This window comes from Biomphalaria glabrata, chromosome 4 (genome assembly GCF_947242115.1).
Source record: "Biomphalaria glabrata chromosome 4, xgBioGlab47.1, whole genome shotgun sequence".
Classification (NCBI taxonomy): Eukaryota; Metazoa; Mollusca; class Gastropoda; family Planorbidae; genus Biomphalaria; species Biomphalaria glabrata.
The window spans coordinates 11,688,228-11,805,847 of NC_074714.1; the positions used below are offsets into that span (position 1 = coordinate 11,688,228).

Consider the following 117,620-nt stretch of genomic DNA (forward strand, 5'->3'; position numbering starts at 1 on the left):
ATGTCTTACAATGACCGAACCAGCTCAGCTTTCGTTTCTTCACAGTAAATATATTAAGCCAAAAGGGAAATTAAGATTTAGGTCATTGTAAAAATAAAAGAATAAAAACTTTTTTTTTATTGCTGTATAAAAAAAATGATGGAGGCGCGGAGGCAGAGTAATAAGCGCTTGGCTTCTGAAACTGAGTGTCTCAGATTCGAATCCTGGGGAACACCGGGATTTTTTTTTTATTTCGGGATCTTTAGGGCACCTCTGAGTCCACCCAGCTCTAAAGGGTACCTGGCATTATTTGGGTAAAGGTAAAGGCGGTTGGTCGTTGTGCTGGCCACGTGACAACCTCGTTAACTGTGGGCCACAAAAAAAAAAAACAACAGACGATTATTACTTCATAGATCGCAAGGTGTGAAAGGGAAACTTTCCTTTCCTTTATATTAAAAACCAAGGGTATGTAGTCTTGCGTCTAAGATTTACCTGAACATAGGATGAGTTAATTATCACAAGATGTTAATTCTACATTCAAGATTCACTGTAACTGCATTGTAACTTATTTTGTAGAATATTAACATATATGATCTACTGCCGGGAGACTCAGTTAAATAGTTCCACATCTGAGATTTAATGCAGCATTTTGGATGTTTGAATACAAAGTGCTATTTAGAGAATTTAGGGACATTCACTGAAACTTTCAGAGGCTCAAATAATTACTCATGTATCTGAGATTCATTTGAAGGTTACAATAACTAGTGGTTCTTTGATGAATCACAGCAGTTTTATGAGGCTCAGTAGATTCTACGTTCGAGAGTCACTGCAGTTTTAGGAGCTCAGTAGATTCTACGTTCGAGATGCATTGCAGTTTTAGGAGGCTCAGTAGATTCTACGTCCGAGATGCACTTGCAATTTTAGGAGGCTCAGTAGATTCTACACCCCAGATGCACTTGCAGTTTTAGGAGGCTCGGTAGATTCTACGTCCGAGATGCACTGCAGTTTTAGGAGGCTCAGTAGATTCTACGTCCGAGATGCACTGCAGTTTTAGGAGGCTCAGTAGATTCTACGTCCGAGATGCACTTGCAGTTTTAGGAAGCTCAGTAGATTCTACGTCCGAGATGCACTTGCAGTTTTAGGAGGCTCAGTAGGTTCTACGTTCGAGATGCACTTGCAGTTTTAGGAGGCTCAGTAGGTTCTACGTCCGAGATGCACTGCAGTTATAGGAGGCTCAGATACTTAAATAAAAAAAGTTAATTCTTTACAGACAGCCTAACAAAAAGAAAGTCCTACATCAAAGATTTACCGCAACATAGGCAGCGGTAAACAACTAGTCCTATCTACGACACGAACGGCGCATTATTTCCATATCAGGCTGTTCTCTGAAGAGGCTATTCTCTGGATAGATATGTTAATATTATATTCTCTGGATAGATATGTTAATACTATATTCTCTGGGTAGATAGGTTAATACTATATTCTCTTGGTAGATATGTTAATACTATATTCTCTGGATAGATATGTTAATACTATATTATCTGGGTAGATAGGTTAATACTATATTCTCTGGGTAGATATGTTAATAATATATTCTCTGGATAGATATGTTAATAATATATTCTCTGGATAGATATGTTAATACTATATTCTCTGAGTTGATAGGTTAATACTATATTCTCTGGGTAGATATGTTTATACTATATTCTCTAGATAGATATGTTAATACTCTATTCTCTGGATAGATATGTTAATACTATATACATGGCGAAATAGATTTGAATATTTAAAGAAAGGAACTTTTATCGAGAGTCTGACTGGAACGTTTGGATTACAACCATGATATCACAAAGGCCGAATTAAAATGTTAGGCTTTTAATTACTATTTAATTGAAGTGAGTTATATTCTGACTTGGTCGAGGCTGTCGAGGTTTTCATGAAGTCTATAAAACTTTGTGAAAATATGTAAATCTACATCGATGTTTTGTATTGCAAACTAAATGTTATACAGACACACAGATGAAGGTGATGAGGCAGACGACACGGTTTGAATGAAATATCACACACAAATGAAGCAGACGACACAGTTTGAATGAAATATCACACACAAATGAAGCAGACGATACGGTTTGAATGAAATATCACACACAAATGAAGCAGACGACACGGTTTGAATGAAATATCACACACAAATGAAGCAGACGACACAGTTTGAATGAAATATCACACACAAATGAAGCAGACGATACGGTTTGAATGAAATATCACACACAAATGAAGCAGACGACACAGTTTGAATGAAATATCACACACAAATGAAGCAGACGATACGGTTTGAATGAAATATCACACACAAATGAAGCAGACGACACAGTTTGAATGAAATATCACACACAAATGAAGCAGACGACACGGTTTGAATGAAATATCACACACAAATGAAGCAGACGACACAGTTTGAATGAAATATCACACACAAATGAAGCAGACGATACGGTTTGAATGAAATATCACACACAAATGAAGCAGACGACACGGTTTGAATGAAATATCACACACAAATGAAGCAGACGACACAGTTTGAATGAAATATCACACACAAATGAAGCAGACGATACGGTTTTAATGAAATATCACACACAAATGAAGCAGACGACACGGTTTGAATGAAATACACACAAATGAAGCAGACGATACGGTTTGAATGAAATATCACACACAAATGAAGCAGACGATAAGGTTTAAATGAAATATCAGAATTACCAAATTTATTTACTTTCAGACAGCAGGATAAAAATAATTGAGAAAAAATATTATATTATATATAACGAAACATGAATACTATATATTATATGTATGTATGGTCTTGTACAGTCAACATTTGTAGAGATATGAAAACAGTATAGAGATCACAAAAAAAACAGCTTCGTTTGAAAACTTCCCAATAAAACGAAACAATTCTAACGAGTTCTTTCAATAAGCTATAGAAATAAATAGAAACACTTGGACAGTAATATCTTACAATAGGAGTAGGAACCTAGGAAGATTGAAAAATGGAATGTTATTGTTTTTATTTTATTCAAATTATGTCTTCAGTTGTTCTTTATTTTGCTCCCATTTAGTAAATTAGCACAAATTTGGTGTTAGAAAAAATTCATGATGGTTGGCAAAATAATGTTGGAGAATCATCGTAGTATGGGGAAGATTTACACCTAGAACTATACATTTAAAAATATGTTTAAACATTATATTTGTTCAAAAAACAGGAAAAGATAAAGTACACGATTGATTGCAAATTTTACGAAACAAAATTCATAAATATTAAGGCATAAGTAAAAAAAAAAAAATAAAAAAAAAAAAGAACTATCTATTGAGACAAAATATTTTGTCCATTTTATTGGCATGCTTCAGATAGTAGCTGAAGATGAAAACAGTAGTTATAAAAGAAAATGGGAAATAACCGAGGAAATTGCGTTTTTTTTTTGTTGCTACTGTTATTTTCTACAATGATGGTCATATAATGATACGAACTGGAAACTATGTGCGATTCATTTGATTTTTCAACAAAGAAGCGCTGACCAACAGGGTATGCACTTTTTCTTCTAGAAGACGTGATAATACTAATGATAATGAAAATCACTCCACATGATATGGTATTAAATGAATGTCGAAAAAAACAACAGAACCACTCAGCGATGTAGAAATGTTGCTATATTGAGGAACATGTGCATAAGTGAGAACTGTGGGGGGGTTCTCGTCCAAAGGGCCGTCGGCCACCTTTCAGAGATTGAAAATGTTGTCGTCCACGGACCAGCCAATGGAAAGAGAGACTCAATCACGTGATAGTTTAAGTCAGATGAATTCTAAATCATTTAGAAATATGTTTTGGCTTAAGGTTTTGGCTCATGGATTTGGCGCGACTTGGCTCATACAACGATTAAGAAGAGCTAACACTTGAAAGGACTACAAAATGAAATAGATGAGACTAAATGGAAAGTCAACTTTGTGCAATAGAATCTACTGTACAGTGGTAGGCATGTCAATCGTGGAAGAACGAGATAAAACTAGTGAAGCACAAAGTCTTCGAAAGTACTTGCACGAAAAACAAATGTCACTTTTTAATTTACAGCATGAATAAATTATCAAAACATACAAGGCTTTATGAATTTTTTTACCAAAAAAAAAATTAACTTATCAATACCAAAACTGTAGAAACTTTTACTATTTGAAAATATGGCTTCTTAAAATTATATTTTCAATTTGATGATAAAAATAAGAATAGATTTAATTTAATCCAGATATATTATTGTTTAATTTGATATGCAGAAAAGATTTATTTTTGAAAACATATGGCTTGATATTGTGGTTCCCAACCCAGAAGGTCCGTGAACCCAAATGCTGTTTTTCTTTGGTCTCGTACAGGGCGCTTGCTGGTTTTTATTGGTCAATAAAAATTATATGAAGTGGGATCGTGGCTTAAATAGGGTTGGGAACCATATGCTTGAAATCTTTCACCTTTTTGATGATACAGAATTTTGACATTTAGTTTACGTTTTGTATAGTCTCATCACATATAATGGCTACACTATAAAACAAAACGGAGTCTTGTATGCATAATTTGTTTTAAGATCAGGATGGGACTATACAATGGTGTTTTTTTTCTAAATATACATGCATAAAAGTGATCCTAAAACATACTCAACATTAATTAATTATATTTTTCTTTTTTCAAGTTTTTGATTTATTTTTAAGTATTTTGTGCGCGCTGGTGTTTGAGGAGTGGGTTCTTTTAAAGCTGGAAGCCGCCTCTGGATCGTGGTTTCTCTGAATGCCGTGAATATTCACTGTATCGGTCTGTGTCCACTACTGGCACTGTGTTTGGTACTGCGACCACCTGGGGCTGGATAGGTATGGATTTTTTAGACAGAGAGTCGTAACCATTCAGCTCAGCTGTGGATAGAGAATTTAAAAATAACAATAAAGGAAAAAGTTAATAATAATAATAATAATAATAATAAGGCGGTACTGCTGCAGACCTGCCACATCAGTAGAAAATTCCTCAGTAAAAACTGATAAAGGAACTATAATGAATTTTGTTTCTCTTTAACGAAACTCAACCCTGGCACTGCCAGAGAATGAATACTCGTTCGCTTCTAACATAATAATAATAATAATCTTTATTATCCATAAGGAAATATGTCTTAATATTTGTGTATTACACCGAACAAAACATTATAACTATAGAAAATCAAAATATACATTGACACTAGACACACACAGAATGTAGGCCTACATATGAAATGTTTATATCAGATAGTTGCATTGTATTGACTGAAATGTAAGTACATGAAACCGGCTTTTGCAAAATGCAGGCATTCTATAGAATACACTATTAAATTGCAAGACGAGTTACGCTATTGTGTACGTCAGTATAGACCATACAGGTACACGTTTTTTTTTCTTTTGTCTATGTCTGAATCTGTGTAAATATTTTAGACAAAAAATTGATATGCGCAGAAGCCTTGTTTAATATTTAAATTAAATAATAATTAAATTGTTTAGTTTTCCACGGTTATACCAACAAAACGTTCGATCAGCTTATAGATCAAGATCTAGTCATATGGTTCCTCCTTAGAAGTCTTATTTGCTTTGATCACAGAGTTTTCTTTCACCTTTCATACAGCACAATATAAAAAAATCGTTTAGTATCAAGAATTTACTTCTAGATTAATAATAAAGTTGTACAAAGCATACACACTTAGTCGTAATTAAACAAACTTCAAACTTTAGAGAATAAGACACAATTATTTAGATTACTTCCGTTTCGAAATATTATTCCAAAAACTTAGATTATAAATAAAACAATTTAAATCACCATTTCATACTTTGCCTGTAGCAGTTCTATTTAATGGCATCGTATGCAATGCCTAGGCAAAGTAGTAAATGGAGAAATCATTGCCTACTTTGCATGAAATTTTCAGGCATTCTACAGAATAGATAAAAATTATTTAGGTTTAATCTGATCAACACAGAACACAAAATCCAAACATAAATCTCTCTCTCCGTCTTGTTTCACACACACACATACGCAAGGGCACACACACACAGTCCCTATGAATTCAAAAGGGTTTTAAATGCTTATCCTTAGATTCTGATCTTAAGATGTGTTACATAGCAAGTACATGTCATTCACAGAATACGTTGCAAGGAGCAGAGTAAAGTATTGTACTTCAGCTATTGTGAATCGGACATGGGGGGGGGGGTGTTGGGGAAATGTCATTGGTGCTTACAGTTGCGTAAGGGGAGGGGGATACAAATTGAAAATCCCTCCAGGGCCCCCATTTGAAGGCGTCCCGAAAGTGAGTGTCTAAAATTAGTTTTTACATTAAATATTATGCCCTTATCTCATATCATGATATCGAATATCAAAAAGAGGTCCCCCCCCCCCCCGCGGGTCCACAAATTCCTAGCCACGCCACTGGGTGCTTATGGTTTGACTCATAAGAAATAGAGTAGCATTCTACTTCAGCTATTGTGAATTGGACTCGGGGGTGGGGAAATGTGTTTGTTGCTTATGGTAGACTATCTCCTTACATTTAGTCACTGTGCCAGTAGTCGAGTAGACGTCTATTTTGGCTCTCTTGGAGGCGAGGAAAAACGCCAACAGGGCAAGAACGAAGGCGTCAAATATGCCGAGAATGGCGAGAATGTATGCCCAGCGGACACCACACTCCCCTATCCTATACTCCCCAGCATTGTTACCACACAGGTCGTAAACCTCTTTCTGACCCCAGCCTGCTGGGTAGATGACGCAGGCCAGAAACATGAAGATAGCTGGAGATTAAAAACAAAACGTAATGAGTGTGCTTAAGTAGACCTTTGGGAGAAGTTATAAAATTTAAAATGTACAAAATTCAGTTTTTTTTATTTATAAAATATAAAGCTTCAATACATGATGAGATTGAATAATTGCTAAATTAAAACACAACATACGCTGCTACTTGAAGAGTTAGTTATACAACTTCTGCATTGGTAAATGAATTTATGTTTACATAATAACAACAAAGGCTTCTTTAAAATCCTAGTATTTCCACAGCAAGTCCTACACGGCACCTCCTCGTGGTGTCAGAAGAAAAATAAGACTGTGAAGCCCCAGGCTCATCTGTAAAAGTCCCGAAGGAGGCTCAGTCCCAAGATGTGAGACAGTCATGGCCTGGTCGGCGTGTGGACACAAACCAAACCCCTAAATATAGGTTACTAGCTGAACCACCTTGTGTATTTCCCTATAAAATCCAAGGCTTAGGGAGTAAACCCTAACAGAAAATTCAGTTTTGGGGCCCCACAGTGGGGGAGGGGGAGTAACATTGGTCAAACCACTTCTCACTAGCAAACTCCTAAAGCCACCGATGTGCAGTGGGATTACCAGAGAGTCGAGAGTTGTCGTTTGGGCAGCCCAACAATTGCAAACATACCGCTAAGGCTTTCCCCTAACAATTGAGTTTTTACGTCTTCTCTTGAGATGTTAAATTCAACAGACGCCAGCTGTGACAAAGATAATATTGCCACAACTATTGCAGACAAAACCATTGTTTGCTAAGAGTCGATTAAAGGTATGTTTTTCGTTCTATGTCTTAAGGTCTATTCTGTCAGGGGTTCCTCACAAGTAGAAATAAGCTAACGCCTAAAAACTTGACATTAAGGCATTTCCGGGGAGAACCTCAGTTACAAAGTCCTCTTCTAGGATCTCCAAAAAGGATTGCCATTGGCTTACGGTTATTCTCCAAGCGGGAATGAATTGGTGCTGTCAAACATTAAACATTTCTCCCATACTGTTGTGAAAGACATCCAGTTTGTATATAGCATTTAAAAGTAGAAACTGTTTTGCAAAGGTGGATTTAATTCTTGAGACTTTTTCTTTCATGAAAAATTTACAATCGTATTAAATACAGTTAAAAGTAGCGACTTAGATACAAAAGTATCCTATGTTTGTTTTTACTTTATTGAATGAATTTAACTTACAATGTCAAATCATGAGAGTATAAACACTATTAATAGATCCGGAAGCAGACAGGAAGAAGAAGTAAAAATTAGAGCGAGATTAGAGGGCAGTCACGATGTAGCTTCAAGTCACCAGCTAGTTAAGACAGAGAGAGAGAGAGAGAGAGAGACAGACAGAGTCACAGAGAGAAGAAAATAGAGAATAAAGTCAATCATCCTGTGGCTAAAAGAGAAGTCAGTCATTAAGTAGATAAGAGAGGTCAGTCATCATGTATCTAAGAGAGGTCAGTCTCATGTATCTAAGAGAGGTCAGTCATCATGTATCTAAGATAAGTCAGTCATCATGTATCTAAGATAAGTCAGTCATCATGTATCTAAGATAAGTCAGTCATCATTTATCTAAGAGAAATCAGTCATCATGTATCTAAGAGAAGTCAGTCATCATGTATAAAAGAGAAGTCAGTCATTATTTATCTAAGATAAGTCAGTCATCATGTATCTAAGATAAGTCAGTCATCATGTATCTAACATAAGTCAATCATCATGTATCTAAGATAAGTCAGTCATCATTTCTAAGAGAAGTCAGTCATCATGTATCTAAGAGAAGTCAGTCATCATGTATCTAAGATAAGTCAGTCATCATGTATCTAAGATAAGTCAGTCATCATGTATCTATAATAAGTCAATCATCATGTATCTAAGATAAGTCAGTCATCATTTATCTAAGAGAAGTCAGTCATCATGTATATAAGAGAAGTCAGTCATCATGTATCTAAGAGAAGTCAGTCATCATGTATCTAAGAGAAGTCAGTCATCATGTATCTAAAATAAGTCAGTCATCATTTTTCTAAGATAAGTCAGTCATCATGTATCTAAGAGAAGTCAGTCACCATGTATCTAAGAGAAGTCAGTCATCATGTATCTAAGAGAAGTCAGTCATCATGTATCTAAGAGAAGTCAGTCATCATGTATCTAAGAGAAGTCAGTCATCATGTATCTAAGAGAAGTCAGTCATCATGTATCTAAGATAAGTCAGTCATCATTTATCTAAGAGAAGTCAGTCATCATGTATCTAAGAGAAGTCAGTCATCATGTATATAAGAGAAGTCAGTCATTATGTATCTAAGATAAGTCAGAATTATGTATCTAAGAGAAGTCAGTCATCATGTATCTAAGATAAGTCAGTCATCATGTATCTAAGATAAGTCAGTCATCATTTATCTAAGAGAAGTCAGTCATCATGTATCTAAGAGAAGTCAGTCATCATGTATCTAAGATAAGTCAGTCATCATGTATCTAAGAGAAGTCAGTCATCATGTATCTAAGAGAAGTCAGTCATCATGTAACTAAGAGAAGTCAGTCATCATGTATCTAAGAGAAGTCAGTCATCATGTAACTAAGAGAAGTCAGTCATTATGTATCTAAGATAAGTCAGTCATCATGTATCTAAGAGAAGTCAGTCATCATGTATCTAAGATAAGTCAGTCATCATGTATCTAAGAGAAGTCAGTCATCATGTATCTAAGAGAAGTCAGTCATCATGTAACTAAGAGAAGTCAGTCATCATGTATCTAAGAGAAGTCAGTCATCATGTAACTAAGAGAAGTCAGTCATCATGTATCTAAGAGAAGTCAGCCATCATGTATCTCAGATAAGTCAGTCATAATGTTGCTAAAAGATAAGTCAATCATCATGTAGCTAAGAGAGGTCAGTCATCATGTATCTAAGAGAGAAGTTAGTCATCATGTATCTAAGAGAGGTCAGTCATCATGTATCTAAGAGAGGTCAGTCATCATGTATCTAAGAGAGGTCAGTCATCATTTAGCTAAGAGAGAAGTCATTCATCATGTATCTAAGATAAGTCAGTCATAATGTTGCTAAAAGATAAGTCAATCATCATATAGCTTAGAGAAGTCAGTCATCATGTATCTAAGAGATAAGTCAGTCATAATGTTGGTAAAAGATAAGTCAATCATCATATAGCTAAGAGATGTCAGTCATCATGTATCTAAGATAAGTCAGTCATAATGTTGCTAAAAGATAAGTCAATCATCATATAGCTTAGAGAAGTCAGTCATCATGTATCTAATAGATAAGTCAGTCATCATGTATCTAAAAGATAAGTCAGTCATCATGTAGCTAAGAGAGAAGTCAGTCATATATGTTTTGGGGATAAGCTATAGAAATGATTAAAAAAATCGAGAATTAAAGATTTAAAAAAAAAAGATCTTTTTAAAAATTATACAGCTTCAACAATTCCATGAACAGACTATGAGAACAGTAGTTCTTTGTAAAATTAATTAACTACCTCTCCAAAATAAAATACACAAAACGAGGATTATTGCATCCTTTACTACAGTTCTCTCCCCTTAAAAAAAAACAAGGCAAAAGGTTTTAAAACAGGTCTAATGTCTATGGATTCGACTTACAGCAGACGAGTTCCAATATCCCACAAAAGATAAACACTGCCGTCTTTTTAAAACAGAAAAACAACATGAGCGCCGCCACTGTGATGAGCATGAGAAGAGCAGCCACACCGCAGAAGAACGTGGTGGCTTTAAAAGGTCCGTTTAGGATTGTGTCAAAGTCTGTGAAAGAGCCGCTGCAGATGTATCGAGTGTTGGCGGAGTCCGGGTAGCAGTAGGCGTACACACCCATGTGACCATAGCCTACAGATTCCTCTGTGTCGCCGATCCACTGGGGCTGCACAAAGCAGACGATGTTCAGGATGCACCAGACGATGGTCAGAACTGCCCAGAGTACAGAGACGGCACGGTACTCTCGCATGTACCGGAAGTGGTAAACTTTGACTATTTCTTGTGAATATTTCTGGTCCATCTGAGGAGAATTGATATAAAAATAAATAAACTTAAATGTAAAGAAAATAATTTTGTAATTTTGTTTAAAATTTTAACCATTAAAAAAAAACTACCAAAGTTATCTCATTCATTCCCTATTTATGAGGAAAAGTAAAGAATCGTGCAGAAAGGTAAAATAATATCTTGATTCCATGGGCGTAGTTGTCTTTTTTTTTCGGGAGGGGGGGAGGTAACAAAAATCTCTCTGTGTATATATGTGTTATGGCAAAACCCCGAAGTGTTGGCCATTTCGAAAAATGGCAAATATCCGATCTACTTGAAATTAAAAAATGTTTATTCTATTTTGGCAACCTTTTCGCGACAGTCCTGGCCAATTACCCGATCTGCTGAAGCAAGACTGTCCAGAAAGCATTGCAGCTATAGATTCCTGCGTAAAATGGTGGGCTTCGCTGTGACGATAATTTTCATTTTTCCTGCTTCCTGCTTTTTTTTTTTTTTAAAGAGAATGTGCTGCCTCTGTCAAAATTTTGACTTCTTTTAATTATCCTGACAGCGGTTTCATTGTCATTAGTTATTCCTCAACTTGTGCGTTTTTGGCACCGGACATTTTGGCGCTAAATGTTCTAGAGACATGGCATACATGATAATTTATTTTAAAAAATTGATACATATCTTATGTTTAGTATGTGCGTTTGTGTGCTAATGTATTTGTGTGCGAAGCTCTGGCGCAAAGCGTTATTACAATCTCTTCTGTTAGCATACACTCGTGGTCTTAAAACGTTGAGAGTTGGAAGGATGGAAATCTGGAAAAATTGGCTGTGAAGTTGGCAGCTTGTCGCGCTAATAACAAGTCAGAAAACAGATATTTTTACCAAATTACTGTTACACGTTTGACACGCGTTGCCAATCTCAGCGAATCTAGGATCTACTGCCTACGTCTAAAGTTTCGGTAAGATCTCCAATGACCTTTGGGGAAAATTGTTCTCCCACATTTAATCAACGCTGGATACATTTTGGCTTGAAGAGCTTTGAAGGTAAAAAAAAAAAGTGCTGCCAATATGTCAGTTTTGATTGTGAAACGAGTCCGAGAGAATGGAGTTGCTAAGAAAATGTTTTTTTTCTGGATAGGGCGTGTGAAGAATAACATTATACATACGCCTCATTGATTATTTATCTTAATGATTGTTTTTTATTCTAGGCTTTCATGGGTTAAAGAGCTCTTTTAAATCTTTCTAAAGCCTTTAATTGGGAATGTAAAAAAAATGAAGTAATCAGGAGACACTGCAGCGTTATGAATTCACACGACTAGCTGTATAAAATAATTTGCTTTCTAAAAGTATTAGAGCTATCTCGTAAACAACTTAAATAAGTCGATATTTAAAGTTATTTCTGTTAAGAATATAATAATAATAATAATTACGAGAAGCATATCCTAAAACTCAATGTTGTTGACAAATGCCGAAAATGAATGTGGAAATATGGGTGAGTCGATTGAACACATAATGTCCAGCCTTATCAGAATCTGCCTACCTAGGTCGCCATAACCAAGATGCAAAATTAATACACCAACACTTGACCTTGACACATAATTTGATTATAAGGATACTACTCCTTATTACAAATACTCGCCACAAAAGGTTCTCGAGTCTACTGATCACTTATTGTACTGGGATAAGCCTATTTTGACTGACAAAACGGTAGACTTTAATTGCCCTTGCCTGCTGTTTAATTGATATGAAAAAAAAACCGCTACCATTATTGACATCGCCGTACCACTGTCTCATAATAGAAGAAAAAAATTTAATGGAAAAACGAAGAAAACGTGGGAATCTTGGTGTGGAGATTACGCGTTTGTGGGAGATTAAGCGTTTGTGGAAGATTAAGCGTTCATACAATATAGCTCATTGTTTTGTATCAACCGAGAGGATAATGACAACCGACACCACAGACACTTCAAGGCCCTTAACATTCCTAAGAAGACTCTCGTTGCCTGTCACAGGGCGGTACTGCTGCAGACCTGCCACATCCCCAGGGAATTTCTCAGTGGACACTCATAAAGGGACTACAATCAATTTTGCTTCTCTTTAACGAAACTGGAGGCGCGGTGGCTGAGTGGTAAAGCGCTTGGCTTCCGAAACGGGGACCGGGATTCGAATCCTGGTGAAGACTCTAATGGGTACCAGACATTAGTTGGGGAAAAGTAAAGGCGGTTGGTCGTTGTGCTGGCCACATGACACCCTCGTTAACCGTAGGCCATGGAAATAGAAGACATTTACATCATCTGCCCTATAGACCACAGAGTCTGAAAGGGTAACTTTACTTTTATTTTAACGAAACTTGACCCTGGCAGCGCCAGAGAATGAATACTCCTTCGTTTCTAACAGAATTTCGTTGTGTGGGTGATGTGACTCGTAACCAAATCCCTGCATTTCTGTCAGAAGCTGTGGACTAGAATGAATTTTGTTTTCCTATAACTGAACTCGACCCTCTCAGTGCCAGGAAATAAATATTAGATCATTGCTATAAAGATAGTGATGATGATAATAATCTTTATGATCCTTGAAATGTGTCTTACAATAATGAATTACGCCTAACTTATTATAAAATAGCAAAATAATTATATGAATAGACGTTCATTTAACAATTTCACCAGAACATTACAATAGGAATTTACGTCAGAAAGTTGGGTGGACACAAGGGCGACCTAATGGCAGGTACCCATTAGGACTGAAGGGACTCGAGGCACCCCTAAAGGTGCCAAAAAATAAAAATCCTAGTCTTCACCAGGATTCGAACCCAGGACCCTAACCAAGCGCTTAACCACTCAGCCACCGCGCCCCCTTTTTAAAAAAGATTTATGTTCATTTTCTTTTTCACTTTCTAGCAATGCAGAATCAAATTTTCTAAGGCCTCAAAATTTTAAGGAGTGGAGAAATATTTGGTTAAGAAAATTTATTTGTTTTCTAAAAATCTAAAAATAATTCTGAACTACATGTCACCATAGTATATAACAACGGTGTTCGATCACACATGTGTTAATATGAGATTGTAACACACAGTGTACTAGTAACGGGACCCGGGTCTTGTTTTCATGTACTGTAAATACAGCTCGAAAAATTCAACCAGAAATAAAGAAACCATCGAGAAACACGTTCATTTGTCCCAAGTAGCAAATAGTTTGCCTTCGGGGTACCATCCCGTAAATGAAATCACTGCTTCAAAGAGACATGGCGGCAGGGAGGAGTCTCAACAATCTGTTCAGGGCGTAAAGTGTGTCAGAGAGAGAGAGAGAGAAGAAATGGAGGTGTGGGAGAGATATTAATGGTATTTGTTTGCACTGTAGCATATAACTGTAGCATATAGCATATATCATATCCAAGATTTACAAGTAGGAAAGAGGTGCATTAATATATTAAATTTATGGAAATAAAGGAAAAAAGAAATGTAGTTTGACCAACACGTTAACTCCCTAGCCTATAAAGAACGTGTAAGAATATGATTTCTAAACAACTCGATAATAAAAGAAACTAGATGTTAAAAAACAATAGATCTACTATCTTTGAAATAAAGTTTTGCTCCAGATCTACTATCTTTGAAATAAAGTTTTGCTCCAGATCTACTATCTTTGAAATAAAGTTTTGCTCCAGATCTATTATCTTTGAAATAAAGTTTTGCTCCAGATCTACTATCTTTGAAATAAAGTTTTTCACCAAACAGAGGTGTTCATTGATTCTAGAGTTACTGTTCTTGAATTGGGCGTGAAAGGTGGAATTTTATCATTGCTCGAATATGGAGGTGGTCATCAAATAATCTAGAACAACAACACACACACACATAAACTACATTATTGCAGCTCGTCCTCTTGTCATATTACATAATACGTTATTGTTGTTTATAGATTTGGGGGGGGGGGAGTTCTTAACATTGATTTTTTAAAATCACAATTAAACTCTTTTCTTTTTAAGACAATCACAGCTATAATAAGTCTTCACATAGGGCCTAATTTTTTACTGATCTCTTAGATTATAAATCATGTTAAAACAAAAGTAGCCGACTTATGTAATGTGCACATTTACTACATTAATTGTTGTTATTAATGTTATAGTAAATGTCTCCATCTAAAATGTTTGAATATTATAACTATGAAAAGCTCATCACAATTAATGTATCAGAACTTACGTTTTTTGAAGTAAAGATTATTCCTCCTCTAAGGTGCTACTGATAGATCCCTTCAAGAAATATGACAGGGGGGTGAAGATATGAGCAGTCCCCTGTTCTTTAGATCACTCACACTAATCACAGAAAAAAAAAAAGATGTGTGTTTTAAATTCTATGTTTCTACTTTAAACAAAACGTTTGAAAAAAAAATGGGTGAGGTCCATGCTAACATAGAATCATGCGCACAGCACATTTCCTACCAAACATATTTAGACTGTTCACAAATACAAAGCCTACACACACACACACAAGCGCACACGTTAGACCGGCTGAATTAAGATCGTGTTGTGAATGAGAAACCTGTCCGTCCAGTTTTAGGCGCGACGCCGCTACACTACCTGACTATATTTATCTACCACCTTATACCATAGAGAGGTCCGAGAAAAGAATGTGGCTATTGATCCGGACTAAACAAAATTGCTAAAAAAGAAAATAAAAAATTAAGATAACTTTTATTTTTAATATCATGAATGTAAAGATACAGAGATCTAGATCTATGCAAGCTTAATGATATCTGGTGATTTTACTGCAACTAAGCAAAATGTTACGAAAAAAATTAGTAGGCTACCTTTTTTTTTTAGGCGGATAGAGACACTTCAACTCTAACCCCCGACCTACACACACACACTAATATAAAGGACGGCTCTATTGGAGAGTTTCATACATAGCGAAAAAAACTATAAATAGCTGGTTTTTTTTTTTAATTGGTGTATCCGGTGTAGCCTACAATGTAAAATGTTGACAAGCTTTTCAAGTTATATAATAGGTCTAAATTTGAAAGAACTGCAGAATCAAATTCTCTAAGCGCTTCTGTTTGTAGCACAAAATTATTTCAACATCAAGGAAGCATTAGACTTTCACTCTGTGACTTAAGACTTATTTAAAAAACAAAAAACAAAATGGGCAACTAAATAGCGGTAGCCTAATCTATCAACCTTCTATAGGCCTCTATATATATATAATTCTCTTTATGGCTCAACAGTTTGGACACCAAAAAGTAATGGAAAGATCACTCTTTATTTCTGCAAGTCCCACGTAACTTTAGCGGCGAAAAAAAGAGGGGGGGGGAGGAGAACAAGTAGTATTCACCCGTCACTAAATAGCAGGATTTAACCATTGTGACCAAGAAGTCATGGAAAGATCACTCTTTTATTTCTGCAAGTAGGACTAGAGTTACCCTACGTAACTTAAGCGGCGAAAACAAAAGAGGGGGGAGAACAATTAATCTACTCTGTATTCACCCGTCACTAAATAGCAGGGCAGACTTAACCATTGTGGGGTTCTATGCGAAACGGATTTCGCGGGGCCAAGTTTGGGTAAGGATACGGATAATAAGTGAAAATTAAGAGTTTGTATTAGAAAATAAATTCGTTTTTGCTTTTTGTTCATTCTTTACTACGTACAGAATTACTTTACGAGCCTTGCGTGTATCGGATTCATACAGTATATCATAAAAATTATGTTTCCTACATAGATCACGCTCAATAGCAAGAATTACAGAATTATTCAATCCATCTTCGAGAATTGTTGATATCAATTAATTCTTCGTTAGTCTGAAGCTTCTTTCACCAGATTCCACAATTAAGGGTATTGCATAATGCCGTTTTTTTTTTTAAATCGCGCGTAGGATTGGCGTTTTCCACATTGAATGACACCCCAAAATGACAATTTTTGTCTGTATATTTCAGGAGATTTTTATGAGTTTTCAAAAGATTTTTAATAATTTCCGGAGATTTCCAGGACTTTTTCATATTTTTGCAATTTTAGGAGATTTCCAGGAGCTCTTGGTAAATCAGGAGGCCGCGGGAAATCTGTTATAAGTTATAAAATGGTTTAATTAAATAATTTAGCGCGGGGCCTATGAAAGTGCGGGGCCCACTGCGGTCGCATAGGTTGCAGTGGCCTAAGGCCGACCCTGGAAAATAGCGGTGTATGCTACGCCGTGGGTCGACTAGTATAGAAAATTTGACACAAAGATCAACTGCCAAGCTACTATCAAGTTGAAGATGGAAAAGCCACACCCTAAGCAAAGCCTGCATCCAACATTTCGAGGCAAGCCCTCACCTGGAACTCCCAAAGAAAGAGGAAGAGGGGACGGCCCAGGATTACATGGCACCGCGATTTGGCAGCAGATGTCAAGCAAGACGTGGGGACAGTTGGAGAGACTCGACCAGAACCAAGACTAAGACACCTTGAGCTTATTAAGACTGTTGGTGGCATATGCCCAAAACTGGACAACAGGTAGAGAAGAAGAATCAATTTTCCGATCAACAAAACTGTTAGACGTGAAGCTGAAACACGATGGAGTGTCAGAGCACAAGCGGTTAGCGTAACTGTCTAATAAAATTAGCTCATAGCTATAATACCACAAGCCTTAATTGTAAGCATACAAAAACAAAACAGTAAGCCTTATATATTAACAAAGTTAGGTAGATACTGCGTGTAATAAAGGCCTATATTATAGATTAATATCGATTATATTATAGATATTTTGAGTTAGGTAATACATCTACATTCATCAGTTATGATAGGTGTAGTAAAACAACTATAAATTATAAAGGATAACATTTATAAGAGGAGTTGTTTGTTTGTTTTTTCAGTGGTTCAGCATTCATAGGCTTATAACAGAGTTGGAACGATATAGCCTACTTGAGATTTTATTTCCATCATTAGTCCATGTACTTATCCGCGACTATACGTTGATCATCAAAAACACTTCTTCAAAAAGAGGCACTCGGATAAGATTTCATTTAAACATGCTTAATGAAATATACAAACACTCTTGTTTTTTAAGAAGCATGCATATTTAAATAAATAAAATTTCATTTTATTCAATTATAATGCTATTATACCCTAAATGTATTAACCAGAATATATTCCTAAGAGGTTAAACTAGTCAAATACACTGTTTTTGAAAAATCGATTTTTTTGTCATTTTCCCCTTATTTTGACTACCTGTCCCCCCTTAATGAAATGTACAAACACTCTTGTTTTTTAAGAAGCATGCATATTTAAATAAATAAAACACTTTTTATCATTCTGTCATGCAATTGATTTCAAGTTACAATAGGCTTACAGTACCTACTGGTAAAACATCTTTTATATCAATACCACATTATTTTAGATAATAAAAAAAAAGGGGGGATTACTTTCTGCATTATATGCCTTCGATAGGCCTACATTATTTAGGCCTGTTAGTGGGTTTTTCTGTATCAACATATTAAATTCGATTATTTATTTCTTTAAGTCCAACATGTTTCCAACATTAGGCCTACTTCTGAGATGAAGATCATTACATCCTAGCCCAAACCTCCCCGTAGGACGACGGGAGATGTCGGATGTCAGTGTTCAAACCCGACACCATCGAGACGGCAGTGCAGAGCGCATATATAGCACATGACCAGGCAGCCATCCATTTGTTGGTTTGTAGGCACATGCCATTGGATTAAACATCGGTTCCGTAAGGTTTTTATTGGCGGAAGTGTTAATGGAAATAAGCAAACCACAAACTATAAAATGCTTCCAATGGCATGCGCCTCATAGATCTATAGTAATTATTCTATACCATTTGGACGCAGAGCTTCTGGATACTTACAATCTATAACTTTGCGCGGCTTCTAAATGGGGGAATCCTGACGGTACGGTTCATAGTGTTCATACTCTAAAATAGAGCCTTGAGATTCCTATAAAACTTAAAAAAAAAAGTGACAGTAAATGTAGGCCTAATGGTTATGGAAGTAAAACAATAAAATGGTATACGTTGATCGAGTTGATCTACAATACTACATAATGATAATCTAGAATCTATATCTATATCTCGACATATAGATCTATAGATCTACGCAGGGCCGGTCTTACAGATTGCGGGGCCCTATGCGAAACGGATTGTGCGGGCCCATTGTCACATGTGGGTTGCGATAAGGATAATAAGTGAAAATTAAGATTTTGTATTTGAAAATAAATTTGTCTTAGCATTTTATTCATACTTCACTATATAAGTACAAAATCGCTGTCAAATTTACTTTACGAGCCGTAGACAGCTAGTGGACTTAGTTTTCCAACAAAAAGCCGATAAACATTTAGATCTGCCTTTAAGATTTACTATCGATTAGCAAAATATCGCTTTTGTCTTTTTTAAGAGGTCGAGATATATTTAGATCTAAATTCTAATTTATATTTGTATGCCAGAGACTATAAAAGTAAATTAAGTGTTTGAACTCCGTTTTGGATAAAATTCGCCTTTTTATTATATTTTTATTAAATGAAAGATGACAATGCCTTTTTTTTAGTTTTCACCGAAATGACAATTTTTTCTGTTTTTAAGGAGATTTACTTCAGTTTTCAGAAGATTTTTAATAATTTCAGGAGATTTTCATGACTTTTTCGTAAACTATATTTCAAAATTTCAGGAGAATTCCAGGAACCATTTCTTAATAAGTCAAAATTTACACATGGAACTATACTAATGGAACACCAGCTTCGAGTTTTTTACAAAGACAAAGAGAGTCGAAGTGCCGTCGCGCATCTTTTTTCGCGCACCATACCATTTTGAAAAATCGATGAGAATGCCAAAGAAGAAATTTACTCCGAGAGCCACTTGGATTGACCTTCATTGAGAGTAAAACTTCCCCACACTATATTTTATTAGATCTGTAAAAACTTTATCCATTTTCTGACTATCTGATAAAATAGATATAATTTCCCTGAATAAGAGATCGTCACAAAAGTTATTTTTTTCGATCACCCTATAAAATGCCACTTATTTTCCAAAAAATAGAATCTAAATTCCGAAAATACAATCTTTCAGTGTTTCTGTGTTTGGTTTATTTACACTAAATCTGGATGAAGACCTGTCTACCGTTCCGCTAAATGCGTATTTGTTACGATATACTAAATTGCACGAAATAAAAATAGGAGGCCTAATACAGTTTTGACACTCCAAGCTACACATTTCTAATCGTTTTTTTTTTATTATCGAAAGGACTAGGCTATAGGCATACACGTCTCGTGGGAAACAAAGAAAAAGTTAATCTTGATAATATTGTAGCCTAAATAAAATGACAAAAAAAAACAAAAAAAACTATAGCCTAATCTAAAATGAAATAGATCTAGAGCTAGATTTTATTGGACGAATGATATAAAATAAGTATAAATAATAAGTCATATGAATCTGATAGATCTAAAACAAATACTGATAGAGTCATTCATTAATTAATTGTTAGAATTACTTGACTACCAACTGGGTATTTTTATTGCCAAAATACAATGTATTTTATGTGCATTTATTAAAAACAACAACCAAAAATTAAGCGTTTGACGCAACTAGATCTAATATTAGTAATATATAGATTCTAAATCTAGTTCTAGATCCAGAAAGCTACTTCTCTAATTCAGTTTTCTAGTTTAATTCTAGTTAGATCTAGATGTCTAGACCAGTAGATCTAAATCTAGCCAGGGTTTTTGTCATGGAATAGATTTATAAAACTTCAGCCACCTACTGATCACGATATGACAGATAGGCCTACTCTCTCTACTACTAGTTACTAGAACTAGACTACTCTACATCTAGTATCTAGATCTAGTACTAGTAGATCACTACATTTGACTAGATGATTACTAGATCTAGATCACAGTAAAATTCAATGTGTACTTCCGACTTTAGCTCAACAAACAAGTCTACTCCAAAGTATAGATCTACTAGTAAAGTCACAAAGTGTAAAGGATCATTATATATTCACATAAAAAAAATTATAGGCCTAAATGAATCGAATAATCAGTCACTAATTTGACTAATCAGTAATCTAAATAGTTGTTTTTTTTAAATGGCAAGTGTTATTCATGACTTCTGACTTGTAAACCAGATGCAGAGATTCTAGTTTTTATTTTGATGACATGTTACGATATATCAATGATATTTAGATAAACTAAAGTACCTAGTGGAACAGACAGAAGGACCATTTAATATAAATATAAGGCAAAGAAGTAAGATGTTTATAATCCATCAAACTATGATCAAACTCACAGAGGACTTGTGTCATTTGTGACGGCATTTCATGCATTTACAGAAGCTACAAACTATTCTACAAAAATGATAGGCTTGTCTTTGATTCCGAAGACTTATGAGGAATGCTATGTTTCCAGTGGCTACTCAGCCCCAGCTGTGACCTACATATTATGCCACACTGAGCACAGGCATAACCATTGTCCACCTGTGGTAGAATCAGTTGTTTTTTTCTTTTTGCCGTCTACCCTCGGCAATTAATTTTCATTGGTGTATACCACACCTTTGTAAGTGACCTCCAGCTGTCTCGTTCTGAAGCTGTATGAAACCAGGTGCTCTCTTATTCTATGTCAGTTAAAGCAAGTTGGCGCCTAAGCTTGTCTTTAAAGCATTTCTGTGGTACCTCTTTATGTGCATATGACATGTTAGGCAAATAGGTTTTGCCTATCGGAAGGCCATTTCGGAATATATAGGTGTTTAAAATGAAACTCCAAACATCTGGACTTCCATTAACCAAGAAAATAAGCTTAGGATTCAAAGAGACGACACTGGCATTTCAGCTTAGACAATCAGTAAAATTAATAGCAACTTTAATTGCAGTCCACCAAACAAGATAAAAAGAAACAAGTGTGGCTTCAATAGCATTGATGATATTTAGTTTACTTTTCTCTCATTTACTAGTATTACTATTTCATTGACTAAGGTTTTTTATTGTTTCCTGCAATTTGATGAAAAATAATAATTAAATTGTGTGTAGTCTATATACAAATGTTTATAAGAGATCACAGCTTAGCTTAATTTACTTAATTTCAAAACTATGATTTTGTGTTCTGACTCTACTCTAAATAAATTATATTTTATTTTAAGAATGCAAAGTTGGAAATTCTGTTCTGATGAAAAAAAATTATTAAAATAAAGTAGATGTTTGTGGTTTCTTTGTATTTATTTTTAAATTATTTATTCATTAAAAATTAATTGTTCATTAACATTTACTTGAAGTAAAGATCAAAAACACAAATTCAATACATGATCAGCTCTCAATTCATGCAGATCACAGCCCATCACTTAAATGTATTTACTGTCAATTCTACACACTATTCATTTCAAAATGTTGCTTTAAATTGTTATATGACACAATCAAAGTACTGGTACCTCACATTGATGTAGGCCTAAAGCACCTGAAATAATGACAAATTTTCATTCAATAACTTGTACTGTCATTTATTATCAGACGTGTTAAAACTAATGACCTGTATCATCATCATTGGCCTCCTTCAGTCGTAGAAAGACTAAGGTTTCATCTCAGAGCACACTTCCTCATGTGGCTGTGGAGCCCTATTTTGGAGACACTCCCGTCCACAGATAGCACAGGTTAAGGTGGCTTTTGCTTCGGTGGTAGAGGAGCTGGCCGTTTTTTCGGATTATACGTTTTTCTTCCTGAGCTGAGACCTATGTACTTTCACTGTCCATAGCTTTCTTGGTCACTGTCTCTCCATCTGTTGCGGTCTAAAGCTATGTCTTCCCTATTGTCAGTATTGATTTTCACTGATTTGAGGTCACGTTTTATTACATCTATGTAATGGAAGTGGGGGCGACCAGTTTTTCTTGTGTCAGTAGTGTGTTAAAACTAATGACCTGTATATATAATTTATTAAGCAGGAGCATCAACAAATCTTGAACAATAATTGTCTACAGAAAAACTTTATTCTTATCCAAACAATATACATTTACAATGTATTTAAGCAAGTTAATTTATATTTATACAAATCTATATGGCCTAAAGATTATAGCATATTTTGATGTGTAAATACCAAGTTACATTATTACATGAAAATAGTGTGCTCATTTTTTAAATATTCTGGGTAATAAAAATAAAAAACTAATGATACAATAAAATTGAAGCATTAGTCAAAAAAAGAAAAATTTCACTCAAGATCTATGTGAACTCTGCTTGAAAAAAATCATTTTGAAATTAATTTAAAAAAAAAATTATGGTTCTTTAGTCAATGGAATGATAGCAGCAATTATTTAACAATTTCATGATTATCCATTCATTTCAATATACTTATAACTGAAAAATAATTCATAAGGTTTAGATACAACCATTTGAAATAATGATTATAATTTTTTTCTTAATTTACTTAATTCAAATCTAATATATAAACAAGATTTCCTCTGTCAAGAAACTTATGAGGAAACAACATGCATGTTCTTCTCAGTAAGTTTTGCAAAGGGAATTAAGAATATTTAATTGATGTTGCTTTTTTTTTGCCAACATTTTAAACCTTTGCACCAGGTTTTAGTTTTAAGGAGAATGCACCATATTTTATATGTTTACTTTTGTTAGATTCTTATTTTAATTTTAAAAAAGTAAAATTTCCCTTACCACTCATCCACTGCACTCCCTCTTGTTTTAATGGGGCTCAGATTAATAGTTTGTTTTCAAGTACAATATCAAACAGATTTAAAGAAATACTAAATCCAAAACTGTTGGCTGAATGACAGGATATACATAAATATGTATACAGCTTACAGTATAATATATATATCTTAAATTAAAATTGGTCCAAGACTTTTATTTTGCAACATGATGGGATTTTCCTTTCTGGTGGTGCTATGCAGGAGTCCAAGAATCTCATCTTTTCTCATAACACAAAGTTATCTAGTTATAAAAATAAATAAAAGGATTTAAAAAAAAATATGTGTGACATATGTGTTGACCATGCTAAATGTATATATGTTATTAATTATAGTTATATAATTTTGCCATTCTAAAAATAGTCTGTACCTAAAAGGAGCTACTGCGTTAATGTGTAGACATGGCCCTGACCTTAATAGTTATGAATTATTACTATAGCCGAAGGCAGATGTTCAGTTAATTTGATGCACATTGAACTAATCTAAAAGCAACTATAACATATATTATGATTTACATTTTCATGGAAAACTAGTTTTTCAAAAATACAAGTACTTCAGCTTATGAGAAAAGTACATGGGAAAAATTGCAGTACCTTACCTTTAAGAGGTGCAACCAATCATTGACTTTTCAGGAATGCATGCCTTTTTCTTGCATTTCCAAACATAACTGTAATTATACAATTAGGCATATTGGTAAATTTCTTTTGAAAACATTAAAATTAAAAAATAATATTATTAAATTGAAAACGTTATTGTATCAAACATACAAATTATCAGACAATTTTGCATAATTTCATCTAACAGTTTATTGTAAAGGAATGGCCTGCACAACAGCCAAGGTATATTAGGCATTCATGAAAGATGAATGTGCTTAAGAGTGTTATAAATTAAAAAAAAACTAGAGAAAAATGTTAAATTCCATCCCACATATTTGGATGTTGCTTGACCATGAAAATCACACAATTCATAAAACATCTATTAGATAACTAAAATAAAAATTGTATAGTAGTACTTACATTAAATATTGAATGGATGCCCAGAGAGTAGAAATAGTATAAGTATGATCCTTGAGCCATTCTGGTACATCATCAGAACTGGTTGCCATGGTTCTACTTGTTAATAACTGAAACATTACAAACATTTTTTTTTATTTATAATTTATCACAGACTAGAATAGAAATGTTGCCAGGAAAAATACCAATGGTTAGAAAACACCTGATGCTACTTTTGTAGCCTTATTACTGGTTAAAATGCACCAAAACTTCATTAATTAAATCTGATAAGAAACATATATGTATCACACAAGTCCAAGTTTATCAGAGTGTCATAGCAAATAATTAACTAGATATGTGAGTTTTATATTAAAGTACTGAATTTCAGGGGATAGATCCAACTTGACACCACATCATTTATTATTTCATGAACTCATGGGTATGGCATGGAATGGAAACTATTATTTAATATATATGGGGTGTAGGCAAGGCATGGATTATAAATTGTCTTGTATAGATTAGATTGGGTAAAACTGCCAATCGAAGGTAACTTTTACTGATAGATCTGGATCAATTATAAATTTATGGGACCTAGGCCTGCATAAATTTTATCTTTTATTTATATATTTTATGTACATATATAACTAGTCTAGAATCTATAATTATATCTTAATAATAATTTTTGTAGATGTCATATAATATCTAACATATTAAGTATAGATCAGTAGATTTAGAATTTTAGCTAGTGGAATATTTTTATATCCTAATCTGAACTGGATCTATATATCTAGAATTTAGATCAGTAGATTTAGTATTTTAGGTAGTAAAAACTTTTATATTCTAAATCTAAACTGGATCTAGATCTAATTATTCTAGAATCTTAGATCTAGAAGACTAGTTGTCAAGATTTGACTACACTATGGCTAATGCACTAGCTTAGTAGGCCTACTAGATAGATCAAGAGACATAGTACTAATAGACTCGTCTTGCCTCGTTGGGCCTCTCAAATCAGCTACAGACTTTAGAGACAATTTAGGAAGGTGAATATCAATCCAATTCAAAGATCTACAATCTACATGTTAGAATCTAGCTAGAGATGCTAGATCTAGACAATCTAGTCTAGAAGGCTTATCAATAAAAAATAAAATCAATCATTTCTAAAGTTTGTAAAATTATATGTAGATCTAATCTATCTATTTATAATATAATAAAAATCTATGTCTACTTTTTAAATATTTAAAATGATATGGCTGATGATATTAATTATTTTAATTGAGACATTGACATACTGTCACATACAAAGTAACAAAATAATTAGATCTTATACTAACTCATAGACTCATACCGTATTGTATTAAACCTTCGAGTTTACATTCCACTATCTTGACTTGACTATATTGACTAAATAAAGGGCACTATGATTATAGATTTAGATTATTATCTATGATGATGATGTTTATCAACTGGTAGATCTATAATTAGTATCGTCACTTTAAGTATAATCAGTATAACCACTACATTTGTTTCATTCACTGTCTGTATCAATAATCGTGTGAAAGTGAAGTCTAGATTTAGATAGAATTGATAGATTATAGATCTACTATTAAAAAGTCTATACTAACTATAGTGTCTATACTAGGCCTATAGTATAGCCAGTATGACTCGTATGAGTATACTCATATACTGTAAAAGTGTATAATAGTAAGTATAGCTATAGACAGACTACTGAGACTAGATGATCGATAGATCTAGACTCTAGACTAGATCTATAAGTATAAATATTCATATTGACAATTATTGATCTCATGTATGGTCTAGATCTAGATAAAATAGAGTGGATCTCATGACTGTCTATATTAGATCTATTGATTTTTTTTTAAAACGTTAAATAAATCTAGACCTTAGTCTTAAACTTTAGTCTAGATGTTGTAGATCTATATTATATTTATATTATTCTAGATATTATACAAGAGATCTAGATCAATATAAGGTCGGTTTTTAAAAAATTCGCATTCGAAATTTTAAATACCCAGATTCAAGTATTTATATATCCATATTGGTAGGTCCGAGTTAATCATTTATTAGATCTATTAAAGCATGTCTATATAAAAGATTATTATTTTAAAAATATATTATTATATAAAAGATATATTTATGAATATTTACTTTAAAAAATTAAACAAAATGAATTTTTCACTTTTGCCAAATTAACACTCTGGCTAGCAAAAAGGATGACTCCTCAATACTGTGAAAAGACGATAACTGCATGAGTTGGTTTGGAATTGTATTTTGTAAGACTAATTTTCAAAACATATCCTTCATGAGAGAGAACGAAAAAAGGTTGTCAAAAAAAAAAAAAAAAGCTGGCTGGACTACGCAAATAATGGACCAGCCTCTCTCTCTTGATATCTTGTTAAGAACATTGGTGACCGGGAAAAGTGGATGGTTTGGTTGCGCGGGACAGATGATAAAAATGACATGTACATAAAAAAATTCCAGATTTTGTGTAAAATACCCAAATGAGGAAGTACTGGAAACACCTATTTTAACGAAGTGGCCTTAAAAAAAAATCTTTTGTGACGATCCATTATTCAGGGAAATTGTATCTATTTTATCAGATAGTCAGAAAATGGATAAAGTTTTTACAGATGTAATAAAATATAGTGTGGGGAAGTTATACTCTCAATGAAGGTCAATCCAAGTGGCTCTCGGAGTAAATTTCTTCTTTGGCATCCTCATCGATTTTTCAAATTGGTATGGTGCGCGAAGAAAGATGCGCGACGGCACTCTGATCATAAAATCTCGAAGCTGGTGTTCCATTAGTATAGTTCCATGATTTACACCTAGATTGTAGAATTCCGGCGGGGCCTATGAAAGTGCGGGGCCCACTGCGGCCGAATAGGTTGCAGTGGCCTAAGACAAGCCCTGAATCTACGTCTAGATTAGATCTAGATACAGGTCTAAAATATAAAGAATTATCTAAATAAATCCCAAATAAATAAAAATAAAATAATAAACATAGCCAGGATGTAGCCTAGATTTGATAGATATTTAGTCGTTTAGCCAATCACATTTTTTAAGAAACCTTTCCCGCCATGCCATGATTGTGGAAAAATGTAAATATTTAGATCTAGAGACTCTAGATCTAGATCTATATAGATTTTTAGTACTCTAGTTAACTCTGTGTCTCTAGTAACAGTCACTGAGTCAGCAAATGTGACTAGTGAGTCACTAGTGACTAGTCTAGATCTAGAATTTTTTATATTAGTCTATTATCTATATGAGTATAGATGTATCTAGATCTACTAGAATTAATCTAGAGTCTAGATCCACTCTACCTACTGTCTCTACTCTCTACTGGCTCTAGCCGCTAGCGGCACTCTAGCCTAGGGACTGACTTGTCTTGTGACTTGTCTTATAAAATATAGATCTAGACTCTATCTAGACATTTTCTAGACTAGATTAAGATTATATAATAAAAAAAAAATAAAGAAAGTTCCCCTTTTCAGACCTTGTGGTCTATACTCTATCTATAGGGCAAATATTTGAAATAATGTAATTAATGTAAAACAGTAAAAAGTAAAGCCTGGTGTCATGTGGCCAGCACAATGACCAACCGCCTTTCTTTACTATTTTACTTTTCAGAAGTGAGTGAGTTTTCCCCAACTAATCACCTAAATGTCAGGTACCGGTGTACACATTTCTTAGACTTAGAGCTGGGTGGACGTAGAGTCGCCCAAAGATCCCGAAATTAAAAATCCCATGATTCGAACCCGGGACCCCTAATTCGGAAGCCAAGCACTTTACCACTCAATCACCTTGCCTCCAAATAGTTATAGATTATTAACTTATAGATAATTATTTTATAATCAACTAAATCATAATACTCTGAATCTGATTTACGTCCGCCACTGTGACTGTCACGACACTGACACTCTAGAATAGTCTAGAATCTACAACTTCTAGTAGAAGTAGACCCTAGGCTTATCTAAACTAGAGTCTGTAGAGACGGTCTTAGACTTCTATTTATATAACTATATAGAATTTTAATAGATCTACTCATCCTGGCCTGCCGTGTCGAGCCTTGGTAATTAACCTCTGAGAATGTCTCAAGCGGCGGCTAACTGGGACCTCCTCCATCTACAGTTTTCAGGGCCAAGTGGATGGAGTTAATTAAGTCCAGAGGGTCTAATCTAGATATATTCTAGATTAGATATAGAGATCTATAATTTCTATTGTAGTCTAGATCTATAAAACTATTATATATATACCTCTCTGTGTACCTTTACTATCTTTAGACTTATTAAAATTAAGCTTAACAGTAACACAGTGATTTAGTGATGTGACATTCATTAGACTTGGATCTAGTTTAATATATAATATTATATAGACTCAATTATAATTAATTAGATTTAATTAGAAATTTAGATCTAGTGACGTCTAGTTGTCTAGATTCAATATAAGACTAATAGAGATATATATATATATAATTAATATATTAAATAGATCTAGACTCTTAATTATATAGACAGAGTTCATTGAGGACCATCAAGCATTCAATGACATCAATGATGGCATCTTGTTTTTGAAGTTCTAGTTTTAAAAAAATCACACAAGTTTACAGAGTTACAAGTCATAAGAATTGTAACATAACATTCTGCAAAGAAATCCCTCAAGTAAATTTAAGTTACACCCTACAACTATTAGCATATATATATGTATAAATATAATATGTAATTTAGTGTAGATCAGCCATTCAGCATTTCTCAGACTGTTAATCTAGACTGCTAGTAGGGTGTGACGTCCTGGGAAAAGGGGTGGTGGTGCAGTAAATTTATTTTTCAGAGGGGGTGAATGTTTTCATTGTAATTATCAATCTATGTTTAAATATTGACCAAATTAAACTGACATTAAAATGTGATTAAAATAAAATTTTATTAGAATATCTTAAGTAAGAGACTTTTCATTTTTGAATAAAATTTTTTTCATTTTCTAATGATCCTGTTTACAGACATGTGTGCTATATTATCTTGAATGTTCCTCGCATAATAAAATGGGCCAGCGCTGCCTCCTTATTTATTAGACCAGTGACTCGACTTTTTTTTTGGCATGGGCTTTTCTTACCATGAGGAAAAGGCATTATAGACATCATGACAAAGAATTTTAGAATGTTAGCTCCAGCTAATATTCTAAGATTGTAGTTTGGTCAACATCTGTTAAAATAGTTTTTTAATGTTGAATTCCAAATGTTTGAAATAATCTAGATATCTAGGCTTTCCTCTTCAAATTATTTCTATCTTAGTGTTTACAAGTAAACTAAGTGGTTCTCTTTGTGTTTCACTCAACTCTTAGACTTGAAAAACTGAACCATTAACTGTTACCTGAGACTTGGCACACAGGCCTGTTTGTTGAAATGGAAACCATTGAATCATCACAGCAGCAAGTAGAAGAATATACTCTAGGAAGACGTGTACTATGTAGACAGGCTCAGATAAAAACACTGATGTCTCTGTTTGGCCAGGTTTTTTTTTTTTATTTAGTATTAGTTTTGCAAGTCCTACAAAATATTCCTTTTGTACTAGAATATATATAAAGATCTATATTTTGTCAATTTTAGAAGCATTCTTGAGATATAAGTGATACATATATTATATATATATATATTTTTGGGGGGAGGGTAGGGCTCTTTGGGTTATGACACTGATCTGTTCCTACATTGTTTTGTAAATCAATTTTTGGTATAAGTTGCCGGAACATACATACATATTATATGTAAATGCTGTAAGCACTTATTCCATCTTAACACCTACCCTAAAACAGTAACCTGCATAATTATACAAAAAATACATTAAGGAAATATCAGTGTGATTAGTAACGTGAGAACAGGCTTATTGGGAGGAGGAAGCTGGAGATACCGGGGCAGGTAAGTCTGGAGAGGCACATCAACTAGTTCCCATGCACGAAGTTTGGGGTTTGGGTTAACGATGCAAAACCACTTAAGTCGAAATAAGGCTATGTGTGTATGTATATATATATATATATATATATATATATACACACACAATACATTAGAGATGTGTCATAACCAAGAAACATCGTAACTCTGGACAGACGTAACCTGAGGACTCCTGTGTGTATTTTAAATATATATATATGATTTGATGATTGTCCTTTTTTTTTTTTCAAAGAAATAGCCAATGTTGTAAGTTTAAATGTGTTAAACTTTAAAAATTGATATCTAATCTAAGTTTAATGTGTTTCAGAGATATCACATGACACCAGGATCACTTTTCGTGTATGGTCATACAGGAACTGGAAAATCATTAGTAATACAATCCTTGTTGTTGTATCTCAAGGTATCTAATAACATTTACTATCACAAAAAAATAAACATTATCAACATACATAGAAACAAATCTAAAAGATTTATGTTTACAGTCTTTACTAGGTTTCAATTTTGTTAGGCACTCAGTTCTCTGTCACTTTGTCCCAGTGATGATATAAGTAAAACCTTTTTTTTGTTTAATAAATGTTCATAACTTTTTATAACATTCTTCTCTGTTTGATGTTTTTTCAGCTTCCACATATTGTTATGAACTGTGTGGAATGCAGCTCACCAAGATTTCTGTTTGAACATATTTTTAACAACATGCCAAAAGGGAATGGTGTATCAAATACAAATTCTGCAAACACAGATGATGAATATACAGATTGTGAGGACATGACCAGCTTTATACGGCAGTTAGTCAAAGCTGTAACTGATAATGGCCTCAGAAATGAAACTTTGTATATAGTAAGTATATTAACTAAATCGATACACTATGACCTAATATATATATTTTGTGTACAACCTATAAAACCTAATATATATATTTTGTGTAAATAAAATATGGGTTTGTGAATGAACCATTAAGGAAACCACAGTAGTATGTTATTGTGTAATAAGTGCTAACTAAATGATAAATTGTTGATTTTAATAACTTCTACTCTAAAAATGGATTATAATGCTTTTTAAGGTTCATACCATGATTTTAAAAACTTAATCAAATTTTTTTTTAGGTATTAGACAAAGCTGAAAGACTGCGAGATACAAATGTACATTTACTGCCTGCTCTTTTACGTTTACAAGAATTAGTGAGTTTGAATAAGTTACACCCTATTTTATTTAGTTAATTTTCAATTCTAGGTAATAAATATTTCACAATTTTTTGTGATCACAGGTGACATGATACGTGTTTTGTGGCCACTATAATGACCATGCCTCTTTCTTTTTGAAAAGCTATCTTATCATTAACTCATTCAATCTCAATCCACTCAATTTTAGGCGCCTTAAATCCTTTACCTAAGGGAGATGAATCTGCAAAAAATTAGTTTACAAAGAAATCAATAAAAATATCATCAAAGATAATAGAATGAATCCAACTGCAATACAATTAGAACTCATTACTTTATATAATCCAAAAAATGTTTTGTGTATAAATCCTCAATGTTCACTTATTAGAACAAAATGTTTGACCTACTATTTTTAAAATCACCTGGCTTTGGACCAAGGCTTGAGACAATTTTAGAATCATCCATACTTATATATGTATCTAGTCTAAATCACTGCTTTCATTATCCACATTGACAATACCTATTTATTTGAAGATTAACATCTCATAAAGTTGCTTTCTTTATCTATTATACTGAAAGTGTAAGATGATCACAAAACTGAACAATTTTTACTTTTCCAACAATTGAAATTGATAAATAAATTAACAGTTAACTCCCGTAGCCTGTCATAGTCACATGCTTGCAACATTTTAATGTTATTGACATTTCATGTATGTCGAATCCATGAATACAGAATCCTAATCTGTATGAAGTTTTGAGAAATCCCTCCAATTTTTTAAAATATTTTTTTTATCGCTTTAGTCTGAACTGAATGTGTGTACAATTCTGATATCGGAAATTGTGTGGGAAAAATTCAGATCTGGAACTGGATTATGTGAACCCTATTGCCTACACTTTCCTGATTATACTCGGCGTAAGATGTTTCTTTTTTTTTTTTTAAATGACTGAATATTTGGTCATTTCATGCTAAATATTTAATGATATAAAGCACATTAATAAAGCTCTAGGTATAGATTATTTTTTGAAACATGTAACATCTAGACTTGTACATTGTACTTCATTGTAATGTTTCAGAGGAACTGAATGAAATAATGTGTTTGGATGCTCCAGCCTCATGTGATAAGGAACTTTATGCTCTATATGTAAACATAGTGCTCTCTGTGTTTCATATGGTGTGTCGAGACCTAAGAGAACTTAGGCATATAGTGAGAACCAACATTTATATTGTTTCATTTAATATAATAAGTACAACACCCTAGAAATACATTATTCATAATATATTATTTTTGGATAAGTACTTTTTAGTAGCTGGCCTCGAAATGTACATTATTGTAGAATTTCTATGTTTTGTGTGTGTGTTTTTCATATTATTAAATTCAAAATGCAATCAACATACACATAGGAAACCTTGCTGGACAAGGTAAAAACAAAAGATGTTTGGGCAACAAGGCCTTCATCTGCTACAATCATTCACCCCTGCAGCAGTAAATCTTTTTATAACATTCAAATCTTCATTCTTCCATATAACAAAATGATCTTTTTTGTTTATTTTCTCAGGCTAAACTAAACTATCCCTACTTTATAGAACCCATACAAAAAGGAGATGCAGATGCAAGCCAGGCTAGAAAGCTGTGGAGAAATATTGAACCACATTTAAAGAAAGCGCTTAATAGTGTCTACCTCAGGGAAGTGTCAAGGTCAGTTATTTTGGTGTTTGTAGCTATTTTATGTAATTTTTGCCAGGCAGAGCTGATAGTCTTTTCCAAATTATGAGGCTTTTTAATGTTAGAGATTTTGTAATAGTAATTTCTTCTTCGTTTTTTTTTCTTTCACCTGCTCACAGAAACTTATTGAAGAAACTCTTTAATTACCTGATACAAGTCTTTATATAAGCTAGGTCTACATGTTCGTAATACGTTTGAGGATTTCTCTGACATTTTCTTTTGTTTTGATAATTTGAAAGCCTCTAAATGCTGTTGATGGCAGCTGATCAGTGGATATAATGCCAAGTTAAAAAGTATTTTCTGAGTTATATTGATTGCATATAAAAATTGAAAAGTTAAGACATTTTTTGTATATGAAAACAATTTTTCTGGTTTATTAGGTGTATATAAAAGAGAAACTTTTGGCCAAAAAAAAAATGAAATTCATGAATGAATGTATTTAATCAATACTAAGCTTTCAAATAATCTAGAGATAGATAGATATATTTATAGATATAAATTAAATTTTTGATTGCAGTCTTCAATGGGAGCTAATGCAGCAAGCAGAATTTGATCAGTCAGAATCAGATATTTCAAAAAGTAAGTTTTGTCTTTATTTGAAACAAACCACTTTTCATTTGACAAAATATTAATAAAAAATTGTAACTGTTGAAATATAGTGGGGCAACATGGTTGTGTTCTTACAACTGTAATTGATGTTAAATACATTCACATAAAAAGAATGTCTTTTCACTAGCTTTGGTTTTCTTGTGCAGGTGCTGCTAGTCGATCACACATGGAACTGCCCTATTATTCCAAATTCCTTTTGATTGCAGCCTACCTGGCTTCTTACAACCCAATGAAGTATGACAGGAGATTTTTTGCCAAGGTGGGTAACCTTGTACCATATTACTGCCATTCGTTTTTAATGAAATGATTACCTCTCTTACTAACATTTATCACCCATAGTTTGATTTGTGTTTTATAAACTTAATTAGATGTTAAAGTGTATACTACAATTGTTTTTCTTTGTAATTAAAAACATTCACTAATACATTAAATACACAATTATAACAAAGATATATAATTTTTGTAATTTGTTTGTAATATATAGATATGGTAACTACAGTTATAACTAAGACATGATTTAGCTGTATAATTTTAAATGTAATAGTATTATGATTTCAATTTTAGAATTCTGGTCGAATTTCCAAGCGAACAAAGCTGATTAAAAAGAATGTCAGGGTGAGTACACATTAATAAGAATTTAAAAAAATTGAACTTTTTAAACTATAGACAAAAAATTGTTTGAAATAATTTTTTTTTCTTATCATATATGCAAATGAACTTACTGATTAATAATAGAAAATTTTAGGTAATGCTGGAAAAGTAGTAGATTTTAATCTCTAAAAATGATAACCAAACAAAATTCATAGACATGTTTTGAGAATTGCTGATGACTTTATCTCAAACTTATTACTTGCCACATTACTAACCACATTTTTTTTTTATACTAACAAACAAAAAAGTTCTGTGTAATCTTTGAACCAGCGTTCCTGCTTCCTACTCCTTACTTCTTTCAGGGCTAGAAGTGCAAGTAGCTAGAAATAGTTTACAAAACTTTCAGGGCTAGAAGTGCAAGTAGCTAGAAATAGTTTACAAAACTTTCAGGGCTAGAAGTGCAAGTAGCTAGAAATAGTTTACAAAACTTTCTGGGCTAGAAGTGCAAGTAGCTAGAAATAGTTTACTAAACTTTCAGGGCTAGAAGTGCAAGTAGCTAGAAAAAGTTTACAAAACTTTCTGGATCTAGCCATCTGACTTTGAAAGACACATTGAGAGTTTCATTGTATTAGCAAGAAGACTTGACATCTGACATTCAAAGACACATTGAGAGTTACATTGTGTTCAAAAAGACTTGACATCTGACATTCATAGAGACATGGAGAGTTACTTTGTATTAGCAAGAAGACTTGACATCTGACATTCATAGAGACATGGACAGCCATATTGTTTATATTTAAAATATTCTAGAAAATTGTGTTACTTAAAATTTACTTTAAAAAATGAATACATATTTTCTTTTTGATTAACATAATTAATTTAATAACAATTTTTTTTTACAGACTAGCAATCACTTGTTAGGCCCAAAATTATTCCCCATTGATAGATTGATGGCCATATTTTACTCTATTGTGGAGGGGAATGTTATGCCCTCAGCACAGATTTTTATACAGGTAAAAAAATTTTTGGTGGTAGGCTCTTTTGTAGTCTGTGCTATTAAAAAATGTTGTGTTGTTCTTAGCTGCTGCTCTGCACTTTCTGCAGAGGTTGATTATAATCAGTTGTTTAATAGAATCTGTTTGAAGGGGGATAATTTAGGACACTCGAAATCCTTAAGAGTCCACTCATTTGTGATGTTTGAAAGGATTGATGGAATTCTAGATTTCAATTTCTCTGACAAAGATTCTCTAGATTTCAATTTATTGGACAAAGGTCTCTGCTTCTCTGTATGCCCTAGGCATGAGCTATTTGTCTGATTCTTTTTGTCTTGGTGACTGATTAATAAGCTGACTTAGCATCCAAAATAAAAGTTCCACCCAAAAAGATTTGAATTTGTAAATTTTTTTATTTATTTTTTTTAATCCCCTTTCCTGTAATGGGGACTTCACACCTGATGTGGATATTACTGGCATTGTTCTGGTGATGCAACATTCTGGCTAAGCTACTTTGCTTCAGTTATTTTTTAACTCTGTCATGCATTGAGAAATGAGGAACTTTATTTTTGCTTTGTAACATCTTTTTTTTTTTGCAGTAATTTTTTAATTGGAGAAATATTTTATTATAGTACAATTGAAACATTTTGCTCTGTACAGATAAGTTCTTTGGTGAGTCTGCATCTACTGTGTCAGGTTGGAGGGGAAGACAAAATAGCAGCACCAAAATACAAGTGTATGGTGACCTTAGATTTCATTAGATCCGTAGCCAGGTACAGATTGAAAATAATATTTTTTTTTACTAAAGTTAAACCATCTTAAGACATTTTTAATAGCCTTATGTCTTTTTTTTCTACTTCCTAATCCTTCAATATTAATTTCTACTCATTTTTTAATGTTTAAGTATCATCTAAATTAATTATAATCATGCTTTTTAAAGCATATTTTGATAAAAGAAGGTATAAGTACTTTGTAAAAAGTCAAAGTAGATCTGGAAAAATAAACACAAAGGTTTGGATATGTACAAATAAAACTTGCAATATTTGCACTTTCAAATTTTATTTAATTGTTGAAATGTAATATCCAGTTGTAAAATGTTCCTAGGAAATAAAAATTTAATTTTTCCTTCAAATTTCAGAACAGTACAGTTTGACATTATGAAGTATCTTTATGATTTTCTTTGAAGACCTGAACAGAGTCAAGGCAAGCTTTATTTATTGAATGTTTTTGTTTATGTTTTATTTTATAATACAGATGAATATTAATTAAAATAAAAAAAAATTGAATCAGTAAATTTTTAGTTCGTTTTTTTTTTTCATTTTAATCTGCAAGCATAATGAAGCAGATTTTTATTTAGGTCAGTTTAAAAAAAGTAAAGCTATTCAAAGTTAGTTTTTTATTGTTCATCTACACTTAAAAAATATGTTTCTGGTATTTGCAGTTATTTAAAAAACTTCTCTCAGATTAAATAAATTCCATTTATTAAAAGAATATTATTAATTTATTTTAACAAATAGCATGAATAATTGGTTTACTAAATTGTAAATTTATATTTTCCTGTGAATGATTTTCTATAATGTCTTTAAAAATTTCACTTTATTGTTACTGTTGATATACCAATTCACGAAGATTAGTGAATGCCAATAACAAATGTAAAATTATTCTTATTACCTGCTAGAAGTCCCAACATGTCAGACATTTGTTGTCTTGTCAGCCATAGGCCTATATTAGAGTACAATCACCTTTTGATGGAAGCATTGAAAAAATTCTTACAGCCTAATCACACAGTCTTTTATTAAAGTGTAGTTAAAAAGTTGAACCTTAAAGTAATGCACTGATGCTTTCTAAACAAATTTACACACATTTTTTTCTAGAAATGTTTAATTTTGTACACTCAAGTTATCATTTTGACATCTAGGAATAAATGAAATGGTCTTAACAATTAGCTTTAATTTGGCATATTCATTGAAGTTACTACTACTACAAAAATTATTTTAAAATTATTATTATTTTAAACTTTTTTTATTGAAATCCATGCTGCACCGGATATTGGCTAACCAAGAATGTTAGAACTGACTAGACAAAGAGATCACCTGACCAATAATGAGGGTCATTTATGTGCATAGATTTACAGATTTTTTTTACTTTTTGAAGTCCTTGAAAGGATCTTGTGTTTAACAAGTAGGCATAGACTGAAAGAAAGGGTCAAGAATGATTGAATGATGTAAATGTCTAGTAAAGTCTTTTGGGACAGTAAAAAAAAAAAAGGCTAGATATTGGGGTTATTGGTCATTAGTTGTAGGTCATTGACAAAGACGAAATATAAACCTAGAATGCATTCACCTTAGAGGTCACTAAGCAAAAAGCGAGTGCAGAAAAGGACAGTACAATTCAAGAGACAAATCAAACAAAAAAACAAACAAACATTGAGATACCAACCACAGGCTTGAAGAGACAAATGACTTCTGAAACAATAGTGAAACACATATCTATCTTATTTACACTTGAACATAGTGTACAAAAGAAACAACATAGTGTACATAGAAAACAATGATATAATATAAAGAAAAGTTACAACAATGTGTACAAAGAAAGCATAATGTGTAAAAAAAAATAAAAATTAACCATTCAAATATAACTATTTCAACAATAAAATCAATTATGATGTAAATGCAAAAGTTAACCTTAGGTGAGAAAAGGGAAAGAACCAAGAAGATCTTACCATCAGATTGAAATTTACTAGTACTGCAATTTTTTTTCTTTTGATACTTTTGATTCTGTCATGTTTTTTTTTCCCCCTGTTGAAATGTAAAGCTATGGAAAATTTGACCCAAAATGTAACAATATAGACTTATTGTTCTAAGGAAATATAAACCCACAAAGGATTGTTTCGTTTGTTTTACACAGTTCTTTTTTGAAAACTTGTTTTATTTTAAATTCTGTTTTAATGTATAAACTGTGAAGTCCAATTCAATTTTGTTATCAGTACAAGATTTCTTTTTTATTGATGTGTTACTACATTTATTGTTGACATCGACTTACATCAAAAAGAAAATATTTAAACATTTTTTTTTGCATAGCTTTTTGTTAGGGTAATTGAATATGCACCAAAGCATTTTTGTTTCTTGAACTATTAGTCAACATATTATAATGGCTCTTCATCATATTCTGGTAACTTTTTTCAGTGTTCTTTATCACACAAGTACAGTCTAGCATCACAACCTCTACTAAGAAAATTTTAATATATAACAATTTGCATTCAGAAAGAAATACACATCTTTTTAATAATACCTTTAAATATAGTATCCAGGGGAGGTAATGCAGCTGGTACTGATAACTTTCAGATTAGCAGCCAGCAATTCCATCCTTTATCTCTACTGTTTATCTTTTCCTGATAAACCATGAGAGAGATTGCTTATTGTAGAAACACTTACATGCTAGGTGAAAAACAGGCTCTAGCTAGTTTGATTAAAGGCTCACATGCAGGTTAAATATAAGAAAAAAAAACTTACTTTTATTTATTTTCCAAATGTATACATAACAGTTTAGTTTTTGACAGTATAACTTTTCACAGATGAAAGTATCAGGTTGTTTTAACTCTTTCTCTCCTAATTGACGATGCCAACGTTTATTTGACCCCATTACACTAAATTGATTTTTGGATTTTTAAAACTTTAATTCATGTTTTGTAAAAAGAGCATGCATTCTCTTATAAATTTATACCAAATTCAACATTTTCTAATATCAACCCAAAAAGTTATTGAAGTTTAATCATAACAGGATAGTGAATTACAAATGAGCAAAATGAATAATTCTATCGGAACGAGGGAAATAATTATGGAGAGAAAGAGTTAATAAAGTACATTTTTTTTCAAATATAAATCTGTGGTAGCAACCATGAGTAAGGGACATATAGTTTGATACTCAATGTATAATTCTTAATGGGCTGAGTGGTTAAGTGCTTGACTTCCGAACCTGGAGTCCTGGGTTTGAATCTTGGTGAAGACTGGGATTTTGAATTGATGTTGTTGTATTAACCTAATAAAATACTACATTAAGACATGTCTTGATTCTAGACTTTATTGTACAAGAGTGACAAAACAGTTTATAATAACGCAGTTTATACACACAAGCTGACCTGGACACCCAAGACATTTTGACACATAAGCACAGATCAGTATACAACACACAACAAGAAACATAAATACACTTTTATATTATAACCTAGATAACTTTCCATTGCCAACAAAAAATATATATAAAATAGTAGCAAAGAAATAGCTTAGCCAGAAAAAAAAAGTTTAAAAAATATTCTTGATGTAAAAACTCAGGCAAGGCACAATATAGAATGGTCATTAATGCAAACCTCTCAATGTGTTGATACAAGATACACTTTCTTTTTTTCTTTCTTTGATGTGCTAGTTTAAGTGGCCAGCTAACTTGAGAACCACTCTCTCTCATGGTTCTCACTAGTAGCTACTGTGCTGTCAGATTTATTGCTCACTAAATTCAACAATGATGTTTTTACCAGAGTGATAATGGATTGTTCTGGAGCTCATCTTGGTCAGTACAAAAAATGAAGGAAATTTGATACATCTTTTTTTTTTCTATGGCTAAGGCTGGGGAATGGTGAACATTTTTTTTTAAAGATAAGGGGGAGACAACTATCTTCCCTTGCTGTAGATTTGCTCCCCTGTAGTTGTTTATATTTGTGCTACTTTGCTGTGTTTATTTAAAAAAAAAAAAATACAGGATTGGCATGAAGCATGAAGCAATTTGAAAACAGGACTTCACATCTATCAGTCTGACATAGACACGCAATAGAAGCTTTCCTGGATGGATATCTCAGACAATATGTGATGGCTAGTTTCAAGTTATACACTTCATGGAGGCTTGCTTCATGAACACATGCACAAAAATAAATCTTCATCAAAAAATTATTTTTGTTGTTATCAAAAGCATGTTTGTTTAAAGGTGAGCTCTTTTTCTTTTTACTTTGTTTTTTTTGTTATGTAGAAAAACTCAAAAACATAAAAAAAAAATGTTTTTTTTTTTTTACTCTTTTCCTCTTTATTATGCTATAGTGCCTAAAGTATGTTTAGCAGTAAATGTCTGCTGACAATAATCCTACTGTAAACATAAGCCTATTAGTTTCTCCTATAACATGTTGCTTTATTTTTTAAAAAGAGATAAAACTGAAAATATTTTCTCTTTTGTTGTGTCATCACAAACTTATTGTGCATGTAGGAAATGTTCTGTACTTAAAGAATACTCCAGTTATCTATGGTCATGCAGGTTATTTGAACAGAATATGTGTAAAGTAACTGGCCTCTGATGTTACTAGAGATTTCAGATGAGAACATTTCTGCGTTCATTAGATATCATATTAGTGTCTTCTTGTTCCCCTATTATGCATACATACCTAAATGACAAACACCAATAAATAAACGTTTGTTAGATTTCTTGGGCCAAAGTTAAATATGCAAATATAAATAATAATCAGTTGTTTATTGGCTTCCAAACCAAGAGGTCCCGGGTTCGAATCTCTGTGAAGACTTGGATTTTTAATTCCGGTATTTTTAGGACCTCCTTGAATCCCCTTAACTCTAATGGGTATCTGACTTAAGTTGGGGAAAGTAAAGGCTGTTGGTTGTTGTGCTGGCCACATGACACCCTTGTTAATCGTCAGCCTCAGAAACAGGTGAACTTTACATCATCTGCTCTATAGATTGTAAGATCAGAACTATTATTTATATATTTTTTCTTTACCATCACATCTCTTTCATCTCTTTGCTATATATCAGTACAGTCATTAGTAAGTCTTCTCTTAACTATATGACTTTCCTATGACCTATATCACTTCTCAAGCTCTCTTTACTATAGGTCTTTTATCTTTTAATCTCACTCATCATTCCTTTAATTATGTGAGTTATCTTTTTTTTTGGGGTGGGGGGAGGGGGGGGGCTCATAATTTAAGTAGTATTGTGCTATTGCTGCTTTATGTAGTGAAATGAATGGAATCCTTGGTTTGAGAACCACTCATGAGATTTCTAATGACCATCATTAGCTTGAATAAGTTAAATATAAAAATTACTTTTTAAAAAATCTCACTTTCTTGAGTGAAATTGCATCATTTATTTTGAATCCATTATTATCTAGGGAAAAAAAAGTTGCTTAAATTTGGATTTGAACTTGAGCCTCCATTATGGAAGGCTGACATGATTTGCCACTGAGCTATTCAAGTACTTATAAAAATATAAGGGTTTATTAGTTTATTTTTTTTTACAAAGACTTAATTCTCTACATTATTGGGATTATTGTCATGAGTTGCAATTTAGTACATTTTCCTTATAAAAGAAAGCTAATTAATTATGACTAATTGATCAACTAATTTCATGTGTTGTCATATTGACAATGAATAATTGTGCAAAGTTCCAAGTTGATCCAAAAATAGGAAGTAGGAGAAATAATGTGTAAAAGATTTTCACCAGACCTAGTGACCCAATAATATCTCTTCCAGTATTTTAGATTTTCTGTTGCCTAATATAGAAGCTTTTTTTTTTTTAAACAATGTATTGAGGTTTTGTTTACTTTAATTCTATGAATGTTAAAGGATGTTTGAAAAAAAGTTGTGAACCACTATTCAAAGTTATTTGTGCTAAGTATTTTTGTATCTGGGTTTTTGTTTTACAATAATATCAATTTTGCTTTTTTTTTCTTTCCTAGTTCATCATTCCATCAATATGATTGTCTTCATACTGTTGTATTTACTGCCCCTGCCATTCTCCCGGGCCCAACTACCCAATTTCTCACCTTACTTCTTATTCTGTAACTATCATGGAGATTCACATGACTATGGAATAGACGATGGCGAGGTGGTGCTTAGCGTACAGATTGAGGGTGACCCACAAAGCTATGTTCCTGGAAGAATTTATAACAGTAAGTGTTACAAACTAGCATCTAGTTTTCTAATCTTTTTAAAAAAAATATTTTGATGAAACATAACTTACTATATAACAATAATTTCTAGGGAGATATTGCAGGGGATTGTAGAAGATGATCAGTTAATTAGTTAAGGCATGAGAAATTATATTAGTTTTATAATCTTTTATTCTTAATGATTGAATGAAGCTTTGCCTAATATAATAATAATAATAATAATAATAATAATAATAATAATACTCTTTATTATCCGTAAGGAAATTTGTCTTACAATTTGTGCATTACACCAAACAAAAAACATTATAACTATAAGAAACCAGAGTGTACATTCACACCAGACTCACTCATAATATACATGTGACAAAGTTTATACCAGATTGTTCTTATTTAATGATTTGATTGCCAGGGGAACAAAAGAGTGTTTGTGTCTGTTTGTCTTTGCTATCGGTGTCTTGTATCTCTTTTGTGATGGTAAAATCACAAAATCCTGACACAAAGGGTGATTCTTTATTTCGAGGATCTTGTTAGCTTTTTTATAGATGTTTGTCTCAAACAACTGCCCAAATGGGGTTTGTTTTTTGCCAATGATTTTGCCAGCAGCATTTAGGATTCTATTAAGTTTATTTTTATTTTTAATGCTCAGATTGCCATACCAGGCAGTGATATTGAAACTTAAAATATTGCAGATGTGAGCGTGATAAAACATAGCCAAGGCCTTTTCGCTAACATTAAACGAGGACAGTTTTCTTAGTAGTCGTAATCTTTGCTGCCCTTTTTTGCTGATATAATCAGTATTTGCAGTAAAATTTAGTTTATTGTCTAGGATAGTACCAAGGTATTCCTCCACTCTTACTAAATAGATAGTGCAGGGGAGAGTTGAATAGAGTCTGTTGATTAGTTAAGGCTTGAGAAAGAATGAGACCTTCCATGAGACCTTCCTCTTCTACTTTTGCTTTCACTCTGGCAGTCTAACCTTTTCTTAACCTTCCCTACATTCTCAAGCTTGAATTTCTGGTGTGCTTCGAAAGTTATTAGATGCTGGCATCATTACAATATGGTCAAATCAGTTAATTTGATTTTTTTTTAAAAGATACGTTTTAGCTATGCTGTCACTTGAAGAAGAACACCTACCTTTGACAAAATTTTGTAAAATTGATTTCCCATTTAGCCCTAGATTAGCTATACCTAAAAAAAAAAATCATACCCTAAGTTTTGACAAAAAAAGCAAATTTTGTTTTTGTTATTAGGCTACTATGTCATTGCTAGAAAGCTACAATTCCTAAATGCTTCAATGCTTGTCATAGATTGTCTCAAAACAATACAGTGGAAAGCATGGTCAAGAGGCTAAGTATGCTTGAACTTGGCTTCGCTACCTATGAAGGGGGGTTGAGATTCGGCACACGACTCGAGCAGAGTTGTTTTTACTGAGCACCTAGAGGCAGCACAGAAAAACCTTCTCCCAGATACTCCGCCCCCCTCTGGTCCACAAATGAGAGCAGACCATTGCCCTCTGAGCATGCTATAAGCGCTATATAAAAGCTTTAATTTATTTACTGGACAAAAGCTAATATTAGTCTACCTCAATATAAACCACATTAAAGTAAAATGCCTTTTTAAAGTCATTTATTTACAGTTATTTTGATGAGAAATAATGGGAGATTCGCCATTGCACTTTTGTATATTTGTTTATTTATTTGCATATTTTTTTAAAAAGAGTTATAGAAAGGAGAAGCCTGATTTTTGTGTGTAAACTATTGCTCTGTTGTTTGCAATGCCTTTTACCATTTGGCTTTACCAGCAGTTAGCTGCTTGTCATTATTAAACTTTTCTCTCTACTGCCAGTTAGCATATCATCAAGTGAAACTTTTGACAAGTTTGTAATGACTGCACTATACACCACACCAATCCGAGGTCAAGCTCTGGGCACTGGTGGCCATAATCTGATGTGTAATACCATTCCTGGAAACCGCAGACCTGTTAGATCTCTTATGATCAAGTGGGAGGCACCGCCTTCTGGATCAGGATGTGTCAATTTCTTGTAAATAGTAGTTTTTTTTTTATCACAACTGTAATCTAGCAATGGTTAAAGACAACATATTGTATTACCTTATAAAAGTAACATTTTGTTTTGTGGTCTAGTGATCTATGGGTTAGCTGATTGTAAGACTCTTTTTGTGGTTAAAAGGACTAAACTTGAGAATCATTCTAGATTTCATCACTTTTAATGAAATTACCTTAAATCACAACTTTAACTGTCTCTTAGTACATGATAGTTTTTATTGGTGTCATGACTAATTGATTAACTTTACTTCATTTGTTTTTTTTAATACTAGAATTGTGCAGTTGATTGCCTTAGCTAAAAGTCATGATTTCTTGTCATTATACCATAAAAAAAAAAAGTAAAGTTCCCTTTTCAGACCTTGTTGTCTATAGGGCAGATGATCTCTACATGGCCTACTGTTAACGAGGTTGTCATGTGGCCAGCATGACGACCAATCGCCTTTACTTTTCCCTAACTAATGTCAGTTACCCATTAGAGCTGGGTGGACTCAGAGGCGCCCGAAGAGCCCGAATTTAAAAATCCAAGTCTTCACCAGGGTTTGAACCCCGGATCTCAGTTCAGAAGCCAAGCGCTTTACTGCTCAGCCACAGCGCCTCTTCATTATACCATGCTCTAATGTAAATATGTGAGATGTGATGCGTAGTGACATGAACTGCGTGGCTACCTATTAAGGGGTATTGAGTTTGAAATGCTACTTGAGTTGTGTTTGAGCACCAAAAGGTGGCACCGAAACCTTATCCCCCAAATATCCACAAATGAGATTGCACCATCCCCCACTGAGTATGCTATAAGGATGAAAGATGCACCATACAAAAGTAATTAAAAAAAAAAGTGAAGGTTGTTGGCTCCAGTCTGACCAGCATTGATCTTTATAGAGAGCCATAATTATAAGAATTCAGCTTTTCTAGATGAACCTAAGTTATAAATATAATTTAAGTAAATAATATTATGTAACATTCTATTCAGGGCTTCTGGGACTCTTGGCCAGCAGTTGTTATTCAAGGACACATCTGTTATGTTATTTTGTGAAGAAGGAAGTAAGAAAAATATCTAGTTTGGTTTGTTTGTTCTTTTTTTACAAAGCTTATATCAACTCACTCTGTCGTCTGGTTTGTATGCTCTTTTTTTTACAAAGCTTACTCACATCAACTCACTCTGTCTAGTCTACTTTGTTTTTTGTTTTTTTCAAAGTTGATATCAACATACTCTGTCTGTCTAGTCTTGTTTGTATGTTCTTTCATTAGGAACAGTTTGAATGATCCTTTAAAAGTCGTCAAGCCTCATTTTATTTGAATGATATTGATGAATTTATAAAACACCTTTAAGTCCAAACAAGATAATTACTTTATATTGAGCCAGTCATTAGCAAAAACAAAAAAAAAAAAACAAACAACAATTGAAATCAATTTTAACAAATTGAGATTTATACATGATTTACATGCCTTATAAAACTACAGTATTTTTGTTTACACTTCTATTGTTAAAGAAAAAAAACTATGATACTAAGTTATACAGGCTTTCATAAATTGATTCAAGTAACCTTTAAACTTTAAACCAAGGCTGGATTCCAAAGTTCTGAATAAATTAGTTAGTATCTGTATCTCCTAGTGTAGATTTTTAAATTTTTATTAGTAGTCTGGATTTTGGTGTACTACAATCAACATATTTGTTGATCTGATGAAAGCCTTTGACATGGACAGCAGAATTTTCAAACTCTTAAGAAAAATAGGATTTCTTTTAACATACTCATAAATAAAATGACATTTTTATATTAAAAGGTATATTCTTGTCTCAGTTTTATGAAAATCAATATTTCGTAACTAAAAACTGATCTACTCTATTTAATCACCTATGTAAATAATAAATAAATTTGTAAAAAAAATGTTGCAGCCCTACAGGTAGAGAATGTTCAACCTAAACTAGCAGAAGTAAATTCTGGATCTTTTGTGTTTAGAGAGGATTTTGATTCAGAAGATGGCTTTCAATCTGACTTATGGTGAGTTGTGAATAGTCTTTGTTATACAAATTGAAACTATTTTCCAGCTAATACACTTTGTATATTTCTCCAGCATTTCTTAAAAATTTTTTTAACATGTCAGACAGTATTAAATTTTAGCTATATAAATACAAAAAATTAGTTCTTATATTTCTCGAGATGTATAGGGCCTATATGTTTTCATGACAACAGTAGTTCATTTCTTAAAAATAAATAGATAAAAACAGCAATTTATATATGATAGGGACATCCTTTTAAAAGTTGGGTGACTAGACTGTGAAATTGAAATATAATAAAAACAATAATATTGCAACAATAATTTAGAAAAAAATAACATATCTTTATTGTCCTTAAAGAAATTTGTCCTTCATTTGTGCATTACGCATAAAAAAAAATTAAATGATATTCTAGAAACTGAAAAAATGCGATTGGGAAAAAAACATTAAATACAGGTATTCTGAATTTGGAAATATTTGAGATAACCTTACTTAGCTTTTATAAAACATAAATCCATGGCAGATGACAGCTTTGCCTGCATTAGAGGCGAAAAATACATAGATTAAAACTGATTTTGTCTAACCATGTAAAATCTGCACTTGACCTTAACATTCAGATTGGATTATACATATGTGTGTACTTAATCTCAGGTCCCAGACAGATGGAGGCTCTATCAGTGATGATTGTGGAAGTGTGGTTCAAGGGAAGGCAGCAGTACTATGTGATCCCTTTGAACCTAGAAATATGGTCAGGCATGCTCTACATCCCTTCACAAATATTAAGGAATTAACTTTTGAAAATTTCAATTCAACTATTTAATTTATTTTATGTTTGTTTTTCAAAGTTAAAATGAATTTTTCAGTTTTGGGCTTAAGAAAGCATAATTAGTATTGATCAGATATATTATATACGGGGCTCTAGAATTGAGAACTAGTAGAATAAGATTTATGTTTTTTGTTTTTAAAAGTTCTTTTTTTTTTTTCATAGGTAACAGTACCCCTAAATTTGACGACTGCCCATGTCTTGCAATTTTCTCTTGGTAAGAAAAACTACAAAAATGTTTAGTACATTAATCATGTAAATGTATGTTATATAGTTTTAAATACAATCTATCTTTGGGTAGAAGCAAGTGCTATGTAATAGTATGCCACATCTATATGTCTGACTTTATTGATCATGACAGACTGACTGGCTGTCTAATAGTGTTGTTGATAGCTTTGTTTTCTAGAGTGTCTGGTTGTTTATATTTGAAATAGTAAAATGTTAGGAACGTAGACATAAGATTTATATAAGGTCTTGTAGTTTATTTGCTTTAACAATGAGTTAGTCTTTCTCCATGTAGTTTCTGTGTGATGTAAGCAAAGAAAACACCATGTAATCATTACCATTACAGATACAGCATGCATTGTTATTGGTTTCTCCTGATAGCAATAAACTTTTCATTGAACTAAAAAAAACTTTTCTGTTTCTGCATTATTCAGGAGGAGGGAAATGTCGCTCAAGTAACAAAACTGACCAGGATATTGTGATAGCCTATGGAACTGAAGATTGCACAAAGTGGCAGGAAATAGAAAGAATAAAGTAATTTTTAAAAAAATGATTATTTCCACTAATTTTTTTTTTTTTTGAGTGCATCATTAAAATTTGAACAGAAAAGATAAAAAATGCTGTGCTTGAAGCCAAACCATGTTTTTGTTTATTGGGTCTAAAAATACTTTTAGTTGCTCCTACAGTTGCAAAGAACGTTTTGTAATACTTCTTGGTTAGTGTGTGAAATCAGTACCAATAATGACTTAGCAACTAATATATCACAAAGACCATTGTTATACCCTCACTTGAACTAGATGTTTACATTAGTTTCATTGTGTGCTCATAAGGTTAATATTTTTAATGCTACTGCTGTAGTGAAAATTGTTTATACAAAACATTTTTTTTTTTTTTACGAACTCAGAGCTCCAGAAAGTAAAAAGTCACAAACATACATCGTGAGTTTACCAGCTGCATCTCGACTTGAAAGTGTCTGCATTCAGTTTTATCAGCCTTCACTCAGATTTAACAATGCCTTCTCAGCCGATAAGGCTGGAACAGTAACAGACATCTTGACTAGTGAGGCCTGGACCACTTTGGGCACTTCTGCTTCTTATACAGCATCATCAACCACTCTGCCAACTTCTTCTGAGTCATCAACCACTATCCCTTCTACTGAGTCATCAACCACTCAGACTACCCCTTCTACTGAGTCATCAACCACTCAGACTACCCCTTCTACTGAGTCATCAACCACTCAGACTACCCCTTCTACTGAGTCATCAACCACTCAGACTACCCCTTCTACTGAGTCATCAACCACTCAGACTACCCCTTCTACTGAGTCATCAACCACTCAGACTACCCCTTCTACTGAATCAACCACTCAGACTACCCCTTCTACTGAGTCATCAACCACTCAGACTACCCCTTCTACTGAGTCATCAACCACTCAGACTACCCCTTCTACTGAATCAACCACTCAATCAACCCCTTCTACAGAGTCATCAACTTCTCAGACAGCCCCTTCTACTGAGTCAACCACTCAGACTACGCCTTCTACTGAGCCATCAACCACTCAATCAACCCCTTCTACAGAATCATCATCTCAGACAACCCTTTCTACTGAGCCATCAACCACTCAATCAACCCCTTCTACAGAATCATCAACCTCTCAGACAACCGCTTCTACTGAATCATCAACCACATCAAAAACATTTTCTATTGCTTCATCATCTCCACCAACCAGAGAGTTATCAACTCCTTCTACTACATCATCAATATCAAACTCATCTCTTGCTGCTGATGCATCATCTACACAATCCATCATTGTAACACAACTAGATATAGAGACTACCGATGATTATGTCACAGAAGGCTATGTAGAACCAAATGATGAACCATTTAATGCCCAGCAAGTGGACACTGTAAGTAATAATAGCATAGATGCCTATTATCAAATATCTTGACTTTAAAAACAAATAATTTTAAATATGTATATGTATATATATGACTTCTATCAGGCATAAAAAAAAACTTAACCATTCAGTCAATTTTGAAAGAAAAAATTCAAATTTAACTTTCATGTTGTCATTTTTACTTTTTTTTTTGGAGTTTCTATCAATGAGTGTGTTCTAAATTCAAATTGTTATTTAACAAACATTTTTTATTCTGCTTCATCAGGAGCTTTACCACAACTGTTGGGCACTTGACAATATTGTGGTGGTCAACTCAGATAAACCACCAAATCTACTAAAAGAGACATTTGATCCTATTGTGCTTGAGAACTGGATATTTTTTCCTGGAGCCCATATAGAGGTCAGTTTATGATGACATTGTCTTGGGTCACTGTTAATTGAACCATTTTTTTAACTTCTAATGACTATTAGTTGTATACAGTTTGAAGCTTAATGTAAAAGGTCTGTAAACAACAAAAGGTACTCATGAGCCCAACATAAGTTATAAGTGGAAACCTTCTAAAATAAGTTCTGATGAAAGCTATATCAGAATACATTTAAAAAATTGACAATAAAATTAAAGAGCTAAGGTAGTCTCTGCAAGTAAAAATATTCTGGATACTTGACATTCATTAAAAAAAAAGTTAAAGATATTTATCTATGTGTTGTCCTGCAGCTTCCCAAATTTAAAAGTCAAAAATAAAAGCTTTCGAACCACATTTTTAAATCAGCGCTCAAGTATCAAGCCAAGGCTTTTCAAAATCAAGAAGAGAATATGACTGGATGATTCAGTGTTTTATGTATTACATTGTTTATGTATTCACTCTGCAGCTGTCTGCTTACTTTTTGGGTTAGGTGTTTAATTTGTAATATACTTTTTATAAACTGTTTACTGTTATTGGTGTTGATTTAGAGCCATTTATTATTACAGTTTGTTCTCTCCCTATCAGAAAATCTTGAATACACTGATGCAATGGACCATCAATGCCAAAATATTTTAATTTTTTAAGCAAACAATGGTGGTGAACTTTGTCAAAAGCCTTGGCATTGCATCAGACCAGAGGGCAGTGAGCATATAAATAGCTAAAAAAAATATTTGTAAGTGACCATTTTATAATAAACTTCTTTCATTTCCAGAGCCAATGCTTTTCCAATGGATATGCATTAGTTTTTGACAACAGGAATCAGTCCTCTACATATGCTTTGACTAGAGATCTAGACCTGGATGTGGGGCATGTGGAGCTAGAGGCCATTCTGTTTGTCAACTTTTCTAAAGGCTCATCCAGGTAGCTGTAAAACTTTTTTTCCTTTGAACTTTTCTTTATTGAAGACTAGACTTATGTTACCCGCGACCCGCGGGTCTTTATTTGCGCATTACTGTCGATATAGTCACTGAGAGTGTTTTGTAAACAATTAAACGAAATAATAATGTAATAAGTAAAGCGAATGTGTCAATGTAAAAATAGTGTGAATGAAGCTATCAAATCAAAATAGCTAATAGGCTTAAATCCATTTTTTAAAATTAAAACATTTGCTTGTAGGCCTACATATATTTGATTAAAATTTGAGATGAATAGACTAAATTTTGTATGTTCATGTGTATAAAGTAGATCTTGAGGTAGACGTAGATCTAAATCTACACTAATCTAGAGTTAAACATTGGCTTTTATAGAGTTCATTCTGTGCTGTGCATCAATGCCCACTGCCACTGCATGCGTGACCTTTTTTCATGAATGAATATAGGCCTATCTCAACACGGCTACGCAGCTTTATTTAGCGAACAGCGAACGAATGTATTAAAAATGCTTTAGAAAAACAAATTTGAATGTTAATTTGATTAAAATATGAAATGAATGGACAATAATTAGTATGTTTATGTGTTAAAGCATAAAACTATCTTTGCGAAAAGAAGTTTTATCATCTTCGAGTTCAATAAGAGTTTTAGACCTAGGCCTAGGAATAGACTCAGTGACTCAGTAGAGAGATGTGTTAATCACTGTTAATGTGTAACCATTTGGTAATGTCTAATGAAAGGATGTTCGCCAGACATTACCCGCGGCCTGCGGGTCTAAGTTAGTGTTTACTAATCTAGTGAATTGGATTTAGATGTATGTTAAACGTAACTAAACTTTCAAGTTTTTTCTCTTTCGCTACGAAAATAAAATTAGGTTTGCGAAAATGGGATTACCCGAAGCCGATACATTCATATCTATTAAAAACGAAAAGAGCAATAGCTTTGTTAAATGAATGGGATTATAAGGTGAACAATTAAACGAAATCATTTTTAGTACGCGATTCATGAATGAATATAGATCTAGGCCTATCTCAACTCGGCTTCGTGGCTTTCGTAAATGTATGTAGCTTTAGAAAACCAAATTTGAATGTTTATTTGATCAAAATAAGAAATGAATGGACTTTAATTAATATGTTTATCTGTTAAAGTATAAAACTATCTGTGCGAAGAGAAGTTTTATCATCTTAGAGTTGAATTAGAGTTTTAGATCTAGGGATGGGATTATAAAGTAAACAATTAAACGAATTAATTTTTAGTACGCGATTCATTACGGTATTGTCTAATGAAGGAATGTTCGTCTGGAAATCTGTAGTCACAGATATAAGGAACTAATTTATGTAAAAAAATCCTTTTGAAACACAAAATTGAAGGTTAATTTTATTATATAATGAAATCAATGGACCTTTTTTGTATTTTCATGTGTCAAAGTAAAAAACTATCTGCGCAAAGTGTATTTCTTAAAATTAGATCTAGGTCTAAATCCTTTCGATCTTTTCTCATGTCAACATTGTAGGCATGGCCTAGATCCATAAAATACTATAGCTGTAATAGAGTCGGACAACTTTATTTTTTTTGAGGGTCTTAAGTTTGTTTTAGGGCTACAATACACACACTACGGTCTAAGTTGGTACCCAAGGAACATTCTTGCCTAGTTTTATCAAGATTGGTCAAGCGGTTTTGATGTCTATAAGTAACATACATACATACATACATACATACATACATACCCCTCACATTCTACTTTATAATATAGATATGTCTTTTAACCCTAGAATGTTGGAAGTAGTCTTATAGCATTGACAAAACTCACTCACTATTTGCTGATGAATGCCTAGTCAGCATATTTGAAATAAAGAAAAAGTATTATGAGTTGTCTAATCAGAAAACCCAAGTTAAATATTGTAAACCTATTGGCGGCAGGATAGGGTTAACTGTATGATTAGCTGAATCATTTGAAACAGGCCAGTAATACAGTTTAACATGCTATCTCAATGAACAAGGGACAATACTGGTATGAACTTTGCACGTAAATATGACCCGTGTTCGAGTCATGTGATCAGAAGCTTTCGTGGACCAGAGACAGAGTGTGTAAGGCAATACAAGACAGCAAGGAGACCGGGACTGTTGTCGGCCATGAAGTCGGTCCTGGTGGAGTCCTCGAGTGAAACGTACCGAGTCCAGGAAGAGATAGAGATAGTAGAGTTTAGTACGGCAGTATGATGATGTACAGTGTAATATTTGTAGTAGTTTATTGTGTTGCCAATCGTGTTGTATTTATTTTCTCATTATTAAAGTAGCAGATTATTTTGGAACTCTTGTCAAGTTCTTGACTTTGATATGGGTTGAGGAGTGTTTACAGAAGGCCTGATTTGGAGAGAGAGAGAGAGAATCATAACAATATAATCAGATCATTCCTTTTTTTTTATTCAATCCTATGCTTACAATTTATGTAAAATCTAGCTGTGCTGCTGATAAGTGGCTTCATTGGTTTACTTTACAATTAAATGTAGAATGTTTTAGTGGCTTTTGAAAATTCACAAAACAAGTTTTAACATAAAAATGATCCATTTTAGAAATTCATTAAAATTAACATTGTGCATATTTTTTTTTTTTTTTGCCAAAATAAAGATATTGATCATTTTACTTTGTTCTACTTCAGTTTGAAAGTTAATAGTGGACAAATTGGGTTAGACTGTGGTGTGTTACATTCTGGTAAATATCTGATCTTTGATGGGAGTAAAAATCGTCAAGTTTGTACTGACTACTTTAGCCCAAAGGAAATATCAGCTGTAAGGTTTAACTTTCAGTTTGGTAAGTACTCCTTTTTAAAAAAAATCAACTTAGGTGAACAAAAATAATTAAATAACAGTATTAAAAAGCCATAATGTGGAAGTAAGTAAGTTGAGCAACCAGACAAAACAAATATGTTCTCATTGAAGCAAGAAATCTTAAAGTTTGATACAACAAAGTTTTTGTTTTAACTTTTTCTCTCTAAATGACGATATCAACGTTGATTTGACCCCATTAAATTAAATTAATTTTTGGTTTTATAAACTTATATAAAAAAGAGCATCCGTTTTCATATAATTCTATACCTAATATAACATTACTTGATAACAAGCACAAAAGTTATTGAAGTTTAATCATAACATGGTAGTGAAACACAAATTAGCAAAATGAATAATTCCTTTGAAACATGGAAAATAATTACGGAGAGAACAAATTAAAACTGTACCTTTCATTACACAGGTTAAAAATTATAAGTAGGCTGTATCAATGATCAAATGTCATATTGTAATGTAATTATAAATTATAAGTGATGTATCTGCCTTAACAATATGTATCATAGTTTGCTGTATGACTACTCAGACTTAGGCTTAAATGATTGTGAAAACTGATCAAAGTTTGGAAGCGAGGGTACATAACTAGTAGGAATAGGAAATAGATTTATTGTTCTAATCTAGAACAAAAATGTAGTATTTGTTGACAGGAAATGATGAAAGTTTATAGAATAAAAGAGTTATGGATAGAAACTGGATAGGATAGACAAAAATAAACACTTTTTTTCTCTAAGTACCGATATCTGATGTTATAGTGATTGAGCAGGTGTGTGGACTCATATAAATGTAGTGTTCTTTCGATTATATCACAACCAAGCATAAATAGAGGGTAAAAGTGTCATTTGGAAGTTCCCACATTATGACTAGGAGGAAAAAAATAATTACCTTCAAACCAATCCAGTATTCATCACAAAAAGTTGAAAAAGTAAAGTATCCCTTTCAAACCTTACTATCTATGGGGTGAATGATGCAAAGGTCATCTGTTTCTGGATAAGGAGGGTTGTCATGTGGCCATCATTATAATGACCTCCCCCCCCCTTACTTTTCCCCAACATATATTAGAGCTGGGTGGAATCAGAGGCACCCTAAAGATCCCAAAAGATCTTCATCACAATATTCAGCTCTTAAATCCAGAACGTCTGTGCTTATAAAAAGCATGTGACCAACAGCTCTCATATGAAACTTTTCTATTTAATCATCTTTTCCTTACCAGGTGGCGGTAGTTGTCATAGCAACTCTTCTAGTCCCCATGTTCTAATGTACTTAGAAGATGAGAAAGGACAAACTCATGCGCTGAAGATATTAGAATCCAAACATTATCAGGTTAGGAGCATTTACCTATGCAAAAAATACAAATAAACATCTTACCCTCAAAGAGAAAAAAACTTTTATTATTGTGACAAGTCAAAAACTCGCCGTCAGAGTCACTCAAATTTATCACAGCATTAATTATTACTTTTCATTATTTATTTATTTTATTTTAATTATTTCTCCATCCTACCCCTAAATTATTCACCCGCCACACCTTTTCCTCTCTACCAGGCTAGACTTAGTCTACCACCTTGGAGAAAATTAGGCCAGTCCTTTCATTTATCTTCCCTTGACCGGGGCAAAGATACGCTCAGACTCTTTGATCTCATCGGCAGGATGTCTGACGCCGCAATTGACTCCCCCCCCCTTTCTTGGGTGGAAGGTAGGTCACTCTTCCCCCCCCCCCCCCCCACGACTCTCTTTGATCTAAGAGATTACACGGGTCAACGCACCGCGTGATACTCCAAGGTGCGGCTCAAGTCTACTTCACCCACGTGTAAGATAATGCTAAGCCTAGGACATTTCCGGTGTCCGCCCACACTTCCCAGGCATATATATATATAGTAAACCAACTCAAATCACCCTCTCTTTCGCATTCGAGCTGAGCTATCGAGTCTGGACTATATCACTTATTCTTTCTCCTAGAGGAATACCTGGTGGTAAGCCGAACTTAATCACAAGTTCCATCTTAATTACTCTGTGTATATTTCAATTGGATTTTTATCATGTGTATTTTGCTTAGTTCATTTATATTTAATTAGTGCATTGTGTATTTCTCACTGGCGTAAGTAGAAAACATAAACATGTCCTATATATTTAATTATGGACTGCATTAATCTATTAATGCTACGTTGCTCAATTGATCGTTGATGCAACCATGTATATATTTGTACATCTTATTTTATTTCCTGTATCTCGGTTAAACGCCTTGATAATTTTACTAGCGCACTGATACTGCGTCTAGTGAAGAAATATGAATTATCCCCCCCCCCCTTTCTTTGTGTATTGAATTATCTCCCCTGTAGTCATTTCAATCTTACGAGAGTTGCGCCCACACCATTCAAGCGCGCTCCATTGTTCTCGACCCACGGTCATATGCAAACAAAGCGTCTCGGTCGATGACCACCGCCCATTCACCCCCCCCCCCCCTTTTTCTTTCTCTAGCCACCTGTGTTGTTTATTTGAGATTATTATTTCCCCTTCTATGTACATTTATATTATTACTTTCCCTTGTATGTACATTTTTATATTGCTACTATCAGCCATCTATTATTCCAAATCCCATTTGTCATCATCTCCCCTTTTGTGCTCGAAAGCAATTTTACCAATCTGACGAATGCACCTCAGTCGAGGGCATCGATAAGATGCATAAGAGACATGTCCTAACTTGTCTTTATTTATCCGCAGCCTCCCTCAGGTGTCTGCCTTTTTAGGTGCTTAGAGCTATTCAGCACTGTATTTGCTATCGAGAATCATCTACTGCCTTTTATCTATTGGATCAACGATCTATTTACCTATTTATGCGCTTAGTGCTATTCAGCACTGCACTTGCCTACTGAGATCTACTCAACTCTACCACTTGGCGCTATCGGCATTGCCCGCCTATTCGACAGCCCACCTGTCAAGCTATTAGGTGCGACGTCCCTATGGACTCAGGTCTGTGCGAGACGTCATAGCTACGCCAACCCTCTGCAACTCACTGGACATATCCTGTCAACTAGGCTGCCCACGGCAGATCAGCTCTGCCCGCAGTAACCTAGTGCCCACGGTAGCCGGCCACCCGCCCTACTGTGCCCACTACAGATATTAGATTTTGGGGATTGAGACTCCACAAGAGCTATATCACTGGCGTCCCTCTATCCGCTAGAGCGCCACCTCCAGCTGCAGAACCTCAAGCCAGGACACAGCCAGCTGCGACATCAACAGGAATACCAGCTAAGTCAGAGGACAAAGTGACATACTCTCTTATTAGGTGCAAGAGTGATGATTAAACATAGAATATACTAGAGATAGATGCAAACCCTCCCCCTTTTTATTATTATATGTATATTTATGTAAATAAATATCCTTTATTTTAACTTTTGTATCTATCTTTCATTGCTTTGTCTCGTTGCGTGTCTGCTCCCGATTCATATGCTGATAAGTGGGGGTGTGATAGCTTTAAAAATAATCATCCCCTAGACATAAAACGTGCCAAACACACGTCACATTTCCCCACCTGTCACATTTTGGCGAGCCCGTCCGTGGATTTAACCCATTAGTACAGCAGGCACGAACAGGCAGCAATAACTAAATTCCATATCAATATTTTTTTTTCTTAAAATATTTATAAGTATCATCACTTCGCATTATCAAGAGTGTCACTTTTGTCATATTTTATTTATTATTATTATTGCATTTCATGTGTAACATTTCCTTGCAGGAACTTTGTGATTAACTTAGGCAGACACCGCATTCCTTCTGCACTTTTTCCTGTAACTCATGAGCAATTGCTCTCCAGTGGCTCTTTCCTCTATTCCATTTCATACTTTTTCTAATCCGTCCTCTATTATCATGGACTCAAAAGAATTAGATTCTGAAGTTGAGGAGATTATGATACTCCTTGGATTTAAAGACCCCGAGGTGGAAGACATCGTACGCTGGTGGATTGACAAGGAAAGAAAATCCGAGCAAGAAATGGAAGAATTGGACAAAGCCCATGAACAGGAAACACCAGAAATCAGACAGAGCTATAGCCCGCAGAGTTTGGAGCTGAACACCACACTGGCAAGACAAGACCAGGAAACAGAGGAGAGTAAAACTACGACTCATATTCCAACCGGGAACACTGCCCAAACGGACACAGTAGTTACTACTAAGGATGAAACATTCATGACTGATATCCCTCCTCTCGACGATTCCACATTGTCTACCCAGCCCAACCCTCCTGCTCAGTCCAATAGTCCTGCAAACTGCGTTGCCCCAAACAAGCCCACTTCTCCTAGCAAACTTGCTCCTCCTCGCCCACCCACTCCTTCTGCTAAACCTCAGCACCACAAAGCACCAATCCAACAGCCAGCCGCGCACAAAGACTGCAACTACCCAGCACGTAAGCCTTGTCATAACCAGAACAACCAAGCCCACCGTGACTGCAACAACAGCACGCGTGGCAACAAAACTAACCGTGCCTACCGTGACTGCAACGACAGCCTGCGTAGCCACAAACCCAACCGCCAAAAGCAGCAGGCCTCACAGCGCATTTCAGTAAAGACCGCGGTCCCCAAACCCTCTGTGTCTAATCAGCAACCACGTACTGATAGAACAGCGGGCGACCAATACGTCATGTCAACACTGACTGTGGCCCCTGAACACACTGCTCTTGGCCCTACCAAAACGGAAGTCCTACCGGCACTTCCTCACCCTGTCTCATCTTCCCCCGGGATAGAGACCATTCTGGTTAACGGGCGGTACGTCCGGTCCCTATTTGACACAGGCTGTGCGGTAAGCTCAGTTATCTGCAAAGCACTGGTTGATCCGGCTGATCTCACAGATAGAACTGTGACGATTCAGTCCCTTGATCGTGAGATTCCTCCAAAGGTTCTTCCTATTGCTAGGGTCCACGTAGAATGCAAGTACGTACATGGCACCATTGACGCAGCCGTCATGGACACGCCAGTGTACGACTTCATTCTAGGCTCCAAATATGTTCCTCTTGGAGTAGTCAACAAACCTTACTTTTCTCTGCCCGTTGGTAGATCGACGAAGCAGAAACGTGGCAGCAACCAGCAGGTTGGAAGCCCTGGTCGCCACACTAATACGCCTAGTCCCGACTCATCAGCGAAGCTCAAACCACACTGCCCTGGCATTGACACTGCTAGGAAGTCACGAGTTAAGTCGTATACCCGCGCTTGTGAAGTTTTACTTGACCCAGGCTACTCAGCCGAAATTAAGCAACATTCCTCTGACATTGACAGTGTCAGAATGCCCCGAGGTAAGATGAGCCCTTGCTCTCGTGGACTCACTCCTCTTCATGGCTCCTCAGCCACCATTCAATATCAACCTTCCCCTGGCATTAACCGTGTCAGGAAGCCACGATGTAAGCCAGATTATCGCACTCGTGGGGACGTTCTCCGGCAGAACTCCACATTCTTTATCAGGCCACTCTTCCCTGACATTGATCGTGTCAGACGATACCGAGGTAAGCTGACTACTTACTCTCGTGAAGAAGCGCCTCACAGCGGCTTCGGAGGTAAGCCCCAACGAGCACACGTGCCTCGGGCACCCCGCCTAAGCCCCAATCACCCTCCCCAATCCGCCCCAGGAAGGAATTACTACTCATCCAATCGCCCAATCTACTCTCCCAAGCAACCCCAAAGGTTTCACCCAGGTGACTCCGTACTCAGGGACGGGAAGTAGACCACGGACAAACTTGGACAGACTCTCCTCCTGGCATGGCTATCCCTTTATTTTTCCAGATTTTTTTTTTCTAATGCTGTGATAACAACTGATCTTAAAGTTTGAGTGACATCAGTCTGCTCGCACTTTATGGATCTTTCTGCGATAGATCCATCTTGGCGGCGGCGTATGTGACAAGTCAAAAACTCGCCGTCAGAGTCACTCAAATTTATCACAGCATTAATTATTACTTTTCATTATTTATTTATTTTATTTTAATTATTTCTCCATCCTACCCCTAAATTATTCACCCGCCACACCTTTTCCTCTCTACCAGGCTAGACTTAGTCTACCACCTTGGAGAAAATTAGGCCAGTCCTTTCATTTATCTTCCCTTGACCGGGGCAAAGATACGCTCAGACTCTTTGATCTCATCGGCAGGATGTCTGACGCCGCAATTGACTCCCCCCCCCTTTCTTGGGTGGAAGGTAGGTCACTCTTCCCCCCCCCCCCCCCCACGACTCTCTTTGATCTAAGAGATTACACGGGTCAACGCACCGCGTGATACTCCAAGGTGCGGCTCAAGTCTACTTCACCCACGTGTAAGATAATGCTAAGCCTAGGACATTTCCGGTGTCCGCCCACACTTCCCAGGCATATATATATATAGTAAACCAACTCAAATCACCCTCTCTTTCGCATTCGAGCTGAGCTATCGAGTCTGGACTATATCACTTATTCTTTCTCCTAGAGGAATACCTGGTGGTAAGCCGAACTTAATCACAAGTTCCATCTTAATTACTCTGTGTATATTTCAATTGGATTTTTATCATGTGTATTTTGCTTAGTTCATTTATATTTAATTAGTGCATTGTGTATTTCTCACTGGCGTAAGTAGAAAACATAAACATGTCCTATATATTTAATTATGGACTGCATTAATCTATTAATGCTACGTTGCTCAATTGATCGTTGATGCAACCATGTATATATTTGTACATCTTATTTTATTTCCTGTATCTCGGTTAAACGCCTTGATAATTTTACTAGCGCACTGATACTGCGTCTAGTGAAGAAATATGAATTATCCCCCCCCCCTTTCTTTGTGTATTGAATTATCTCCCCTGTAGTCATTTCAATCTTACGAGAGTTGCGCCCACACCATTCAAGCGCGCTCCATTGTTCTCGACCCACGGTCATATGCAAACAAAGCGTCTCGGTCGATGACCACCGCCCATTCACCCCCCCCCCCTTTTTCTTTCTCTAGCCACCTGTGTTGTTTATTTGAGATTATTATTTCCCCTTCTATGTACATTTATATTATTACTTTCCCTTGTATGTACATTTTTATATTGCTACTATCAGCCATCTATTATTCCAAATCCCATTTGTCATCATCTCCCCTTTTGTGCTCGAAAGCAATTTTACCAATCTGACGAATGCACCTCAGTCGAGGGCATCGATAAGATGCATAAGAGACATGTCCTAACTTGTCTTTATTTATCCGCAGCCTCCCTCAGGTGTCTGCCTTTTTAGGTGCTTAGAGCTATTCAGCACTGTATTTGCTATCGAGAATCATCTACTGCCTTTTATCTATTGGATCAACGATCTATTTACCTATTTATGCGCTTAGTGCTATTCAGCACTGCACTTGCCTACTGAGATCTACTCAACTCTACCACTTGGCGCTATCGGCATTGCCCGCCTATTCGACAGCCCACCTGTCAAGCTATTAGGTGCGACGTCCCTATGGACTCAGGTCTGTGCGAGACGTCATAGCTACGCCAACCCTCTGCAACTCACTGGACATATCCTGTCAACTAGGCTGCCCACGGCAGATCAGCTCTGCCCGCAGTAACCTAGTGCCCACGGTAGCCGGCCACCCGCCCTACTGTGCCCACTACAGATATTAGATTTTGGGGATTGAGACTCCACAAGAGCTATATCACTGGCGTCCCTCTATCCGCTAGAGCGCCACCTCCAGCTGCAGAACCTCAAGCCAGGACACAGCCAGCTGCGACATCAACAGGAATACCAGCTAAGTCAGAGGACAAAGTGACATACTCTCTTATTAGGTGCAAGAGTGATGATTAAACATAGAATATACTAGAGATAGATGCAAACCCTCCCCCTTTTTATTATTATATGTATATTTATGTAAATAAATATCCTTTATTTTAACTTTTGTATCTATCTTTCATTGCTTTGTCTCGTTGCGTGTCTGCTCCCGATTCATATGCTGATAAGTGGGGGTGTGATAGCTTTAAAAATAATCATCCCCTAGACATAAAACGTGCCAAACACACGTCACATTTCCCCACCTGTCACAATTATATTTTTAACATATGTTTTAAGAAAACAAAATCTGGAAAAGTAAAAATTCTGTGACTAGATTTTTAAGAGCTTTTAATGTTCTGGGGCTCCTAAGTGTTTTTTTTTTATTTATGGCTCTAAGAAAGTATTGGACACTATTTGAATTTTTTTTTTTTTAAATGAGATGGCACCAAGTATGGTCTCTAAATCATTTTCTTAAATTTCTTATCTTCTTATACATTCTAGAGCAGTCAAGTTGTGACAAGTCCAGTCTTCAATTCAATCACACACAAACACTACCAGGGCAAGGTGAAGTTCTGCCTACTTCAGAAATCTCACGGTGGCCTGGGTAGAGATGTTTGGTCTATTGACAACCTGGCTCTACTTCCTTTGTTGCCCAAAGAGTCATCCAGGGATTTTAATAAAGTCCTACAGGTGTCTGTCAACTTGAAATGTGGAGCCAACTCTTCAGATAAAACCAGGTTGTCCTTAAGATCAATACTTTATAATCTTATTGTCACTTACCCCTTGTCTTTCTTTTTTTGGTTAAAGGGGTGGGGGGAGGCATCTTTATTTCTTTTTTTTTTTTTATTGCTTAAATATTGTAAACCAAATCTTAAAAAAAAAAAGAAATGTCTTTGTTTCTAAATTGTGTGTTGCTAGCTGGGAAATATGTTGGAATTGATATTGACATTCACGGCTGGGAAGCACTAGCTCTCGATCGCTCATCATGGCGTGAAGCTTTGAGTGTCAGAGTCAGGAAATATGAAGCAAGAAGAGTAGCCAGCGTGAAAGAGTGCAAAACCAACAAAAGCTGAGAGAAGAAGCAGGCCTATCTGCAACTGACCAAACCAACCCATGCCACGTATGTGGCCAGCTTTTTAAAGTGAGGATTGGACTTTACAGTCATCTTCGAGTTCATAGGATATGAGAAGTGTGCTCATCTTCGATCACGAAGGAGGAGCTATATATATGTTGAAAAGGCATAATTTAATTTTTTTTTTACATGTACTTTGGTGAGATTCCCCTCACTACTGAACATGCATTCTTTGGTTTTATCCTTTGGTTTATCTCATTCCTCTTGTCTGGTTTGTAAACTTAAAAGTTTGATAGATCTGAGATTTAGGTCATCTCTGAGTCCACCCATTTCTAAAGGGTACCTGACATTATGTGGTCAAAGTAAAGATCATTGGTTATTATGTTGGCCTCATGAGACCCTCTATTAAACATTGGCCACAATAGATAAATTTGAATCTGTTTCTTAGACCAGTCGACTTCAAAGAGGCAATTCACTAATAGTAAATATAGACAGGAGCTCCCTTAATAGTGACAAGTGAGGCAGTGACAGATGATATCCTAAAAGTTAAAATGTGTTTTTATAAGCACTGGACCTAGATTAGAGGGTCATTAGTCTTTAGGTCGTGCTGTTTTTGATAAGAAAAGTTGTCTATCTGACATGACAAAAATTTAATTATAGCAGATGAGCTCATTATATGTACAAATTGATGTATTTGATTAGCGAAGATATTTCATTATATTTTGGAACTTCAGTGAAATAGATATGTAGGAAATGTTATAACTAATAAAATTTTGGGGTAAATATTTATTGTTTCGTTTTTTTTTAAGCATCAGCATTGAATACAGTACTGATTATGGCTACAGCTGGAATGATTTCTACACATCATGCGTGCCATCTGCTTGTTCAGGATATTACCAGTCTCTGTCCTCAGTGCTTTCTGCAAAGCAGATGTCTAGGTAAGACTAGCAGTGAATTAGAATGTAGGTCTATGCAAGCTTCTCCATCAAGATGAGCATCATCTCATTCCCTAAGAACATTATAATATTAATTTACTATAGCCCTATAGGGCCTACAGTTCTAGTCACTATTGCTAGGGAACAAGGTAGCTGAGTGAGTCATGGTTTCAAACCTTGGTGGAGAAGGCTGGTATTTAGAAGTTAGGAATTTTTAGGATGCCCCTGAGTCCACCCAACTCTAACGGGTACCTGACTTAGTTGTGGACAGTAAAAGTTGTTGGTCATTGTGCTAGCAACGTGACACCCACGTTAACGGTTGTCCTTAGAAACATAATTTTGCACCATCTGCGCTATAGATCACAAGGTCTAAAAGGGAAACCTTTTTTTTTTACTGACTTGTTTCTAACTAGCAAACATTGAAGATATTTGGGCATTCTAAAAACTTTCTGTCTAGACAGGTGGGGAGGGGTGTAAATGTAACGTTTAGAGACGTGGCGTTAATATAGTTTGACTATAGAGGGACTGGCCACTGCTACTGTGTCGTGAATGTGTAGAATGCTGGGTTTGTGCTTCCTGGAGTACTCTTGACAGGTGACAAACATATATACCACAAATTGACTTAAGTCAGTTTCAGCAGACAAATATAAAGTTTATTTGACAACAACAATAATAATACTGCACTCCTTGTTAGTGCTACAAGTCAAGAAAATTCTATCTGCATAACAGCGGCATAAAAAATATCCAATACATTAAACTCTCCAGAGTGTATTACATATCACGTCCGCATCTCAGCGGGTAACACTGTACAGAATAATACTAGAAATACATGTCTCAAAAAGACCACTGGCATCAACTGCCCAAAAGCTACTTCGAGTTATAACTTGACTAAAACATTACTACTAAAATCATATTTGACTGCCTCGTCCAGAGGATAACACTTGACTAACTTGACTGAACTCAAAGTCAACTTTATTCATTCTACTTCCTGTTTTCTACATCAGGAATTCCACGTGTCTTTTAAACTCTTAACATGACGTGAACATTAAATCAGGCAATGTCAACTGAGACTGTGACAAGGGGGAGGGATTAGCTAATTTCTTCCATGACTTCTAATGCCAGGCAACTTATCTTAAGATAGTGACTACTACTTAATTATATGGGATGATAGCAAGCTATAATGATGTTACATCAACACTCTTTATATGTTGGGGGACTAAGTTAATTTCTGTTATGTAATTTTTACAATTTAGTAGAACATTATTTTTAGGTTATCTCAGGCACAAACTTAAAGCTTAAGGCAGTCAGAGGTTTTATCTACACATGGCTCCTGTTTTGAAAAACAATGGATGCACCCAGATGAATCACTGGTTTTGGTTTTCTTCTTGTGTCTGATGGCAGAACTTATCTGATGCAATCAAACTCTATCTATTGGCTATCTATAGGCATTGAACACTTTATTAACCACTAGTCATCCAACACTTTATTAAGCAATAGTCATCCAACACTTTATCAACCAATAAGCATCCAACACTTTATTATCTATAAACAGAAACTTTTTGAACACTTTATCAACAGGCAATTTAATGTCATTTCTTTCTATTCTTGTTGCCTCACAATCTTTTCACTTACATTATTAAACACTTTGTCTACAGGTGGACTAGAGTCACTCTTCCCATTCCACTGGCAGCCCTGTCTCCTCATACAAGGTTTAGGATAATTTACCTGGACAGTGTTCCTACATCCTGGGCTTTGGATGATGGTAACTAACACCTTGACATATATTGGATTAATAAAAGGACATTAAAATATTACATTTTTAATGTTGGATGACATCCTGTCATCATTGGGTTGTAACTTCAGACATCTAGTTCAACTAAACCAACAGACAATAAATAAAAAAAAAAAAGAAAAATGAATAAAATTTTGACATTTATGGAGTTTCAAAAATTTATCCGAATAATGTACAGTATATCATGCATTTCTCTTTATCTGTTTAAGTTCACTAACCATGTTAGAAAACTGGTCAAACCACCTTGCATGTTCCACGAAAATTTATTCATACCGGTATAAGTAAATTTATTTTTTTTTGAGATTTAAACATGCTGAATATATAAGATAAGGATAATTTTTATTGGTCCAAACAAATGAAATTCAGTTAGACTACAATTGACCACCTCTGTGTAACTACTGTAACATATTTTTTATATCTATATTTTTAAACTAGATGTTTGTCTATTTCAGTTTTCATTGGCACATGTGAGAAATGGTGTAGTGGACATGGTCAGTGCCTAGAAACAGGATGCAGGTGGGATATTAGTTATTTGACATTTTGTTTGCTTTTAGTTTACCTCTATCTTGATTAAGAACTAGAAAACAAAGGCTCATTGTAACACGGGTACAGTACACTAAACAAAAAAGGAATAATCTCCTTTTAATGCTAAATTTGGTCATTTTTGAATTTTGAAACAAGTTCTGACTGTCTATTATTAGTGTTTAAATGAGGTCTGAGATACCAAAGTTGAACTGTTCAGAAATATTATTTAGTTACAAGTTTACACAGAATCAATAACTTTCACTTTTCACTGTGGATGTGAAGTGCTCAATTTGACTTCATTTACTTGGAAGTGATGAGAATGGACTCCCTTTTTTTTATGGCACAGTAAAGAAAGAACTATACTTACTCAATGTATTTTTCTTAAAGTTAATAGTCATATTAGTACATATTCATTATTTTCAACCCATAAAATGTCATAATAAGAGGGGGGAGTAACTCAAAGTTTTTCTCATAGCAGTACTTACAACCAAGTAGTAAGTAACCATTTTTCTCCTTGACGTACCACTTCTATGACAATAATTTACTAGGGTGTTGTATATCTAGCACAATTGTAAGGGAGAAATTTGACATGAAATTTAATATTAGTATATATTACTACTATTTCTGATTTATACAAGATACTGGTCCCATAGGTTGTTTAAAAGCTCCCACATCCAGCGCAGATGCTCTTCTAACTGGCCACATTTTGATGTTTATTTATTTGATGCTTCAGTTGTGACTCTGGCTATGAAGGTGATCAATGTGAACGGCCAGTGCATCCAGCCTTGTCTTCCCTTCATGAAAATTTTGAGGATTCCTCTGTGGTGGCAGTCTCATCGTTGATAAAAGTTTCTGGGGCAACAGTGGGCTATGAGTGCAGTGTTGTTTCTTCTGGCAAGGCATTAGTGTTTAATAAGGCTGGACCTAGAAGTTTAACTACCTCAGAGATAGATACAACTGCCATAAGGTATGCAGCTAATATTTGTACAATTCTTTGTCTCAAATATTTATTTTTATGAGATATTTTCATCTTCAGTACATTTCTTTTTGTAAGCAATTATCTTTTGAAACTGTTTCTGAACATAGCTCGTTACAGTTCACATTGAGGATTGGGAGTATGTCTGTCACATCCAGCTGTCCACCTCCTGATGCACCATGGGAAGACATCATTTTAGAATACTCATGTAATGGTGCAGTTAGCTGGAAACTTCTGAAAGAGTTATCTAACCTTGAGTTCAAACAACCAAAGTAAGTAGTCACCAAATATTCATGTTTTTATTTAGAATGATGTGAGACTTTACACCTTGTTGGCAATAGATAAGACATTACACTTTTTCATTGATGTTCACAAAATTTGGCTAATTCATAAAGAAAATATGGTGATATGATTTTTGAAAAAATAACCATTAAAAATTTTTTTTTTAAGGATAGTAGGATGTTATTGTGAAAACATACATTTCAAAAGATGTGAATCAACATATTAAATTAAAATCCACAAAATGATATGTTTCTTCTCCTAGGCATATTTTGGTATTAGGACTCATGTAAAAAAGAAAAAAACAAATGAAGTATTGTTTGATTTATTTTCCTGTGTAGGATTACATAGTGATGCCCTGCTTGACAGAAATGGGAAAAAAAAATCTGAAATGTTATTCATAAATAATGTGAAAATGAGATTGGAAAACGTTGGTGATGTGATTGCTTTATCATTTATCTGGACAGTAGTGTTATTGTAATTTACTAATAAACCCAGTGATCCATGTTGCTGACATGTCGCAAATGAAAGATGCAAAGGTTAATCAGCTGACAGAAAGGAGAGATATTGAAAGCCTTATAGGCCTGTATATATGGACTATTTAGAAGAATACATTTAGCATTTACATATACATGAAATACAGTGTTTGTTAAGTGTATACAGTTCAAATAGACATGAAATACAGTGTTTGTTAAGTGTATACGAGCCTACTATTACACTTGGCTTTGATATTGATATTATAACTTAATGTTTCCACTTTGTCAAAAGGTTGTGTATATCTCCCTCTAGGTCCACCTCCATCACTTTACCCAGTGATGCACAGCAAAGTCTTTGTCAGTTCCGCTGGAGGCAGCCCCAGCATTCTGGCTCTGGAAAGGATGTCTGGGCTATTGATGACATAATATTTTCCCCTGAAGCCATGTCTGGCCTTCTTTCCGTTGAGATGATGGATCTACCTGTCTTAGATGAAAGGCTGAGTTCAAATCATGGAAAGCTGGTCGACAGTTTCTGTGGACGAATGAGAAGTGTAGTGTATGATTTCTTTCAATTCCTACTTTTTACTTACACAAGATCTTCACGGGGAAATAAAACGTTGGTGGTCAAAAGTTTTCACGAAGCAGGCAGCAAAGTTGATTGATTGTCATGTTAATAACAAGAATGTCATTAATTTGATCCAATTTTTTTTTTCAAAGAGATCAATCCAGTCAGATCTAATCTGATCTGATTTTCTTTATACATAAAATAGGAATAGATTTTTTTTTAGTTTGTATATCACATACTTTTATTTGATTAGTCATCAGGGTCAAAACCCAATACAGACCTTAGTAATTACTTAGAACTGGTTGTATACATAAGGACTAAATTATTTAATAAGTAAAATATAGAAGACAATACATTTTAAAGTATCAACTACATTAAAAATATCATAGTAACATGTGTTTTTTTTTAAATAATTCATTAACAATATTAGAACACATCAGTTCGAAATCACTGCATCCATTTAAATTAATTGTTGTAAAAAGCTGCATTTTTGTAACCATAAGTATAAAAGAGTTACTTAAAACCTAATAAGCAACTCACTTATTTTCAACTTCTAGCTCAGAATTTCATGTTTGTTTTGTCTCATTTCCTTCTTTTAAAGGTTCTCAAACAAAACAAAAAATGGTGAGAGCCGCATACTGATGACCAAAGATCTGAAAGTTGGTCCTGGATACATTGCCCAGTTTGATCTTGTCATGGGCTGTGGTATCCCCTACACCAAAGGACTGGATAATCTGGTTTACTTCCAGTACTCAGTTGACCATGGAATCTCATGGCATTTGGTGAGTAGCATTTCCTCAACTTAGTGGGTAACTGCTGGGAAAATTTTCTGCTGATCTGAGAAATCGTTGAAGGGCTTCTACTCAAGTCTACTTGATAGAATAAGTCCAATCACAATTGGGTTATCATTAGTGTAACTAGCCAGACTTATTTTACTAGCAGTTACAATATATTAGTACACTATTATTAGATCTATCCTCAAGTTTCTCCAACTTACAAATTCAAACATTCCATTTTTATGACAGAAGTAACAACATGATGAGTCGTACGCAAAACATTTATTGATAAACTAATCGATCTGCTTGTCAAATAATATAAATCCATAAAAATGGCTATATAGATATACACTATTGTTAATCTACATCTACTTCGCATAAGAACTATATTACTCTCAAAAACATTTTATTAATCAACTCATCAATTCTAACAATCTGGCCATCCCTCTAACTGGAGGTCTTCTTCTCCTCTCCTACTTCTTCCCCTTTTTTTCTTTTTACTACACGAGTGAACTCCCTTCAACACTGACCATAACAGAATTTATGTTCTGTTACAGTTAGTAAAACATTTAACTCTGAGATTCACCTGGCCTCAAGCTAAAATACTTTGGTATAAAAAAATCATTCATCTTTGTGTTACAATGTATTTAAATTGAAAACTCTGCAACATGTGTTTTTTTTATTTTTTTGTGACAACTAGGTGGAAGATCCCTGTCTTCCGCCAAGTGTATGTGACCTGTACAGGTCAGGGACCATTTATCCTTACTCACAGTTTGACAAGTGGGACACAGTGACCATCGTTTTGTCACAAGATATCTGGTAAACTGGAGTTTGATTCTTATTAAGAGTTTTGTATTTAACACATAGACCAGAGAATTCTAGAGAAAATGGAAATCGGGCAAAATAATAGAACTCCTGATTGTTTATTTTGTCCAATGAAAACTATTAATGTTCAAAACAATTTAAATATCTTTTTAAAAGATTCATTCTAACTTGTTAAAAATTAGTTCTATTAATATTTTGAAATTCACTTTTCCTAATAATGATGAGAAACAGTTGTGAAGTTAAAAAAAAAAATTTTTTTTTTTGTCTTTAGCTAGGATTCATAATTTGGCATTAGTTGCTTGCACATTTTCTTTTACAAACTAATTTAGATTACTATCTTAACTGATTATTAAAGAGGCATATTTAAATTTTCAATCATGTTTTTCTAATATTTTGTGTTCAGGAGTCACCAAACAATATTTCGCTGGATACAGCCAGAATGGTCAGATACAGATGTTTGGAGCATAAACAGGGTGTACATTGGCTACCCCTGTCCAGACTTGTGTAATGGTTTTGGTTCATGTCACAATGGCACCTGCAGGTTGGTGCAAACTCTTTAGACATGAGATTCTTAATTGATAATCAAATATTTTTTTTTTAGACTACAGATACAGACTATTTGAACAGCTTAAGACAAATAACATATTTTGATAGTTATCTTTTTTAATTCATTTTGCATTAGTGCTCATTCCTACTTAACAAACCAATTCAGTATGTTAGAAATTGTAGTTACCTAGGAATAACATACTTCTTGGTTTTCCTACTGTGCAGTCTTTCGGTGTTATTGTCAATGTCTTTTCTTTTATGCTTGCTGGTTTTACTTATTTGAAATAATTTGTCTATTTGAAGCTGTGATGTTGGATTCAACGGTGAAACATGCACACCAGAATACCAATTGGACTCCTCCATCCAAGCTGATTTCGGTCACCGTTATGAACCTCAGAAAGATTTTACTATCAGAGGAGGAGCTGTTGTCAAACCCGATGAGGGCTGTGGTATTATAGTTGCAGGAGAGAACCTGTATTTCTTTAAGGTTAACATTCCAGTATATTTAAAAGTCCAATATACTTAATAGTTTATATGCTTTTAGATTCTAAAATCTTGTCAGTAATTTTATTTATCTATTTATAGTAGACCTATCAACTAAAACAAAAATGGCTAAATGTTTAGAATCAATCTTAAAGATTTGATTATCAATAAATTTATATTTGTTTAATTCATTAATTAATCAACCATAAGACATTCAAAATCTTTAATAAAAACTAATCTAAAATAAGTAGTACACAGAATTAATAGTACAAAATTATATCAATGCAATGTGTTAAGCAACTTTCAAGTTTGTTTTTTTGCATATTGCATTTTTTCTTGCTATAGCATGCTCAGTGCACTGTGGTCAAAACACTATTATGCACCTTTTAGGGAGGGGTGTATCTGAGAGGTTTCCATGCAGCCTTATTTCTGTTGCCATTTATGAGACCTTCTGACAAGTGCTGGGCCCAAATTAAAGTAAACAAATTAGGGCCACTCTATTTTTTTTAACACAAAGAAACAAAAGAATATAACTAGAAAAGAGACATTGTTAAATCTCTGATGCACCCCCCCAAATCTCTGTAGTATGTGACATTAGCATTTTTGATGGAACAATAGACAAAAAAACTGAATTTTTATAAATGATTAAAATGATGAATTACAAATGAAAATAGTCACTTTTTAAATTTTGTATCAAAATTACTTCATTGTTTTGTCAATGGAAACTACTGTTCTATTATGTAACTTTTTTTTTTCACATGGTATTTTTTTGTTCATTACATTGAAGGATGGAGTAAGAGAATTAGTGACTAAAGTCTTGAACACTAAAGCAGATGACTTCATCCAGTTTTATATACAAATTGGCGGTAGCTCTGCCAACTGTAAAGGGGCTGAAAATAGAAATGAATCTGTTCTCTTCAGTTACACAACCAATGGTGGAATAGTCTGGAATTTGCTGAAGGAGTTGCATCACTTGGAACATAGGAAATCAAAGTACATTTGTTGTTGTTTTTTTGTCTTGATGTTGTTTCTCTAATTAACTTAGAGCAGACAGAGTCTTCTTTAAGTGTTACTTTTACATTACCAGGGATAGAAGGAGACAGTTTGAGATGGTGTTTTTTTAGCCATAATAGGGTTAGCAAGATTTGCTTATTGCACAACATAAAGGATTGCGTCAGATAATTTTGATGGCATCATTTTCATTATTGAAATCTATGCTGCATTACTATTAAAAAATGGCAGCACTTGTCAAGAAAATTTCTAATTTTTAAAAAATATTTCAAAAGATGTTGTTTCCCTTGTAAATAATGTAACTATATAAATATATCCTTTGACTTGGTCTGATCTAAGCGCTTAAAAACCTAGCACAATCTTCTAAATAAATCTTCTTTTTTTTTTAAGTTAGATTTGAAGAAGCATTTATTGTCTCATATCTTTTTTTTTATTCTTAATTTTCTATTTTTGAAAATCTCATCTAGGTTTATTCACCTGACTCTGCCTGAAGATGCCAAGACTCCACATACACAGTTCAAATGGTGGCAGCCTCATCACTCCGGAGCAGGTCATGACCAGTGGGCTGTAGATGAAATACTGATTGGTAGCTACAGGAAATTCACAACTCTACAAGATGACTTTAATGTAAGTAGATATAACACTTTAGTGCTCTAGCAACAGATAATAGACTTCTCAATATTTTATAGATAAACAAAACTAAAATATCATTGTCCAGCCCCACAGACCAGCTCTTATTGTATGCTGGCCATTCTTCTTAAGAAGATTGTTTACCTGAGATAACCAATTTTCTTCCTAGCTGTTACAATTTAATCTTTATCTATTATATCTTAGTCTATGTTGAATCCTTGGGGGACCATATAAAATCTGTTGACTGTCTTTCTTCATTCCTCTTTGTCTTTTGCATTGATTCCGAATCATTGAATAAAGACAGCTAAGTGCTTCTTCCCACATCTGATTGGCTGTAAATATTCTGCTGTCAATTAGATTTCAGCACATCCATGAGACTTTGCCTCAGTCATATTATTTGGACTCCTATCATTTTCTGCATGGTTAGCATATCCAGTTAATTGAAAAGTATCAATCACATATGCTTTTTGTTTGAACCAAAGAATTTGAGAAATTAAAAAATGCTCTTCATTAAGCCTTGTTGCCATAAGGCATCATTTTCCTTTAAAAATGAGACTATAATATACTTTTTTTTTTTTTTTTTTTTTTAAATAGCAAATAACGACCCAAAAATGTTAAGTAAAATTTATTAAAATTACGTATGATCAAATCTTATTTATCTCCCTTGCTTGGTAGAGTTCACTGGAACCGATGTTGTCAGACCAATGGCGCATGATTACAGAAGGAGTAAATGGCAAATACTGCCGGCTAACTAACCCTTCACTTGTTTTATCCAATCAAGTAAATGACAAGTTTGCTGTTACCAATGATGTCCAGTTACAGCCAGGGGATGTCATCCAGTTTGAGGTCAGAACTGAAGGCTTTCTTAAATTGATCAGATTTAGCAGTATAGAAAAAGACAAAGTATAGAAACCACAACTTTATTAAAAAGTTGATAAATATTTTGTTAATGTTGAATTTAATAGCTTAAAATTTAATTCAAGCTTGCTTTTAATTTGATTGTTAAAAAGATAATACTATTTCCCTTGCCACCAACCCAACATAGAATTATATGCTTCGCATCATATGTTTGCATTATAATATTCTTTCTATATTTAGATTAATGTCGGATGTGGAAAACAGTTTCGGGCAGATTATTTTGTCATGTTTGAGTATAGCCATGATCACGGCAAATCCTGGAGTCTGGTGGAGGAGCCCTGCTACCTGGATCAGGATTGTGATGGCAAGCTGACCGAAGGCAGTGTTTATCATACTGGAACCCATGGCCAGTGGACATTGATAGTCATACCTGTTACTGAGACCATTGCAATGCAGTAAGATTTTATTTTCATAGACTTTCTTGTAGTGTCTTTTGTGTGAATGTATTAGCTTGTGCAGTAGTCAATAAGTCAATCAGTCCCTATCTGAATCTAAATTCTATTAAGATGACTTGGTTTAATTTAACTTCTTAACTACTGTAAGGAAATAAGCTGATCAACATTGTGTTTCCACTTTAAGGCCTGCACCTCTATCTAACACAATAAATTTTAGAGAACGCTCTGTGGCCAGCAAAACTTTAACTACTTATTTCAGCTGGGTGGGCAGTAGAGATCATAAAATCTGTTAAAAATATCTGCCTCTACCTAAACTTGAATACGAGACCTTTGACACCACTGCTTGAAATTGTAACAAATTACTATTTACAATAAAATGTACTCTTAACCAATGCTATAAATTATGGTATATTACTGCTGACCCCATTCCATCTATCTTTGTTCATCACTAGATCTTTATAAGGATAAAAACTTTCCTTGTTATCAGATTCTTTTTGTCTTCATTCCCTTCCTTCTGATAGCATGCTTCATAGAATACTTTTTTTTTACATAGTTATATCTTGTATTATCTACATCTTAGTCAACCAAAGGGCTGATTTTAAATCAATACCTAGTTTTTCTTTATGTTAATGAAATTAATAGACTTTATTGCTAATTGGACTGTTTTTTTGTCAGTCCCGCTATATTCCGTTGGCTGCAGACTGGTGGTGTGGACCACAGTTTCAGCATTGATAATGTGTACATGGGGCCACCTTGTGTTGACAATTGCCATCGAAGAGGTGTGTGTCACAATGGAAAGTGCCAGTGTTTAGACTCACTAGTTGAAGTGGTAGGTATGTATAATTCTTACAAAATATAACTTATACTATTTTTTTTTTTACTTTAAAGGTTTCAGCAGTTACAGAATGACCAAATTTTTAAAATAGATTTATTAAATGATGGTTATAAGTTTTATGGTTATTTTCCTTAGAAATACCATATTATAGTAAACACTCTTTTACAACACTAAAAGTAACTTTAATGACTTTTAGAACTATTTTACAATGGCTTCACATTCTATTCATCACTTCATTCAGTCAACAGATCACTTATGAACACTTTGTTTGTTAGATAAACTTTATAAGAATAAATGATCTTGAGTCCTGTAACTATTAGATCAGTGTTTCCCAAACTGTGTTCCGCAGAATCCTAGTATTCCTTGAGTCCTGAATAGGTGTTCCACGAACTACTGGAATAATTAACTAGTAGGCCACCACGTGAATTAATCTCTCTAAAAAATAAGCAAAGTGCTCAGCTAAATACTCATAATGAGTGAAGGAAAAGGTTTGAGAAGCACTGAATTATCATTCCTTTGTTCTTGGGATTGGTAAGAAATCTTTGCATGTGAATAGAATAAGGATGGTATACAACAATAACAATTGTCAAGTATTTCTGTAGCAAGAAAAAGGGTTTTATTTTGATTGTTCATCAGGTGAAAACTGTGCTCCAGTAAATCCTGCTCCTTCTGGCATGCTGGATAGATTTGATAACCAAAATATGCCATCCATGGTGTACTGGGACAAAGTCCTGGGTGGATATCTCAGCCGAGTTTGTGGCAAAGTTGACAATGAGAATGCCTTGTATTTTGGAGGGGATGGTACCAGAGAAGCCGTCACATTCCCTTTAAACACTACAGACAAAAAGTGAGTTATGTATGAAATTTTATAATAATTACAATTTACTGTTAATGCGAGCACCTCTTTTTTTAGTGCCCTCTTAGGGAAAAGCTGCTTTAGAAACTAAGCCCTACAAATTACTTTGTGCTTTTGAGAAGTAATTTTGTTTGTTTCAGAATTTTAGAGTTTTACATTAAAATTGGTGATAGCAAGAATACTGAAGCATGCCACTTGCCCAGGGAGCGAAATGAAGGTGTCATTGTTGACTACTCCACTGACAATGGTATCACCTGGAAGGTTCTCAAAATTGTGGAACCAGCCTTTGATGATATTCAGCCCAACTCCATCGTCATCAACCTTCCTGCAGAAGCTAAAAAAGAACGAACAACATTTAGATTCTGGCAGCCTCTGGGAATGGGAGGTAATGTCATTAACTTTGATAAGCTTGTGGTTTTACTGTCATTGTTACTGTACTATATGCTTCATTTATTAAAGCCCTCACTGGCATTGCAATATACATCGAGTGTGCAATATGAGGTTGAAACACATACACTAGGTCACAAACATAACATCAACATAACTTATTAATCAATTAATACTAAATGCTCACATAGATAGGAGCTGATACTAGTTAATATTTTTATATGTTGATACGTATACATTTTTGAAAATAACTTAAGCATTATTTAATTTTTAAAAAATTGATGAAATTTATTTATATTAATTTAAGAGACTGTAATTTGCAAAATTAGCAGTGGTATTTTTCAGTAGTATCTGTCTTTTTTTTTGTACCCTCAGAGATGCCAAGAGCGCAGTGGGCCATTGATAGTGTCCTAGTTGGAGTTAATGAAACAAGTCCACTTGGATTTGAGGACACATTCTCAGGTGATCTTTACTCATAGAAAGTCTTTTTGTTTTCTTTACTAGATCCTGATGCAGATAAATAAAGAAAAGCAGTACTATTATTTGAATGTTTTTCATTGGAGATAAAACAAACTTTTACTCTCTATTTCAGGCTCCAGTCTACACCCTGACCCACACAACTGGTTCCTGGCTGACTCGGCTGTTCAGAGAGAAACTTGTAACTCTCAAGACAACGCCTTAGAGTTTAATAACAAAAAAGGTCAGAGATGATATGAATATTTTTTTTGCTTTTTGCAAAGTTAGAAAGTTAGATAATTTCTTTTTAGAGAAAGATTTGATTGCCTATATTTTAGTAAATTGTTTTATTTCTTATATAAAAGGAAGACTCCTTCATACACATCAAACTATATTAGTATATATATTATATATTATTGACATAATGGTCAAATGTTTTTTTTAATAGTTTTTTTTTTTATTTTAAAGCCCTTTAATATATGTAACTTGTGACAGACCTAGGAAAAAAAGACAAGTTATGTTACAATACATGTCAAAATGAATATAAAATTAAAGCTTTAAAAAAGAAAGCTGTCTAATGACAGACCAAAGTTATCATTAAAAACATATTTTTAAAATTAAAAGTAAATGTTGACCTCACTGATTTTCTGAACTTTACTATGAAGAAAAAATCATATGAGTATTTGAGATGCAGTTTTCCTTTGTTTTAAAAGGACAATAGTTAAACACAAAGAAAATAGAACAAAACTTTGCAATTGTGAGTTACAAAATATGTGAATACAAAATTATTCATAACAGATTTTACATGTTTCACTAGGTAATATAAGTAGATTTCTTGACATTTTGAATTCTAACATATTATAGGCCTATTTGTATGAATATGGTGTAAATATATAAAAACATATTTCTTGAGTTGATAATTTGTGTAAAAATGTCTAATTTCCTTCTGGTTTTTTTTTTTTATGTTTTTGGGATAAGCATGAGCTCATGTCATTTTCATCTTTAAAACCTCAGCTAATGAGCATGACAAACATGCAAGCACACATATGCAAACATTCCTTTTATAACATGTTTACTTTAATTCCTTCTAAACTTTTCAAATTTAAATTTTGCTGTATTTACCATTATGACTTTCAGACAACCAGTTGGCAGAGACTTGGGACTATCATGTCACTACCTCTACCTTCCTTCAGTTTGACCTGGCCATGAACTGTGGGGCCTTGCCTGGCAACCCTTACAGCATCAGGTTGGAATACTCTACTGACCATGGGCAGTCTTGGACCTCTGTTGTCAATGAGTGTCTCCCTCCTAATTTTGAATGCTCAGGTTACCACACCAGTTCTACTTACCCATCCAACCAGTATTCTAATTGGACCAGGGTAACGGTGGCCCTGCCTGAGAAGGCAATGTAAGGAACATTTTTCTCTTGAAAATCTTTTCTGTTCAAATTGATATTGAATAAAGAATAATATATCTATACTATAAAGTAGAATGTAAGGAACATTTAACTTTCCTGTGCTGGTGTACCTCTGAGCAGCTGTTCTTAATATGTATATAATTTAAAGTGCCTTCATAAAATAAAGCCTTGGTGTGGACAGTAATAATTTATTTGTTTAGTTCAGCATATTATTGACAACTCTTTTCAGAATATCTGTAAACATTTATTTACACATTATAAATGTATTGTAAGATGAGATCTTTCTTCTTTTCATAGATTCTTTCTTAAAGAGTATATCAATATTTATTTTAATGGGAGGATGTGTAAACATCTGTTTTTTATTAGTTAAAATCTTCCTCTTTTTTTTTGTATTTTTTTTACTACAAGAGATTTTTGTCTTTTCTAGCTCACCCTCCACTAGATTCAGATGGCTGAGACCATTGCCTGAAAAAGGTGGCGCCATTTGGGCAATAGATAATGTGTATGTAGGTCAGAGCTGCCCATGGCTGTGCTCTGGTCATGGTTTCTGTCAGAAAGGTGTATGTCAGTAAGTTACTTTTCTTGTTAGTACTTGATTTTGATTTCAATGGGGGCTTATGTTGTTTGGAAGTAAAGCTTGCTGATTTCACACCATTGGTTTTGAGTTTGAATTCTGGTTAAGATGGTATTTTGGATTTAGGACATTAAGATATGAGTCCACTCTGCCTATTCTTGTAGCTTTTACCTCTCAACTATGTGTAACTAAAGTTCAAACCTAAAGATAAACAGATAGAAACTATATCTACTGTACTTGCAGATGAGGTTAAAAAACTCTACCTCTTACCCAGAGGTAATCATCATATTATATACTGATGTCTCCACAAGACATGTTGGCAAGGTTTCAATGCTATGCCTAAAGTCATATATAAGAGTTATCTTGACAAAGGGAAGACACAATTTGCCCTGCTTCTGGATAGTTCATTGTGCCAGTTTAGTTTATTTAGCTAGAATTTATTTTAAAGTTTTATTCACCACAGCAAAGAAGACAGAGAATTACATCTCATAAACAGAGATTCATAAATCATTATTAGCAGAGATTCAGATTTCAGCTTTGCACTATTTCTTTCATAAATTGCTATCCCTAATTTTATCAGACTTATTACATCACATAGTGAAAGTCATGTTTTACACAGATATTTCGGGAAGTTTATTGTATATTATATCCATTTACTAATATTGACAGCAGGTAGCTGTTAGGATTGACAGCAGGTAACTGTTAGGATTAACAGGAGGCAGTTGTTAGGACTGACAGGAGGTAACTGTTAGGATTGACAGCAGGTAACTGTTAGGATTGACAGGAGGTAACTGTTAGGATTGCCAGGAGGTAACTGTTAGGATTGACAGGAGGTAACTGTCAGGATTGACAGTAGGTAATGGTTATGGAGTGTTTTCAAGCTTTTTATTCTTCAGGGTTCCACTAAAAAGGGAAAATAATTTCAATAAGGAGGTTTGGCTAAATAAAGAGATATATTTTAAATTATATAAAATAGATCTATGTATATATTTACAGAACATGCCTACTAATTATTGGTTATATATCCTATGTATTAAACCATTAGGCTGCACTTGTAATGGTCTGGGCAAATGTGAGTGAAAACTAAATATCCGTGTAACTCTTGTACTATGCAGCTGTGATCCAGGCTTTGGTGGAGAGTACTGTGTGCCACAGTCACCACTCCCCATGGTGCTAAGAGACAACTTCAACTCTGACCAAGTGGACACTTCCATTTGGAAGGAGGTATATGGTGGTAGTAACAGTGACCTCTGCAGCCCAGTTGTCAGTGGACATTCTTTCACATTCAGCAAGGTTTGGTTGTATTTTTTCATTTTTTTTTTTTTAGAAACTTTTGATTGAGATTTGAAAACATTGAAATAGTTTTAGATGGGCAGAGTAGAATGGGAAGGGTTAGGCCTGGCTTGAAATATTTGGATATCAGCTGGGACCTGGAGATTTCAGCTTGGACTGTTTCTCTTTTTTTTTTTGATACTTTACATTAAATGCAAGATGCTATGATATTAATAGCAAATGAGTATTCACATTTGACTAAAGTAAAATCACTAATCTCAGAAACACTTCATGAAAGAAACTAAAAAGTTAAGTAGTAATTATATTTAAAACAATAAACCATAATCTAAACCATAATCTTCAAATACAAAAACAATTTTTTTTTAAATACTCAGAAAGACACAAAGAGAAAGGAATATTCTTATTGCATATGCTAGGATAAATTCATACAAGTTCTCCTTCTGAATCAGCCAAGAAAACCAATGACTTGGCAGAGTTTAAGTCTCTTATAATCATGTATGGCTAGAATAAACCTGCATATGTGTGGGATATACTTATCTTCTCATTTGAAGGAATGTCTTTAATTTATAAGATAAATGAGAATCACTGGTGACCTCTAATTGACTTGCTATTTGGACCACATAGTCTCAATGGTAAACTTTATGCATTATTTTTGATTGAGCATTGATCACAAAATAACTGCCTACATGTTGACACACTAGGATGGCTTGCGAATGGCTATGACAGTGGACATGGACTCATCTATGCTTGTCTCAATGGAGTTTACTTTCAAGTACGGGTGTGGCTCAGAGGCACCATTCTGGCCACGGGACCAGAGTGTTTTACTTCAGTACTCATCAAATGGAGGGGTCACATGGAAACTACTCAAAGAAATTCATTTTTCCAATACCTCACAGCCAAAGTAAGTATAGCACACATAAAAGTCTTTTTTTTATAGTTTTTTTTTGTTGGTCATAAAAAAAGTTGTCCCTATGTCTGTTGTAATCAAGGCATCATCAAATATGTTTAGATGTTACTGTAGTATGAATGAGCCATTTTCTTTACAGTCATTTTGCGTCTTTGAAGTTTGTTATAATAAAATAATGTAAAATATATAACAATATATAATATTTTATTTTTACAGGTTTTACTCTTTGACTTTGCCTTCAGAGGCCAGACACAATGCTACAAGATTCAGATTCTGGCAGGCAGCCAATGGGAAAGAGAAGCGCTCAGTTTGGTCTGTTGACAATTTACATATAGGAACAATGATCTCTGTTCCTAACATTATTGTTGACTCCTTTGATGAGGAGCATCCAGACCCAATGTCTTGGAATTTTGTCAATGACGGAGTTGTGGATAACTTTTGCTCTCATCAAAGGTATTTCGAATAACTGGATAGTTAAATGTTATTTTTATTATGTGCCCAAATATTTGTAGTCAATGAACTAACAGGCAGAGCTTTTTTTTTTTTTGTTGATAAAACATTTTCAGTAATTTGATTATGCCATGGTTGTCTTTAGTTTGAATATCTGTTTCTTGCACATCTTGTGAGCCAATCCTATTTCATTTTCAATCTGCTTATTGCAATATATTTATAAACTTTATTTCTGTTGATTAATGTGTTCTTTATGTTTATTCATTTAATAAATGACATCAAAATAATTAAGGTATAGATTTTAAAAATCTCATTTTCTTTTCTTGATTAAATTTTTTTTGTTGAGAACATCAGAAGTGAAGCACTTGACAACACAGCTTTGGTTTTTCGTCGTACTGGTGAAAGTGAACTGTCAGCCATCACAAGTGACATAGAGATTGGTTCCATGTCAGTAATACAGTTTGATGTAAGTTGATATTGGTTCCATGTTTATACAGTTTGATGTAAGTTGATATTGGTTCCATGTCAGTAATACAGTTTGATGTAGCCAACTGTTAACTAGGATATCCCAGTACAAGCATTAATAACATATCCCAGTACAAGGATTAATAACCTTTACCAAGCTCTTGTCCAGAGGCCATTCGTGTTTGATACATTTAAAGATGACTTAAAAAATCTACCACCAAGAATCAAAATCAACCCTTTTTATTTAGATTTTCTGTGCTATACTACTCAGTGAATATATGGGCAGCTAGCCTCATATTTGTATTTTCTATGTGTTGATTGAAATAAAATTTTAAAAATTGTATACAAATTAATGATTTGATTTTAACTTCATTAGGCCTATATTGTGTTGCCTAAAAATGCAAAATATATTTCAACCCACACTTGCTTGATAGTAAAAAAAAAAAAACCTGGCCAAATAACTGAGGGCACAATATTTTAATTCCTGTGGAAATCATATTCTAGAACAAATAGACTTAATAAGTTTTAGAGTTGGAAATGACATTATATTGTTACCAGCTAAGGGTGTGATTAATACTCCTTATAACTATTTCTATTTGAGAGTATTAAGACTCACACACTTATGCATAAATATTTTGTTTTTTTCACAAATAGATCAACATTGGCTGTGGTGCGGAAGCCTCTGCTAAGTATCCAGTGCGTCTGGAATACTCCACTGATGGTGGTCTGTCTTGGTCTCTGGTTAGCCCCAACTGTGCTCATGGCTCACTGTCAGGTTGCTTCGAGAGCTCACTCCCAGAGTCTGTTTATTATGCTGGTGACAGTCACTCTTGGAAAAGAATCATCATACCCTTAAACCACCTGCATGTTTGTGGGTAAAATAAAACAAAACTTTTGGTTGCTATCTTCTTTTCTATAAGTTTTTTTTTTTTGTTGTTGTTTTTTCAGATTGAAATATATTTGGAAGTGTAGAACATTGATAACATCCTTCACTATTAGTTAGTCATGGTGGCTGCCTAGCTGATAGTGCCAAGTAGAAGTCTTACTCCTAAAGGCATCATTGACACTATGTTTTATATGCTAGCACTTGGGATGTTTCTTCAGTAATGAAGATTATTATGTCCTACTCCTAGCCCAGACCTCTGGCAAGATGGCAGGGGGTAGCAGCCATCTGAGTTCAAACTCAGGACCATTGTGATGAAAGTTGGAAGCACATGTCACACAATCAGGCAGTTCTGTATTGGAAATGTCTCATCATTTTGGTAAATTAAAAGAGTTGATCACTGTGCAGACCATTTATAGTTTCCTAGAAGTTGTATGGGCTTTTGTCAAATATTATTCAAATATGATCAGCCACCTTCATTTGCAGGAAGTTTAGACTGAAAAAATGTGATCAGCTTCTTTTTAGTGTTTATATCTGTGGATTCTAAATGTTACTTTGCATTCTTGTAAATAATACCCCATAGAAATCTTTAACTCCACTTGCACTGTGGAGCTCATTTACTTATTCAGACAATGAATTATAATTTTATTCAGTCTTTAAAGCCCTATTTTATATTCTGATGATAGCTAATAAAACCTAATTTTTATATTTTTTTTATTATTTTTTTTTTTTACACCAAAACCTCATGAAAACCATTTCTTTTTTTGTACTCCAAAACCTAAAGACTAGTTTTACATTATTATTTTCTATACGATAGAATTAAATATCTTTGTTGTTGTGTTATGTAGCTAATTCTAATAACCATCTTCTTGCACTATTTGTATTAGAAATGTGAGATTCCGATGGTATCAAGGCAGGATTCCAGACAATGATTTTGGCCCAGAATGGGCAATAGATAATGTTTTTATTGGCATGGCATGTCCAGACCATTGTAATGGTCATGGCTATTGTTTAGGTCAGTGAAGTTATGTTTACATTTTTTAACATTCATAAAATTATCTGTTTGCTTTGTTCATGAGATGTGGTAAAATATACAGGTTTGTATAGGCACATGAATAACTGCACTCCTCCTTAATCTTAGAAATTGAAGACAATACCTATTGTTAACTAGATTCTGAATTGTCAAACTTACATTTAATTGGGAAAGTGTTTAACTTTTGAAGTGATTGTATCCATGCAGTGATTCCTGAGATTGACACTTTGTCTTTTGTTTTTGTCATCAGGCGGCATATCATGTCAATGTGATGAGGGGTACTCGGGAGAAACCTGTGTGCCACATGAACCCAACCCTGTCTATCTTAAAGACGACTTCAATGGTGCTGACTCATCTAGTGGATACAAACTGAACTTTCTTCTTCCTGTTTCAACCTCAGACAGTATGCACATTTTAATTATAGAAAATATGCAATTTTAAAGTTAGCTCTATCACCCTTGGAAACCATTGACCACAGAAACTCACTGCTCTTTAAAAAAATTTTTTACCAAAAAATTGTGACAAGTAGGCCTATTTGTTATGCACATATGACATGTTTCTCAATATCTTGTCTATGATAAAACCACAGAGCCCAACAGTAACTATCGCTCAATTGGTTTTTAAGTTCTGAAAATATATATTTATATCTATTCATGATACTATTTTTTAAGAAAAAAGCTTATATCAACTCTGGGTGGGTGGAACCTTGTACGCTATTTCTTTATTTTTTACAAAGCTTATATCAACTCTGGGTGGGTGGAATCTTGTACGCTATTTCTTTATTTTGTACAAAGCTTATATCAACTCTGGGTGGGTGGAATCTTGTACGCTATTTCTTTATTTTGTACAAAGCTTATATCAACTCTGGGTGGGTGGAACCTTGTACGCTATTTCTTTATTTTGTACAAAGCTTATATCAACTCTGGGTGGGTGGAATCTTGTACGCTATTTCTTTATTTTGTACAAAGCTTATATCAACTCTGGGTGGGTGGAATCTTGTACGCTATTTCTTTATTTTGTACAAAGCTTATATCAACTCAGGGAGGGTGGAATCTTGTACGCTATTTCTTTATTTTGTACAAAGCTTATATCAACTCTGGGTGGGTGGAACCTTGTACGCTATTTCTTTATTTTGTACAAAGCTTATATCAACTCTGGGTGGGTGGAATCTTGTACGCTATTTCTTTATTTTGTACAAAGCTTATATCAACTCTGGGTGGGTGGAATCTTGTACGCTATTTCTTTATTTTGTACAAAGCTTATATCAACTCAGGGAGGGTGGAATCTTGTACGCTATTTCTTTATTTTGTACAAAGCTTATATCAACTCTGGGTGGGTGGAACCTTGTACGCTATTTCGTCCCCTTCGCCATTCTCGGATCAAGTTGAAATTTTGCAAAATTACTCTTTGTCTATGACAACACATGAATCAATACAAAATTAACCAATCATTTAATCTTTTAGTTGTAATTAATTAATTTTGCTTTATATAGAAACTATACTAAGCCAAGGGGAGATTAGCTTGTGTAGAGCATTATGTCATTGGCAAAACATTGAATAACTAATAATAAACTGTAAAACCTTCTATTTTCATGATTACTTATATAACTCAGTGGTTACCATGTGGGCCTTTCATCGTGGAGGCTTGAGACTTCCAACTTCACTTAAGTAACTTTGTTTTGTTTGAAATAGCTTTTTAAAAGCAGCAGGGAAACCTCCCAAATACCTCCCTCCCCCCAGCGGGTCCACAAAAGGGATTGGACAAATAGCGCAGTTATTAATTAGTTAACAAAGTATTTCCAGTCTCACAAATTTATTATTTTTACTTTGGATCTATTAAAAATTAATTACATGCATAAGTGATGCAATTTCTTTCCATATAAATTTTTTTTTTTTTTTTTTTATATTTACTTGTTTTATTATTATCTTTGTAAATGCTAATGAATTTCACTGCAAGCAAAGACCTTTACAAATAGATTTTTTTCTGATAACATGATATTTCCTACTGTTAACGCCAAGTCAATTTCTCTTTGTTGCTAACAAAAGTTCGCTTTCAAATCTTTCAGGTTTCTCAGCCTGCCTTTTGGCTACTTCTGCTTCTACAAACATGTAAAATATCTTTTTTTTTTTAAATATCACAGTTCAGAGTACAGTCAATGAAAACAACTGGAAGTATTGGTCAGGTGGTGTGGTCAGCAGTCAACATGGATGTGGTAAAATTTTCACTGATGCCAGTTTCATTCATGCTAGAACTGGACAAAGGGCTTTAACAACAGTACCACTGGATCTGTCTAAAGCCAGGTGCTGTTATGTCTTCAAGTTGTTTTTAAAGAAATATTCATGATGAAACATTAGCATTAGATGTGCCATATAGGTTGTAAAGATTTTTCTTTAAGAAATAAGACTAGAAGAACTGGACATTTAATTCATATTAAAGGCATGGTACATCTCTGAGATGGAATGTGTGATCTCTAGAAAAGCAGAACATTTTTCAAAAAGCTATTTATTTCTACAAAGAATAAACTTTTACAAAGTTTTCAATGCATATGTCATATGACACTCAGAGGTGCTCAAAATGTTTGTGCACTTCAGAGCAGCGTCTTAACTTAGAAATCCAAGCTCCTGTAGGTTTTGGAAGTGTAACTTGTGAGTTATCATTCCAAGTTCTTCCCAAGCTCGTTTTCAAATCATCACTAGAGTTTATGTCACCTCAACAATTCTGAATCTCTGTTAATAATAAGCTCCGAATCAAAATAGAAATGAGTAAGCTTGCATTTTATTCATGATCTCATCTGATCCTCAAATTTTCAACTTTTCTAGCCACCAGCCGGTATTTAAAAAATTGCACTGAGGATTTTAAAGTCTCCTGAGTTATGAAGACATTCCAGAGTTTTTTCTCTTTATAAGAGAACCTGTTACATGGTGTTGTTATATGCATAAAATATTTTTGAAATCCTTATCCTTGGAAGCAGATTTACTCTACCTTTAAAATCTTTTCCCATATATTTATTTGTCATCTTTTGTTTGGAGTGAAAAAAAAAATTACATCCACTGATAAAATAATAATGCATGTAACAGTTTTTACAATGAATTGAGCTCATTGGTTTCTTGTATTCACAGCACTATTCAGTTCTACCTGAAACTTGGTTGCAACAAAACAGTCAGCAGAACATCTGCCCCAGTGTTTCTGCAGTACTCCAACTCAGGGGGAATCTACTGGACAACTATAGAACAGTTTGACTTCAACCCCAACAGCAACCAAGCGGCATATATCTCAGTACATATCCCAGCTGGAGCGCAGACCAATTCAACCCAAGTCAGATGGTGGCAGCCTTCTGCAGATGGACATTATGAAGAAAACTGGGCCATTGATCAGGTATGATGGTTTCAGGGTACAACAATTAATTGGAACTTTTCATGTTGTTTTTCTTTTGGTAAATATCTTTTGTAAATATTTTCAATAATTTTTTATAAATTTACATTCGAACGGAAACTTAACTGTTATTATTTATATTCTATGCCAAAATTATCAGCACATAAATACCAAAAGTATTTTTTTTTAAATGAATTAATGAAACTCTTTAATAATATTCCTTGAAATACTTATGCTTTGTTGTAAAAATGGAGAGTAATTAACCAAGAACTAAAGACATTCATCTTGTATCAACAGAAATGGGTATTCCCCATTACAATGGATAAGGGCAGACTCTGCATTGATAAATTATAGTTTTAAATTTCTAGCCAGATGTAGCATTGGGGGAGGGAGTGGGGGTACTTTAATATTTTCTATTAGTGAATCAAATGTTTCTATTAGATTGTTACGAAAATATTTTATCTTATCTTATCTCATCTTATGAAATATAGACAGATATTATTTCAAGAAGAATATGATTATGCCCTACAGGTGTTCCTAGATCAAAGGGTTTTGTATATACATAACTAGCCCATTCATATCTTTCAAAAGAGTCATCTACATCTCATGGCTGTAGGATGTTATCTATAATTAGCACTTTAAATATTGTAAAGTAAAGTTCCCCTTTCAGACTTTGTGATCTATAGGTATGGCCACTAGGTAATGAGGGTGACATGTGGTCAGCACTATTGCCAGTTACTTTACTTTACCCATCTAATGTCAGGTACCCATCCTGAAATTCAAAATTCCAGCCTTCACTGAGATTCAAACTTGATACCTCTCTGTTCAAAACCTAAATGCTTTACCACTCAGCCACCTAAACCACCTCTTGAAATATTAGGCTAATTACTTTTGTTTTTATTCTTGCGTGATCTCAAAAGGTTTTCATTGGGGGCAATGTTTTTGGTGAGTTGACACTGCAGGACGACCCCAACACTCCTTTGAACACAACTTGGTTAGAGCATCCAGGAGCTAGACATGAGCCAGTTTGTGGCTCTGATGGAGTTGTACTACATTTTAGAGGTGAGTACCCGGAAACATTGATGTCATTTTATTTCAGCTTAGCAACACCTGTGCATTATTGGAAATAAATCTTCATCTAAGTCTTGAAAAATGTCCAGTAAAAAATCTGAAGTATAACATGTTGACGATCTGAAGCAGGTTTTTTTTTTTGTTGCAAACAATTTGTGAAGCCTTCATTCACATTTTCTTTCAACCCAAAAGCCTTTTTTTTATATGACTGTCTGAAATTTTTTTTTATTCATCTCATAAAATGCTTTTCTAGCATTAATAATTACAGAAAATAACAAAAAATTCAGTAATGTACATGTCTACCACATTTTCTTCAAGCTGATGGAGGTAGATATATTTGGGTCATATTTACTGCAGTGCATTAAAATGCTTGTGATATAGCCTACATCATGACTGAATTTTTTAAATAAAAAAAAAAGTAGTCTGAAATTAATAACATATGGAATTTTTATTTTAAAATGTATTTAATTTATTGAAGTATTTGTTGTTTTTTTTTGAATATACAGAATAAATATGAAATATAGAGATCAATAATAACATTGTATATTTCTGTAAAGTAGAATCCATTCTATTCACAATAAAAAGTTTTGTTAAACGACAGATAGTTCTTCCGTTTTTTAATAATAAACACACAAACAAACATTTTACTTACATTCTTTATATTTTATAAAAAAAAGCATTTGTTTTACTTGAAAATACAAACAAAATTTTTTTAATGGTAAATAACTTGAATTTGAAATAAATTATTTTTTTTTAGAAATCTCCTTCTTTGTCTGTTGGACCGTTGGGGCACCACACAAGATTTGCCAACCATTCTTTTATGTTGTCTTACCATCAAATTCTCTGCTTACCCTTTCCTTGCACCGTTCCCCGAAGGAAGGTCCCCGCAAACCCCAAATTAAAATTAGAATTAAAATATGCAAAATATAGAATACTTTAGGAAGAAATGATCAATCTTAGGAAGTGACGTGATCATTTTATTTGCCGTTATCTCCCTTGTATTGTTTTCTGGTCCAATGCTAGAACTCAAACTAGCTTAAGAAATTCTATAGGTATAAAGTGAAACAAATTTATAATGGACTGGCTTACTCTATAAATTTGTCAAGACACTTTCTAAGTTTTGAATGTCTTCTCCCTGATACTAGACAAAGAGACCCAACGTTTTGCCAGCACAGCAGATGTTATGGTTGGAGACCAAAGTCTTCTACAGTTTGAACTGTCAATGGGCTGTGATGAAAAGAAAGTCAAAACTCAACAGTGTTTTGGTGAGTACCAGTTCATATGTATCAATAGTGGCATAGTAATAAGAAACTTTGAATATGGATGCTATGAAGTGACTTTGAATATTGACATTGAAAAATGTTTATATTAGAAGAAAAGTGTAATGTAAATGTATTTACCATTGTCAATGCTTTATTATTGAATAACACACCTAGCAGAAACACACATCTGTAAATTTAATTCTGTACAAACTGTGAAAGTTAATTGTATGGATTTCTAAAAAAAATCGTATTGTCAACAAAATAAAATATTGGATTCACTCTGCAAGAAATTAACTTGCAGGTTGACTAAATCCCAATATTTCTTCAATAAGAATATATATTACAATGCATTGACAGACATTTTTAGATGTTATAGTCGGTGCAAGTTGGTGATATTTTATGTCTACCTTTTAAAATCTCTTAAAGTTCCAGCATTAATTAGAAATGAAATTCTTTTCTTTTAACTTTATGTGGTTTCTAAAATAAGATTCAATGTAAAATTGATAATGAAAAATTGTGATAACTCGGAAATCACAATTAACTAAAAGTTCTTTAACATGAGGCCTATTTCTTTAACAGGAGGCCTATTTCTTTAACATGAGGCCTATTTCTTTAATAGAAGGCCTATTTCTTTAACAGGAGGCCTATTTCTTTAACAGAAGGCCTATTTCTTTAACAATTAGTTTCCATGTTTAACTAAGTCACTAAATGTTTGTATCTAGAACTCACTGCAGAATACAGCCTTGATATGGGAAACACTTGGAGTCTGCTCAGAACTGCTTGTCTCCCTTCCAATGTTGAATGTGGAAACTTCCAGCAGGGCAGCACATTTGTATCAGATACTTTGATAGGCTGGAACAGAATCACTCTGTCTCTTCCCAAAAACACTTGGTAATTTAATATTAATCTATTTATTACTCTTGTTCATCATCGAATAATACTAGGCTTGTGCTACCATTCTGGTTGGGATTAAAGCTTATACATTAAGGATTGTTTACAAAAGATTGTTTTCATGAATTGTGATCCCTTCCTGGAATAATGGTATGGGCACAAGGATAAGGATAGAGCTCTTGCTCAAGTCCCTTTATGTCTTTATTATTACCTTGAAACTCGGATGATAGCTTTGCAGATGCTGACCTTATTTTAGTATATTTAGTTTTCTCAGTTTGGCTTATGAAATACTTTTCTTTATGCCTAATTTGAACGACATGGCCTAAAGGGTACCGATGTGCCAAAAAACTCAAACTCAACGCCTAATTTGATTATTGAATTAAGTGAACTCAGTTAATCGTTATTTAAATTTGGATTTCTTTCTTTCTTATCTTTACTTAAGAAGTTTTCTTTTTCTTCAATAGTGTTTTTGAGAATGCTCTTATTCAGGCGCTTTGTTAAAAATGTAAATATTTTCATTAGTTATTACAAATTTAAATCTCCTTTCATAAAATGTAATAATATACCGACTTTTTTTTACAATAACTATGGTAACCTTTTGTTGCGTTAGGTCAAAGGTTATGTATTGACTGAAATACCATTAATGCTCATAAATTCCTAAGAAGATTTTTGTTCACATTACTTTACAAAACACAAAAATATTTTGTTAGAGCAAAGTCTTGACTTACATATGATCATTGATCTCCTCAGGTCATCTCAAACAAGGTTTCGTATACACCAGCCTCCTGGCTACAATTTAGACCAAGACTGGGCTGTGCAACAGCTGTACATTGGCTCATCTTGCCCCAACAAATGTCAAGGTCATGGGAGATGCATGGAGAATCAGTGTGTGTAAGTTCTTTGAAATTTAAAAATATTTTATTAGCTAGTTGTTAATATTTGTAATAGTTGTGTGATTTTACTGTCAAATCAGTTACTTGTATAGAAAGTCAAAATGTAGTATTTTTCTAGCTCACTGTATTATTATCAATGTATGGATGTTTTTTTTTTCCTTTATATTAATTTTATCTTGGCCAAATACCTCCATTCAAGTCAAATTTTTGGAGTGGGCAAACCTTCTGTATGGGCAAATGGTGGGTATACACAATTCTTGAAATGATTTTCCAAGAAATTTGACAGTTGCTGTATATCCTTGGGAAAAGAATGACTAGCTTGTTGGCTACACTGGGGAAAAAAACTCTAGTTTGACCGCAATAATTTTTTCAAAGTATAAATAGCAAATAATTTAGAGATGGCTACAGTACTAGAACATCTGTATCTTAAACAAACTTTGGGTATTTCTGCATAGAGGCTCTATTCATAGAAGAGTTTAATAAATTAATGCTCAGGAACATTTCAAGCACTGTCTTCTAAGTCTAGATCTAAAGGCCACTCATTGGAATATTATATACTTCAGTTAATCTATACATACGTTTAAATGGGATTTTTCTCGGGGGGGGGGGGGGGGGGGGGTACAAAATGTTCCTTTCCTAGTTGTATGATATCTTTAATGACCTTTCTTATATCCCAATAGGTGTGATGCTGAATGGTCAGGGGATGACTGCTCAAAGCCAAGTAGACCTCTGCCTAGTGTTTTAGTGGAAGATTTTCTTGGCAGCTATAATCAGAGTAACTGGGCAAGGGTTGTTGGTGGGACGGTGGAGCAGCCTTGCAGACTTCTGTCAGCTGGTCAGGCTTTACACTTTACTGGTGTAAGTTTAAAACCAACAATTAACTTAGCCTTCAATAAAATGTATTATATTTATGTTTTTCAATTAAATTATAGTGATGTTTCAATATATTAAAGTTTATAATTTCTTGATGTGTTTAAAATCTATTTCTTTTTCATCATCATCATCATTCCATTGGGTTCCTCATGGAACATAGGGCCTCGACAAAAACATGCCACTCTCCATGGTCTCTTGCTAGTTTTGTATGGTTTCCCAGCTCTTCTCTGTCCTCTCGGATTCTTCTAGTACACTGTGTCGCCATGTTCTTTTTGGTCTTCCTCTGCGTCTTGTTCCTTGGGGGTTCCACTCTAAGGCCTGCCTAGCTCTGTTTCTTTTTAATTGAAGCTAAATCTTTTTTTTTTAAAGTCTCTTCTAACTTTTTTATTATTAAAATTGTTTATTTTGTTATTTTGTTCCATTTTGTTGTTGCAGGCCTGTTCTCGTATATTGGAAACCCAGCCACTTGATCTCTCAGGTGCAATGTTAATACAGTTTTACTTCCTGTATGATTGTGTGAGCAAGCCAATTAGGCGTGATCAAGGTGTTCTCTTGGAATACTCTACAGATGGAGGGATTTCCTGGCATCACATTACTGAGATGCATTATAATCTATTTAGAACTCCAAGGTAAACATTTTTTTTTCAGGACTTAGCCTCAAAACAGTGGAGTCTAATTTTTATATGGAGCATCCGATATTTTTAAAATTTTATATGACCTAACACTCCAAAACATATTTTCAAGGCTTTTTATTAGGACATGAGAAACTTGTCAGAAAAACTTTGACAAACAAATTTTTTTTTTAAATGCACATTTTTTTCAGAAGATGAGATTAATAGAAAATATGTGACTATTCTGAATGTTATGAATATGAATCCTTTTTCTATCCGGAAATTTATTTAATACTTACAGGCAACTTATAATTTAATGTTTCGATAACACTGCACATCCAAATTATTCTCAGAATTACTCTCATGAGACCAATGCTTCCTTGTGAAGAGAAAAAGAATTGGTCAATATTTTTGAAATGTTATAATTTTGTAAAAATATTTTAAATCAGGTTTATCAGTATGAAGATTCCAGAAGAGGCCAAGAGAGTTGGCACACTGTTGCGATGGTGGCAGCCACAGCATGGGAAATCCAAAGATTACGATTGGTTCATTGACAGTATCAGGGTGAATGGTGATGAAATTAACCCCCCACATGTTATCATCAACTTTACCTCAGGCTTTGAGTTCCTTGACCTCATCACTGCCGACAACATGGAGGTGGGAAAGTACTGTGGGAAAGATGGCGTTGCTGTAGGCCGGTCAAAAAGCTACGAGCCCTCTGTGCTGTCCTCTAGAGAAGTCAAGCTCTCTGAGGACCATGTCCTTCAATTTTCTATCAATGTAGGTTGTGAAAAACCTTGGAATTTCAGTATACAACCTGTAAGTAGGGTTATGGTGTATGTTAGATATTTTTTTTTACTTATTGTTGACTTGTGCATACAGTTGTTTAGTCATAGAGTAATAATACCTATAATCCAAACATTGAAACAAACAAGGACAGTTAAAGTGGCTGAATGCTACTCTGTAATTTTTATATCATTGACATTTGATTTCAATCCTTTCAATATCATGGCCTGTAATAGACAACAAAATTATTTTTTTTTTAATTTTCAATAAATCTATTCAATCCAGAAATTTCCATTCATAAAAAATATAAATGACCAATATGACAATTATGAGTAAAGTTAAGAGTTTTAGTTGGGTTATAGGTTTTGTGTGTGTGTCTGTGTGATATAAAATCTATTCTATTTTTATAATAACCTTTTCTGCTAACTGTATAAAATGCTATAAGTTTTAGGTTCAAAAGGGTAAGATTATAAAAAAAAATAATTAAGTTTTCAAAGAAACTATCAAAATACTTGTTCACTAATTGTGTTACAAATATTAAGTAGACTTTGGAGAATAGAAAGGTTATTTGATAAGTAGAGAGTATGATCCAATTCAATGTTGTATTTACAGCAAATAGGAAAATGGTGCTCATGTGTCAAGTATTGGTGTTTATGTTAAATGTCAGTCTCTGCTATATGTGTAGGTGTCTAGTAATATACTATGTTACTACAACTGAACACATGCTATATGTTTCATATAGTAATATATTAAACTTTACTTTTCTTCTTAGGTTAATGTGGAATATTCCACTGACCATGGTATGACCTGGATGGACCTTGTGACTCACTGTCTTGAAGAATCCTCCTGTCTCCCTCATTCACACCTCGCAGCCTCCCATTATCATGGTGCACTCAACAGCTGGAGGAGAATAGTTCTACCTCTTAATGGATTGCCTGTCTCTAAGTGAGTTTGTGTGTGTGTGGAGACTCATCACAACCTATATAATGTATTATACAAAGATATAATAGCAGACATTCCTTATTTCAAGAAATTATGCTAAAGAAAAAATATAAAAGTTGACTACATCATTTAGATTTCTTTTATTATTTCTAAAGGGAAAAAAAGGTTATTGTTATTTATTTAGTATACGTTTTTGCTAGTCTTCTTCACCTATCCTTTAGTTTGTTGAACCATTGGCGCACCACAAATGATCTGTTAACCATCTTCCTCCTTTCCTCTGCCTTTTTGCCTTAAATAGAATTTCTTCTTGTTACAGGCCTGTCCACTCTTTGATGTTTTCTTCCCATGGCTTTCTTTGACTGTCTCTTCTTCTTTTTCCAGTACTGTTCAGTGAAACAAAGCCTTTGCAAAGCCTCAGAACCTTGTCATATGGCCATAAAATTTAAGTTAACATTTTTTTACAGTGGTCGTAATCCTGTTCCAAATCACAAAGGGGGCCAGCAGAAAGTAACAGTGACCACATTGATTCTTCCTTTTAAATCAGTTGATTTGATGGCCTTTCCGGGGCAGAGGTCTACTTGTTCTTTGCAGGCTGGTGTTTGGTCAAGTTTGGCCTCCCAGTAGATTTTATCCTTCCCACTACAATAATATTTTATACTCCCCCTTCTGCAAAACCTTGTTCAGTTCCACTTAAAAAAATAGTTTCATTTATTTATATCTTTTATTGTTGACTGTTTGACTAAATATGCCTTTACTTCATTTGTAGTGGAACACGATTCAGGTGGCACCAGCTACCAGATGGCCTTCCCAACTCCCAAGACTGGGCTTTGGCAGATGTCTACATAGGTCCAGCTTGTCCTGAACACTGCCATGGCCACGGCTACTGTTTTATGGAAAAGTGTGTTTGTGATGAGGGATACAGTGGCCTTGATTGTTCTGTCACCACAGCTCAACCTGTAGTAAGTAGCTTGACACAGTGAAGGAGAAGCAAAATTGGAAATAAAAGGTTTAATAAAACTGTTTAAAATGAGCTTAAAATAGTTTTGTCGGGATATGCATACATGTGGGTTATATTTATGTTTTAAATGAAGTTTGCAAAGGATTCTCAATAAGTTCTTTCAATGGATTAAGGTTTTATGGAATAAAAGCACTTAATGACTTGTTTGTACCTGTACCTTTTGTTCTATATAAAGATCAAATCATTGTTTTACTGATTTTTTTCCTAAGTTTTTATTTAAGGACATACAAAATATTTGGATGAAACAGTGTGACTATTTTACATATATAACTATCATATGACATTTTGAACTGCTAAAATTTATATATTGTTCCTTATATTTTTTCTTTCTAGAAATATTTGAAAGACACTTTTGAAGGTGACACAAAAGTGAATGGGACCAAATGGCAGTGGGTACAGGAAGGAAACATTCAGACTCCCTGTGAGATACTTGTGGATGGTTCAGCTCTTGTGTTTAATGGGCCAGGCGCCAGGGAACTAGTGTCTTCCAGTCTAGACCTTAGAGATGCCAGGTGGGATTGGTTATGTGTTTGTCTGTTTATATATACTGAGTGTTGGTATTTTATTTTAAATTTTTTTTATTGAAATAACACTCCATTGAATCTAATACTTTTTTTTTTTTTTTACATTGTATATCCACCTCTAAATTCTATTATAAATAAACTTTTAAAAACTTTTCAAAACTGTAAAACTTTAAGTTATTTTAATTATTTTATCTTAAAATTTTGCATTCCAGAATTGTTTAAATATTTGTTTGCAAGTACTGTACATTTGTGACTGTATTTTCTTGTGCAATATGAATTATGTTTGGTTGTTTATTGTTATTTTACTAGAAGGAGTTTTATAGTCTTTAGGACACATTGATCATAGTTCTATAAGTAGGACAACCATTATTAGTCACAATTATACCAAGTTAAAGATGATTTATCACTTTATTTCAAAACGTCCACTCTTCATCATCAATCGAAGACTTCAAAGGCAAAGCTTTTTTTAAAAGAATTGTCTGACACTCTAGAAAATGTATTCCCATTGACCATGTAAACAAAAAAGTTTTGGAAAAGATGTGCCAGTTCATCACATTCTCTGTATTTCCAAATTTCAGATTTATTCAGTACACAGCCTTTATGTGGAGCAAAGTCAGCCATCTTGACACTTGTGGTCAACCTCCAGATCATAAAGTACAAAGTGTGTATTTACAGTTTTCAACTGATGGAGGTAACATATGTTCATCTTCTTACATATTAAAGTAATTACAGTCAGTTCCTTTGGATGGTATTACTTGAAAATGAATTACTCAATAAACCAAAACATTTTCTATCCATATTAGAAAACTGCTTAGACTCCATTTATCTCTATTCTAGATATTTTGAAAATAAAATCCAGATAAACACATAAATGTGTACATTTGTAGTGACTCACAATGTCATCATAATAGTAATTTAATTTATAGAGCGCTGTTAACAAACAAAATGTAGGCCCAAGGCGCTGATAACATTACAAACATAAACACGAGAGCTAAAATGACAAACTAATCTAAAAAACTTTTAAACAGATAGGTCTTAATGTTCTTCTTGAATTTAGTGTTGTCTGTCTGATGTCAATGGGGAGTGAGTTCCAAACCTTTGGTCCATGGACTGAAAAAGCCAGCATACCATAGCTTTTGAGAGAGAAACATGGCACCACTAGAAGCATTCAGTCCATTGAGTCCATTGAGCGCAGGGCTCTCTGAGGGACATATGGAGTGATCAGTTTGCTAAGATACAAGGGCATTTCTTTATTATAGATACACTGATGAAAAAGTGTAGCCACCTTGTAGTTAATTCTCGCTTTCACAGGAAGCCAATGGAGTGTGTGCAAGAGAGTAGTATCAGAATCTCATCTTGTTTTTCTTAGGACTATTCATGCGGCATTGTTCTGAATTCCTTGCATCATCAAGCATACCTGCTAGCATGTCGTTGCAGTAGTCAAGGGGGAGAGTATGAATGCCACAGCTAGCTTTTTTGTTGACTCCATTGTTAAATATGGTCGGATTTGGCCTAATCTGCGCAGCTTCAGATAAAGACCCTTGTAGAGCTGTCTTATGTGTGGGTCGAAAGATAGTGTTGGGTCAAAGAAAACTCCACGATTACGCTCTACATGGACATAAGGAACCTCTAATGATTAAAGTACAGCTCAACACATCACTGTGTACATTTGTAGTTACAGTGTCATAATTGAAGTGCATGTACTTTATGAAAATTCAACTATGCTATTAAAAAGACTAATATGATTAAAAGAGCGATAGAAATATATCTACTAGGGTTATAAATAATGAATAATGGTCGACAACATTGGAAAGTGGATTCTCATAGAACCCAACAAGCAGATGCTCAATTATTGGATATTCGAAGACATAAAATTAATCAAATATTTTTAAATATCACTCCGCCAAATTACAAATAGAATTGTTTTGTAAGATTTAAAATCATTTTTTAAAGTTTTCCTGTAATTTTACTGTTAAAACACATATTTCCTTATGAGAATCAGAAAATAAAATATTTGAAGCTTGCTTGAGTTCCAGGTTTAGGTTTCTACTAAGTAGAAACATTGGTAAATTAAAAATTGTTAGTTGGTTTGTGTACAGTAGTAAAATAAATGCCATGTTGAAAAAGAATATATAATTACTACCTTCTGTTGCTTAGTTTCCAATAATTATTAATTAATTTAATTAATTCTTATAGCCCAACTTTATTAAATATCTACAGTTTCTCACTTTTGTTTTCTTGTTCAGGTATTGTCTGGCAAACCTTACACACACTGTCTCCTGTACGCTACTGGCCTGCCAGAAACGACTACATTTTACTTCCAGCCTCAGCAAGAGCAATTAACTCTTTGATTCGCTGGATTCAGGCAGAGTCGCCCCCCATGACGTCCCCACGTGTCAACTGGGCCATTGATGATGTCTTCATTGGTGGATGGGAGATCAACCCGAGTGAATACCAACAATCTTTTGATGAAGATGATCATGTTTTAGATGACCCCTCTGCCTGGGAGTTCAGTCCAAAGGGCGCCATTAAAGGGAAAGAAGCTGACTGCCGCCCTGAAGGTCAAAATGGCTCGTCTATGGTTTGGCCAGATTCAGCTGGTGATAGCAGTGGTGTTGTTCAAAAATTTACCACCAATCAGATTATTGTGCAACTAGGATACATGCTGCAGTTTAAGGTAAAAATGAAGGTTCAGAATATAAGATTATTTTTTTTCTTAGCATAATTTATATTCTTTGTTCATCTTTAAAAAAAAATAATTTAAGTATAGAAAGTCCTTTATTTTTTTATTATTATTTGAAATAGCTACTAGCTGGTTAAATAATCAGGATAGTAACCAAATTAGATTATGGTGCTGTGAGGTTTAGAACTGGAAAGGGAAAAACTGAAACAGCCCATACAATGTTAAAACAGATCATCTTTAATATTTTTGAGGAAATTTGTTTTACACATAATAAAATATAAACTTTTTTTTTTTAAATCCAATTGTATTTTCCTTCTTTAAATGTAACCACATGACCACATTTTCTTATATTTGAAACCCAGCTTTGTAAGAATAAGAAAAGAAAACTGCCAGAAGGCAACAGGCCCACACTGAAATGTAGTCAACTCACATCTCATTCCCAGCTCCTAGTTTTTACTACTTTAAAAAAGACACTTTCCTCATTGTTCTAAACTATTTAAACTAATTCGAAAATAGTTTTTATCACAATGGTTGATCTTGACTCTATTTCAAAATATTATTTGTCATGTTTCAGCTGATTATAGGATGTGGTAAATATACTGACTTCTGTGATGCTCCTGGCAATGTTATCAAGTTGGAATATCGACGTAATCCCAGTTCAAATCTGTGGGAGTCCGTTCAGCCATCTTGCCTTCCCAGCAGTCAGAATGACGGTTTGTGCAACCCACTCAACCACCATCATGCTAGTCATTACAGTATTTCACAGTTCCCAGTATGGTCTAGAGTTACAATAGCTTTACCCGAAGTCACCTTTTCTAGGTAAGCCTGAAACAAGGAATGTTGAGCTAATTACATCTTGCTAGAAGTTTTCAAGTATAAAATTATTGTTGGTTCTATCACTACATCACATACATTGTATCTATACAAAATATTATGCTAAGAAGGGGAAAGGTACTTACTCTCTGACCCCTGAAATAACAATAAAATAAAAGATTTATAGTTTAGTGTTTTGTTTATAAAAACTGTTTGAAATGCTTAAAACTTTCAATTTGAAACTAAACAATACCTCATTATAAAATACATCCACGTAGGCCTACTTGTAAATTTCTGACTTAAAGACTTTTGTCAATGCTTGAACTTGCTTTTACAAACAATCTCCTCAACATCCTGGAAAAGTAATTTTTCTGTGGATGGCGTATTCAATAATTAGCAGCATAATATGTGATAATGTAACTTGGATCTGATTGACAGCATGCCAATTGTCACAGGTAGCATCCCCGCAAAGAAAAAAAATCATCAAATCCAATGGAAAAAAAACCCTGATGTTTCATTATGCACTATTGGCAGAAGTTTTGAGGGACCAGATAGCATGTTGTCACTGGCTGGATAAGACACGCTGAATGTAGTTTAGGAATCTCAGATAAAAAAGAATGATACCGATACAAGCAAAATGGCTGCAAATTTTTTTACTGGAGCTTTTACCTTTAATCTTTTCAGATCTATCTAACCTTAATTTGTTTTGTGTCATTCACACACATTTTGCTCTAGTGTGAATATTTAAAAAGAAAATAATTAATATGATTTATTTCTTGGGCCATTGATTCAGCTCTACACAGTTTCGTTGGATACAAGAGGGAGGAAAGAATGGTTCTCTGTCTTGGGCTTTGGACAATATCTATATTGGAGATACATGTCCAGATCTGTGCAGTGGACGTGGGGACTGTATTCAAGGCATTTGTCACTGTGACCCTGGATATTATGGTAAACAATATGTAGCAGTATACCAATATATATTTTTTTTAGTCACAAGAGCTTATGTTTTAAATATATTATTACATGTAAAGTTAATATGTTTTTAAGGTCATTATAACCAGTGGGGTCAATATTTTTAAGCTCCAATGGTCTATGCTCCCAAATGATATGTCTTAAATAGTCTCTGACTACTAAGTTTAGCACCTTGCTTGCTCATGTCCCTTAGATATCTTATAAAATACAAACATTACTTCAAAAAAAGATGATTGCATCCTACGTGTGCCCCTAGGTCAATCTAGTCATGCATGTTAAACAATGATTTAAACTCTGCCAAGTCATTGATTTTCCTGGCTGACTCAGGCAACCAATTTCATAAAGCACTGTGAAACTGCTTCTCCTGACAGGTGTCTCCTAAATAAAACATATGAAAATTCCATAATAATTAATAGTCTTGGATCTAATAACAGTGGACCATCTATTTTATATATAGTTCAGGGGTGACATCATTGACCTTAGCAAGTTGTAAACTGTAATATCTAAATTCATTTCAAAACAGTTTATTAAAGTTTTAGCTGTTGGTATAGGTTCATTGTGCTTCTGTTGATTGTAAAGAAAGATCTAAAGCGTCTCAGCTGGTAATTTGCCCTTGCAAATAATAACTACATGTATGTGGTGTTTATCTAGGTTCTGCCTGCCTGCCCAGGGCATCCAGTCTGCCCACAAAAATGTCTGACTCTTTTGAAGGAGGACTATTTCCTTCTCGTTGGCACAAAGTCTCTGGCGGAGGGATCGGTTTTGGTTGTGGGGCTCTCCTTCCGTATTCCCATGGCAAGACATTGTACTTCAATGGATGTGGAGAGAGGCAAGCCATTACAGCAGAGCTTGATACAACCGATGCAGTGTAAGTATCATATAAACTTTAATAGCAGAGCTTGATACAACCGATGCAGTGTAAGTATCATATAAACTTTAATAGCAGAGCTTGATACAACCGATGCAGTGTGAGTATTGCCTAAACTTTTACTGCAGAGCTAGATACAACCAATGCAATGTATCGTCTTAACTTTTTTAGCAGAGCTAGATACAACCAATATAGCGTGGCCATATTGTTTTGCTTAGCTTAGAAGCAAAAAACATATAATGTAAATTACCACTAAGTCTCCAACAGTTATATGAACTCAAATGTTATTTGAGCTTTTGATAAGATGTTTATGAAATTATCACATGAAATAATCACAATAAAGTAAAGTAAAAGTTCACCTTTCAGACCTTGCAAATGATGTTAAAGGTCATCTGTTTCTTTGGCCAATGTTTAACAAGCAGGGTGTCATGTGGCCAGCACAACGACCAACCGCCTTTACTTTCCTCAACTAATGTCAGGTACATATTACAGCTGGGTGGACACAGAGGCGCCCAAAGATCCTGGAATAAAAAAACCCAGTCTGCACCAGGATTCAAACCCTGGACCTCGGTTCGGAAGCCAATTTAAGTGCTTTACTGATCACCCACAGCACCTCCAAATAAGCTTTATTACCCAAAGAAATTCTGTTTTAAAATTTGGCATTGCACTGAACAATACATAAAATTTCAAGAAATAAATTATATTGTTAAATATACAAAGCTAAGAATTATATCCTTTAAAGCCAACATTGAAAATGGTTCAATTAAAAGAAAAACATTTTAGCTTTTTTGGTAATTTAATTGCCAACTGCACACAAGTTTTTGTATTTTTCTAACAAATGATTTGTAGCTTTATTGTGATGATCAGAGAATTACATCAAATTTTAATGACTTTTTTTTTTAAATTTTAACTTGAACTTTTTTTTCCTAAGAAAAGTCCAATTGAGACTGCTTTTTTTTTGTTTTAAACATTATATTCCTGACAATACTGAAAGTAATTAATGCATGATCTCATTTATTCCCCCAGAAAAATCATTTTTGTTATTCAGATTGGCTGTACTGCTCAGACCAGTAGTTGCAATGTCCAGTTGGGAGATGGACCAAACTACAGAGGAATTCTTTTACAATACACCAAAAATAAGGTATTTTGAAACATTTATTGAATTACATCTTTATTGTATTTCTGAAAAATTAAGTCTGACAAATTCTGGAACTCAAATTGTCCTACTTTTCTTTTTTTTTTTCAACCAGGGCGCAACATGGTTTCTGATTGCCCAGCATGATGCATCAGATTACTTAAGACCAAAAAGGGTTGCTTACGATATCCCAGCAGCTGCCAAAAATGTGGGAACACAGTTTCGATGGTGGCAGCCAGTCCATGATGGTCAAGGATTTGATCAATGGGCCATTGATCATGTAGAAATTATATCGTAAGTTTTTGGTATTTGGTATTGTTTGCAGCATAAATGTCCAGAATACATTTAAGACAGCTACTATTACATTGTAGAAGAAAAATACTGTTTTAACTTAAGTAAAACTGCATAATTAGTAGACTTTGTTGCTGGGTGCTTTTAATTGTGTTTTAGCTTTAAAATCTTTACTTTTAATTTAATAGTTAGTTATTTATCAAAAAAATTACCTAAAAATTTGTCATCCTCCTCTGTTGTGTTTTAGTTTTTTAGTATAAGCTTTGTGTTTTAGTTTTTTAGAAAAAGCTTCCTGATCTAAGTAGAAATCATTTCAAATAAGTAAAGTAACCTTCAGAGCTGAAGTATACTTTTCAATTCATGTTTTAAATCAATTTCTAACACATACCTAAATATTTTATATGCAGAGGTTTAGTACTAAAGAAACTTAATATTAACTGTGCCAGTCAGTTTTTAGCGCACATTCTTTTCATGGCACTGTATTGAAAAGAATTTGTGAGAATTATTTCTTGTTCATTCATAAATAACCATTGTTGATGAATAAAACAAAAAAAAAAACATTTACATTTCAGAAGCAGACGAAGTAATAAGAGCCACAGAAGAAGGAATTGAGTGAAAGTGTTTTCACAAGACATTGATGGCATGGTGTACAACAGATTATTGTTTACTTTCACCCTGAGTGTTATGGATACAGCTCTGTTATAGTTCTTGTTTCTGTAATGTTTCTTGTACATATTGTTATAGCTTAAAGCAATGGATACAAAGAGATTGTTCTAAAAATATTTGTTTATTGAACATTTATTTTTACTGCTTTTTAATTCTGTATTAAATAAGAGTTGAGTAAATCAGTTCTTGTTTTTTTTGCTTGTAAATTTTTACCACTTTAATTCTTCATATTTTAAATAGTTTGTTGTTGTTTTTTGTATGCAACAATTGTGATTGTACGTGTGACTTGAGTGTCAGTGAAGAGAATTTCTTTTTGTTTTGGATGAAATTTAAATCTAAATCCACTTCTCTCCTTAAACTAATACAGTGACAATGTATTTTTCTTATGTATTGTTATCCAATAAAATAGTTTTTACAAATGTTTAATCATCACATACAGACATAGCTTGTACCAGTACTCTTAAAAATGTATCAAAAGAAGTGATTTAAGTTTAATAAATCTGTAAAGTAATTTTGACAAATTTATTATTACAAATGTTTGAATTGAATTTATCACCTCTTGAGCACAGCAAACAATTGTATCTTTTTTTCTTTTTTCATTTGTTCACTTCTACATCCTTCTGAACATTGAACATTTTGAATGAAATCGGCAGATTTGTAAATCTAGTAGTCCATATTTCAATATGCTTTAAAACAGACTGCATATTTTGACTAAATAATATTACATTTCTAAATTAGTATTTAAATACCAAGAATAAACCATCTTTTTCCTTTTAAGTGTTTTCCTATTATTTCTGTTGAAATGGGTGACTATTATTTTAAGGTTTGTTTTTTTATTGTATTCATATTAACTGTTAGGCACTTCCGCACTGTGTTTTGTGCGGATGTCAGACAGAGGTAACACTCTAATAACACAGGTGAAAGGCCAACAATAAGATAGTCAACGCTGATAGGGATTGTCAAATAAGAAGTTTCAAGTTAAATAATAACAACGAAGGGAACGGTCGAATGTTGTCAAGCTAAATCTCTATTTCCATAAAAACTGCCTCTCTCTAATGCAGTCAGACATATTGTTTACATTTCACTTTTCTTCCTAAAATCCTAACCTTGTTTTTACTAGTCGCGTCATTGATGTGTGTTTGTGCAAAATCAATCTTTATTAAATTTCGACCATTCATTCTTTCGAAAGACATTTGTTGTACCCTAGAATAAGTTCTTCCCGGAGTTAATGGAAAGACTGTAGGCACCCCACCCTTGCCAGCCAGGGGATCTGGGGGAGCGCTGTGAGCTCCCCACTGGGGTCCAGAGGTTAAGCAATATTTCCAGTATTTAAAACAAAAATGCATATTCTGAAGCATCTACTGTGCATTATTTTGCTATTAAAAAATTTTAGTTCAAAAAAAAATCTGCTATTCACTGCACTTTATAAATGAAGCCCAGCAACTGGTAGAAATTTGTAACCCCTCTTGACTATGCTCATGAAATTTGGTGACAGTAGTTTGCTTTAGATTTTATATCGAAAGGGAAAGTTTTATTGTCAAAACCATCTGTTGGGAGTTTTAAGCTAAAAAAAAAAATCTCTGTAGGTTTTTTAAAACAAACTCAAAACCCCCCTTTTGCTATGCTCATAGAATTTTGTGACTAGTTTCCTTCAATTTTATATTAATGGGGTGGTTTTTAGCTACAAGCCCAGCTGGAGTTGTTTTTTTCTTAAAACCCTCTGGAGAGGTTTTAACTTAAAGCCTTCTGGAGCCCCCCTCTTAGCTACGATCATAGAATCTGGTGACTGTTGTGTGCTTTAGTCTCATATTGAAGAGAGGGTATATCTTTACAAAAGTTTTGGAGGGGGTTTTAAACTCAAAACCCCTCTTCGCTGCGCTGGGGCAAGTGATGGATAACATTAAAATATCAACTAAAATAAACAAACTTAAAGAAAAATTTAAGAACTGGAAGTGAATACCAAATTTTAAACAGCATTTAATTAGAATAAAAATTGAGTTTTCACAAATGATCAGCAAATGAGAAGAGATGTGGATGTTATGTGACACAACAAATGAGGTATAACAAAGGGCGACATGATAGCTGGCTCTACATTTATAGTAATGGTTATTTCTTTCCTGATTTCTTGATACCTCCTGATGCTGAAATGTAAGAAAAACAAAAATTAGAAGAAGAGTAAATGTCCACCCTCAATTCACAAAAGGTTTGTTTTTCTGCAATAGTTTAATTTGTTTTATGTTCTACTCCAGTGCGATGATCTAATTTTAAACACAGGGAAAAAGATTTTTAGCTTTAAAAGTGAGGGTTGATAACCAGTGGTTCATTCATGACAAGGTGGCCCTATCTAAATCCATGTTTTTACATTTGTGCTCATAAAACTCTTGGTCGCAAAATTAAGTTTTTAAGTTCAGTATGTAAATATTTCACTAATGTATATTTCCAATCAAAAAAGAGAATTTCACTTACTCAAGGGTCCTTTGGAAGCAGCTTTAGCAGCAGCCTCTTTCAAAGCTTTCTGCTCTTCTTTTTGCTTCTGTTTGAAAGCCAAGTCCTCCTGAAGTAAAAATGAAATGCATAAATATTGATGACTGCAACAAAGCCTCATCATCATATCAATCTAACCAGTCCTGCTCAATATATTTTAAAATGCCTTTTAATAAAATGTTTTAATCTTTAAAGAAAAAAAAAATTGCTTACCTCATCAACATCATTTTTGTCTTTCTTTGGCTGTTTTAAGGGCTTCTTTTTACCACCTAAAAAAATAGTGGATTGAAATAGATTACAAAGAAAACACATTTTAAGAAAACATTTACATCATTTAAAAAGTTAGTTTTTTTTTACTTAAAAATAGAAGGCAGAATTAACATTACTTAATTTTGATGTATTTTTTTTTATGTAAAAAATCTAAGTAATGTATTTAAAAATATTTTTTAGAAATACAAAATATAACTCAATACTATTTAAAGTTTAAAAAAAAAGGTTCCCCTTTCAGACCTTGCGATCTATAAAAGTAAAGAACAGTTCCCCTTTCAGACTTTGCGATCTATAAAAGTAAAGAACAGTTCCCCTTTCAGACCTTGCGATCTATAAAAGTAAAGAACAGTTCCCCTTTCAGACTTTGCGATCTATAGGGTACATGATGTTAAGCCTTATTTAGGTCATCTGTTTCTTTGGCCAATGTTTAACTAGCAGGGTGTCGTGTGACCAGCTCAACGACCAACTGCCTAGTTACTTTCCCCAACTTAAGTCAGGTACTCACTAGAGTTGGGTGGACTCACAGGCGCCCTGAAAATCCCAGTCTTCACCAAGATTCAAATCCAGGACCCCAGGTTTTGAAGCCAAGCACTTAAGACTTAACCACTAAGAAACTGCGCCACCCTTGCAATCTAGAGGCTAGTAGAGGGCAGATGATGTTGGTCATCTGTTTCTTTGGCCAACGGTTAACGAGCAGGGTGTCTTGGCCAGCACAATGACCAACTGCCTTTTATTTACTTTCCCCAACCAAAAGTCAGGTACCTTACCCTTCAGAGTTGGGTTTTATAAGTAAGAAAAAAATACAATGAATATACTCAAATTCCAAATATAGTCAATATAGATCTACTATAATCAAGTATATAAAAATATATTTATTAATAATAATTATAAAATATTATAAATATACAGTTTTATTATGTACAGTAAACTAGACTATAATTGTCACTACAATACTATATTATTATATTCAATAATATTGACTATATAGTATATAATATACTAGATCTATATATACAATACTGTGAATACAATACATCTAGAGTCTGTAGATCTAATAAAGTATAAAGTGAAAGTAATATAGTAATATACTATCTAACTGTTAGATAGATCTAGTTAGACTCTGATTGTAGTCCTGTAGACAGTGACAGTGTGAGTACTGAGAGTGTCAGATTATTAGTATTAGTTTAGACTTAGAGTCTAGATCGTCACTAGGTCTATACTTAAATTAGCCAAATAACGTGTCTTTATTTTATTATACTAAATAATTTACCTTCTCGACCTGACATTTTGAGAGGTGTTGAGGAATTAGATCTGTTACAGATTCTAAATAACGCGTTGTTGAGAAAAGATACAGTGTTGCTAACTCTAATCAAAATGTTTAAGCTAGAAATAGAAAGGTTAGCTAGAGCCTATATATATATAATTTTAAAAATCTAATTTTACCATTTTAAATATCTAGAAATTTAAAAATATTGGCTTAGATATAAATCTAAATTTAGAACAATTCTAAGATTTTAAATGGACAAGTTTATTTTGACAATTTTAATATTATAGTCAAATCTAAATAGATCTAGAATCTCAATGAGTTTTCGATTCTGCCATCCCATGTTTTCTTAGCTAATTCTATTTTGTGGAATACAAAACAACAGATGAAAATTATGTACCTGAAATTTTCAATATTGTAAAAAAGGAGCCCTTTTAGTAAGATATATAGCACATTTTTAACAAGTTATAGTACTTGTTACATCTACATACAATGTCCCTGGGCCGAATTTAAGTATGTGGAGAATGAAAGGGGGGGGGGAGGATTTTTGTGGAGGCCCCTACTTATTTTGAAAGCTTTAATAAAGAGCCGCTTGATAATGAAAATACTTATATATAAAAGCATGCTATATCTAAAGAAAGAAATAGAGTTTTTTAATTAATCTCATTTTCCTTTTCAAATAGGCTATTTAATATGCAAATTTTGTAAATTTGATCTCATTTTCCTTTTTAAAATATTTAATATGTATATTTTAGTAGTAAAAATAGTATATTTTTGAGTTTGTGGACTGTAAGGCCCTTGATAGGCGTACTGTCATAATCTGCAATGGAGTGGTATTTACTTATTCTGAGCATGCTACTAGCATACACTTCTAAATCGCGACATTTTCGCCAGTCGTAAAAAAATGCTTAAAAAAATGTTAGAAAAACAATTCTGACCAGTCGAAATTCGGATATATTTTATCTCTTTTGTGGAGGCACCTTTCTTGTGAAGATTCCCAGCTAGGGCTGTAATCCGGTCCTACAATGCCCTTAAAAACATTCCCATGCCCCCCCTTCCCAAAAAAAAAAAATTAATGTGAGTATTTATTATTATGTTTTTCATTATAAAGTTGTAATATAAGCTCATTCTTTTTAGCTAAATTATCGTCGAGCAATAGTTGTTTTTTTCCCCAAGAAAAAACTTTTAGTATAAATTGCAAGATTTGGCTAAAATATAGCAAGCTTGTCAGCACTAAGATTACTGTGCGGTCTGCAATCAGTTTGTTTTTTTTTGTATTAGCCTATAGCCTCTTAGACATAGAAATAGATTTATATAGGTATGTATCTTAACCTTGTCCTTAGACAACTTTATAATTATTTCGCATTTAAACCATTTTTTTCATGTAGTCTAGGACTCTAGAGATTGTCCAAAGAAAGGCTGTCTGGACAATGTAATTTGTCAATTTGTAAAAGAATGCGGAATGGTCTTTCTCTTGATATCCTACTAAGTACAGCTGCTGACCGGGAAAAACGGAGAGATTTGGTACCATAAATGTCTAAGCACCCCTACGACGACAAGGACAAAGTATATTTGTATTAATCATTTTAAAAATTGGATTTAGAAAACAGGATATGTAATACATCTTTTAATGGGAAAGAGAGAGCGACACAGAGAGTCAGGGCCGGCCTTAGGCATGGGGGAGGGGGGGCATAGCCTATACTAGGCTATACATGGCAAATTAGGCAGCCGCCTATAATAGGGTCTCCGATCAGCTGAGGCCGCGCACAGGACTATAACTATAAACATTTCGAAACCTGTATCAAATCTCAACTATAGCAGAGCACTAATGCACTATACGTAGCTGTCGTTGCCTACGTTCTGCGTCTACATAGCCTAGGCCTAGCACTAGCAGTAGGTAGGCTAAGTAGCTATTTATGACTTGGGGTTTATTGACATATGTTTATATCTAACTGTTTGACTAGACTACTTAGAAGACCTTTTTTTTTATGAGTTGCCTAATTTTGTTTTTTTCGGTATTTATTTTTATTTGGCTATTTCATTTGGGGTCACTTTAATTCACTTTGCCTAGCGAGGGCTTCCTTCCATGATTACCATGGGCATGAAGGTGATAAAGGTTGGCCCGGGAGAGAGACTCTGTGAGACAGAGAGAAGGAAAGAAAAAAAGAAGATATATCATATGCGACTATATATATATGCGAGAAGCTGAAATATAAATTTACAATAGATCTGAACTAATATTAGGGCCTATAAATAGGCCTAGTATAAAATGTTTTCGAAAATGTATTCCTTTTGTCTTCTGTGAATGCAGCGGTGCTGAGCGTGAGAACTTGTGAGAATGTTTTATTAAGCTACACACATTGATATATCTCCCAAGTGGTCTAGTGGTTAGGATTTCGCGCTCTCACCGCGGAGGCCGGGGTTCGATTCCCCGCTTGGGAAGATATTTTTTTTTTATTAAATATTTTAATAATTTTTAAACAATATTTTTATTGTTATAGTCTGCAACCATCGATTCCCAGTCTGTTTTTTTTTTTAAATTAGTATTCACGTTTGCTGTCTGCATTGACTATTGTGAGTAATTGCATTATTAAATTGCTATCCAAGCTCTAGTTTGACTTTTAATTATGTACTCAATGTTTTGCTTTGCTCTTGATATTAATAATTACAATTACAACATATCTCTCTATATATATATATATTCATTCATCCGTCAAAACAAAATAGCGACATTGTAATTCTATTTTACCGTCATATGTTTATGGGCCTAATTCTCAAATTATCCAAACGTGCATTAGATTGGGAGCGTCGGGGGGGGGGGGGGGGGGGCGTCACATAATTTCAAGAAAACACTAGTTTAAATCGCTTTCACACTAAACGGTTACCACTGGACGGGGGAAAAAAATAACGGCTGAAGTTATGATGAAGGGTACGGTGCTTCGAAACAAAGTCGCGTGTCTGTACACTGTACTCGACGGACGCCGTACCGACCTTGGACCAACACATTCGATAGAGAGGTCACGGTGGCCACGCTTAGACCCAGTGGCCCACGTGGCTAAACCTGTTAAAATGTATCATACATGTTTTTTGTTTAAGTAGGCTTTAATGTGATAAACCAATCACAAAGCAATACTTTGTTTACTATTTATTTTGCAAAAGACAGCGAATAAAATAAAAATGGGAATAACTAGACTATAAACATCAAAATCCCGCCCATTGCGAAAGCTATAACGATACAACACAAACCACTTAGATTTTATCCTGTCAAACCGTTCTGTGTGAAAGCAGCTTTAGTTTCATGTACACAAGTAAAGAGATATTACAATTATACATTCGCATTAAGCAGTAATTTTGAAATATTGCTTTTCCGCACTCAGGCTAAGAGTTGTGGTTCCAGATAAATAAGAAGTAGGCCTATATGCCTAAGTTAATTTGTGTTTACCTAAAGATGTGTTTTTTTTTAGTTGTTTTTTTTTTTTAATTTTCCCTATTCCTTATAGGCCAACCGTTGACTGAATTTACAATTCTTTAAAATTATGATGAGTATAATGCTGCTCAAAATACACTGGATGTTGCGAATGTAATTTTAAAACAAGGTAACAAAGACAGTTTGTGTGGAGACACAAACTCAAAAAATCGGCCCTCGAAGTGGTCCATCCAGGCAGTTAAAAAGGCAGGTTTCAATATTTTCAGAAAGAACATCACAATGAAATTCTATCAAAGTCAAATGACAGAGAAGAATGGAGAAAGAAGGTTGACGGATCTTGTGTGGTGCCCCAGCGGTCCAGCAGACCAAAGGATAGGTGAAAGTGAATGTGAAGTTAGATGTCAACCTGGCCAAATTAATGTCTTATAATGAATGTATAATTGTTCTAATTGTTTTGTAAAGGGACAATTTCTTATTCCTCAAGAAAAAAAAAATTCCTTTAGTTTTGTGTTCTATTGCGATGGGATGAAAATGCAGGTCAAGCGATAATATGAAAAACTATTTATTAATTGTTGTTTTAATTTATGCCCAAGTTATTTGCATACTAAATAGATTTTTCTCTTTAAAAAAAAAGTAAACATTTTTTGTGTGTAAATGTAGTAGTTAGTATAACAGAACTTACTTAACTTAGCAATATAAATGTAAAAAAAAAAAAAAAAAAAAAGAATGGACAAAAAAATCTAAAACCGTTTGCATAAATGTGTTAAAAATATAGTGTACAGTCATCTCTCGTACTACGGAGCCTCCCGTGTTTGTTACCATTAATAGTAAATTGTTGTAAAAGTGGTGTATTTTTATGAAAAAACTGCTTGCATAAGTGATTTAAAAAATTAGATTTTTCACTTTCAGAAAAGAAAAAAAGTAGCCGTTGCACCAGAACTTTGAATGACATAATGATGTTGGATTTTCACTATCTTTTCTAGTTTACGAGATCTAAACGGAACGGACGGACATTTTACATAAAACTAATAGCGTCTTCTCTCCTTTCGGGGGCCGCTAAAAATGTAGACCAGTACAGTTGATGCTATTGTAATAACTCTGCTCTTGAGACGTCACTTATAGTGGGATATGAACACAAAATGTAACTCACTTCCTATTGATCTCAAACAGACATTATAATTCACTACATTCAAGAAGAACAATAAGACCTATCTGTTCAAAACTTTTTTAGATTAGTTCGTCATTTTAGCTCTCGTGTTTGTGTTTGTAACGTTATCACAGCACCTTGAGCCTACATTATGTTTGTTAACAAACAAATTTAAAAAAATTATTATTACCGTATTATTAAAATGCTGGTGAGCAGGAGAAAAAGCTGAGATCCGGCTCATGGTATGTGTTGAAGATTTGAATGTAGAAATGACAGACATATCTACTTGTACTGTTGTCTCTATTTGTCTTTTTGTTTTAGCTAATAAACTTATATAATTGTTTATACCTCTGAATCCTTTCGTTTAGTGCTTGCCTTAGATTTTATGATTTAATACATTATTCTTTTTTTTTTTCTCAGAGTGCTTTAAAATTCAAAATACGTTTAACTATATAAATCAAGTCATATAAATCATAGACTATGATATAAACACACATAAATCAAGTCTTATATAAACACACATAAATCATAAGTCTTATATAAACACAACTAAAACGAGTCATTTATAAACACACTTAAATCAAGGCATTCCTGTTTAACATAACATTATTTAATTCTTCTCATTGCAAATCAAAGGATAAAGAGAATGCACTTTGTACATTATGAAGCTCATTGACAAAAGAAAACATAAATTAAGATGCAGTGACTAATTGGACAAGATGGCTGTACACCTCTCGTTCTTTCTCGCGCTCTCTCGTTCACTTCTTGGGTGCTGGTTTACCTTGACCACCTGAAAAAAAAAAGATTTTACATTTACGTCTACAAAGAACTAAGTAGATCTACAGAAGTGGCATTGCAAGCTGGGAGAAGGGTGCGAGTGGTGTTGACCTCACCAGGTGACACCCATAGAAAGGTGACACTAGAATGGATTTTTTCTTTTTAATTTGCATAGGCTACACTATCTCTTTTAAAGAACTGGGTTAGTTAGAAATTCGAACATGAACTACATTTTGTGAGATGTTCCAGAGGGTAGGCTATACATCTTTTTTAGCAACTTTTTAATGCTATAGACCGTAGTGGGCCTAAAAGGAAAAGTAGTCAATTTAGAATAAAAAAAACTTTAGGAAAACCCAGTTTCATAGTCATTTAAAGTGATAACTTGTTTAGATAACCATGGCTAACCTTTTCCATAAATGGCTTTACCTGGTAGGACTATTGTTTGAAACATATATACACACATAAAGGTCTACACTTTCAAAAATGTACATACATAGTTATTTAAATTCATTTATTGATATACACAGTAAAGACTATAAGCCTACTTGTACCAACAAAAAAAAGAGGCTCATAAAAATACTAAGTATGATTTTTCTTTGTTTCCATTCATTTGTTCAATTAAATTTGAATATTAATTCAATGGAGTCTTTATGTTCACATTAAACCGAAGAAGATCAACGTAAAACATTTGCTTCATACATTGACATGATTGAAAATATCTGAAAGGGAGTGCCTTTCTAATTAGTGCGATTTCATTAGTTTGAATGCTTTTATGATACGGTTGCAACTAGATGAAATATGTAGAGTAATAATTGTGTAACCGTTTTTATTTAAATTTAATAAGTCAGGTAATTTTCATTGCAAACGTGCACTAAGAAGTCATTTCAAGTTCCCCTTTCAGACCTTGTGGTCTATAGGGCAGATGATGTAAAGGTCATCAGTTTATGTGGCCTACGGTTAACGATGGTGTCATGTGGCCAGCACAACGACCAACCGCCTTTACTTTTCCCCAAAAGGCACCCATTAGAGCTGAGTGGACTAAGAGATCCCGAAATTAAAAAATCCCAGTCTTCACCAGGATTCGAACCCGGGCCCCCTAAATCAGAAGCCAAGCGCTTTACCGCTCAGCCACCGCGCCTCCAGTCGTTCCTCTTAGACTTAATTTAATTCGACTATAGCCTACGTCGTCGATGTTCCAGGCTTATTCAGGCAAGCAGAAACACACATTCTGAAGGTAATGAGAGATTGAGAGGATTGAGTCCACCCAACTCTAATGGGTACCTGACTTTAGTTGGGGAAAGTAAAGGCGTTTGGCCGTTGTGCTGGCCACATAACACCCTGCTCGTTAAACGTTGGCCAAAGAAACAGATGACCTTAACATCATTTACCCTATAGATCGCAATGTCTGAAAGGGGAACTTTACATTGCAAACGTAACCAACAAATAAAGCCAGCTCATTAAAATAAATAAGCAAATTGAAAAAAAAATACTATAAAAAAAGCAAAGATATGTGTGGAAGAACTCCACATTTAAACCACATCTCTCGATAATGTAGAGTTTATTTCCCTCTTTTAATATCGAACAAAATAATTAATTACCAACAACTAATTGATTAATCAGTTAATTTTTAAAATTGATTCATATTTTGTTAAGTACCGGTACAGTAAATAACTAAAGAAAGTTTCAACTTGATCAGATAAGTGCTGTGGGAGAAAAAAAAACGTGTACAATTACCTAAGGGGACAAAATCCCCCATATATAGCCATATCGCCTCATACTGCAGGTTAAGTTGCATAGTTGGTATCAAACAAAATAATTTATTACCAGTAAATTAATTAATTGACTGATTGGTTTTAAAGAATTTTTTGTTTATTCATGTTTTGTTAGAAAAAGAAAAATTTGTAAAGTTTCAACTTGACCCAAGATTAGGTGTGGGAGAAATAACGTCTAAAAAGATTTTTACTAGACAGAGAGAGAAGGTTGATATTATAGCTTTGCAAAAATAGATTATCAGTATCTGAAGTAAAAAAAAATCTCAGTTCAATATCAAATTAAATAAAAATAAATTATTGAATAAAATGCTACAAAGAATGTAGATAAGTCTGTTCATGTATAATTATTTACCTTTATTGCCTCCCTGAGGAGCATCCTGCTTTGGTGGGGCTGCTTGAGCGGGCTGGCCAGCTTTCTTTTTATCTAAAAATACATTATGCCATCAAATTATTGTAAGTGTGTCTCAACAGATAGGATGTCTACTATTTTAGTTTCTCTTAAAAAATGAAATCCCAAAATTAAATAATATGGTTTTATTTTTAAATATTTATTTAAGAAGAGTTGGCAGCAGAACAAGGATAATCGAAGACTAACATCACGATTTATCGACATTTCAAAAATACACTTATCGATATTTAAAACAATAACACAATGGGCAATGTCTTCAAATCCGAAGATTAATGTAATAATAAATAGGATTAAAAAATTTACAATTGACATGAGGAAAAAAAATAAAGGAAAGAATGAAAGAGCGTCAAAAAAAAAAAAAAAAGAATAGGAGAATGAGAATAGATTGTTTTCTTTTTTTTTTTTTTACAGTTGTAAAGTTGAAGTAATTTAGGCAAAGCTCTAGCTTTTTATATTTTTTTTTATGAAAAAAAATAAAATAAGCCAACTCATGAAAATCATAAGGGGAAAAAAATGAAACGCGCCAACTCTCATTTCAAGACAAAAGAAAAAATAAGTTTAAGAAAGAAAAAAACAACAACAAAAAACATTAAGTTGAAGCTTGCAAAAAAATAAATAAATAATCCTATAAAGCTTTTCAGTTAGCATAAAATCTAACCAAACCTACTCACCAACTCCAGACATTTTGTTTGGATGCTTTAATTTAAGATTCCAAGCTAGTCAAAAACTGTCTCAAAGTGGCGTCGTTACAGTATTAGTAAGGTAAGACTTTTATAGTACGGGCAATAGTCGACTATCACATATAATGTCTATCTATGAGTACGATTTTAAGCGCAATGGTCGATTAACTACATATGTAGTTATTCAAATAAATCGTATACAGTATCGGATAGAGGAGAAAAGGACAAGTGACGACAAAAGATTTTTGGATTCGATACCTGCCTACTCTAGGTTGCGATACACTACTGCGTCTGCCAACCGCTGAAATCCAGTTGGATTCAGTTTCGGTGGAGAAACGTCAAATATACGCACTGCATGTCATTAATGGTGAGTGGGGGGGGGGGGGGCGCTTACTATCTATAACTAAAAGAATATTTTATTTTTCAAGGGCATTGTGGTTAAGACAAGTGTAAAGACCAGTGATTATATTTTTTTTTTCTAGAACATTTCAAATGGGTCCAATTTTCTTTCTTTTTCTTCTTTTAATTTTTTTATTTGAATAGTTACATGTAGATAAGCTTTCTTGATTTCCACACAACTACTATTATAAACATAAGTGTTACGGGATGCTTGGAGGACTCCCATGGAACCCAGCCAATACGGTTTCGTCATATAATATGAGCTGGTTTCTAGATCGGAAATGGCCTGCGAGCCGTAGTTTGGGTATCACTGATAAATGTACTGGACACTAACTTATGTTATAATTCAGATGATTCTTCAAAAAATAAGATAAGATAAAAGTGCACGTACTTTTTCCTAGAATTATACTCTTCTAATCTATCATAGTAAAGTACGTCTCTTTCAGACCTTGCGATCTATAGGGCAGATGATATAAAGGCCATTTGTTTCTGTGGCCCACTGTTAACGAGGGTGTCATGTCGACAGCACAACGACCAACCGCAATTACTTCTCCCCACTTAATGTCAGGTACCCATTTTGAGATGGGTCGACTCAGAGGCGCCCTTAAGATCCCCAAATTAAAAAATCCCAGTCTACACCAGGATTTGAACCGAGGATCACACACTTGGAAGCCAAGCGCTTTACCACTCAGCCACCGCACCCTTAGTCGTTCCTCTTAGACAATTTAATTCTAGAAACCTAAGTTGTCGATGCTCCAGACTTATTCAGGCAAGCAGTAACAAATTCTGAAGGCAGTGAGAGCGCATTTACCCATATTTTTACAAAGCTTCTATCAACTAACTCTGTCTGTCTGTCTGGTCAAAAGTTTGTACACGTTATTTCTCCCACACCCAATCTCGGATCAGCTAAAATTTTTTTAGAATTATGTCTTTTATCTGACAACACAAGAATCAATTAAAAAAACAAAAACAATTAGTTTCTTAACTATTGGTAATTAATTATTTTGTTAGATATCTCAAACAAAGGAAAGAAACAGTACTTGACTGAAGTGGTGGTATAAGCTGAATTAGTCTCCTTTATCTTTGTTATCTGAGGCTTATTACAAATTTAATTACATGACTGATCCAAACTAATTAATACACATAATATAAGCTTTGTTGTTTTGTTTAAAGTATTTTATTTCTATTTTGCTTGTTTAATCCCTGCCTCTCTCTCTCTCTGTTGATGCATGAATCTTAAGTCCTTAAAGGAATCGTATTGACAAAGGAATGGTACAGAATGTCCATGACTATATAGGCCTAATTAATTCAAAGAAGTTTGCAGGTTTGGCATATGTTTAATTAAAAAAAAAACAGGTATAACAGGCGTATGCACATACTTAAAACAATACACTATTTTTACAAAGCTTTTATTAACTCATTCTGTTTGTCTGTTAAAATGTTTGTACACGTTATTTTTCCCACACAAAAGTCTCGGATCAAGTTGAAATTTTTCACAATTGTTTCTTGTACTGGACAAAATAAGAATCAATTTAAAAAAACAACAACCAGATAATTAATTAACTATTGGTCATTAAGGATTTTGTTTGGTATCTAATAAGGGAACCCGTACTTGACAGATGTGGTGTTATAATTTGAATTAGCCCCCTTGAGGAGGTGTGAGCCTGAGTGAACTAGTTTTTGATGCATTTACAGAGAGATCACGTTAACATTAACACGCAGTGATCCATATAACCCCTTCATCTCCCCCCCCTTTTTTTCCCCCCTTAACTGGTCCAGACAAGGGATAGGATCGTAGTACATTGAGAAAGTTGAAAGCATGAAATTGCGCTAAACAAAAAACAATTGGTAAAAATATTTATAACGGCACAGATTAATAATTGTTAGTCTAGAAATCTAGATCTATTGCAAATTTAATGACATGACTGATCCAAACTAATTAATACAATTACACTTAATATACGTTTTTTTTTAAAAAAGTGTTTTTATGTATCTCGTGTTCGTATTTGTTGATGCTGATCTTTTTTTTTTTTTTTAATTCCTTGAAAATGTTGGAAAACTCTGGTCTGGTTGTTTCTTGTCAAAATATGTTCAACTGCTAGCCCTTCACTCGCAGCTCATGCTAAGGTCACGTGATGTGGTCATCTGGTTTTCATACCAGCACAGCCAATTTAGTAACACATATATATATTTATTTATTTATATTTTTATATATATAGCCTAATATACATGAAATTTCGACTGTATT

General features: G+C 34.0%; 3 protein-coding genes, 3 long non-coding RNA genes and 1 other non-coding gene across 10 annotated transcripts; 3 read left to right on the forward strand and 4 right to left on the reverse strand.

Annotated features, from left to right (window-relative positions):
- Positions 1 to 2,725: 2,725 nt before the first annotated feature.
- On the reverse strand, positions 2,726 to 15,255 carry LOC106060473 (LHFPL tetraspan subfamily member 3 protein-like). Its single transcript, XM_013218370.2, has 4 exons — positions 14,976 to 15,255; positions 10,407 to 10,815; positions 6,574 to 6,813; positions 2,726 to 4,929 (listed from the first exon to the last, which is right to left on the reverse strand). The coding sequence occupies exons 2-4, from the start codon at positions 10,813 to 10,815 to the stop codon at positions 4,769 to 4,771; spliced, it is 810 nt and encodes a 269-aa protein (XP_013073824.1). The 5' UTR covers positions 14,976 to 15,255; the 3' UTR covers positions 2,726 to 4,768.
- A 7,445-nt stretch (positions 15,256 to 22,700) lies between these two features.
- Positions 22,701 to 25,853, reverse strand: LOC129926091 (uncharacterized). Its single transcript, XR_008777772.1, has 4 exons — positions 25,771 to 25,853; positions 24,450 to 24,556; positions 24,032 to 24,100; positions 22,701 to 23,677 (listed from the first exon to the last, which is right to left on the reverse strand). It is a non-coding gene; the product is annotated as an uncharacterized LOC129926091 (long non-coding RNA).
- A 1,414-nt stretch (positions 25,854 to 27,267) lies between these two features.
- On the forward strand, positions 27,268 to 36,748 carry LOC106053250 (origin recognition complex subunit 5-like). 4 transcript variants are annotated; one of them, XM_056025210.1, is made up of 14 exons: positions 27,268 to 27,383; positions 29,778 to 29,946; positions 30,689 to 30,781; positions 31,003 to 31,218; positions 31,485 to 31,559; positions 32,340 to 32,451; positions 32,613 to 32,743; positions 33,096 to 33,235; positions 33,780 to 33,841; positions 34,018 to 34,130; positions 34,436 to 34,486; positions 35,365 to 35,475; positions 36,115 to 36,227; positions 36,593 to 36,748. In XM_056025210.1, exons 2-14 carry the CDS (start codon positions 29,839 to 29,841, stop codon positions 36,636 to 36,638), a joined length of 1,371 nt encoding a protein of 456 aa, XP_055881185.1. In that variant the 5' UTR covers positions 27,268 to 27,383; positions 29,778 to 29,838; the 3' UTR covers positions 36,639 to 36,748. The 4 variants fall into 4 exon arrangements, with proteins under 4 accessions (XP_055881185.1, XP_055881182.1, XP_055881184.1 ...); XM_056025207.1 differs by lacking the exon at positions 27,268 to 27,383 and adding an exon at positions 27,415 to 27,541; XM_056025209.1 differs by lacking the exon at positions 27,268 to 27,383 and adding an exon at positions 27,613 to 27,648.
- Positions 36,749 to 40,000: 3,252 nt separating this feature from the next.
- Positions 40,001 to 103,520, forward strand: LOC106053226 (reelin-like). The gene is made up of 63 exons (XM_056026053.1): positions 40,001 to 40,017; positions 40,207 to 40,428; positions 42,181 to 42,393; positions 44,239 to 44,434; positions 45,425 to 45,495; positions 46,349 to 46,454; positions 47,102 to 47,198; positions 47,439 to 47,490; positions 47,933 to 48,032; positions 48,403 to 49,405; positions 49,662 to 49,796; positions 50,573 to 50,721; positions 53,389 to 53,540; positions 54,783 to 54,892; positions 61,814 to 62,049; positions 63,194 to 63,322; positions 64,975 to 65,081; positions 65,564 to 65,627; positions 66,370 to 66,603; positions 66,723 to 66,884; positions 67,681 to 67,923; positions 68,534 to 68,714; positions 69,409 to 69,527; positions 69,937 to 70,074; positions 70,383 to 70,566; positions 71,350 to 71,555; positions 72,041 to 72,200; positions 72,879 to 73,049; positions 73,302 to 73,516; positions 74,192 to 74,349; positions 74,988 to 75,198; positions 75,348 to 75,592; positions 75,970 to 76,056; positions 76,187 to 76,294; positions 77,188 to 77,458; positions 77,895 to 78,035; positions 79,157 to 79,334; positions 80,036 to 80,235; positions 80,458 to 80,694; positions 81,046 to 81,157; positions 81,811 to 82,031; positions 82,927 to 83,054; positions 83,323 to 83,475; positions 85,213 to 85,372; positions 86,192 to 86,447; positions 87,365 to 87,506; positions 88,661 to 88,780; positions 89,500 to 89,668; positions 90,419 to 90,559; positions 91,242 to 91,419; positions 91,870 to 92,063; positions 92,495 to 92,864; positions 93,604 to 93,776; positions 94,540 to 94,732; positions 95,125 to 95,303; positions 95,894 to 96,006; positions 97,562 to 97,992; positions 98,573 to 98,817; positions 99,605 to 99,759; positions 100,435 to 100,651; positions 101,678 to 101,792; positions 101,902 to 102,080; positions 102,650 to 103,520. Exons 3-63 carry the CDS (start codon positions 42,198 to 42,200, stop codon positions 102,687 to 102,689), a joined length of 11,136 nt encoding a protein of 3,711 aa, XP_055882028.1. The 5' UTR covers positions 40,001 to 40,017; positions 40,207 to 40,428; positions 42,181 to 42,197; the 3' UTR covers positions 102,690 to 103,520.
- A 1,180-nt stretch (positions 103,521 to 104,700) lies between these two features.
- LOC106053242 (uncharacterized) lies at positions 104,701 to 106,921 on the reverse strand. Its single transcript, XR_001215219.2, has 4 exons — positions 106,768 to 106,921; positions 105,441 to 105,496; positions 105,210 to 105,297; positions 104,701 to 104,884 (listed from the first exon to the last, which is right to left on the reverse strand). It is a non-coding gene; the product is annotated as an uncharacterized LOC106053242 (long non-coding RNA).
- A 2,210-nt stretch (positions 106,922 to 109,131) lies between these two features.
- Trnae-cuc (transfer RNA glutamic acid (anticodon CUC)) lies at positions 109,132 to 109,203 on the forward strand. Its single transcript has one exon. It is a non-coding gene; the product is annotated as a tRNA-Glu (tRNA).
- Positions 109,204 to 111,927: 2,724 nt separating this feature from the next.
- Positions 111,928 to 115,118, reverse strand: LOC106053235 (uncharacterized). Its single transcript, XR_001215218.2, has 3 exons — positions 114,965 to 115,118; positions 114,237 to 114,308; positions 111,928 to 112,125 (listed from the first exon to the last, which is right to left on the reverse strand). It is a non-coding gene; the product is annotated as an uncharacterized LOC106053235 (long non-coding RNA).
- Positions 115,119 to 117,620: the final 2,502 nt, after the last annotated feature.

Bases quoted from the DNA above. Each gene is read 5' to 3' on its own strand.
- LOC106060473 (XM_013218370.2), bottom strand. From the start codon at position 10,815: ATGGACCAGAAATATTCACAAGAAATAGTCAAAGTTTACCACTTCCGG. The intron at 6,814-10,406 runs GTAAGTCGAATC...TTTAATCTCCAG, and splicing joins GATATTGGAACTCGTCTGCT to CTATCTTCATGTTTCTGGCC. The intron at 4,930-6,573 runs GTAAGGAGATAG...CTCTATCCACAG, and splicing joins TACTGGCACAGTGACTAAAT to CTGAGCTGAATGGTTACGAC.
- LOC106053226 (XM_056026053.1), top strand. From the start codon at position 42,198: ATGATTGTCTTCATACTGTTGTATTTACTGCCCCTGCCATTCTCCCGG. The intron at 63,323-64,974 runs GTAAGACTAGCA...CTTTGTCTACAG, and splicing joins TCTGCAAAGCAGATGTCTAG to GTGGACTAGAGTCACTCTTC. The intron at 92,064-92,494 runs GTAAACATTTTT...ATTTTAAATCAG, and splicing joins AATCTATTTAGAACTCCAAG to GTTTATCAGTATGAAGATTC.
- LOC106053250 (XM_056025210.1), top strand. From the start codon at position 29,839: ATGGAAACCATTGAATCATCACAGCAGCAAGTAGAAGAATATACTCTA. The intron at 32,744-33,095 runs GTGAGAACCAAC...TTATTTTCTCAG, and splicing joins TAAGAGAACTTAGGCATATA to GCTAAACTAAACTATCCCTA. The intron at 34,131-34,435 runs GTGGGTAACCTT...TTTCAATTTTAG, and splicing joins ACAGGAGATTTTTTGCCAAG to AATTCTGGTCGAATTTCCAA.